Genomic DNA, 144,179 nt, shown 5'->3' with positions numbered 1-144,179 from the left:
TCTGTTTCCCATGCAGAAGGTCCAAGGCTCCATCGCCAACATTTCCAGGTAGGGAAAGACCCCAGTCTCTAACCCTAGAGAGCTACTGCCAATCTGTGTAGACAATGCTCAGCTAGATGGACCAATGATCTGGCTCGATATAAGACAGCTTCCTATGTAAGGTAAAAAGGTAAAGGACCCCTGGATGGTTAAGTTCAGTCAAAGGCGACTATGGGGTGCGGCGCTCATCTCGCTTTCAGGCCGAGGGAGCCGACGTTTGTCCACAGACAGCTTTCCGGGTCATGTGGCCAGCATGACTAAACCGCTTCTGGTGCAACGGGACACCGTGACGGAAACCAGAGCACACAGAAAGCCCTTTACCTTCCCGCTGCAGCGGTACCTATTTATCTACTTGCCCTGGTGTGCTTTCAAACTGCTAGGTTGGCAGAAGCTTGTTATGCAGGCAAACTGGGAGAAAAGGAGAGGGGCTGATCTTCTCTTGCAATATGCGGCTGCAGAAGAGTGTTGAGTGTCTTCTCAGGCAAGCTCTAAGTCCAGTCTCTGATGCCTCCTGCTTGGGATGAGAAGTATAACCAAGCACTATGTTTTAACGGTGCCAGCAACCCTGTTCCTCTGGGATATGAGGACAGTCCAGTCAATTATAGAAAAATACATTGCCACCACCAGTGAAATAAAAATAACTCAACAGCCGGTGTTTTAAAATATAGATTACCGTATTTTTCGCTCTATAACATGCACCCGACCATAACACGCACATAGTTTTTAGAGGAGGAAAATCCGTAGGCATGCCACCCGTAGGCATTCCCTCCACAACACGCACAGACATTTCCCCTTACTTTTTAGGAGGAAAAAAGTGAGTGTTATGGTGCAAAAAATACGGTATATTCAGTGAAAGTTGCTCAGAGTTAAGCATTTGCTCCTACAGTATCACATGAGAGACTATGCCATCTCGATAAGGCCCAACCCACATTATAACATGCCTTATTTATTTACTTACTTATTAAATTTGTACACCACCCTTCATGTGTTGTTCTCAGCAAGGTACACAGCATAAAATTACAATATTAAAAAACACAAAATTACATTATAAAAATAAGGACACAAATGAACCAATAATCCCACAACACGTTTAAAAGGGCATCGGATGTCCATTAGCCAAAGGCCTGGTTGAAGAGGAATATCTTCGCCCGGAGTTTAAAGGTCAGGTGAATTTCCCAGGGGAGAGCATTCCACAAGTGGGGAGCCACTGCAGAAAAGGCCCGTTCTCATGTTGCCCCCCTCGGGATCTCTTGTGGAAGAGGTACACAAAGAAGGCCCTCAGAGGATGATCCTTAAGGTAATGCCTTACCTTAGGCAAACGAAGGCCTGGGGGCTGGATCCAGCCTAATCGCCTTCTAAATCCAGCCTGCGGACGGTCCGGGAATTAGTGTGTTTTTACATGAGTAGAATGAGTGCTTTTATTTCAAATGTATCTCTGGGTTATTTGTGGGGCATAGGAATGCCTTCATTTTTTCCCTTCAAAATATAGTCCGGCCCCCCACAAGGTCTGCGGGACAGTGGACCGGCCCCCTGCTGAAAAAGTTTGCTGACCCCTAGGTATTGCAGTCCAGAGCTGTTTAAGGCTTTATCGGTCAAAACCAGCACTTTGAATTGGGCCCGGAAATTAATTGGCAGCCAGTGCAGTCAGGCCAGGATTGGTGCAATATGCGCAAACTGTCTTGTCCTGGTGAGAAACCTGGCCACCGAATTCTGCACCGGCTGAAGCTTCTGAACCGTCTTCAGAGGCAACCCTACATATAACACATTAAGACATTCTTTGTTGCTCCTGTACAGTGGTTTTTTTAAATTAAAAGGGTGGGGGGGGAGGTGCCGGTACTCACCATGATGTTGTTCCAATAAGTGCCACACTTTAAACCTTTGAGGAAAAATAGGTGCGTACCCTGGAGTACCTCTAGAAAAAAAGCACTGCTCAGGGTGAAGGGGCATATTACAATATAATTGTTGTATTATCCCAAAGGGATATGAGGGACAGGGTTTGTTGCTTAAATGTTGCAGTGCAATTGGGCCCCTCGTTGGAATGTCTAGCTTGGGCAGATAGAGATAAAGAACAAGGATTTATTGTCATACCAGGATGAGGGAGGTTGCAAGAAGGAGGGAGGGGAGACCAAGACCTTACATGGTAATAGGAACTTATTACAAGTTTCGATTTCCCAGAAATCAGGTGGTTTACAAGAAATCAGGTGGTCTTCTATTCTGCAAATGTATAAAAAGCTGGCTCGCTCAGAATTCAGGGGCAGACATTGGGTAACGCGTGTCTGTACCATTACTTTGTCATGACAAAATAGAAAATATTTACTGCTGTCTAATTGGCTCTTTGAAGCGAATTCTGATACTCCAAAGGAAAGGTCTATCAAGGGCAGCAAACTTGATGCTCTCTAGATGTTGCTGGACTACAATTTATTTAATCTAGCAAAAGGTATATATACCCCTTGATTGCAATAAAACATTGAAGAGGTTCAGAAAAACAACCAAACATTAAAATCACCAATAAGAGACAGTTAAAACCAGGTCTTAAAAAAAAAAAAACATTCAAAAGTTAATTGAAATCAACAGCAAGCAAAAACAGATTAAAACATAGTCTTGCCTAAATGAAAACGTTTTTAGTCGAGGCCAAAGAAAGTACAACAAAGATAGTTGCTTGATGTCAATAAACAGGGAGTTCCGAAGTGTAGGCACTGCCACACTGAACATTCAATTTCTTACAAGTGCAGAATGAGTATTATGTGGGCATCTGCAACCGTTCCAGTTCCGCAGATCAAAGTGGGCATATAGCAACAGCCTGGAAGTGTGCTGAATAATGCTAAGGTTGCAAGTTTGATCCCCGTATGGGACAGCTGCAGATTTCGGCATTGCCCGGGGTTGGACTGGATGATCCTCAGGGTGCCTTCCAACTCTATAATTCGATGATTCAGTGATCGGTGATTCGATGAAAGCTTGCAAGGCCAGCAGTGAAGCTTTCCTGGTTCTGCAGAAGGTTGGACATGGGCTTCCCACCTACCAAACCAAGGAGTCTCCTGTCGTCCCCTGCCCCCCCATGCAGTTAATAAAGATGTGAGAAGCAAGGTGGAAGTTAATGATGATTCATGCCCAGATTGCCTACACAGAGCAGAGTCACCACAGTACAGACCTGCTGTCTGTGGTCCGCTCTCCCGGTGGGCTGGGGCTTGCGGAAAGGAGCCAGGGCAGGCCCCCTCCACCGCCTCCCCTGTATCCTTCTCCTCCCATAGTCCCAACCTGATGCTTGACTTACAATCACCAACCAGTTTGCAGCCTCCAGTCCCCGAAGAAAGACTAAAGTTAAAACATCTGTTAATTTATAAACCAATTTAACCATGACTGGTTAATAAATAGCGAACAGCTGCCAATTCCACTACCCCTTAGCTCAGAAGAAGGGCACTCTGGGAGCCAGGATGGGAACAGATTAATTGAGCTGCCTTTTTAAAAACTCGGCTCCTTTCTTGGGCACACATGTGGCATTTCGCTCACTCCCTGCTTCCCCCGTCTCTAGCCATGGTTGCGGAACTTCCTCTCCCCCAGAATCGAATCACCTTCTTTCTGAAAATAATCGAGGGTCTGTCGGACAGGTGGGCTGGGATGCAAGCAGCAGGCAGTGGCTGGCACCTCTTGCTTTTAAAAAATTGGTTTATATTGGCTGTCCACAAGTGCCACAGACGTGCTGCTTGATTTCTGAAATAAGAAGAGATTCAGAAGGAACAGGACTCTAAACTGTCCCAGAGAGATGCCCTCTCTGCTCCGGGCCCCTTCTCCCCATCCAGCTCCATTTGAACAAGCGGCTGGCTGCTGTTCCTTACTAGTAAAGGAAAGACACCCCTCACATGCTCAGATGCACTCTTTTTATTATTTTGTCAGATACCACACTAGTACTGAGAGGTGGTAATGAAACCATGTTTGAGGAGAACTGCCAATGAGCTGGTTCACATGTAATGTGATATCTCAGGCTTCTGCAAGCACCTCCTCACTCTTTTGCTCCAAGATGGAAGGGACTGGAAATGTTTGCTGTCGTTTTCAACCGACTTTGGTTTGTGGTTTGTTTTAACTATGGTTTAATTCCAGCTGGTTTGGATAAACCGTAGCTGGCACTGACTGCAGTTCCCAGTTAGGATGCAATAACAAACTGAGGTTAACTTGAAGTGGAAGTGGGTGTTTCTGATCACCTCATTGTAATGGGGTAGATAAACAAGTCCAAGACTGGTGCACATAATGCTAAACCATGACTTTGTGTTGGCAGGCGAATCAGCTCTCAGAATAAGTCTTGGGGTACAAGTATCCAGTGCTGATAACAGAAAGTGCCTGAATTCTCAGTATGAGAGTCGCTAGGAGAGAAGATTGGCAATTAGGGGTACATCCCTGATCATGTTCAGTGTGCCTTTTCTCTTTAAAAGGGGGAAAGACACTCTGCACATGCTCAGGTGTGCTTCACCATTACCAGGTTCCTACTCCCACAAATAGACTCTCCATAGAGACATCCTACTTCATAAAAATGTCATTACTCTGTTAAAAAAAATGAATCAGATCCATTAAATTAATTTGGGGAGCTAGCCAACCTTTCAGGCCAGTGGGCACATTTGTGATTTTGAGAAAGTGCTGAGGGCACCAGTCACAAAATGGCTACCATGGCATAACAAAATGGCTGCCACATCTAAAAGATCCGAAAAAGAGGACCATGAAATGGCGAGGGCATGCTTCCTACGTCCCACCAGAAGGGGGGGGGGGAGGCATGTATATCAGCCACTGCCATGCTCACTTACAGAGAAAAGCTTTTTCTACTGTGTAGAGCAGAGGGGTGGGTGTCCGATCCTGGCATCCTTCGAAATATGGGCATGTTTAAGGGAGCATGTTCAATGTAAGAGAGACCAAGCCAGTGCAAACAGGAACTGAGCAGGAAGACTAAATCATCTCTGTGCAGTGTGGATTTCTGAGGGGATATTTACTGAGACATTTGTGAGCACCATAGGATGTACTGGTGGGCACAATGGCAAACTGTGACCTGACACATGCCACTATATTTATTTATTTAATTTTTTTTGGTTGTTGTTGTTTACCTCACTTTTCAAGTTTCCAAAAGTTTGAAGATTTAGGACTCAGTTATACAGGTGCAAATAAAACGTTTTAAGTGTGTTTTAAGTGCAATATACAATATGACACTCGGTGGTGATGGTGAGCCTTATGGAAAATTCAATGTATTTTTTAAAAAACACTTTTAAAAAAGCATTTTCAGAATGTTTTTTAATATGTGTGTAGATTCCACCCAAGTGTAACATGGTCCTTCCCTCCAGGTTTACAGTCTAAAACGCATGACAGCGAAGGCAAATATATTGGAAGGCAGGAGGAACAAAGGCACGCGGCTTCTTAGTTCCAAAGTTCTTATTGTTGGATGGTTTTAGATGAGTAGGAGAGGATATTTTATTTACTTGTTATCCTTCCTCTTCTTACTTGTGTAAGAATGCAAATACAATCGTACCTTGGAAGTCGAACGGAATCCGTTCTGGAAGTCCATTTGACTTCCAAAATGTTTGGAAACCAAAGCGCAGCTTTTGATTGGCTGCAGGAAGGTCCTCGTTGGAAGTTTAGCTTCCAAAAATAGTCCCACAAACCAGAACAGTCACTTCCGAGTTTGCGGCGTTCAGGAGTCAAAATGTTCGATAACTAAGCTGTTCGAAAACCAAGGTACGACTGTACCTATTTCAGTAGAGTTTTTTAAAAGCACTATCCGTGTGCAGCTTATTTTTAGAAGTTTTTAGAGGCAAACCTAGAACAATTGTATAACCTAGAACAATTATGATATCCAAGGATGCTTAGGCAGACTTGGATCACTTTTCTCCTATGTTTCCCTCTCATCAAAGAAATAATTCTCAGACTGCTTAAGAAGAAAATACCAGGTTTATTCACAGTGAAGGACTTCCCAGGCTTCAGACAGATATAGTGATGAAAAGCAGGCAGGCAATGATCCTTAAAAGTTACAAAAGTCCATTGTCCAGCTCAAAATGATGTGTGCTTCCTTGAGGAGAACTCACAGACAACTCCCCACCCCCATTGTAGGTAAGAAGAATGCCTTTTGGTTCAGCGCTCTGGCTTGAGCCAGCTGACTCACGACAGAGTGCCGGGACATTCTAGGATCCAATCAGAAGCCAGGGTGGCTTCTTCTAATTCCTGCATAAAGGTAAAGGTAAAGGGACCCTTGACCATTAGGTCCAGTCACGGACGACTCTGGGGTTGCAGCGCTCATCTTGCTTTATTGGCCGAGGGAGCAGGCGTATAGCTTCCGGGTCATGTGGCCAGCATGACTAAGCCGCTTCTGGCAAACCAGAGCAGCGCACGGAAATGCTGTTTACCTTCCTGCTGGAGCGGTACCTATTTATCTACTTGCACTTTGTGCTTTCGAACTGCTAGGTTGGCAGGAGCAGGGACTGAGCAGCGGGAGCTCACCCTGTTGCGGGGATTCGAACCGCTGACCTTCTGATCAGCAAGCCCCTAGGCTCTGTGGTTTAATCCACAGTGCCACCCGCGTCCCATAATTCCTTCATATCCCACTCAAATCGGGACAGTTGAGAGGTATGATGTGGTGTCAGCCCAAGTCAAGTAACAATATCCTAGAGAAGGAGTAGACTAGACCTCCCTGACCATCAGCCATGCTGGCTGGGGCTGATGGGAGTTGGAGTTCCCATCTGGAGGGCGCCAGGTTGGTTGTCCCTGTCCTAGGGGACACCTTGATGCTCTGACTATATGTATCAGGGTAAAAACTCAAATTTGGAAATTAACAATGGCCACCTGGAGGTTTGCCTCCAGCTACAACATTTGCGTTAACCTGGCCTCTCTTGTGCTTCCCTCCTCCCCCTCCCCTCCATCAATAATGCACAGCTTTGTGTTTATTGCTACTTAATTAATCCACACTTAGGACAATGAAAAGCTGCAGAATTCCCCAAAGTGGGATGGAAACAAGGGGAGATATATGCCACGGCCGTCACGACTTCAGACCAGGGAGAACTGAAAAGTCTCTCTTACTTGTAGATACCCAGCAGTGAGACACCTGACTCCTCTTGTGGAGGGGATGGACTGTCACAAGCTTCACGGCAGCCAGGGCTAAGAATTGGTTGTAGAAATAAATGCAAAACCAGAGCAGGATCAGTACAAGATGCACACACCAAGCAATTGATGTACATTTAAAGCACATGGCTCCGGGAACTGTAGCTTTGTGGGGGTGAAACTACAGTTGCCAGGATTTTTTGAGGGAAGTCATGCATTTTAAATGCACGTTGAGTGTGCTTTTAAATGTGTGGGGTAGATCTGCCCTAAAACACGAGAGTCGAGACTGTTGGCTAAACTCAGGAGGGGTGTATTTTTGGTGCCGCGATGTCCCATGCGTCTTTCAGCGCAATGCTCTTGTGGGAGTCAGGCCAACTCAACGTGAGAGTGCAGTACCGGAACAGGACATTCTGGGATCCAATCAGAAGCTGGGGTTGCTTCTGTAATTCCGGGACGTCCCAGGAAAATCAGGGTGGTTGAGGGGGAGGTATTCCATTGTGGCTAGTAGCCACAGACAGTCCATTTGTACAAACCCTTCTCACACCTCACCTTCTCAGAGCACACACACATTGCCAGGAATGTGCAAAATGGCCTCCGTGACTCAGGTAGCAGGAAGAAAACTGAGGGCTAACCAAGATGACGGAATGACGGAAGATGACGGAAGCAGTTCAGGAGAGCCCATGGAACCTGAAGTGCTGATGCCACAGTGTCTCAGGAATGGCAGAGATCTGAACATCTGGAAAGTCTCTAGTCAAGGTGTCCAGTTTTACAGGAGCACTGCACCTGAGCACCATATCCATGAAGGACTGAAGAAGGACTGATATGAAACTTTGTCCCCTGCTGACTGACTTCAGAGTCCAGCAACCCCAAGGACATTTGTATCTGGCATATTTGAAGGGAAGAGATCTTATCAATGGCTTCTTAGCTGTAACGGGGACACAGAACCTGATTTGGATGCAGACTTGAGTTCCAAACAGTGATAACAATCAGCAAAGGAGGCTGCTGTTTTCGTGAGCCGCTAGTGAGGTTTTGTAGCAGGGACGAAGGACCTGTGACCCTCCTGATATTGTTGGACTCTGACTAGAATCAGTACCTTCTAAAATTATAGAAGCACCTGGGTGACTACTGAAAACTTACCTTTTAAAGGAGAGTGTGAGGCAGCCATTTTATTGTGTATACTGGATTTGTGTAATCTGATATTATACATTCTGTCTTCCGGTACCTTTATAGCAGTCCTCTTCAGAAACATTTGCTGTGAAGGATTTTATAAATTTATTTTTTAATATATTGATTTTTATTAGGTTTTTCAAAAAACAACAACCAACCAACAAATTTACTTCACATACAATATATCATTCACCTCCATTTTTATTTTTGACTTACCACCCCTCCAACACTCATGTTTTTTATTCTCATCCTTAACTGCTGCATTGTTGTTAAACCCTCTAACTCCATCTTATCATCATTTTTCCCCCACCGCTCGTATCTCAAATCCTGCACACGATTTCATATCACTAAAATATTTCAACAGAAAGTCCCCCCAAAAAAGGTATCCAATTTTCCATAAACAGTTCATTATTTTGATCTCTTAGTTTCACAGTCAGCATTTTATAAACCATTGGCTGGAGCTGATCTCCAGCAATGTCTGGAAGACCACAGGTTCCCCATCGCTGCAAAACTATAGCCATCCAACGGCTGCTGTGAAGTCCGTGAGTCTCTTTGCTGGGGATAGGTTAGGGTGCTGATTCTGCTGACACTTACGGAATGTTCCGGCACAGCCTGTTCTGGAAGCTTCCGCTAAGCGGCCAAGCACACATCATTTCCTAGCAGCCTTCCTCTGCATCTTGTGCTATTCAAAGCTATGTTTGTCTGAGGCTGTTCATTAGAAAAAGAAAGAAAAGACTTGACCTTTGCATGAGCTTCTATCTGCTACAGTCCACCACCATCAGATGCTGAAATATATAAGTATAATATATATAAATATATAAATATATATATAAATATATATAAATATATAAATATATAAGTACAACAGCAAGAAGTATATAAGGGTCAGTTGTTTGGATTTTGAAAGAAAACGCTTCTGTGGAATCCTCATCCTAAAGTGAATGCATACCTTAATTTCTTCCATCAGGCTTTATAATGAGAAAGAAATCCATAGTCCCTGTTGAGACCGTCGTTCACCCAATTAAATCTCAATACGTTGCGCCATTGTAGCATGAGCAGGAATGGAGCAGCTGGGCTCCAGGGCTGGAGTGTGTGTGTGTGTGTGTGTGTGTGTGTGTGTTTGTGTGTGTGTGTGTGTGTGTGTGTGTGTGTGTGTGCGAGAGAGAGAGAGAGAGAGAGAGAGAGAGAGAGAGAGAGAGAGAGAGAGATGGGGGGCAGATGGGTCCTGAAAGAAGGCAAACCAACCCAGCAGGGGCATTGTCAGCCATCTAAACATACACAGAATTCCACTACAACTTCCAGACAACTTATTTATTGAGCATTCATTTTGAATTGTTTGCAGATCAAAGTGTATGGGGAGGTTAGACTGTGTTGGCTATTATAAAATTGTTGGGTACAATTGGATGCTATTTTGAATCCAGATGATGGCATGAACCTTTCAATACTGCACTAATTCTTACCAAATTTTGCATGATGGTTCCTGAGCTCAAGAAGCAAGTTTCCGTCTGTGTTTGGATACAGTTGGACGCCATTTTGAATCAAGATGGCAGACCACACCTTTCAAACTGCACTGATTTAACCACTAATGCCAAAACTAGTTCCTCAGTAGCACTGTGTATTTTATTTCTTTTATTTCGTAAAATTTAGACAGCTTGATTGTAGGGGGGAAACTAAAAAAAAGAAAAATCAGGAAAATTTTCACTAAAAGATTTACAACTGTAATTAAAAAACATATAGAAAGTTAAACCCTAAATAGAAGAGACCAAAACTAAAACTCATGAATACTTTCTAAACATCTGGGAAGCCTGTCTAAATAAGAATGTCTTCAGCAGGTGCTGAAAAGACTACCGTGAACCATAGGCTGCTAGTATGCTGTACTTAGGTTATCATCAGGTTTTATCCTAAGATGGCAGGGAGGTTAGAATATGATGTCCAATGAAGCTGATTGCCAGTACTTTCAGGACAAAGAAAAGACAGCGCTTCATAAAATACATGTCTGTAATGTTCCATCTTCCAGAACTGGTTGCCACAGTTGTGGTGATGGCCTGTCGAGGAGTTAAGAGTGACATGCAGTCAGTACGTCTGTCCCTAAATCAAGTCACCACTAGCTGTGATTCTTTATGGAATTATAGGGGGGTTGTTCTACTCCTGCATCTCTGTGAACTGAAGCAAGATGTGCGTGTTTGTGTGTGTGTAATGTTTATTTCTGTTGCTTTTCCAAATGTTACTCAGATCACCTCACAATAACACTAACAAATCATCAATACACACACACACACACAGCCAAAAATATATTGATGCATTTCAAATAGTACAGGGGTTCTCAGACTTTCTACCCCCAGGGCCCACTTGGGAGAGCTGAAAATTGTTGAGACGCACAAGCCACAAAATGGTGGCAGATGGAGTTGCAGTTTCACATAACCAGCTAGCAGCTACTGACATCGCTTTCTACTGATAGCTACTCTCTCTTTGGGAAGGGCTAAGTTCTTTACTACAGCAATTTTCTTGTGACAAGGAGTTCCATCAATCAGCTTTCCTTGTGCTAAGGCCAAACGTTGGCTCTGGAGGTATTGTGAGTCAACACCCCATTTTAGGCAGAAGTAGCTAATCCAGTCCGTATAGTTAAAGCTATGGTTTTCCCAGTAGTGATGTATGGAAGTGAGAGCTGGACCATAAAGAAGGCTGATCGCCGAAGAATTGATGCTTTTGAATTATGGTGCTGGAGGAGACTCTTGAGAGTCCCATGGACTGCAAGAAAATCAAACGTCTCCATTCTTAAGGAAATCAGCCCTGAGTGCTCACTGGAAGGACAGATCCTGAAGCTGAGGCTCCAATACTTTGGCCACCTCATGAGAAGAGAAGACCCCCTGGAAAAGACCCTGATGTTGGGAAAGATGGAGGGCACAAGAAGAAGGGGACGACAGAGGACGAGATGGTTGGACAGTGTTCTCAAAGCCACCAGCATGAGTGTGACCAAACTGCGGGAGGCAGTGGATGACAGGAGTGCCTGGCGTGCTCTGGTCCATGGGGTCACGAAGAGTCGGACACGACTAAACGACTAAACAACAACAACAAAGCTAATCCAGAGGCTTTTAAAAAAGAAGGCTTCTTATTTTATATTTCCCCTTCCCACTCAACATGCCTCTGAAAGTATTTTTACTCATCTCCTATAATTACTTCTTCCCTTCTTCTTCCACATTTATCTTGTACCTCATTTTCTCTTCCCCAACTCCCGGTTCCTTTCAACCTGCACCTTTCACATTCACTTTTTCCTCCTTCCCTCTCTTATCCATTACTTTTCTATTCCCAGTTTTTTTACTATTTTTAATATATAAACACTATCTTTTAAAAATTTCCTTCGGCATCTCCTCTAGTTCTTTTCCCCATGGAGACATCTCTTTCCTCACTTCTCCTCCCCAAAATCCATCTATCTCCTGGCCTCCTTTAGGCCTCATCCACATTGCCTCTTGTCTAGTCGTTGGTCGGATAAGTTTTTCATTTGCCCGGCTGCTTTCCCTGGGAAAACCAACGGCTTGCAGTTGAATTGGAACAAACATCAATCTGCAGAAAACCTGATTGATGCTTGTTACTATTCAGTGGTAAACATCAGGTTTTCTGGGGGAAAGTGGGGCAAACGAGAAACCTCTTGGGCTCAGTATGGGGAGTTGCTGGGGTTGACATCAGCACAGCCAGAGGACAGGGCAAGCAAGTGAGGAGGCCATGGGCTGGATGGGGCCCTGAGGCCTAGCTGAATGGGGAATGGAGGCCCAGCAGTGGCCATAACCCCACCATTTAAGAAACAATGACAATACGACTATAAATACACATTGGCAAGCTAGAGAAAAACATTCACATCAAAGATTCCCCTGAACATTCTGGGCACCTTTGGCAGCTGCAGCCTTTGTAGCTGAAGTCACTCACTTGGCCCGATGGAGCTGAGCCAGGCAGAGGAACCAGGACCAGGTCCTCAGTTGTTGGTATAGCATGAAACTCTTATTCTCAGCGTCGTGGGTTTGAGCCCCACATTGGGCAATAAATAAATAAATCCTGCATTGCAGGGTCCCTTCCAAGTCTACAATTCTATTATTCTATTCTGTGATTCTAGATCATACAGAACCCACAGCCAGCTTAGATGGTCACTAGGCACCTCCAGAAGCAGCAGCTGCTGCTCAGGATCCTTCCATCCCAGGCCAGGTGGAACAGGACGGACAGAGAAAAGGGACCAGGTCTTGTGGGCTTAAAGAGCTGGTAGCCAACATGCTGCCCTCCAAATGTTGTTGGGGCTCCCGACTCCCATCATGCCTGAGCATTGGTTGTATCGGCTGTGAGGCTGATGGGGCTTCAAGTCCAACAGCATCTGGAGTGAGCTGTGTCGTTGGCTATCCCTGGTCTCAGATGGTTTCTGCAACGGGAGGTGCAGTGGCCCATAGTAATGCCAAGAGCATCCCTTGGGGTGGAATCGGGGGCAGGAGTCACTTCTAACTTGGATGGCTTTAAAAACGAAGAACGCTTCCCAGAGAACCGGTCTCTGTATGGCTAGTAGCTGCCATAGCTGAGTAGAACTTCAGTCTCATTCAAAGATGGAAGGTGGACGTTTCATGTGATCTAGGAGTGGTAGAGAGACTGCATTTCTTTTCTTGGGGTTTAAAATCTTTCCCAGCGCCTTCTTCCTTACCGATAGTTACAGCCCTACAGTTTGTCTCACGGTCCATCTGTTCAATGGAAATCCTTTGCTGGCTGGTTTTGCATTTAGCCTTTTAGACAAAGAGCAAATCTACCGATAGATCTATATCTAATCTATATCTGTAGTGCCAACCCCTGAAGAAGGCCTCTGTCCCTTTAAGATGCCGCCGTTGTCCTGGATCAGCCCAAGCGCCTATTAAAATTTTATGCGAAGTGTAAATGGGGCAAGTCTCCAGCTTCCTCGCTCCCATCGAATGATTTATTACTCGCAAATACCACAGAACTAATTAGTATAGTAATTAATTAATACGAATTTGCATATTTGCATGTGCAATTAGCGCAGTGGAGTGATTACTCTGAAAATGAGAAACTTGGGCTTGTCAGATGTTGGTGTGAACTGGACTGGAAAGGGGTGTGCAAATGAACTTTAAACAGCCTCTCGCACGGCAGGCAGGGGAGAGGGAGACACACAGAGACAGACAGACAGAAGGCCTTGATGGGGGGGGGGGGGAGGAAAGGAAAGGGAAAGGGGTTAGGTGTGCGGTAGGAGGAAAAGGCGAGGCGGATTTGCACTTTGTAAGAACACATGATTTGCACCACCCTCCCCTCCCTGCAAACTTGTACATGTGCTAGATCAAAGCTGTCTATGCTGCAAAAATCTCTCCTCTCCCCCACACCGCCCACCCCACTCCACCAAGCCCTTTCCAGTGGAAAGGGGTGGGGGGAAAAGCTCCCTTTTATTCATGTATTTCTTCCGATGGCACGGCTCCAACTTTGCTGAGATCCAACCTTATTGTCATGCATTACGCTTCCCTTTCGTAGCTAAGCTATGTGTAATGGGATAACGCAAGCTGTTTCCCAACCCGGGCCTGGTATCATAGCAGTGACACCTTAAAGGTGCCGGACCCTATTTCTGTTTTCCCCCTCTTCTGCACACATCTTCTTTTGTGGGTGTTTCACGTTTACTCCCATGCTGGCAAGCTGCCGATTGCTGCCAACCTGAAGAATTAACTTTGGATGGTTTGGTGGGTTGCTTTTAAAAATTAAAAATAAATCGCATAAACCGATGAGCAAGAACGCCAGAGTGCTTTGTATGCTAAGCTAACAGTTCTGATACTGATGGTAAAGATACAGTCCCAGATAGGCAAGCAATTACCACTATATCCCACCCTAGGCATTAACTCCCATAATGCTGAGTGTTTGTGAAGGGTGCCCCAGTGACTGTGGTATGTATACCACCAATGGTAATTGCAGGAAGACTTCCTTCTCACACCCACACAGCCTTGCCTGCTCCCCTTATCATTTCCCAAGGTTCTCCGTCTGCAGCCACACTGCTCTGGAATGGAGAGTTGGAAGCGAACACAGAATGCAGCTTTCCGTTTTTATTGAAAAAGCCTCAGCTCCTAGCAGGGGTGGAGGAAGGGGGTGCGGTCGGGGCGGGCCGCCCCGGGTGTCACCACTGAGGGGGGTGACAAAATGCCGGATGGCTTACAGACAAAATGCCAGGCGTCACTCACTGCGGGGCCTGCAGTGCGCCCAAGCCACACGTCTCTCCTGGGAGTGACGCGGTGGCTTGGGCGCGTGCAGGCTCTGCGCTGCCCCAAACGGTCCGCCCGCCACCTCCCCCTCAGCTGTAGGGCGACTGAGTGGGAGGAGGCAGGCAGACTTCTCAGAGGCCCTGTGGAGCGTCATGCCCCAGCTGGCCCCACCCCACAGGCAGCTGGCCCCATCCCTGAGCGCAAGGCATGCGCGCCACCCCAGGCGCCCGATTGGCTTGACATCTGGAAAGCCAGTGGTGGGCCTCTGCAGCCTGCTTGGCGATGTGCCCCCTTCAATGGCAAGCGGCAAGAGAAGAAATTAAACATAGAATCGCGGAGTCGGAAGGGACCCTGAGGGTCATCTAGTCCAACCCCCTGCAATGCAGGAATCTCAACTAAAGCATCCATGGCACATGGCCATTCAACCTCTGCTTAAAAACCTCCAAGGAAGGAGAGGCCACAACCTCCCAAGGGAGACCGTTCTATTCTCAAACAGCAATTAGTTTCAGAAGCAGTGTGCTCCTCAGTCCCTGATCTGCCACCTAAAGCAACTTCCCCAGCTTCCCTCATGAGTGGGCTGGCCCTGGCCAGTGGTCAGGGATGATGGGATCTGCAGCTGGAGGGCAACATGTTTCTCCATCCCTGATCTGGACCAACATCCTATTTCCCACAGGAGCCCAAACAGATACCTTAGAGAATCTCATGAGCAGCACATGATGGGGATGGCTACCCGCTACAGTTTGCAGCTTGAGTTCAGAGGTACACTTCTTCTGCTTCTCCTTCTGCTTTTAGTGTGGGAAGGAATCATTTACCTGTAGCTTAGACGTTCCCTGTTGTATCATTTCCTCCCTCCCGCCTTTTGGGGAGAAGCGGGGAGCATAACAGTGCAGTAGGAATGTGGGGTGTGAAAACATGCTCTCTGCTGCTACAGCAAAAGTGCTGGCTGACTGCAATCTGCTGCTGCTGCAGAACACCCAATGGTAGGGCCAGCCCCAGTGGCGTAGCGTGGGTTGTCAGCACCCGGGGCAAGGCAAGTAATTTGCACCCCTAACCCGTGGATTTGCGCCCCCTAACCCTAACCCCCAGATGTTGCGCCCGGTGCGGCCGCCCCCCCCCCCGGACCCCCACGCTACGCCACTGGCCAGCCCTTATCCAGATAGCTGGCATCCAGGCATTCCTTGGAAGACTTGAGTCAGAAGTATCCAAAGCTTGTTGCTTGGCCACTGGGACACTTTCCCTCCCCCCCAAGCAGCTGTCAGTGCCAGCTGCAGAGATTTTTGAAGTCAAAATTGAAAATCACGGGGTGGACTTCTTCTTGCTAATCATCTGAATGTAACACATGGGAGTGTAAGGCTTGGAAATAACTTAGTAGTAGTAGCAATAACAACAATAATAATTCAATCACAAAAACACAGGTTGTGGACTGGACCTCTTTTTAGAAAAATGACAGAGAGTGTCTGTCCAGATCTTCTTCCTGCATACAGCAAATGGTGTCGAGTAGAGAGAGAGATTGTGTCTGTGGCCCAGGAGTGCCCAACACACACCTTTCAACCATCCCAATTTGACCAGGACATCCCTGAATTACAGAAGCCACCCCGGCTGGCCATTCCCCTCTGATGGCTGTGTGCACAAGGTTGTATCTTGGGGCAGCCTTCCACCCTGGGCTTGCCTGCAGATGTTTGCTCTTCCCAGTAAACCTCTCTTGGAGCATGCAGACCCCCAAATTTTATTATTCACCCCATTTTCCAGAAGGCAGCAAGACCTGTCTCCATGCCTGGAGTTACAAGGCTCTTTTGCAGGAACCCCATGGCTGGGATTGCAGGAAGCCAAGATGGTGAGCTCTCCAGCTCCTCTCCCAGAAGCTTCTCAGATGCCTCTTTGAGCACAGAATGGAGACAGGAGAGTACAGCATCAGGACTGGAGTCGATTAGGCAATATGCCTCCAGGTTAGCCAGGTGGGACTAATAGAAATATTAGGAGGCTGGATTCCTGCCCTTAGCTGGTCAATAAAGCAATACCTTCTGTCTGGTGCAATGTCTAGCGCTTGCAACTGACCTTGAGAACTCTGGATTGCGGGTGGGGGGGTGGGAACACACGCTCTAGGTTGGATTTGGAGATACCCACCACAGCCCGGGCCTGATCCTGACACCTAGCAGCTAGAGATAGCCTTGCCAAGGTGGGGAATGATTCGTGATATTATCATTCACATGTAGGAGGTTATGCTACAGAGGGTGAGCTCACAGGCTTCAGAAAGGCAAAGCAGGGGGGGCGGAATTTTTATTTTTTATTTAATTAAAAAGTGAATTTTTCAAAATGGTGTGGATTTGTGGCATTTTACATCAAATGATAGGCAGTCCCGCAACTATCGCCCTTGGTACTTTTGTCTCCATGTCTCCCTATAAAGAGCAATATCTTGGATACTGGGGCAATTTGGAATTTGGTTTTCAGGACTGTTTTCAGGACTCATAAATTGTCGTTCCCTCAAAGCAGAAGCACCTTCTGGGGAGATGTGTCCCTGTAGGCCTGCTATTGCCAATGGAGACACATTGAAACGGGTCACTTTCCCTCACCTTTATCTCCATTCACCTCCTGCCCTAACTCCAGAAGTCCCACTTCCCACTATAATTGGAGTGAGCTCCTCATTAAAACTCAATTTGGGCTTAAATTCTGCAAAGACAACTCCCCTTCGGTGATGGCCCAGGCCACAACCCATCACTCTTCCCCCTACCCCCTGTTTTTGCCATGTACTGTCTCTGTGGCAACTGCCATCATTATGTACTGTTGCCATGGCAATGGCTGTTGTGTGCCATCGTCTCCACATTGCCTGTCTCCACCAAGGCCCATCTCCATGGTGACTTCTTCTCAGGCTATATATCCACAGTGTTCTTCTCTGTGGAAGGCTCCACCTCTTGGCCAAAGCTCAGCCAGTAGCCTTGAAGGAGAACTTCGAGGAAATAGGGCTCAGCCCCATCCTGCTGCCCTTTCTAGGCCAACGTGTGTCAACTGCAACTTCTATCTGACAGAAAGGCCGGTTCTGGGGGTGTGTTTGCCCCACGTCTCCAACCTTTATTACCATGATGGGGCCTTGTCACACATTATATTCTTTTAGGTGTACAGCAAAGAAGAAGAAGAAGAAGACGAAGAAGAGGAGGAGGAGTTTGGACTTGATATCCCGCCTTTCACTACCCTAAGGAGTCTCAAAGTGGCTAACAATCTCCTTTCCCTTCCTCCCCCACAACAAACACTCTGTGAGGTGAGTGGGGCTGAGAGACTTCAGAGAAGTGTGACTGGCCCAAGGTCACCCAGCAGCTGCATGTGGAGGAGTGGGGAAGTAAACCCGGTTCACCAGATTATGAGTCTACCGCTCTTAACAATTACACCACGCTGACTCTCGATGTAGTCCAGTTGGTCCTTAATGTCCAGAGGCACATCTGGAAATTGAAGAAACCTTTGTGGGCACCACAAAATACCCATTTTACAAAAGAAAAACTGGTGATGTTCAGATGCCGCCTAAAAACAAACAGGGGGGGGGGGGAGCAGATGACAATGCCCTCAGAACAAAGAACTCCTTTAAAAAAGCAACCAAAAATCACTTTTTATAAATATTTAGAGGGGCAGTTGGCCTTGGCAGGCGCAAAGAGGAATGAGTGCCTGAGGACACCATGGTGTCCTAAGGAACCAGGTAGGGAGACCCAGTTTTATGCCATAATACATTTGCTACTCTTAAATCACTCCTTTCTTTCCCACAACCTATTTAACATGGTTCATGGCTACCCACTTCAAGGCATGAGCAACAGCTTGAGAGACCAAAGTGGTGTGCAACTCTCAAGTTTCCTCCCACAGTTTTAAACTATCTTGGACCCTGTTGGTGCAGCCACCTCTGGGTGCTGCCCTAATGCATGACAGGGCCTTCTTGGTGGTGATTCCTTGCTTGTCAAATACCCTTCCTGCTGAATCGAGTGTCTGCCTCTCCTATCACTAACATTCAGGAAGAATAGAAACACCTTCCTCCTGTCCACCCCGACGTTTGGTGACTGACAAGTACCGTTCCCAACAACCTGGAAATTATCAGATGTGAGTGTATGCAGATGTTTTGAAGTGATTTTTGGTTTTCTTAAAGGTTTGAATTATTTTCAGATGTCTTTAGTATGTTTTTATTTTATTTAATAATAATAATGATGATGATGATAATAATAATAATAATTATTATTATTATTATTATTATTATTTATTTATTTATTTGTACCCCACCCATCTGGCTGGGTTTCCCCAGCCACTCTGAGCAGCTTCCAACAAAGATTAAAAACACATTAAAATGTCACACATTATTTGAATTATTTTCAGATGTCTTTAGTATGTTATTATTTTATTTTAAATTGTGTTGTATTGCTGCTTTTGGTGTTTGCTGCCCTGGCTTCCTTTGGGAGGAAGGGCAGAATTTAATGTAGTAAATAAATAAATACCCCTCCGGAAAGGATTTATTTTACAAGGTGGGGGGGAGTGGGGAGGAAGTTTTAGAGGGAAATTCAGATAAATATTCCATTTAAGGTAAATCTGTAAACAAATCAACAACAAAAAAAGTAAGGGGGGAGCGCTGGAAGTCCAATAAATCATTTATCTCCTGATATACAGGCCTAGTTTAGAATGCAACTATAGGCATCAGCCTTCGTCACTCCTTCACTTCTGCTGGATAATTTTTTATTTCTTGAGTGTGTGTGTGTGTGTGTGGAAAAAAAGCTTCTTTTCTCCACTATCTTCTCTAGATGGTGCTTTTTTTAGTCACCCTCCCTATGATTTCACCATCTTTCCCCTCTCAAAACTCCCTCGCCTTCAGAATTACCTCACCAAAATTCCTCCTCAGTGTCTCCTAGGGCAGCTCCTCAGGGCCGAAATAATGTTGCACTCCAGGCATTTTCCAGGGTGCTGCAGGGTTACCTAAAGTATAACAGTGTTTTCAGTGTTTCACAAAGTATATAGTTTCACAAACTATATGCACATTCATTCTATGCGAGTACAGTTGCGTGGATGGCCTGCATACCCAGCATTAAGCCAGATTCTAATACATGTGTACAACTCTGGTAGGAATACGCGTTCTTTCCCGAGGAGACAAACACAGGGCTGCGTTCTTATAACCATTTGAACGCATTTGTCCAATTCGTAACAACAGGCTGCATTCTGAATTCAGTGCCAGTTCCCCACCCATTAAAAAGTTATTCTCCGGCTCAGAATGAAAAATGAGATTTTGCTCAAGTGCCATCAGACAGCCAGTCACACTCAAAGCTGGCTACTTTATAGGCCCATGTGCAAAAGTTATTGGAAGCCAAACCCCTTTATTCTTTTCAAAGCTCTCTGTGATTGCTGTAGGCACAGGTATAATAGTTCACAGTGGATTGCTAGGAACTATGTGATCAGAACACCTTACCAAGCAGCCTTTGGCGTACGTACGTACGTACACACACACACACACACACACAATTTCCACCATTTTTTATCCAAGAAGCTCAAGGTGGCTGATCTGGTTCTCCCCCATCTCATTTAATCCCCACAACAACCATGTGAGGTAGGTTAGGCTGAGAGGCAGGGACTAGCCAAAGGTTACCCAACGAGCTACATGGCTGAGAAGAAGAAGAAGAAGAAGAGTTTGGATTTGATATCCCGCTTTATCAGTACCCGAAGGAGTCTCAAAGCGGCTAACAATATCCTTTCCCTTCCTCCCCCACAACAAACACTCTGTGAGGTGAGTGAGGCTGAGAGACTTCAGAGAAGTGTGACTGGCCCAAGGTCACCCAGCAGCTGCATGTGGAGGAGCGGGGACGCGAACCTGGTTCACCAGATTACAAGACTACCGCTCTTAACCACTACACCACACTGGCTGAGTGGGAATTTGAGTGCTGATCTCTCAGGTCCTAGTCAGATACTCTAGTCACTACACACCAGCTCTCTTTCACTTCCTGGGCAACTTCTCTATCCGAGTCAGTTCTTCTTCTGGCAAATGATGAATGTGGCTGGTATCCCACAACAAGATCTAAAACGTTCTCTTCTTCCCAGGTTATTTTGGCTTTGGGAGGAAGGCAGTTGAATTTACAAGTGGTTCTCCATCATGGCTGTGCTAGAAGCTACAGTTCCCCTGGCCCTGCACTAAAGTTCCCAAGCAGCATTGTGAGAACACTTGTGTGCAAAGTACTGCAGGCTAGTTAGTGAATTCAGTAAAAAATAATAATAATAGTGTGTGAGAAAACACTTTCCTCATCAATTTTCTGATAGTAAACTTAATTGCTGACCTGATTCTAAATCAAGTGGAGGGGAGTTTGCCCATCACTATTCCTGACTGAGAATAGAATCACACTTGCTGATAAATTTTAGTGCATGCTTCAATCTCCCTGTGCACCATTATTTAATGACATGTAGTGATGTGAAGGGACGTGGGTGGTGCTGTGGGTTAAACCACAGAGCCCAGGACTTGCCGATCAGAAGGTTGGCGGTTCGAATCCCCGTGACGGGGTGAGCTCCTGCCATCCCATTGCTCGGTCCCTGCACTTGCCAACTGAGCAGTTTGAAAGCACGTCAAAGTGCAAGTAGATAAATAGGTACCGCTCCGGTGGGAAGGTGTTTCCGTGCGCTACTCTGGTTCGCCAGAAGCGGCTTAGTCATGCTGGCCACATGACCCGGAAGCTGTACGCCGGCTCCCTCAGCCAATAAAGCGAGATAAGCGGTGCAACCCCAGAGTCGGCCATGACTGGACCTAATGGTCAGGGGTCCCTTTACCTTTAGTGATGTGAAGGTCAGCATACAGGTATCCTTCATTTTTTAAGAGCTTGACTCGGAACATTTACATTGGGCGGTAAATTCAGGTTTTATGGTGTCAGGCGGCAGAGAATCCAACCCCCACACCAGGTTGCCAGGAACTGATAAGACAATGAAAATTTCTTACCAACTGCTTTTTATTCAATATTAAAAGAGAGAGGCTTGGAAATTCAGCCTCTTGGAATAATGGCTTTGCCGAGTGAGTCTCCACCTCCTCCCTCTCTCCCTTCATGCGTCATCACGATGGGTGCCCTCTGCCTTTGAGCTCTTTGCTTTCCTACTTTCAAGGCTTGCCAGGTTCTGGGAGAGGAGGGTTCTGGAATGCTTTCTAAAGACCCTGTGTCCATCAGCTGTTACCCCTCTGGTGGTGCTTCTTTCTCATCACCCATCATTTCCCAGCTTTTCCCTTCATCTGCCTCTGAGCTTTGATCTCCCTCAAACTTCTGTTGCAATTCTGTTCTGTCTCCTCCTTCTCTGGAAGGGTCAGGCTGGGGAGGTAGTCTCCACCATTCCTCTTCTGCCCAGTCCCTGAAACATGGCAACATAAAGTGTGAAATGGTCCCATACACTCTGTGACCCACAGAGCACCTATTTTGGGTGATGCCAAGCAAGACTGCACCCACCATTTTATTCTTCTGCAATGGAGCCTCGTCTTCCTCTCCTCTTCTTCTTCTTCCTCTGTCCCTGAACTTGGGCCTTGAAGAAAAGCTGCATCCAAATATTGCACCCAGGAGAACTGTATCTTACTTTCAGTGGTGGAGTTGAACAACAGTGGTATCTGGAATACCCATCATCAGACTGTGCACCCATTGCAACTGGGCTGTGCCACTTCATACAGCAGGTGGGGTTTCACATAACTGAATGCTTCTCAATATCAGATGTAAATAAAAGCATCTCTGCACAGTGAAAGCTAGATGTCCAGGAGAATAATTATTGCCTAGCTTCTTCCTTGGCATGCCAGATTACTATGAGTGTGGAAATATTTGGAGGGAAGAACATTCAGTTGTGCGGACCCTCAACCTGAAGGCTGAAATGGTATGGTCCAAGCACAGGTCTATCAACTCATTGAGAACTAGAGCTTGGATACAGTGATGCTGAGTGTGTAGGACTCAGCCTTATCCAGCAGGGCCTTTGGTGTGATCTAGCAGAGTTCTTCTTGCACAACATGCTGAATTAGCAGAGGAAATCCTTGCATAGATCAGGACACAGGTCCAACTCCTTGCTCAATGGATCATGCCACATAACCAGTCAGTGCAGTATGAATTAGGGCATTTGTGCAGATTGCAGACATAAAAGCGCTCTTGGTGGCTCCTCCAGATCTTCTGAAGATCTTTCCACCATCATCCAATGTCCCAGACCCGGACTATTTCAAAACAATGTGCGGGTGCCCTTTAGGAAAATAGCTTGTTTTAAACTAGAGATTCCTGGCTCATAGTGTGTGCTTTTAACCAGTACCTTATGCTGGCTCTGTCTCCAGTCCACAAAGCTGTATTCCACCATGGGTTTCCAGCCTTGCCTAGAAAGATGGGCAGGGGAAACAATAAAAGAGAAGAAATAACAATAACCGTTCACGCAGAAGACTGCCAGGGAGATAAGAGAGGTAAAGTGGAAAGTGCAAATTAATAAGGAGTAAAAGGGATCAGATAGATAGATAGATAGATAGATAGATAGATAGATAGATAGATAGCACCATTTCCTCTCTGTGCCAAATGTTGTGGCAGGCAGCCAGCTCTGTAATATTCCATACGGCGCTGCTGCCTGGGTTTAGCAAAAGAGAAAGAAAGGGGAGGTGTGGATTGCGAGGGCCTGGAGCAAGAGGCACAAAGAAGAGAGGGGTTATTGCCCATCCCATGGGGGCAGCTGAGGGAAAAGGGACCAGCCACGATCTGGCAGTGCTGCCATGGAAAATGGGGTCATCACACACACACACACCACAGCCCTCCCCAGCTCCAGCATTTTCTGAAACTGGCAGTGCCAGCTCAATTGCACAACGTCCTTCGAAATGGGACTAAGCCGACACCATCTGGGCAATGGGAGGGGGGGTAGGTGGGTTTTTTTAGCACTTGTTCTCTCTCCCTGCAGACTGGCTCTGGCGAGTGCCAAAAGAGCTCTTGTTAATCCATGACATACTGTGGTGGTGTGGGTGCCAAGCATGCATTTGGGCTGCAAAAACCTACCCTTTTCCCCAGTTCGGCTGCTGTGCTGGAGGATATCATCTCGTGCTCTCCTATCTCTCTCGCCCTTCGTGTTGTGGGAGGGCAAGGCAAAAAAACAACAACCGTGCCCTCAGCACCACCACCCCCGATCTCCCACTCATACCCCCAGACCCACCCCAGCAGCAGCATCCCCCCTTTTTTATTTTTGCAATCAGAATTAATTATGTAAAACAGGGAGATTTGCATAACATGTTTAAAAGATGTCGCTTCCATTCCGGGTTGCAAATGTATGAGGTTCTGCTGCTCCCTCCTACACCCCACCCTTTGGTTGTTGTCGTTGCAAGAATTAGGCTGCTCTTGAGATGGACTGAAAATGGGGAAAGGGGGAAATGAGATTTCTGGGCCAGGCTGGGGTCATGAATCCAGGCCTGGGGCTGGAGTTTTCCAGACTTGGGGGGCTGGGGGCTGGTGTCAGATGATGAAGCTGAGAGCTGAGGCCTGGAGTACAGCAGACAGGAGGCCCTGCTGTGTTGGACTTGGCAAGAGCAGAAGGCCAGCAAGCTTCTCCACACTTCAAGCCTGGCCAATCAAGAGGCTTTGTATTGCAGGGCTGGGGAGCCAGTGGCTTTCCAGATACTGCTGGACTGCTACTCCCATCATCCCATGATGCAAGGGGTTGATGGGAGCTGAAGTCCAACAGCATCTGGAGGGCCACAGATTCCCCCAACGTTGTCGTACTGTGTGCCACTTGCTTACAAGGGGTCATCTTCTACCTTCTCTGTCAGAGGCAGCATGACCCTGAATGGCAGGTTCTGGGACTCACAAGTAGAGAGAGGGCTGTTACATTCAGGTCCTGCTAGGGGGCTTCCCTTAGGCATCTGGTTGGCTACAATGAGAACAGGGTATTGGACAAGATGGGCCGTTGGCTGGGCTCTTCTGATGTTCTGGTGCTTCTGTGCTCCAAGAGGGGCTCAGGCCCATCTTAGATCCCAGCCTGTCATGGACTGGTCGGACACAGAGGAATGGTGGGAGGAGCCAGCTGGGGAACACCCAAGGGAAGAAGGCTCAGAGCCCAGGGAGAGGTGGTGGGACAAAAATGAGTGGGCAGAGGGAGAAGACAAGGAAGAGGAGGTGTCAGAAGCTGAAGAGGTAACAGAGAGTCTGCATCAGAGAGAAGTTGGGGGCAGGAACTGAAGCAGGCTAGTGGGAGGAGGGAGGCCAAGAGGCAGAGATGAGTCAGGCTGGTGAAGAGTCACAGGTGTCTCCCCCTCCTGGTGTGACAAGCTCTCTCCCTCTCCCCCCCTGTCTCCCAGAACCAGAAGAGGGCTGAAACGGGCGGAGCAGTGGCAAACTGCACACAGGCACAGTTTCCAATTGCTTGGGGAAAGCCCTGGAGAGGAGGGGACAGATTCATGGGGTAAGTCCTACTGGGGAAGAGCTAATGAGCTCGTTAGGCCTGACAGTCTCTATCATTTTTACACCAGTCCTGCAAAGTAGACCAGTATTTTTACAGTGAGTGGGGCAGGAGGATTCATTATAATCACACACACACACACACACACACACACACACACACACACACACTGCTTTTACCAGTATACCACTGCTTTTGCTTAAACAGTTCCAGATGGCAGGAGCAGTCTCCAGAAAAAGCTTTGCAGGACCTTGGAGAGCTCCTGGGAAAGCCCTAAGTTGATCCAACAGGCCGAGCCCTTGAAACCCCAATATAAGGCATGATCACTGCTCAGAGACCTCACAAGCAAGAAGGTTGCAAGGGATTTAAAACGTAAAGCCATGCAATGTGGTGCCATTCAGTGACTTTGCGTCTTGCCCTCTGCCTTTTCTAGTGAGGGCCTCTAGGAGAGAGAACTACTTTGTACAGTGGGAGTGTGGAGGGGAGGAGTTCAGGGTCTCCATCTGTCAGGCCTGAGACGCCCATCCTAGGTTTGGAGTCATAGTCATCCTCCGTCTCAGACAGATCCCCCAAGGAATCCACACACAGGTTCCAGGTCCAGAGGATCCTGAAGCCACAAGACCTGCTAGGCCGAGATCCTGGTTTGAGATTGTTAGTGGATCTTCTGCCACAGGGAGTTTGGAGCACTGGCTTCCTGAAAGGCTCAGCACAACATAAGGGTCAGGATCCACACATTCAGCAAGTTCTTTACTCAGGAACATAGGAAGCTGCCTTGTACCAAATCAGAACATTGGTTCATCGCTCCGAAAAGGGGTTCACTGGGTTTTCAGGCAGAAGTCTTTCCCAAGTTCTTCTTTGAGATGTTGGGCTTTTGAACTTGAAAGAAGTTCCAAAAGATGGAGCACCTCCTTCCAGTGGAAGCTGGTTCACTGCCCCACCTGCTTCAGTCTTCCCTCAGCCATCTGCAAGTCTTCTTTCTCTACCAGTTCCAATGGGCTGCTCCTACCCAAAATCCCTGCCCTGAGTAGACACCCTCAGCAGGATCCCCTGCTTCTTAACAGGGCAGAAGTTTCCAGCTTTGCTCCAGGCCAGGGCCGTAAATCAGAACTTGTAGCAAAAAGGAAGCACCTCCAAACTGTCGGTATTGTACGCATACCAGGACATTTAGATTTGTGCCGTTAAAGTGGGTTAAGAACGGACCTCCGGAACGAATTAAGTACTTAACCCAAGGTACCACTGTATATTGAAATGAGCAAACCAGTGATATTCTAGGGAGCAGGCTAGCAGGCGGGGCCCATTACTTACATCATAGGAGCCTACACAACACAAAACACTGTTGCTGTATGTAGGTTTTATTTTATTTGTTTTTTATCTTATATTTTGGAAATGTACAGGTTTTTTTTCTTTAAATTTTTTGGGGGACCCCAAGAAAGTGGGGCCCTAAGCTATAGTTTGTTTAGCTTATACGTAAATCCGGCACTGCCATAGCTATGCCACAAGGAAAATCAAAAATAATTAGATAGATGATGATGATAGATAGATAGATGATAGTTGTGCTCAAAGAGCAGCACTTCATAGAATAATACCCTATTTATTTGTATGAGCATAGCTGCAGCATAATTTCCTGGGCAGCAAGGCCCATTGAAGTCGGTGGCCCTTTCTTCTGACTGCATTGGCTCATTGGTGCATTATGTCCACATACTGAGCTTTGACAAAAGATCTTCAGCCAGCTGAAATGCAGCCTTTAGCTTTTTAATTAGAAACGTGAACCGTCTTGCAAAGAAGTATGACCATTTTGAACAGCTAATGTGAAAAAAGGACTCCGTTAAAGAGTAAGAGAGGCGTCTTCAGCCTCTGCTTGATTACTTTCCTCACTCAATGGCTTTCTCTGTGTCTTATCTGCCACAAACGTAACTTGAAAGCCTCACTGTCACCTCATTCACTTCCCAGGGCAAGGAGGGTTCATAAATCACTCTGGAACTCCAACAGAAGACATCACTCCAGATCCTGCTACCTGTTGGAAATCTAGAGTCATGTTGGCTCAGAGCCTGGCCACAACAGAAGAACCAGTCTGACACTAGCTAGTCCCTTGAAGGAGCCAGGTTTGAATCCAAAGCTTTGGGAGCCCTGAATGACCACAATGGTGACCACACCTCAATCTTTAGCCCACATCGCTTATGCAAACAAGCCTATTCATGTGCCAAATTCTGCCATTCCCCCTTTAAATAAAAGACACATTCCAACTATCTGCCAGAGCATAGATTTTTCTCAAATCACTTAGAACATCTGCATGAGGCCACTCCTTTATATTGCACCATTCATCTAGAATAATATCCGCATCCATACTAAAAATCCTAAGTTTAGAGAGATCCCCTCGCCTCAATTTACCAAATGAAGTATGCACCAAATGTGTGCCATAAGATATCACCAACATGGTTAGAATAGCAAGACAATTAATGGGAAGCCTAATGAGGGATAATGGAAAAGCCAAGAGGAGGCTGTGCCTTTGCTTGAAGGTTTTACCATATGCCTTCCAGCTTTCTCAGTGGGATCCTCGTTGGCCTTTGGGTCCCAGCTCACCAGAGCCCCCACCTTCCCACCCCCTGGAAAAAGCAATGGTGGGAAGAGCCCGACATGTATAATTTTCAACTTGAAAGAGAGGGTTTCCACAGGAGCAGAAGTTTTCTTAATGCACAATCCAGCTAAGTCTTTTATACCTTTGGGAGGGGTAGACATCATGGTGCCCTCCAAATTCTGTTGGACTACAATTCCTATTGGCCCCAGCCAGCATGGCCAAGGGTCAGAGTGGTGGAACTTGTGATTCTACATCTTCTAGATCAGGGTTTCCCAAACTTGGGTCTCCAGCTGTTTTTAGACTACAGCTCCCATCATCCCTGACCATTGGTCCTTCTAGCTAGGGATGATGGGAGTTATAGTCCCAAAACAGCTGGAGACCCAAGTTTGGGAAAACCTTGCCTAGGGAACTCCTCTTTCCACCTGACCTCTGCCATCATCTGTTAAGATCTAGGGAACAGGCTTTCCCCAGAGATCCCACCAGTCAAGTGGGGGCTGAGAACATGGTCTTTATGAATGTGAGAGCTTCCCTGAGCTTCCAGCCTTTTGTGTGGATGGAAAGATAATGTATTTGTCAAATATATCCTGTTTCTCTCCCTCTCTCTCTTTCCAAATATGCCCACTGTGTGAAATATATCTTAATTGCTGAATCAGAATTTTGTGGTTGCAGAAATTGAGACTTAAAAATAATAGCAAAAATGCTGAATTCTAACTTCCCTGGTAGAGCTGCTTAGCCAAAAGAAGCAGAAATATTTTCTTCCCCACCGTCCCCAGGGAACCACTTGATTGGCTGAGAGACTGAAAGGACACTTGATTGCAGAAATGCCATTGGACGGAAAACTTGGCTCTTTGGTGCCTCCTGTGTCCTTCCCAGGCTGCTGTCCAGCATGGCCTGTTATTTGAGATCTAATACTCTGGGCTTGTATAAGGAAAAACGGGTATTTATGTATTAAAAACACAGGAAAAATCAGGAAACATCTCTTGCAAAGAGGCAAAGGGTCAAAGCCAGGGGGAAGCACAGAAGGGGAAGGGGGTGTCGGGAGATGGACAAGGAGCCCAGCAGCTGTATTGGCCTGGCACAGCTGGGAAGCAGGGACAAAAACATCTGAATGGCTCTGGCTATAGAGAGTGCCGGGGAAATAGAGATCAAGCCAGAGAGCGACAGCAGCGAAATTGAGACAGACAAACAAAATTAGCGAGGAGAAAACAAGGGGGAGGAAGATGCATCCTAGCAGCCACCAACATTGCCTTCGTCAGGGAGGGGGGAAAGAGAAAGAGACATACAATCTGGGCTTTAGTGATGACACCGGGACAGGATTCTTCACCGTGATGCCGTGCAAATGACCTTTGCTGGAAGTACCGTAGCTCAGTGGCACAGTGCCCAACTTTCTGCGTGGAGAAAAAGCCCCAGGTTCAATCCACAGCAGCCCTTGGTAGGGCAGGGAGAGTCCCCCCCCATCTGAAATCCTAGGGAGTCACTGCCAGTCAGAGTAGGCAACAGCAAGCCAGGTGTATTCTCACCTAGGCAGCTTCCTGGGGTGGCATTCCAGTGTCGGGTGTAAAGGTAAAGGTAAAGGGACCCCTGACCATTAGGTCCAGTCATGACCGACTCTGGGGTTGCGGCGCTCATCTCGCTTTACTGGCCGAGGGAGCCAGCGTACAGCTTCCGGGTCATGTGGCCAGCATGACGAAGCCGCTTCTGGCGAAGCAGAGCAGCTCACAGAAACGCCGTTTACCTTCCCGCCGGAGCGGTACCTATTTATCTACTTGCACTTTGACTTGCTTTCAAACTGCTAGGTTGGCAGGAGCAGGGACCGAGCAATGGGAGCTCACCCCGTCGCGGGGATTTGAACGGCCAACCTTCAGATCGGCAAGTCCTAGGCTCTGTGGTTTAACCCACAGCGCCACCCGCATCCCTTACAATTAGGGCTACCTACCAACCAAAGGACACCATCTTGCTTTTTCGGCAACAAGCTAATTGGACAGACACCACTGCATTTGCACATGGTTGAAAAACTCAACAGAAGTGAGATACTGACGGAAGTCGGGGCCTTTTCCTGCCATCAGGCCATAGATCCTGGGTGCTGTCAAGATAGCCCAAGCAGGAGATTGTCCATAGGGGACAATGGAAGCTTTTCTGTGCAGCGCCATCTCCCTGCATGCCACAGAAAGGAAATCCATGAAACTCCGGAGCCAGACCTGATGAGAGAAGAATTCTTTATTGTATAACCTGGTCAGAAATCTAGGCTGGGCTACCGTTCTTTATCACTTGCCAGGATGCTTACGACTGATGGTTCCAAGCTCATGGGGAGTCCATTGAATTGCCCAGTGAATGGTCATCGGTATTTGCCTCAAGCGGTGATCCCAAAGTGCAGTAGAGACAGAAAGAAGGGAGGATGGGGAAGATGAGGGGAGGGAAGTGATGTGAGCAAGGTGTTTACGGAAGTCAGTAGCAGAGCTAGGCTAGGGGGTGCTCTGGACAGAAGAGAAAGGAAACTTGAGCTACTGTCTCGCTAAGCTCACGGAGGCAAGGAACGGCTTATCAGATATCGAAATATACAGATGGGAATGGAACCCAGCTGCTGTGATTCCCAGTCATATCCCCCACCCACCCACCCTCTACCATCAACAGACCAACCGTGCTTTGACACCACCATAAATCCCTCCCTCCCCCAGCAGCTCGCCAGTTTGGCTGGTAGCCAGATCCCCTTTGCGCAGCCCCGGCTGTCTATCGTTAAGATGCTCTGGGGTGATGGAGTGGGAACGGTGGCTTATTAATACGCCGGTGCCCCATTAGAAACATCTGCATCGATGGGGGAATGTGGGGGGGGGCAGGTGGGGGGAAGGGAGGGGTATTAATGAATTGCACCCCCGCAGGGATGCCTAAATAGGAAGCTCTTTTATTCACTGGAGGAATCTGAGCATCTGTGTGCACGTGTGTGTGTGTGCGCACGCGCATGTTGGTTATGGGGTGGTGTGGAAAATTGAGGGGCAAGCCTCCCCATCCTGCACCCCACATCTCTACTGACTTTTTGCTCTCCCCCCCTTCTGTGCAATGAGTCCATTACACACTTTGTCACTGTGATCTGTCTCTTACCTTCACCTCCCAGAAATACGGCAGCATTGAGGCTGTTCCATCTGGCGCTACTACCAAACATCTCCCTCCTCCTCTCTCTTCACTTCACCCCCTTCACCCCCCACCGCCCAAGACTCTCCCCCACCCCACAGCTGCTCTGCCACACAGCAAGAATGGAGTCGCATCACAGAGGAAGTGAGGTTAGCTATGGCTCTATTTGTAACACAGCCACAACCAAACAAAAGACATATATCTATGGAGCTTGGTCTTCTGCATGCCAGAAAATCAAGACTCCTGAACTGTGGCATAATCACCCAGATTTGAGCGAACTAGTTCTGGTTCTTCTGCACATGCCCAGAGACGGAATCTTTTCATGACTACTTCGCATCTCCCAGAGTGGAGGCCTGGCATGCAAAATATACATCTTTTTTTTACAGGGACTGTGATAAGAATTAGGGAGTACACAGTGGCCTTCTCAGCAGGTGAGTTTTAACAGTCTTTCGATCATCCTGTGGCATGATGGCTATCACTTGTAAAGAGTGTCTACCTACATAGTACCAGGAAACCAAAATGGGATCTGGTCCTCAGTGGAACAAAGGTTAAGAATGATGGCTCCAGAAGGTGGCAAAGTTATTTGCCAGGACTGGCAAAGGGCATCATGGACTGGTTGGCTGCAGAGGAGTGGGGGGAGGAACCAGCTGGGGAACCACTAAGGAAAGAAGACTCAGAGCCTGGGGGTTGGTGGTGGGACAATGATGAGTGGTCAGAGGGAGAAGACGGGGAGGAGGAAGTGTCGGAAGCTGAGGAAGTAACAGGGTTTAGTGAGCTGGGAGAGTTGGTGGCAGAGAGCAGTCCAGAATCAGAGGCAGAAGCTGAAGCAGGAGAGGAGGGAGGCCAAGAGGCAGAGGTGGGTCAGGCTTGTGAAGAGGTGTGGTTGTCACCAATTCCTGCTCCAACAAGCTCCCCTCCCCATTGATCTTCCAGAACCAGGAGAGGCATGAAGTAGGAGGAGCAAAAACAGACACAGGCACAGTTTCTAATTGCTTGGGGGAAATCCCTGGAAAAGAAGAGACATAGCTGGCTGTGGGGAGGTAGGGAACCTTTAGTCTCGGCAACTGCTTAATCAGACAAAACCTGACGGAGATGAGTTGCTGTTCTCATTAGACCTGACACTCCTGTGCAGATCCTGCTTTGCTAATAAAGAATTAACTCCAACTTGCTCGGTGTGATTTACTGCTGGCTTGCTCCTATTAAAGGGTAAATTTCCTCAACAGCAACACCATTCTCCCTTTGGATGGAGCTGAAAGCAGCATGAGAGAGTAACTTCCTCATAGTTAAATGGACACACTGAGAATGCCATGCCCGAGTACCTCCATCCCCAAATCTTAGAGCAGGGGCGCAGAACACTTTTCAGTGCAAGGGCCAAAATTCTCTCCTGAGTAACCTTCCAGGGGCCAAATGGTGGGCAGGGCCAATGGAAAAAGTGGGCAGAGCAACGAATGCGGGTTTTACCTTCCTAGAGTAGGCTAGTTTTTACATACACTCACGTGCTCTCTATCCAGGCAAGCAGGAAGAGGACACATTCCAGCCAGGCTGGGACACACTTGTGGAGGATGCCTACCAAGGCTGGTAAGGGGTGTGGCCTGCGGAGAGGGGAGTCTCAAGGACTATATAGGGCTGGAGGACTGCAGATGGGCCCCCTGGGCCTGAGGTTCCTTATCCCTGCCTTAGAGCCAAGATTGGGTCTCTTCTGAAGCCCATGTGACCAAAGAAGGGAGGGAAGAGAAAGGAGCCTTTCAAAGACTAATTACCTAAAGATGAGTATCTGAGGTTTGTTAGCATGGGTTTCTCTCTCCAGCCCCCCACTCCTCTCATCAGTCAGCGCAGCCGCTGGAGGAGAGAAGAAAGTGAAGACATAAAAAAGATCTGGCAGATGAAAGGAGGAAACTGGAGATGAAAACCCAACTGTTTCCTAATTGCGCTGTGGACTTCCTCTAATGGGCGCCACCTTCCTGTTTGCTCACGCATGCGAGTGTGCGCAACACACTCTTTGATGGGGCAAAGTGGGGGGAGAAAGGATTGTATTAAAGGCCTGATCTCAGACTAGGCCTTTCGCATTGCAGAATATCAAAGTGGTGCCAATCAAATTTCCCAAGCACTCAAGCAATGCTATGCAGAAGACACCTGGGGACAGAGCGTCCTGCAGACGACTTGTTCCTTCTGCAGTTGTCCCAATTTGCTTGCACAAAGCTTCTGTATAGGTTTGGCTATGTCTGGTCTTTATTGGGCCTCTTGGGCTTGCCGATCATAAGGTCAGCAGTTCAAATCCGTGTGATGGGGGGAGCTCCCGTTCTTCTGTCCCAGCTTCTGCCAACCTAGCAATTCAAAAGTCTACCAGTGCAAGTAGATAAATAGGTACCATTGTGACGGGAAGGTTTCTGTGCGCTTTGGCACTCATCACAGTCCTCCGTGCGCCTGTAGTGGTTTAGTCATGCTGGCCACACGACCTGGAAAGCTGTCTGTGAACAAACACCAGCTCCCTCGGCCTGAAAAGTGAGATGAGCACCACACCCCATAGTCGCCTTTGGCTGAACTTAACTGTCCAGGAGTCCTTTACCTTTACCTTACCTTTTCTGATTTGTCTGCGGGGATGTTAGATAACAATGAGCCTCAGAGGTGGATTTAGGGGAGCGCAACTAGTTTGCCCACACTGGGCACTGAGCCGAGAGTGTACCACAGGAGGTACCACAACAGTGACTTACAATGGAAGGTGAGAGGTGGGTGGGTGCTGAATATTGGCCTCACACAGGGCGCCGTTGAAAATTGAAATCCCAAAGTCTGCCAAGTACTTGAAATTGAACCCATGCACCCAAGTCACAATCTAGCGGGAGGAATCTCCTCTGCGACACACCCCACACTGAAGTGAATGGGAGCTGCCCTCAAGCACTCCTCCCATTCATTTCAGTGGGGTCTTGGGCAGGAAAACTTCCTGTTGCTGAATTGCACCCTTTATTTTATTTTTCAGTCGAAGAGCATCCATAACTGGGAATGCTGAATGCATACAGAACAATTTGGACTGGGAGAAATTGCGTGGAAACTTTTCTCAACGTGTTTTGCTTCCCTCCTGCTTAACAGTCCTTTGCTTCCTTAAGAGAGGGCTCCGCTAAACCTCTCCTTCCTTCCTTCCTTCCTTCCTTCCTTCCTTCCTTCCTTCATGCCATCTTATGCCAGCTCCTGCTCTCTGGAGATAGCTTGGGAGGTGAGCTGTGGCTCCTAATGTGCTAAGACAAGGAAAATCACCATCAATCTCCTCAACGTGGAGGCACCAGAGCAGAAGGGTGCCTGCAAGCACACTCAAGCAGCCCTCAGGCCCCGGCAGCAAAAAAAGAGGATGAGGCAAACGGCCACATGGACAACAGTGGTGTGCTCCATCAGGGCCGCATGTGTGATGTGTTTTGAGGGAAAGGGAAGGTGGAGGACTTTCAGAGAACGCTTGGGGATTTGGGCTCAGAATGTGCTTCTTGGAAGGGAGAAGAAGCTAAAGAACCACTTCAGGCATTAGGCCCAGACTGGCTGACAGGCAAGACCAAGGATTGTGTCCTGTGCTGGTTCCACTGAATTGAATGGATTTAATTTAATCCCCATTTCTTTAAAGGGTCTTTTCCATTGGGTACAATCTTAAATGCCTGCCTCTGTGCCCTTCTATTTACCTACCCCTGGGCCCCATTTATTATTTTTAGTAGTAGTATCACGATCATCATAGTTATTGGTAGCGTTTTCTATTTACTTCTTTTATTGTACTTACAGTTCCACGCCCCCCCCCTTCACCGAATGGTCCTGGGGGAGGGATTATAAAAATATGACAATGAAAACACGGGATAAAACAAGTCCGTTATATTAAAATGAGAGAATCACAAACGGAACCTATAACAAACTTAATGAGCTGGGACAGCTCAGTGGGTAGAGCATGAGACTTCTTAATCTCAGGGTTGTGGGTTTGAGCTCCACACTGGGAAAAATATTCCTGCATTGCAGGGGGCTGGACACTGCGTGGCCCTTCCAAATCCACAGTTCTAGAGAAGGCTGATCGCCGAAGAATTGATGCTTTGGAATTATGGTGCTGGAGGAGACTCTTGAGAGTCCCATGGACTGCAAGAAGATCAAACCTCTCCATTCTTAAGGAAATCAGCCCTGAGTGCTCACTGGAAGGACAGATCCTGAAGCTGAGGCTCTAATAGTTTGACCACCTCATGAGAAGAGAAGACTCCCTGGAAAAGACCCTAATGTTGGGAAAGATTGAGGGCACAAGGAGAAAGGGACGACGGAGGACAAGATGGTTGGACAGTGTTCTTGAAGCTACAAACATGAGTCTGACCAAACTGCGGGAGGCAGTGGAAGACAGGAGTGCCTGGCGTGCTCTGGTCCATGGGGTCGTGAAGAGTCGAACATGACTAAACGACTAAACAACAACATGATTCTATGAAATAGCATCAGTGCAGGAGGTAACCAAAGTCTGTGTGAAGAGGTGCATCTTGACCAGCCATCTAAAAGCACGCAGTGATGGTGCCAGCCTGGGGGAGCCACCACAGAGAAGCCCCCCCGGCACCACTATGTCTCATAGGATAATCATTACTAACGATATCATTACCATCATTGTTATTATTTTCCATGGGTGTTCTGGCATTTACTCAAGGATCTAAAATGCTCAGGCTTTTTCTATAAGGAGGCTCATCCCTTGCGTAAGAATGTCCTGCATAAGAATGTCAAATCTGAACCAGAAGCTTTCATACTGGGTATAGTGGGGTAAAAAGATACCGAGAAAAGATTTAAAAATTGTTCTTATATGCAACAACTGCAACAAGAATTTTATTAGCCCAAAAATGGAAACAGCATGAAGTACCAACAAAAGAAGAGTGGCAGATGAAAACGATGGACTTTGCAGAGCTGGTGAAACTGGCGGGAAGAATCCAGAACCAGCGAGATCAAGTATTCCAAAAAAGACTGGAACAAATTTATATTATATTTGAAATACAGCTGTAAGAAATTAACATCATTAGCAGGGTTATCTGAAGATTTGTAAGATGAACTAGTTACCTATTCAGGTTGAGTAATTTAATATCTTAAGTAATGATATAACAAGAATAGGAAAGGAAGGGAAATGCAAAAAAGTAAAATTTAATTTGGTAAACCATTAGGCGGGAGGGAGGGAAGTCGTTTAGGCTCGGTTGAGCCAAGAGATTTAATGAGAGGATACAATATTACATATTGTGATTATATGTAAAACTAATAAAAATATTTTTTTTTAAAAAAAGAATGTCAAATCTGGAGAAGGGCATTCTCCCCCACCTACTTTGTAGGGAAGACTGCACATGTATTGCCCCTCGTTTTCCAGTTAGGCTTTATGCCCCAAACTGGATTTTGGATTTCGCTCCTAAAATTGGATAGCCCTTCGTTTCCAGCAGGGGTAGTCAACAGGTGTCCTCCAAATGTTGTGGGACTCCAACTCCCACCAGCCCTATCCAGCATGGCCAATGGGAGCTGTAGTCCAGCAACAGCTAGAAGGGACCCCATTGGCTACCCCTGATTTACACTACAACAATATGTAAGTGAGTTCCGCTTAGTTCAATGAGGCTTACTTGCTGGATAAGCGGGTTTGGGATGGCAGTCTCATTCTCAGGTGTGTGTTTTTTCCCTGATGCCATATGCAAGAAGTATAGCAACATCTATTATAGGAGCTGTTTTCATCCTTTTGTTCTCCAGAAATATGTTTGGCCTACTGTCGTCTCTTGTTTTCTCTGTTATAATAGGCTCAGCCCAGTGCAAAGTGTGATATCATTATTAGAGTCAGGACTCCACTTCTAGTAACAGGGTTGTTCCGAACTGCTTAGTTGGCACACTGACAGAGAATAGGCTTTGTTTTCTGCAACCTGGTGGCATGTGGCAAAATATTCTGTACAGTGGTACATCAGGTTACAGACACTTCGGGTTACAGACTCTGCTAACCCAGAAATAGTACCTTGGGTTAAGAACTTTGCTTCAGGATAAGAACAGAAATCGCGCGCCAGCTGCGCGGCAGCAACAGGAGGCCTCATTAGCTAAAGTGGTGCTTCAGGTTAAGAACAGTTTTAGGTTAAGAATGGACCTCCAGACGAATTAAGTTCTTAACCTGAGGTACCACTGTACTGGATAAGCCAGGGCAGCCTGCTATTATATGTTACATTGTTTCTGATTTATCACTGTATTTCCTATAGCTGCTTTGTTATGTATATATTTTGATAGTTGGAATAATAGAAGCATAGAATTGTAGAGTTGGGACCCCAAGTGTCATCTAGTCCAACCCCCCACAATGAAAGGAATCTCGGCTAAAGCACCCATGACAGATGGCCACCCAACTTCTACTTAAAAACTTACGAGGAAGGAGAGTCCACAACCTCCTGAGGGAGACCGTTCCGCTGTTGAACAGCTCTTACGGTCAGAAAGTTTTCCCCATTGGTTCGAGTCCTACCCTCCAGAGCAGGAGAAAGCAAGCTTGTTCCTTTTCCATGCAACAGCCCTTGAGATATCTGAAGGTGGCTATCATAGCTCCTCTCAGTCTCCTCCTTTCCAAGCTAAACATACCCAGCTCCTTCGACCGTTCCTCATAAGGCTTGATTTCCAGACCCTTGATCATGTGGCAATTACAGGATCTCAAAAAGCACGATAAAGTCATCACTTTCTGCTTTAATTGAGCTGCTTTGAGCTGTTCCACTTATGAGACCGCAGCAGACTTGCCAAAGCTGGTACTCTTCAGATGTCTTAGAGGACAACTTCCAGGTGCCTCGTTGATATGGCTGGTGCTGATGAGAGCTGGACTCTGAAACATCTGCAGTGCATCAGGTTGGGACAGGCTGGATTATGCCCACATTTTCTCAAGGCCAGTTGTGGTATATTGAGAAGGAGCTGGTTATTAAGTGAGTTTGCGGAAATACTTTATGTTGCTCTATGCTGCTTTAAGGGCACTTAATTTCATTCAGTAACATTTTATGTATTTCCTTCTCCTATGCAACTCACCATGGGATCATTTGCCAATGAAGAGCAGCGCAGGAAACTGTACAGAAATACATTAAAACAAAAAACGAAACAAAAATCCCCTGTGAGAATTCACACAGGCAGATATGTTTTTTCCTAATTTTGTCACACGGATCACTTATTTTTAGGGCTGTCATTCAGTCAAAGAAATCTTATTCTGTAAGTTTTAGCAGATCGGCTGAATGGCTGAATTGCCATGAATTTGCATGTGAAGAAATAGTCCTAAAATGGTGGAAGCACACATTCTAATTCTGTGATGGGGAACCTATGATGTCTTTCTTGGTGTTTGTTGTTGGTGGACTCTCATCAGCTCCAGCCAACATTCCCCAGTGCTACGGCATGATGGGAGTTGTAGTCCAACACTGCCTGAACAGCCACATGTGTTCCCCATTCCTGATTCAGATGATGCCAAACATTTCTCTCATAAGACATCATCTTGAAAGAGGCACCCCTTTTATAAGTACTTCACTAAAAAATAATTTTACCAATTTAAATATCTGCTGCCTGATTAACTGGGCGCACCTTGTTAGTCAAATCAAAATATTTGAAATCAATAGAGTCCTTGATATGGCTCCAATCCTAGGCACAGTTATCCTGCATCAAAACCCCTTTGAAGTCTCTGAAATTTCCTTCCAAGTAAACCTATGCAAGCTGCAAGCATTGCGCTTCTAATTCTGTGTATCTGCTTGGGAGGCCAACTGATGAGCCTTAGGAATGTGGCGTAACTGTTGCTCTGCCAGTGGAGAGGGGAAGTCAGTAGGCCAGATGGCACCTCTGCCACCAGAGGGTCCTCAGTATGGACAAAGAAAGCTCTGCTTGCATAGATAGAGTCACAGAATTGCCGATTTGGAAGGGTCTGTGGGAATGTTCAGAGAGGCAGGAGAGGACATATTGTTTAATAATATCCTTCCTAACTTGCGCTAGCAAGTTCCTTTACTTAGCAGAGTGCATTCCTCTTTTAAACACACAGCGGTTAGCTTGTCGCAAGCTTGTTTAAGCTTCTCAATATATGATTCCTGGTAATCCCCTTTTCTCCCCCTTAAAAAGAATAGACGCGACACAATCTTGTGTAAAAAGTATAAAAAAGTTTACTCACACATTCAGTTCACAGATGGATCCCTGAAGGCAGACTTAGGTTACAAAGCATATGCATGTGGCATCTATCCCATATAGAGATTGTCCCTTTGTCCTCTGTTGGCTGAAAGATACCCAACAGGGCATCTCTAGCTAAAAACTGTTGCTTCTGCGACAAATAGAGTCAAAAAGAGAGGGAGGGCTGTGTGCCTTGTGGTTTTGATTACCTAGGCAGGTAAGGTCACACCCACCTCTAGTCACATGCAGAGGAAGTTTGTCCCAGCTCAGGAGGAAACAGGAAGTTCCTACTGGCTGGAGCAAACATCTTCTTTCATGTCCACTCTAGGAATGTTGTATTTAACTGCTATCTGTGTATCACATCCCACAGAGTCATCTAGTCTGAACTACTGCAAAGCAGGGATCACATCTACAGAATCCCTGAGAGATAGCCAGTAGCCCATTCCACTGTTGAACAGCTCTTACCATCAGAAAGGTTTTCCTAATGTTTAGCCAGAATCTCCTTTCTTGTAACCCATTGAATCCACTGACAACGGTGTTAAAATCTTCTAGAATTTCTAGAACATGTCCACGATGTCGGTGTGCCTTCGTTTATTTATTTTTTGAGATATTTTTATTTGATTTTCAAAAAGAATAACAGGAAAAAGAAAGTAAAAAGAAAAAGAGTAAAACAACAAGAAGAAAAAAGATAGATATACATACTTTTTTAAAAAAGTACAAAATCCAAATATTGAGATTACTCTGAATTGCCTGACTTCCCCCCATCCAGTCCATGGGTCCTTTGAATTCTATTTTCAACTGCATATCAATACTTCTCCATTTTTATCTTCCTAAGTTGTTCATACGTTCTCTTAAATTATAAGTGTCTTTAAAATCCTGCTAATGTTTTAACCCGTTTACAATGATTTTGTATATACAATGGTACCTCGGGATGCGAATGGGATCTATTTCGGAGCCCCATTCACATCCTGAATAGAACGTAAGATGCGACTGTGCATCTGCGCGTGTGTGATGCAATGATTCTTCAACATCAACTTCATTGGGCTGGTCATTTTGTGTGGGTGCCTGATTATTGTCTTCCAAAGCAACTACTCTATTTCGAACATAAAAATGGAAGGCATAATGGTGATAGTCAAAAAAAGAGGCTTAAAGATGCTCTCAAGGTAAATCCTTAAAAATGTAGTATAAACACAGATAACTGGGAAACACTGCCCTGTGAGCGCTCCAATTGGAGAACAGCCTTTACCAAAGGTGTCATGGGTTTTGAAGACGCTTGAACTCAGGATGAAAAGGAAAAATGTGCTAGGAGGAAGGCACTCTTGGCAAACCCTCACCGTGATCAACTCCCACCCAGAAACCTATGTCCCCACTGTAGAAGGACGTGTGGATCCAGAATTAACCTCCACAGTCACTTACGGACTCACTGTTAAAACCGTGTTCATGGAAGATAATCTTACTCAGCTACGAGTGATCGCCAAAGAAGAAGAAGAAGAAGGAGAAAGTAAAGCAGAACTATGGCATTTTGGGCTGCATGTGGGTGGCTGCATTTTAATGCTGCCCCTCTCCACAAACAAAAAAGTCCCTTTCTTGCATCTATTAAAAAATGAACATTGGGGCAAAACCTATGCTGAACTTTGCTCCTTGTCACACGATGATTTTCTATACAGAAAAGCAGGATCAAAATGATTGGAAATGAATAGCCCAAAGTTTAATGTTAACACTTGGGGATTTTGTATGCAATGCCTCTATTGGAGCATGCCCCACAACCTCAAAACCTTTATTGCTAGATGCCACCAGTTGTATTATTAAACCTGACCAGCTAAGGTGGGGTCCATTTGCAAGGCAAAATACATATCTTGCCCCACCAAAACCACCAGTTGGAGAACTGAGCACCTCTCGACAGTGCAGAAAAGCAATCCATCCACTGGCCTATGGAAAGGAACACGATGTTGCTAACAGAGAAGTAGTCTTGCAACTAAACTCACAAAAGTTGTTCTCCTGCAATAAAATGAAATAAAACAGCCTACTGAGGGCTGTTAGAGGAGGGATGGAGAATTCTGTTCCTCCTCTGGCAACCCTCTTGGTTTTTGTGCTGAGTGCAGTGGGAGGATGAAACATGCTGCCAGCCCCCACCCACCCATATAATGAGATTTTTAAAACGTTCTGAGATAGAACAATATAGTTGCAATAGACTGAAAGGCCATCTACTCACCACCTCACAACTGGCACCCACAAGCCCCTCACAAATGAACCCAGAAACAGATTACTCAAAACATTTCAGATTCTCAAGTGCTCTTTGTAGGTCACAAGAAACCTACAGGTGTGTAAAAAGGGAAAGATGTATGTGGCCTCCCTGTCAAAGGTGACACCGAGGTATTTTGGGAACACAGGAAATGGAAGCAGAAAAGAGTTAAAGCATTTGTGGCAGATTTAGCCGCAAGACTACATAATGCATATAGCTATAGTGAGCATGACAATGACAAAAGCTTCTCAGGCCAGGCTGAATATGTCAAATTCATGGCAGATTGGGCATAGCCAGCAGAATTTTCAGAGCGGGATTCTGAATAATATGAACAGCGATATTCCACTGGAATTCCTCTCTTTGTTTGTACGTTTTGGGCACGATCCAGCCAAAGTTAGGCATTTTATAGGCCCATTCATTTCAGCAGGAGAGTTAAACCTCTCCTGAAATGTCTCCGCTCGAAACCGATGAGGCCGTAAAGTGCTTAACATTGGCCGATCAGCATGCCTCTTGGCCCTCGCCCATTGCCAAAAGTGGGCCTAAAAGCGCATTCCTATTGAAGGCACCAAACCCACTGGCTTGGTTGGGTTGGCGCAGTTTTAGCTGGCTGAAAGCCATTGAGGATCGAGGGGGGCAAGCGCCGAGGATCCACCGCCGCCACTTATTAATGGGTCACTTTTGTTCGGAGAGTGCAAGGGGAAAACAAGGCTGCCCATGGAATCTTTGATTAATGGGACCTTTTCAGATGAAAAGAAATAAAGATGTATTGAGACGTGTGCTAATGACACCCTATTATGTTGCGCACTCCACGGCATTTACTCGCCCTGCTATTATCCATCGCGAGTTTCCAAACACAGCTGAAATTGATCCCTGCAGGGTTCTCTCTCCCCCCCACCTTCCTCTCGCTGGCAAAGCAAACCAGGAACTGAATGAGGGTCAGTTGATGGTTTGCTAGCTTCTAAAAAAAGAAAAGAAAAAGAAAAAGCCAGGGATCAGGAGAAGCTGGAGTGATGGTTTCAGTAAATATTGTGTGCTTTGGGGGGGGGGGAGGTAGAATACACCAAGGTCACCCACCCACCCCATCACAACTTTGAGGCTGTGTACCTTTACGATGCCTTTAAAGCACATTTGAATCACATTTCCACCCTCAAAAAAAGTATAGCCTCCTCCCAGAGTTACGATTCCCAGCAATAAACTGCAGTGACCATAATTCTTTTTTTTGGGGGGGGGGGAATGTGCTTCCAATGTGCTTTTAAGGTACGTTGTGCACACAGCCTGATGCATTTGCAAGCAAAGGCTTTATATGCGTGCATGAACTATATGATATTTTTATCCAAGGATCTCAGGGCAATGCACTGGCTGCCTCTTTAGCCGAAATCGATTTTCATGCTGAGATGTAACCCAGCAAAACACCCATTGGGATGACAAGGGGGAGTCTTGTATGCATCAAAGACCCTCGCCCCTCCCCTCATTGTTAACAGTGGCCCCAAGTGTTGTGCTTTATTTCTCCCCGTAGACGGAATTGTCGCAATTTATATGGGGGGAATAAAAGGGTACAATCCTGGTGCAGAGAGCTAAATCTGCCCCTTGCCTCTAGTTGACTCCAGGTTTTCTGCATTGCTCCCACCCTGCATTCTCTTCCTTAGGCACACAGGAGTGTGGCAGAGTGTTGGGAACGGACTTCTATGTATGCAATAAGAAAACACCTGTCATAATGTGTCTGTGAATGGCATCCATTCACTTGCATGGGAGAAAGTGAAGGCATTGGAGGCCGGTCCATAAGGACAAAAGGGCCTCTGCCTTACCAGTCTCCATCTGCCCTCAGCTAGCCCCCACTGACTTGCCTTCTTTACATACAATTAGTCCGGGGGGCGGGGGGGGCTCTGGCTGCCAGATTGCTCCTCCTTAGGCTCAGTTTTGCTCCGGGAGAACTTAGCAGAGAGGAGAAAGGGGGCGGGACTAGATTTGACTCCCTGTAATTAACTCTGGTGCCACCTACTGTTGGCCTCCCAGCATTATGTCCTACCAGCTCCAAAGGGTACCCACCACTACTAAGTAAAGGGGTATATATATCCATGTGTGAGGCTGAGGCTGACCTATGGTCCCTGGGAAACTCAGTGGCTAGAGAATCAAACCTGCTTCTATCTAAGCAAACTTGACCCTTCATAGCGCCACCCTGGGTTCTCTTTCTGGGTGATGCTAGAGTGTGACAGAATGTAAGGAATTGGGTTTTTTGTGGGTAGGCAGGGCCTAGAACAAAAAGTTGCCTTTTGGACAGTACAGAGGGCTTCTTGTTCAGGATTTCAGTAACTCCATTCTGTTCCCCACCCATCACCCACATCTGGGGTCTGCAGCATGCTCAGTCCTCATTGGGCTGTTTTGAGTTTTCCTCTTCTTTGTGGATTTTGTTACTTCTGTAAACCTTGAGGTTCCCTTGAGCCTGTTGTGTAGCTCCCTCCTTCTGAGTGGGCAATGCCATTTTGGCAACTACACTCAGAAAATCAAGGTTGCTATTAGGATGGATGGATAGATTCTATAATCTATTTACCTACCTGTTGATTGATTGCTCTATCAGTCTATCGGAACCTGCCATTTGTACCTTAAAAATGCATCTGTTTGATTTATCAGAATCACCCATTAAATGTAAATTCCAGTCTTTGCCTGATCAGATGAGCTGCTAAAGAGGCATGGAGCTCAGTGGCATTCTGCAGGCTGTTGAGTCATCAGATGCAGCTGAGCTGGAAGCTGCTCAGCAGGGCTACCCATCAGGGCAGGGTGAGTGCAGGGACTCATCCCTTAGTGAAGGAGCCCAGACACTGCAGTCTCACGTGCTGCTGCACCAGTGAAGGCCAGATTCAATCCAAACTCTTGAACAGCTGAGAGCTGGGATAGACTTCCTTGGCTACCTCTCTAGGTCTCCTTTTACATGGAATCAGAGACACATTGTTGTTACTCCTCCATCTGTTTCCAGCACCACCAATAGCTGCAACATGATGGGGATGGAAGAATGCTGAGTGGCGGAGCCTTGAAGGTGGAGAACAGATCTGGGGACTGAGATGAGTATTGTTAGGGGAGAAGTGGTACAAGGCCCCAGTGTTTGTGGGTCTCAGGTCTCTGGCCTTTTCTTCTTCCCCCCTTTAAAATAACTTTTTTTAAAAGTTGTTTTGTTTTTTTACTTTCCTTACAGGTGCATTGCTGATGAAGCCCCTGCCATCCAACCATCTTAATTTGCCCAGAGCAATATATACGTGATATTATTTTTGCTTCCTCATGTTTGTGAGTTCAGCAGAGTGCATCCCTTTGCAGTTTAAAAGGGAAGCTTAGATAGGCTAGTTTTAGCTTTTTAGTTTAAGTAATCCAGGATGCTTTAAGGCAGACTGGATTCTCCTGGTATTTCCCCCTTTTCTCCCCATTAAAACAATAACCATGCAGACAGTCTTGTAAAAGGTAAAAAAAGTAACGTTTACTCACTCAGAATACTTGTTGGAGAGTAACAGGTACAGCAGCTTTCTTCCAGCAGGCTTAAAATGGTCATCTAGTTACAAGGACATACTTTAGTTTAAAATGGAATCTGAGCTGTGGCTCAGACTTAGCAGATGTTCTCACATGGCTGGAATGATGGTGAGAGAGCAAAGAGGAAGTACCTATGCACTCCCCCTGATGGGGCACAGTGGGCGTTCTCTCAGAGTTCTCTCTAGGAAACTTCTCTCTCAGAGTTCTCTCTAGGAAACTTACAGGAAGAAACTCTGAGGCTTCAGCTCCTGTCATGTGCCTGTCTAGCAAACATGCATTGTCGGTTTGACTGCATTGTAAATATCCCACAATCCAGCCTTAATAGTTCTTAATAGTTACCATTTGGACGGTAACTTTTCAACGCTGGTTCCAGGTTCGTGTGGGCCTTAGGGCAATAGAGCATCACCAAAGGAACATAGGAAACCAACTTATACAGTGGTACCTCGGGTTAAGTACTTAATTCGTTCCGAAGGCCCGTTCTTAACCTGAAACTGTTCTTAACCTGAAGCACCACTTTAGCTAATGGGGCCTCCTGCTGCCGCCGCGCGATTTCTGTTCTCATCCTGAATCAAAGTTCTTAACCCGAGGTACTATTTCTGGGTTAGCAGAGTCTGTAACCTGAAGCGTATGTAACCTGAAGTGTATGTAACCCGAGGTACCACTGTACTGAGTTGGGTCCCTCTAGCTCACTGTTGTCAAACACTGACTGCTGGTGGGTCTCCCAGACCCATCTGGAAATGCCATGAATTGAACCTGAGACCTTCTGTATGCACAGAAGATGCTCTGCCAATTGAACTGTGGCCCCTTCCCAACCTTCTTTCTTTTAGACCTGATTTTCCATCCACACCACTCATTCCCTCTACTGAGAGGGCCCCTGGACCTCTCATAGCACCGCTGGGAGCTGCACACAGGCATGGAACTTACCCTGCCATTCAGCAAGGAGAAGCAACTGCCGGAGGCGGCCAATCTGTGGTCCCTTTAAAGGGCAGCAGAGTCAGAGACTGATAGATCTGGACTTGAGGAGGGGGGAGGCGTGGGATTCACTCCGGAGACATTCTCCTGCACAAGATCCAATGAAATGAAGAGTTGGGTGGGTGGGGACTGTGCCATATCCCGGCTGGCTCTTCTCAGTCTGGCCTGTGCCAGAGGATTCCCCAGTGGGTTACATGCTTGTTCCATGGAATAATGGAGGGACATCCCCTGGGATGGCTCACCTTTGCCCACCCAGATGAAGCCAAAGAGAGAGCCCATGGCTCAGAAGCAACCCCGAAACCCCTGACTCCCTTTGGTAAACAAAAACAAAAGGACACTACTTGATTGCCCCCCCCCTCTGAAAAATAACCATAATAACTGGAGGAGGTTGAGAAGTGGCCCTTGCAAAAGATTGATTTGCTGGGTGGGCCAGAGGACAGGCCCTCTGCTGCTGCTGCTAGAGAGGTGTCTGTGTGTGTCTGTGTGTGTGTGTGTGTGTGTGTGTGTGTGAGAGAGAGAGAGAGAGAGAGAGAGAGAGAGAGAGAGAGAGAGAGAGAATGGGGGAGGGAAGAGGGATGGGGAGATTCTTTTGACATAAGGTCTCTAACATCCCTTCCTCCTGGGTGATTTTACAACCAGCCACATAAAGGTACACTCCAAATATCCTCCTTCCTTCCCTATTCCCTCCCCCCCTTCTATTGTTTCCAGCCCCTTAGCTGTCGTCCCCCCCACCTCATCTATATCGCTTCATCTTGTCAGGTCTGCGTAGATCTGATCTGTCTGGGGCTGGGTCTTTTCTTTCTCCCGTTCGTTCGTTCTTTCTTTCCTTCCTTCCTTCTCCCTCTTTCTTTCTTTCTTAAGAGTAGGGAGTGACAGATGGCGGGCCCGCTTTCCCCCGAGAGCGAGATCTCCCTACATGCGAGCGCATGTCAATCACCGCAGCTCATGTGATAACTCCAGCGGATGACGTGCCAGCCATATGGTCTGGCATCAGAGTTGGTACCCCCTCTGCCTGCGCGAAGCGTGCCACTTCCCTCCTCCTTTTGGATAAGACACTGAAGGAGACGGGGTGGACCTCAAGGAGCCTGTGCCTCTCTTTTTTTCCTCTCTCTCTCTCTCTCTCTCTCTTCCTCTTCTTCCTCCCCTCTAATTTTCTCCCCCCCCCCCTTACTCCCAAAAGATGCGGGGTCCGAGGACTTGAAGATTCCTCCGCTCAGCTTTGGAGGTAAGTTATGTAAGGAAGAGAGAGCGGGGCAGAAACTTGAAAGGATGGGGTCACGCAACTTGCCTCCCCACCCCACCCCACCCCCGGCCACCTCCTTGGATCTCTCTCTCACTACAGATCTTATCTCTCTTTCTATCGACGCCCCCCCTCCTCTGCGCACACACAATTTATTTGTATCTTTGGGGGAAGAATGGCTAGAGAGGGGGATGCGCGCGGGGGGTGGGTGGAATAAGCTATCTCTAGGCAAGATTTTTTTATAGATCCAAAATCGCTTATGTAGCAAAGACCGGTTTTGCATGAGATGTGTGTGTGTGTGTGTTTTTAAATAGATCTCAGCAGCCTTTGTGGCACGTTCAAAGATACCATTTAAAAAATAAGAATAAGAATCAAGCAGAGATCTGAGCAGACGATCCGGTGAAATACAATTTTCCAATTGTATTTAATAATAATAATAATAATAATTAAAAGAAAACCCGAAGAGCCTTATCATTGAATCGAAGCTGTAGCACTTATCGGAGTGAACGGCACTCTCTTCAGCTCATCTACGGAGCTGTTGGGTTTTAGCTTGAGGGTTTTTTTTAGGAGTGGGTGCGTGTGTTGGGTGATCTTTCCCCATTCTTCCTCTTCTTCCTCTTTTTTGTGAAAACTGGCTCCCACCCCTCCCTAAGCAAAACACAGCGAGTGCAAATGCTCGCACACGAACTGCTGGTTCCTCGTAGTTTTGGAGCAAAAGGCTCCCTAGGAAAATGGTCTTCAGCGGGGTCTGCATGTGGGCTAATGGAGCCGGTGTAGGGAGGGAGACAGGCGGAAAGCAAAAGCGACTGGAACCGGGTGGGATCTAGCGATTCTGCAGGAGCATCGAGTAGCTCAGGGAGCTTTTTAATAATAATAATAATAATAAAATAATAATAATAATAAAAATAATAATAATAATAATAATAATAATAATAATAATAATAATAAAACCAAATTAATTGATTGAATGATCGATCAACGTGTTATATACCCAGAATGTTCTTTTATGGGTTTAGAGTGAGGTACGAAACCATTCCCTGAAAAAGAAAGAGCGTTGGCAGGACTCAAACAGTTTAAACAAAAACAGGACATGGGAAAATTGACAGGAACGAGAAGTTATGAGGGTTGGGATGTGATGGAGGAACGCGAGGATGGGGGTGGCTGGGGGCAGCGGGATGCAAAGTTCCAAATTCTAACATTTCGTTCGAATATTAATATTAACATTGATTTAAAAAGAAAAAATGAAACCACCCAGAAATTGCGCTGGACCGTTGGGTTATCAAGCTTGGGGTGGGATGGGACGGGAAACCGGAGAGAAAAGTTAGAGATTTCGCTTGGCATTCTCTAGATCTCCGCCTTAAAGCTCTCCAGAGATATAAACAGAAGCAGGCTGGCTGGAAGAGATCGACGTATATATACGAGCCGGGGAGGCAGAGGAGATGGGGCGTAGCGATTTTAAATTCCCTTGAAGCTGATCGCATAAACATGAACCTTAAATTAAAAAAACAAAAACAAATAAACAGCCCCTTAAAGAAATCGGAGAAAATATCCACTACATTTCAACAACAACAAAACGAAAGGGTGTGTATGAGAGAGAGAGAAGGAGGGAGGGAGGGAGGGAGAGAGACAGAGACTGTCTGTAATGAACCGGATCTATCAGAAATATTGCACCAATTCCGCAGCAAAGCAATGGAGACACCAATTAATTTTAATCACACTTTAAAACGAGTCAATTGCTTTTATGGAGGGGAGGGGGGAGCGCGGTTTCAGGCCAGTTCTAAGCCGCTCTCCCATCCCCTCCTCCTCCTACAAAAGCTCTGCTTAAATTAGACTCCCGTTAAAAGTATGGGTGGGAGTGGGGAGGGAGCGGGAGATTTTGTCTCTGATGGAGCGGAAGGTAACCAGGATTATTTTGACCAGAGCCGCTGCACGTACTTCGAGGCACAACGTTTGGGAGAAGAGTGCAATAAAAAGGTTGAGTCAGGCTTTAAGAAGCGCCCTATCTTCTTATGATCTGGGGGTTGGAGAGGAGTGGAAATGCAGGAGTTAAGGGGGGGATTAAGGCCAGAACCCCACGACTTCCTTCTCTAAAACACGCTCTGGAATGTTTAGCGAATCGTCAGCGCGTCGGATCCGGATGGGGATCACGGTTAATAGATCTGATCCATTTTTTTAAAAAAACAGGACTTCAAAGAACAAATTATGGGGTTCGAGAACAAATGCAGAACCGTGAAAGGGGTGGCTGGCTGGCTGGCTGGCTCTTAAGCACGTTCAAAGAACGGATTCCACCCAGCCATCCCGGAAGAGCCACTTAGCATGTTCCAATGACAGCGCAAAGGCATATATTTTGGGACGCGACGCTACGCACATCCTTGCAGATCGTAGGCAAAAGTTAGATTATTTTGCTTGGGGAGGGAAGGCCCGTACAGCCTTGGATGGGATGGGAAATCGACCCATGCCTTGGTAGTCCTAAATGTGCTTGAAACCCTGGACCAGTCAAGGTTGCTCCGGCTTTAGGATGAAGTTCCAACAGTCCGGAATAGTTTGGATGACGCGCGTGCTTAGAGTTAGGGCTGCTGATGCTCTGAAAGAAACTTGTGCTCTTATTTCTCGTTTCCATTCCTCCGTCCCTTCCCTCCCCCCCCCACCCTCTGTGTGCGCCCCCCATCCCCTCCCTCCCTCCCTCCGTCCTCCCCCTCCCCGCCCCCATGTCACCTCTGCAGCCACCATGTTGACGCGACTCTTCAGCGAGCCCAGCCTGATCCCAGAAGTTCAGAAATTCTCCAGCTGGGCAGACGACTGCGACGACGAGGACGACGACGACGACGAGGCCAGCGATAAAGATGAGCGGAAGGGCAAGAGCTGCCCTCTCCAGGACGAGCAGACCGACGGGGAGGCCAAAGACGACCACGACTTAGGGGGCGAGGAGGAGGAGGAAGAGGAAGAAGAAGAAGGGGTCGAGGAGGCGGAAGGGGATCGCCCCAAGAAACGGGGCCCCAAAAAGAGGAAGATGACCAAGGCCCGGCTGGAGCGCTCCAAGCTGAGGCGCCAAAAGGCCAACGCCCGCGAGAGGAACCGCATGCACGACCTGAACGCCGCCTTGGACAACCTCCGCAAGGTGGTGCCTTGCTACTCCAAGACTCAGAAGCTGTCTAAGATCGAGACTCTGAGGCTGGCCAAGAACTACATCTGGGCCCTGTCGGAGATCTTGCGCTCGGGCAAGAGGCCGGACTTGGTGTCCTACGTGCAGACTTTGTGCAAAGGCTTGTCTCAGCCCACCACCAACTTGGTGGCGGGCTGCCTGCAGCTCAACTCGAGGAATTTCCTGACCGAGCAAGGCCAGGAGGCCGGCAGGTACCACGGGCCCAACTCCACCTTTGCCATGCACCCTTACACGTACCAGTGCTCGCGGCTCTCCGGCGCGCAGTGCGCTTCCAGCACCATGGCTAGCTCCCACGCCCTGCGGACGCACGCCTACTGCGCCACCTACGAGTCGCTCTATGGGAACGCGTCGCCAGACTACAATAGCTCGGAATACGATGGGCCGCTGAGCCCTCCTTTGTGCGTGAACGGGAATTTCTCCCTCAAGCAAGACTCTTCCCCAGACCACGAGAAAAACTACCACTATTCTATGCACTACTCCGCCCTCCCGAGTTCTCGCCCGTCCGGCCACAATTTGGTGTTCGGGTCTTCTGGGATGCGCAGCGGCGTCCACTCGGAGAACGTTTTGCCTTATGAGATGCACCTCCACCACGACAGAGGTCCCATGTACGAGGAGCTCAATGCTTTTTTCCATAATTAACGACTCCTCCCGCCTTTGGGCTCCCCTTCTGGTTCCACGCCTAACCAGGGCCACCTGTAGATCTCCAGTGGGTTGCGTTCGCGAAAGGGATAGGCGTGTGTGTGGTTCTGTGCGCGCGTGTGGGCGATTTTATTGGGGGGGGGCAACGGTCCTTGGCCTTCTCGAAGCCCCTGCTCGCCTCTTCCCGAGAGCTGCAACTTTGCATTCAACTGTGAGCCACTTTTCCCCGCAGTTAGAGAGAACTAATCTAAATAATAATAATAATATTAACAACAACACCCATTCCCATCCCTAAACTTATTGAGCCGGGCGTACTTGTTTCAAAGCAGCGTGTGGAAGGCGGGTTCAGGCCGATCTACAATACACTTAGGCCGAAGCCACGGACTTGACTCACTTCGAATCCGCTGGGATTCGACGGGGTCGATTCTGTTTGAAGTCAATGGTCTTCGGCTTAAATGAGGAGTCGACGGAGCTGATGAAGCGCCCTGTTTCCTATGGGACTCCTTACTTGACTGGGAGTTGGGGTGTAAACCGGATCTGAGACCTGGTCTCCTCCTCTGCCCCAATTACTAATAAAAGAAATCTGGTGCAATATATGCTCTAATGCAATTTTATATATATGAGAAAGCAAACTATATAGCTTCGTGGACTGTTTAGCTGAGGTCTTGACTATCTAGAAAGGAGGGTTTTAGATCCAAATCGGAAGTGCTATTAAGGAAGGGGGGAAACATCAAATTTATGGGGAGTGTGTGTGAGGGGGAGTCAAAGGCTCGCCCCACCTTAAGCGATTGCCTATATTGAGCAATGCTCAATATAGGCATTTAATCTAGAGACCAGAATGGCTGTAGAGAGAAATAATTCAGTACAGGGCAGGAGATGGTGGGGGGGGGGGGCTTTCCGTCATTCCAGCAATTGATTCAAGAATTCCCCGAAAGTTTAATCTATTTAAGGACGTGTTTGTTTGTTTGTTTTAAAAAAAGACGTTTGCAAACTTTAAGTCAGACTTTCAATGCAGTGAGAACTTTAAAAAAGCAATAAAGGGGCAAACAGATGATAAATATATTCTATCTTTATCTATGCAAGTAGGTACTGAAACTAGGGAAAAAGTTTTTAAAATGAAGGAAAAGGAAAACAAAAAGGAAAAAGGAAAAACAACAACAACAACAACCAAGAATCCATATGAGATATTAGAAATATGGACCAACAAACTCGCTGAGGTTTAAAATCGAGCACTTTTTTGATTTGGGGGAAACGGACTGTGGTATGTTTCCCTGGTATTTAACAATCACTGACTTTTTGAAACCACCCTTGTAACCCCAAGTAACTTATTTTCCAAAATTCGTGTGTCATGCTGTTTTTTACCTGTTTTAAAAACGTTTATGAAAAAAAAAGTGGGAAAAAAGATTTTTATGAAATGACAAAAATGTTTTGTTATGCATGGATAGGAGGGGGAAACGCAAATATGCAAAATTTAAAGGTGATGTGAAAAATAACACTGATTATTATGCTTAATTCTTACGTTGGCTAGTTTTTCCCCTCCCAATTAATAGTAACTCTTAATTTCTTTCTTTCTGTAATGCGTTTTTTGGGGGGAGAAATACGTTTATGTAACAATACACCAGTATATAAATCTCTATATAAAAACCAACATCTTCGAAAGACTCAAACTGGTATATTTTTCCCCCAACAGAGTAATGATTCATTTCTCGTTCCTTTGATGACTTGCTTTACAGCCAGGGGGATATGTCAAAATATTGTCTCAGATTCCCAACCCCCAACCCCTTATTTTAATATGGCCCTGCATCACCTTTAAACATACCAGCATTTTTTTAAAAAAATAAATTATCAAAAGCAAAAGGCACACATTTCTGATTGATATTTTTTAAAACAAAACTCAACAACTTTTTACTAAAAAAAAACAAGACCAGAAAAGTTGTAGTTCAGATTGAAATGTCTACTGGACACCAGAAGTGCATTGTGTGTGTGCGTGTGTACATGTGTGTTTGGTTTCCTTAAGATGAATAAATATTTATGTCAAAATGATATCCTAAAGTCCAAGGGGGAAAGGGGAAGGGGAGAGATTTTTCCAAGTCTTGTTTTAACAAAGGAGAGTTATTTTCTCGTTTGTTTGTTTGTTTGTTTTGTTTGTTTGCGGCAAACTCTGTCTTGTTCGGTTCACACATTTTGGAGAGGACACTTTTGTAAGACGGGCTGCCTTTTCCGCGTCTGTCTGGCCTTCTAAAATCTCTCTCTCCCCCCCCCTCCCCGCGCTTAACAACCCACCCCCCAAATAATACTTATCAAAAGGTGAAGACCCTCTATGAATGGAAGATATATAACCCCTCCTCACCCCACACCGCGCCCCTATCACGAGCATCTTTGAAAAATCAGGAACACAAGGGAAAGGTTCCCTTGCAAACATTCTGTGTAGTTGTGGGGTTTGGGTTTTGTTTGTTCGGTTGTGTTTTTTTTTAATGCATGCATTGTTTAGGGGAAGAAGAAGAAGAAGGGATAAAAAATAAATAATCAGAAAGGGGAGGGTGTGTGTGTCAAGCCCTGGTCTTCAATGGTATGTTTTAAGCATTAATTTGCAGATCTTTCGTGAAATGCATCCGAACACTTTTTGACAGGCTGAGAGCTGCGAGTCAGCTATGATCTTATTCAAACGTGTAATGAAAGAGCGTCCTAAGACGACAATTAATAAATATTAGATGTTTACTCCCTCAGGTTTGCTAGTTTACTTCAAACAAGTCGATATATATATATATATATATATATATATATATGCGCGAGACCCCATTCTTTCATTGTAGCCAGACACGTTTCTCAAAGAAGAGGCGGGTGGGTGTAAACCCTGAACTGATTAAGATGGCTTCAAAGCATCCTTAGCTTGCCAGTATGTCTTTGGAAGATCTACTTAAATATATATAAGAATTCTTCTTTCCCCTCACACACGCTGTTGGTTCTTTTTTTTTAACTTGGAAGGTGGGCGGAGATCTACTTCTCATTTTATAAAGACTAATGTGGTTTTCTTGTCTTGGACAGATGGCATTTCCCCTGCAACATTCCCTCCCTCCCTCTTTCCCTCTCTCTCACACACACTTCCCTTCTGATCTCATAAGCAAGAGTAAATTCAAGACCAAAGTCTCTCAAAACTATTTACTGGGGTGAACGGTCTTTCCTGGTGAATCTACCATTATTTAGGACTTAAGCAATCGATGGATAGCTATTGGGTTCTTTTATTTTAATTTCTGAAAGGGGAGCTTATTTACAAGATAAGAAAACCGGAGCTTTAGGGAGCTGTCCCAAAGACGCGTGGTGCTGAACCGGAAGCTCCGCGGGGAAGCAACAACCGCCAGTGCCCCTGATCTCCGTTTCCCCTGTCGAGGATTCTCGGAGAGGGTGAGCATCCGTTTATGGGTCCTGCAAAGTGGGCTACAAAATATAGGAAAGGGAAGCGTGTCTATTATCCTGCAAGCAGGAGGCAAAAGTTAGGACAGGCGGGGCCAGAGTGGAGATTCTAACCTGGATAACCAACAGGGATATATCTAAGACCTTCGTGGTGGCTTTTGGTGGATGTGAATGGGACCCGATCTATATCAGTGTAGACTTGGTCGATTTCGAGAGTAGAAGAAATGGGGGGGGGGATATTTGGAATTATGGTGCCCCCTTAGATTCATCACAGACTGATAAACACTCGCACAAACTTTTGTCCTTCCATTGAGTCCAATGAACAGTGGCCCAAAGCTATACAAAGAACATCACAAAAAGACGTGGACGGGAATTTTGGCTCTCATCATCCTTTTCTTCATGGCCATCATCTCTCTGTACTTGCCCAGCAAAGTACTTACTCTGGAGTCCCCCGATTATATAGTAGGCCTGACTTGGAGGCACTGTGCGCTTCCTTCCCGCGCCTTGATATCCAAGAAGTTCTGGGGTTTCTCCATCTGCTGCCTTCAGCAAAGCTGCCCACCCCCAGGGGACCCGATGGAATGCTTAGTTTTTGGATGTCCCTTGACACCCCGGGCCAAAGCCGAGCACGCAGAAGTAGGAGCTCCTTGGCATCCGCGCAAGACGTCTCTCTCTTTCCACCGCTTGCTGATGGCCTTGGCACAACCGCACCATCTGAAAAAGTCAAAGATCGCAAATTTTTGAAGGATTACACTACAGCGGTTTGTTTGTGCTTCTTTCACACATACACTTATTTATACACTTAAGTACTTTAGCATGAGCCGGAAGTCAGTGAGCTGTAGCTTTTTTCCAGGAAGTTGCGTTACCCTTCTTTCCTTCCTTCCTTTCCCCACAATTCTCATTCCTTTCATCCTACCCATTTCCCCTCCTGTCTCTCTTCCTCCGCCAGCCCCGCTTCCTTCTTTTCTTTAACAAACAGGTGTAACTTTGCCTGGGTGGGGTCCCTCCAACCTCCCCACCCCCGCACACCTAGATATGTACCGACTCCCAGCACCATCCTCCCATTCCAGTTTGACAGCGGGCAAACACTCGCCTGATCCTTGCTCTTTCCGCACCTGAACTCACCAGGTACCACTTCTCCAAGCCTCAGCTGCCTTTCTCCCTAGCAACCCGGAAGAGGGAGGCGAGTCTCTGCGCTGCTCTCCTCTCCAAACGCCTGCAGGTTTCGACTCACAGGTGGGCGTCCGTCAGGCAAGCGATCAAAGCCTCTTGTCCCACAAGGTCAGCGTTTTGCTGTAGCTCCATCAGATATTCGGGGCTGGGCTGAAGCAGACTGTGCCCTCCGCGCCAACCCAATCCACAACTCAGTTTTCCTTGAAGCCACCGATCTGGGGCTGATCTGGAGACTGAATCGGCTTCAATCGGCGTTCTTCTCTTTAGCCGATTGCAAATCGGCCTGAAATCCCACTTCTGCTTAGCTAAGGTGTGGATTTGTATTTTCTCCCTTGGCAAGGCACACCGGGCTGCAGCTTCCATTGGGAATATAATGGCTGCAACAGTTAACCGGTTTCCACCCGGCTTGAATCAGCTCGCGGGAGTCCTTACACTTGAAGCTGCAAATCATATCTGTGATTGTACCACGTCTGGTACAAGCAGCATATAGAATTGTTTGTGCTTCCCCACCATCCTGTGGTTTTCTAGAGGCTTACACATTTGTTCAAGAGGACCACAGAACCAATACTTTACGGCAACATGCGCGCCAGCATTTCTGCCATTTCGGTAGCCTTTGTGAACAGCCGCATCCGGGTTTTGAGCTGCTCGGTGAACCGCTTCAAACGATGCAAAGGAATGATGTTCCTGCTGCAACCCTGCTCATCTTGAATTCGGAACAGTGGGTCTCTTTCTCTCCCCCCCCCCCCCACGTTCTCCTTAAACCGACACATTTGCGGATAACACTCGCACAGTCACACGTGCAATTATTGTTTATTGTTCCCAAGACTTTTCTGCAGGCGAGGAAATACCCGATATCCGGGTTTCTGTACTGCTCAGCTAAGAGATCTCCAGCACTTGACTTCCTGGGTTTTGTTTTGTTTCATCCACTTTCTGCCTTGCCGGGGAGCAAGGGACAGATCCCCCCCCCCCAAATCTCCACATCCCTACATTCTTTGCTCACGAAGAAGGGGAAGGGAGCAACCCAACACACGCACGTGCTGTTTTCAAAATGATCACTGTAAAAAGGCCCCACGGACTCATCTGTTATCTGCTCTCACCTGCATGGGAAATACTGTATCGGAATGTCCAGAGACCAAGCGGAAGGAAAAGCCCATCAAAAGCAGAGACTGACTTCAACATTTCCAAAAGTTAGGGTTCCCCATTTGGAGTACACAGCTATACACGGGTATATGAATATATGAGCCACCATATGTAATCAGACACGTGTTCACATCCCCGTGGGAAACCTTTCCTGGGAAGCGGAGGTTGGTCTCCCCAGTTGGCACGCACCCATTCCCCACAAGCCCAAGGAGACGCGTGTCTGATCTTCACATCTGAAGGCGACACTGGTGTGGGTGAGTGCCTGCACTTTCTCCTCTGCCGGTAGGTATAGGAAGAGTAGGTCCCTAGCTATGTTTACTGGGCAGTAAATTCCACATGGACTTTAAAATACTGAAGCCACGGAGGCAATATGGTCACAGGTACAAAATATAGAGGTCTTCCCCTCCATGGTGTGAGCTTCTCCTAGGTAACAGCCTAGCTTGTGTATGTGCGCGCCTGTGTTTATACGCATTTGTATGGGCAGACTAGAGGCTTGCGGGATCTGTTCTGTTATGACTATAAAGAATAATAAAAAATGGAACCCCAAAAAACCCAGATCCACCAACCGGAGCCTGGTGCAAAAGACATTCGCTTAGCCTTGGAATCAAAGCATTCTGAGGCCAGGAATTTGTTCAGAGAAACCGACCTGAAGGGAGCTCACCTTCTATCCAAATAATGATCCACTCTCTGGTTACCCCAAGCTTCCATCATTTCAGAAACATAATTTAGCTGGAGTTATTTTCTTGCTGGTGTTGCAAAAGAATTGGGAGATCCTTGCCGATCTATTGCAAATCACCTAGTAAATCGAGATTCACCCTCTCCCGATCTGATTTGTATCTACAGTATACCTACAATATTGTTCATTATGCGAACATGAACATATATGGGAAAGTCCTCCCCGGCACTGAATGTACACCTCAGGCACAGACGCCTTATGTCCGTTACATTGTCCGAAGGATGTGTGAAGAGTAGCGCACACGTGTGTGGGCCGCCTCATCTCTCACCGCTCTTGGCCAATTCACACGTGCTTCCACGTCACTCGGTTCCTCGGCAAGAACGTGTGAGCCGCCTCAATCGACAGCCATTGCTTTGGGAGTTCTATTAGAACTCTCGGTGTTGGTATTAGCGAGTTGTGATGGTCCACAATACACACACAAGCAAGTTTCCCTTTTTGATGCTGACACACAGACGCACGCTAATGATTCGGGCCCTTAGAACTCTTCGCTGAATGTTTCAAAGGAAAAGCGTGGGATCTGGGGTAGACACTGCCGATCTGGACATTCTCTGTCCAGGTATGACTCTGCGATGGCTTCTTCAGAGGACTCTGCCATTCCTTGGTGCTGGAGCAACCGGGGATTGACAGGTGCTCTCAGCAGACCCTTAGCACCAGACTCAGGCTACTATTTCATGCCACCGCACAGGGGTGCCAACTTGAATAAAATATTGGAGGGGGGCAGGTAAGCACAATCAATAACACACACAATTTGCACACATACAATTTGAATGGGAATGCCTATCCGCTTTGGGGGAGCGGACCCCTCAAATATTTTATGGGGGCTTCAGCCCCTAGGAGTTGGCTTCCGTGCCACAGATTCCGCACCACCATTCGCGACCATTAAGGGTAGGAGGAGGGTCCCTGAGCTAAACGCTTAGGTAGCATCAACTTGTGTGCCCGGCACTGTATGAAATATCCAACCACGTGGCTTCTCCTGCTGTCAGATCTGTACATGATTAGACCAGGCGGGAAAAGATCAGGGAAGGGCAACTGAGAAGTCCAGGTTAATGTGCTTTTATAGGGGAACTGAAGCCTGGACGGGAACCGGATGCGCGCAGCCCTGAGAGAAGAAGTCTGGAGCGTAAATGCGATTTCACGGCAACAATCAGTGCACACCTTATAGTTTTATCTCCACGAAGGTGTGGAAAGAAAGAGAGGGGAAAGGACACCATTTATAATTGCTGCATTGGATTGAGAGATTCAAAGCGACTAGTTACGTCTCTCGACAGTCCCACAAAGAGATGAGATGGATCTGTGCATCTTCTAGGAAGGAAAGAAAAAGACGGAAAGGGTAAACAACACACGGAAGTTGTTGGCTGAAGCTTGTTGCACACGGGGGGGGGGGGAGGCAAGATACTCTTAGCATCACACGCTGTAAACTTCCCCCTTTTAGTTTAACCAATTAAAGTAGCGCGACTGCCTCGGAATATTTTTGAGTTCGGCGGGCGCGGATCTGTTTCGCGTGCGCCGCTGTGGTTGAAAGGTCGCCTCTTCCTTTTGCCAGCTCAGCTACCAGAAGCTCACCCTCCGGGTCTGTTCCAAGCGCCTGGAGGACCCCATCACCTGTCTTCTCCAGGTGGGGAAGGTGGGTGGGCCAGCCACGCGCCCTTCTCGGCCCTGAAGAGTTTTCGGGTTGGTTCTTTACGCTTATTGTCAACGTCTCAGAATATCGATCTCGCATCACTTCTCTTTCCCAAAAGTAGGTCCACGGCCACCCGGCCCCACGTCCAGGGAAATAAATACTCCTTGCCACGCCATCCCTTCCTCATCCCTTCACGATCCTGCCTCTCCAGAGAGCCACCCACTTCGGTGCCCCTGAAACAAGGCCAGAATCGCACCTTGCACTATTTGTAAGAATCTGCGCTCAGGCTGTCCGGAAATGTAGGCTAGACAGAGGACTTTGGCTAGTAGGCATCGATATGTGTTTGCGTATCTATCTATCTGTGTCTGTCTATATCCTGGAAATAAATATGAGTCGCAGTGCAGTCCGGCAGACTTTTCGTCTTTTACAGAGAGGTGCAGCATTTTCCAGATTGGAGACATGAATCCGCGACAACTCAGCCGAGAAAGTTTCTTGGTTTTGTTTTTTTCCTGGAGGATGAGAGAAACGGAGAGATGGATCATATCTTCCAACCGTATTTTTAAAAGTCCGTTTTGAGGCTTAGTCAATTACCAAACATTGGGTGCCCCCCCCTTTAGTCACATTTTCAGCCCCTCCAAATGAGGATAAACCATAGATATCCGGGTTTCCTTAAGAACGTTTGCAGGAGCACACAGATTTTTGAGAAAGAGGGTGTGTGTGTGTGTGTGTGTGTGTGTGTGTGTGCTCTATCGATAGCTGAAGCTAGCTTAGCTGGCATGCTTCTGGCTGGCAGTGCCAGCTTCCTGATTTCCGCAGTAGTAAAAGAGAGGCTCTCTATGGGGAGTTAGATGCCAGGCTGTTGTCTGTGCCAACTGCCAGCCAAGGGCCACTGAAGGGAAGTGGTTAGCTTGCTGCAACTGAGTGTCGGACATCTGTTCACTCCAGAGCAGTTTTAAAGGGGAAGGCCCCCAGTATTAAAGGAAGGCAAATGTACACACACACACAAACCCCCCCCCCCCACACACACACAGAGAGAGAGAGAGAGAGAGAGAGAGAGGCTTGCTGAGGAGCAGGAAAACACACGGGCACGGGCAGGCACAGCATCCCCTGGCTAGCAAGGAATAAATATACTGGGCAGATACAAGGTTCAGAGACGCTACAAACTCAATTTGGAGGTATATAATCGAGGAAAAGAAGGGTGTGCGCGTGAGAGAGAAGCGTGACTCTGCTTAAGGGGGTTATATGATTCATTCACTGAGCCTTCCTAAAGAAGAAAAATCCCGAAAAACTCTTTGTCACTGCCCACATCCAGGCTTTCAAAAGGAAGGAGCCGCCCCAGGACGGGGACATTTTAAGCTAAACGAGGCAACGCGGGAACAGAGAAGAAGACTTGTCCAAAGATGGTCCCAGTCACGTACTCAATTCCAGTCCTACAGCAGCTCTTGCTACCCGCGTTGGATTTCTGGCACTCTGGTCCCGTTGCCCCCCAACTCCGCTGGCATCTAGCACGCGCTGCCAAAGGGGCCCAGGAGGCAAATAGACTTCTGACAGAAGAGTAAATTTGCCACAAAGAGTCAGGGGAGCAAAAGGAACGAAAAAGGAGAGGAAAAGAGGAAGAGGGAGGAAGTAAAGGGTTGGATAGGAAGGAGAAAAATTATAGCAGGGTCAATGCTCTCTAATGGAGGTGATGGAGAAAATGCTGGAGTATTTCTGGAGTGGAGGTTTGGAATAAGTGCATGGGCATATGAGAGAGAGAGAGAGAGAGAGAAATCCAGTCAGATGGAAAGAGTGCTTTATCGATTAGACGACATATAACAGATTTCTTAACAGAGGCAAGCCAAAAAGACTACAGGGACAAAGTCCCCCGTCTCCGAGGCTGGCGCTACAGGCGCTCTCCTCTTCTCTCCTCCGTCTGCGGTGGCGAGCTGGGAAAGTGGAAAACTGTATATATCAGGCAGTGGACAACACCATACATTCAAAGCTCATTTTCAACCTCCCGCTTCCCCAAAGAGTCCTGGGAACTGTAGTTCAGCCCTCACGGGGCTACGATTCCCAGCACACCCCCCCCAAAGAAACTACAGTTCCCAGAATTGTTTGGGGAAAACGCGCGGTGCTTTAGATGTGCCTTAATCGTATACGCAGCCTCATACCATCTTCCCATTGCCCCTGTCTTGGGGGGAAAGGCCAAATTACGAACAGGGAAATCTAATTTCCTTTTTGTATTTTTTAAAAATAAAGCCGGTCAATGTGCCAAGCGAACGACTGGCTCTCCCTAGACTTGCTCAAACCTATGTACTGTATTTCTGCTTTTTTTCCCCCTTCCATTTTTTATTTGCAATGGAAATAAAATCCGCGCCTGAAAAGAATTTGCGTGGAGAAGTTTATTGGGAGGCGAGAGGCTCAACTGCAAATCCGCCCCCCCCTCTCCCAAACTGAGGGACCTTTCCCAATTTCTCTCCTGCACTCATTGCGTTTATTATTGTTTCCTTTCCAGAACCGGGGACGGGGGGGGGGAGCAGGGACGGAGGGGAGCGAGAGAGACTCCAACGACATCAGCCATTCCTGCCAAGCGGCCCCATGCCTCCCTCTTTGCCCAGTGGCCAGGCGGATGCCAGGCTAAGCAGAAGGGTGGGGGGGGGGGAGGGAGGCTGGGGAGGGTAGGAGGAGACCTTGCTTCAGTTTAAATTTCGTGGCATCTGTTCATTATTATACAGTGTAGATTTTTATATGGACAGCTAAATTAAAGACAGATTTCTGCCAGAATTGCAGATATCGTTTAAAAGAGAGAGGGAGAGACGGAATTGGGGGGGGGGGAGAGGGAAAGAAAAAGAAAAAGAAAGGAGGATTCAGAACCGCTTAGTCTGATTTATTTCAGAGGTGGGTGGTTTGAGGCATAAAGCATGCAGGATAAAAATAATCGCATTGCATTTTCCCTGACCATTTTTAGAGGTTGACTAAGGTGCGTGCGCGCTCGCTCTTGTGCGGGAGATATATCTGTATTAACACCTTGTTAACACAGTTCAGATCAGGGTGTGGGTCCGTGTGGGTCTGCATTCTCACACACTCATATATTACAGCGGAGGAGAAATCGATCCATCCATCCATCCATAAGGGGCAAAATAATTCTACCGATCCGATCTATTCGCCTATTCCTTTTTTTTTATAAAAAAAAATATGCTATCTTATTTTTTTGTGTCTTTTAGATGGTCTGTCTATCAGATTGATTTATCAATTCCACTGTCTGCCCACCGATTCCATGGCAGTCTCCTAAGTCGCTAGACTATTTTATTCTGTGATTTCATTCGTCTGTGATTTCACCCTGTATTCTGACGGATCTCGTGCAGATTTCATTCTCTTCACTCATCTGTTACGCAGTTTTATGTGGGTGCATCCTTTAATTTTTTTTCTCTTCCCCCATCCACCCATTTGCACCCACCTCTCTCGCGACTGACAAAAGGTCAACTCCAAAGGCGCTTGGAAATCTACGAGACGGGCCTGAAATCAACATTCCCCCAGTCAGTGCGAGGGAGCAGCGCACAGCGAGTTGGGAAAGGAGGTGATCTGGGTTCCAGATGAGCCCTCTCCCTGCGAAACTCATTGGCTGACCTTGAGCCAGTCATCATCTCTCACCTGAGCCTACCTGAGAGGGTCGTTGTGAGGAAGACAAATAGACACGTGCTGCCAGTCTAACCCCACTTGCCTGGGAGCAAGCCACATTGAGTTCTATAGGACTTACTTTTGAATAACACGACTAGTTAGGACTGCGATGTCACTCGAATGAGTTGCATTGCTTCTTTTTACACACGTAGAGAAGCCCAGGAGCTTTGAGTGCCGGAGGAAGAAAATAAAAATGGACACACACACACATACACGCACACACTCTCCTGGCCAAAACAGGGTAATAGACTGAATAAATCGATCGTTTCCTGTCCTTTCATGGTACCCCAAAATATACTGCCAGTAATCATAGCCGATCCTGTGCAAGCAAACAGCTGCTGGGTGTTACAGAAAGGAAATAAAGAAACGCAGTTGACCTGCCTGAAGAATTAACCTATAAGTTCCTTACGCTGAAAAATCTTCACACACACACATCCCAAAATGGGGAATGGGGTGGGGGAAGCGAAAGCCTACACACACACACACACACACACACACACACACAGAGAGAGAGAGAGAGAGAGAGAGAGAGAGAGAGAGAGAGACTGTGGAAAGCAACAAGGGGAGGTGGGCCCGTATCCCTTGATTGACCTTTAAGAGAGACACGTTGAAGGCAGAGAGAAATGCAAATTTCACCTGGATAGAGGAAGGGGATGGAGGTAATTCCCCCAAGTCCTAAAACAGGATTAAACGTGGGCTGTCTTCTCCTCTTTTTTTATATACCCTTTCTCTGTTTCACGCACCCTTTCAATCTGAAAGCACCCTCCTCGAAAGAGTTAAAGTAGGGACATCTGTGTCTGCGAATTGTGGGGAATAGCCGAACCTGCCAATGAGGGCTGGCATCAACCGTGTAACAAATGCTTGATACTTTGGAATGCCGAGTCGCTTGGCAGGTTTTGTGTTCACACACACACACACACACACACACACACACACGCCCAGGGGACCTATTTGCAAAGAGATGCTCCTCTCACCCGCACAGTTCCTTCACTACCTATTTGGCTTCTATTGGGGGAGTGGGGGTTTCGCTTGGCCTCAGCCTGGCCGACCAACTTATCACCAAACGGGAGATCGCAGGCTATGAGAGGCTGACGCTTCTCCTTCAACCAGGGAAAGTATGGTCAAGATAAGAAGCAGGGCGTGTTCTTAGAATGGGTCAAGATCTCTAACTATATCTGTCTGTCCACACGCACATTAATGAATGTATTAACTAAAACCTACAGTGAAATGCTGAAGGAACTTCCTGGGGTCTTAGTAAATTTGTAGAATCGACAACAGAACCAAGAAGAATCCAGAGATGTGGATTCGGGGGGCGGAGGTGGAATCCGCCAGGAAATTGTGTTTGCCGGGTGAGATCTCCATTCGGTTCGGGAATAACCAGGGCAGAGGCCATGGGCGTATCTGGGGCGTGCGGGGGGGGGGAGTAAGTAAATAAATAGACTTAACTAACTGACCAAATGCATCTTAGATATCTCTGTTCTGCCCCCCGTTCCCTATAAAGCCTCGCCTCCTGGCTAGGCTCATGGCAGAGGCCCCGGAGAAAGGTGGTCTCTAGTATCAAGCTTTATCCAAAGAGATTACCTCCAGGCATGTGCAGAGCGCCTTCCCTCACCCACGGGAATTAAGTAACCCTCTCCGTCCAGTCTTTGGGGAGTCTATGGGAATAGTTTTTCAGGTCAGAGAAGAGGAGGCTTCGGGGCGGGGGGGGCTGCCCCTGCACGTCTTATTTTGGGAAAAAGACAGCGCGCGTCCGCTTCTTCGCCTCTTTTTATTCTTCAGCCACCTACAATCCGCGCTTGAGAAAACGGACAGCGAACAGGGCGCGCCTTTATCCGCGAAACAACGGCTTCCTCTGCCGTGTAAGTTTGCCCTGCAGTGCAACCCGACTGCCCGTCTTATGCGCCCAGAGACGTTTCTCTGCTGCGTTTCCTGCCACGTTCTGCCTCCTCACTAGCCAGCCCATCTCTCTCTCTCCCCTCCATTTAACCATCTCACACGAGCCCCAAAAAGCTCTCCCTATCTATTTATTTAAAAATGAAGAGGAGTGTGTTTTGGGGTGGGGAGATTGAGCCCAGGATCTGCCACTGGCCACGCTAGCCTTTTTATGTTTTTGTTTTTTTGCTAGCCAAAACCGCAGGCTGCGTTGCTTTCCTCTCCCCCACCCGCAGCCAAGAATACGAAGCTTCGCTCCAGGGGGATCTTGGTGCCATTCGGTGCCCGGTGCCAGCTGGGGGGAGGAGGGGGAAATCAGGGAGGGAGGGGGAGGGTACGGAGGGGGAGGGGAGCACATCTGAAATTCCAGGACATCTGTTCGCTATATAAGATAGTGCTCTTGTTAAAAAAGGCCCTGGAACCTGTACAAGCCAGCAACCTTCCCTTGTCAATATCCCTGGAGAGGATGGGGGTTTTTTGGGGGGGGGGCGGTTGGTCGGATTTTGGGGGCTGGATGTCTCGCCATGCACTTGGACACATCCTAGCCTTCCTTTATTTGCATTGATGGATCTCGAAATTCAGCCGTTCCCATAGGGCTCCGTGGCCTTTTTGTGGGTTTTAAAAAAACAACAAAACACCACATATAGGCAGACACTGGGGCGCAGCCGCACCCCCCGCGCCCTTGCATAGGCAATGGAGTTGAGGCTGCCGGCCCGCCTCTTCCCTGGCAGAGCCACCATTCTGGCAAGCTCTCCCCGGCAAAGGTGAGAGGACAAGCCTGTCCGCCGCAGCCAGAATCAATTACTCCGCGCCCCTGTTATTACCCGCTTAATTTGGAGAAGGGCTGAAACGCGCGGACCGACGGACTGTTGCTTCGCAGCGCTGGGGTTTGGGGTGTGTGCGCAGGGAGGAAGCAGCAGCGGCAGCCCCGGCCCAAGCTGGGGATGGAGGCGCCCAGGAGCCTGGAGCGGGTGGGGAGATGAAGAGCGGAGGCCCACGAGGCGCCTCGCCAAACTTGCTGGCGGCCACTTTGGACCCCCAGCCGGAGCTGTCGGAGTTAGACGGGAAGAATCCGCCTGGCGCCACGCAGGCAGGCAGGAACAAAAACCAAGAAGGCCCTTCGGTCTCCCTCTCGCTTGCCTTTCCCACTGTCCTCCCTTTTCTCCCCCCCCCCCTTTCCCCGTCTTTCCATCTCGTTCCTTATTTAACCTCCCGCTACTTCCTTCCCTCCCCACTATTTTCATCCCTCTTTCCTTCTCCTGCTTTTCCCTTTCACTTCCTTAATGTTTTTATTTCCCTTTTCCAGTCCTCCTTGCTCCCTCCCTTTCCTTTTATTTTCTCCTCCCTCGCTTTTCCATTTCTCCTTCTTTTTATTTCCTCCCTCCCTTGTCATTTCCTCTTTCCTTTTCCTTCCTTTCCCCCCTCCCTCCCTCCCTCCCTCCCTCCTTCCTTCCTTCCTTCCTTCCCTCCCCCTTTAACCCCAGTCTTCTCTTGGTCACCACAGAAAAAAAACCCCCAACAATAGGGAAAAGTTACTTTTATCATTAGCAAGATTCAAGGATTTGCCCTGGCGATTTGCGCACACGGGAGAGAGGCGGTATGGAGAAAGCAGTTGTCCCTGTGCCGCCCCTTCTCTCCCCAAAGCAAAGACAAGAGCCTGTCCCTTGGAGGGCGAGGTTCCTGGGGCAGAAGAGAGCAGCAGCCGGCGTTTCGGGCACGGAGCTTTGCATGTGGGCAGGACCAAGGCGCTACTGACTTGAGCCCGGGAGGCACTTTGCGCGCCGCTTCGCCGCCGGCTGGATTCGGGGGGCTCTTGGGCTCCTCCGTAGCGCGAAGGCCAGTGGGGGGGGGGGGCTGATTCCAGGACACAAATCTGCGTCCCCTCGTTTCTTTAGTGCCTGAACTCTCTCGGATAGAGCGAAGCAGACTGCACAGGCTAAATCAAAAAGCGCCGAGGCTTTAAAACACACCACCACCACACGCCAACGCTGGCAACGCTTGGACTGGGAGGGAGGGAAGAATCCTAAAGCTAATACCAACTTGCAAAATAATGGCATATTAGGCCGCCCCTATCTTCCTCCCCTCCAATAATTTAAATACAGAAATTGGTGGATCTGATTCTTTCCTCTTCGCTTTTCTCCTTCCCTTCCTTCCTTCCGAAAAACTCGAGCATTCATCTTATTTTCTCGGGATAATAAGGAATCTCCCTATACAGGAACAAATGACTCGGGGTCCTGCATTTCACTTCCCGACCCCCCCCCCTGAGCATACACGCGCGCACACAGAGATCTAGCCCCTTGAGAAGTGCGTGAGATTCCCAAGCTGCGGCCTGCCCGCGTTCTCGCACCAGGCGCGCTTAGAGCGGGTCCGGGGAGCCAGGTGGCTTCCACCTGACCGACTCTCGCTCGCGTTTGGAAGTCCCTGCTAGATGGAGGTGGGGGTCGGGAGAAGCGCGGAGGGGGAAAGTCGGGTCCTTCTGTTCACTCTGGTTCATTTCCTCGCGGACGTTATTAAGACATCTCGACAGCTTGACTCCTAAACATGCCAGGCTAGGAAGAACAAGCTGGTGTCTTTCAAAGAAGCGGGGCAGATTTGGGAATATTGTGGGATGTGATCCACCGGTAGCAGTCAAGTACAACATTCCTTGTAATGCTAGAGTGGACATGCAAGGGGATGTTCCGTCCAGCCAGTGGAAACTTCCTGTTCCTCCTGGCCTGGAGCATCCTTCCTCTTGCATGTGACCAGTGGTGGGCGTGACCTTACCTGTCCAGGTAACAAAAGGATGAGTCACGCATCACTCCCTCCCTTTTCTCACTTTCTCCTTTCGTCTGCTTCCAGCTAGGACTGCTCTGTTGGCTTGCAGCCAACAGCAGCACAGGGATTGGGCCCCATATGAGGTAAATCCACATGTTGCTATTTGTAACTTTAATTCTTTAAGCCTGCCTTCAGGAATGATACTGTGTACTGAACGTGAGAAAACTTACTTTTTGTTGACTATGAATAGGATTGTGGTGTCTTTATTCCTTTAAGAGGGATTCAAGGGAACTTACCAGGAATGTACAATTCAGTCCGAGGCAGACGGACCTGCCCAGGTTGCAGGTTCTAAGGAGCCTGCAACCAGCTTTTTGCTGTGCATGACAAGGGGAACGTAACTCTGGTACATAAGGAACTTGCTAGCGCAAGTTAGTAAGAATATTAATAAACAATATATCCTCTCCTGCCACCCTCAACATTCCCACAAATATCTTGTAGGCAGGACCTGCCCACCCATGAGACAAGGTGAGGCAACCGCCTCGGGCAGCAGTATCCACAGGGGCAGCAGATGGAGGTCTTTATTCCTCCCTTGTTCCTGATGGAGATCTTCATTTACCTCTTGTTCCCTGATAGGGAGTGGGGGATGCCATGTTGTGGTTTGCCTCAGGTGCCCAAATGTCTTGGGCAGGCCCTACTTTTAGGGACAGACTGGTGGTCCTTCCTTGAGCATCTTCAGATGCCTCCCATAGACTTCAGGATGTAGATTAAACAGGTCCATTAAGATGGAAGGAGGTGGTGGGTGAGATGTACCAAAGGGCCTTCTTAAAGCACATACTGTAGCTACACCTTTCCAAGGTGTCCCCTGAGGGCTCTTCTATACCCAGGAAGGATCCATTCTGAATTTTGGGGAGGAGGTGGGAGGGCAAGGCAAGTCAAACCACAAATAAGAGTCTCTGAAACGATCTGTGAGTATGAGTACCCCCATCCCTTGCTTAGGGGGTGGGAATCCCAATAATTCAGTGGTTGTCAGGCACAGCAGAGCTTTCCAAGACTGAGAAGGGAGTGGAGGTTTTGGAATCTCACAGTGACAAGAACTTGGGAGTCATCCACTGAGACTGATAGCTCAAGATCCAAAGCAGGAATTCCCCCCCCAAACACGCAATTAGCCTATGGAATTCACTGCCTCATGATTTGCCACTGGCCATGAGCTGAGGCTGCAAACCCAAGGATAGCTTGGTTGGTTAGAGTGTGGTGCTGAGAACACCAAGGTTGTAGGTTTGAACCCTGTAAGGGACAGCTGCAGTGCAAGGGATTGGACTAGATGATCCTCAGGGTCACCTCCAACTCTATTATTCTAATCTTAACCCCACTTACCCGGGAGTAAGCCCCACAGAATTCCATGGGACTTCTTAGCAGACTTGGTTCCTATCTATCTATCTATGAATGAATGAATGAATACAGTGGTACCTCAGGCACAGACACTTCAGGTTACAGATACTTCAGGTTACAGATTCCGCTAACCCAGAAATAGTACCTTGGGTTAAGAACTTTGCTTCAGGATGAGAACAGAAATCGTGCAGCGGCGGCAGGAGGCCCCATTAGTTAAGAACAGTTTCAGGTTAAGAACGGACCTCCAGAACGAATTAAGTTCTTAACCCAAGGTACCACTGTAAATTCACAGAGGATGCAACTGTCAATGGCTATTAGCCATTGTAACTTTGAGGAGAGCCCCCATGTTCAGAGGAAGTGTACCTGTGAGCACAACCAACGGGCCACCTCCCATCGTGGCTTTTTGTGAGGGTTTCTAGGGGCACCCGGCCAGCAGCTGTAGGAATTCAAATGCTGGACTAGACAGGACCTTGGTCTCACTAGGGAAAGCCATTTATATAAAATAGGAAATACTTATGATTAATATATATATATATATTCCTATCTAGTGTATAATAGATATGAAACACTTATGATTAAAAAAATATTCCCATCTTATCAAAACAGCTTTCCCTGGCTACTCTGCAATAACTAATCTCCTTTGCTCCCGAAACTTGCAGGAACACAAGGGCTGATTCACACATGCCTGCAACATCACTCAGCATCCAGTTATTTACTTGCAGTCAAACACATCAATGGCATTGAAGTGAAAACCTTTGTGATGCAAATGGCATTCAGCAATACAAGAACCTAGTGCTGGATTCCCTGTTGGCTATTTCACCCTCGCAAGGCATCACATGCAGCTGTAGTTATCACAGAGAGGCAAGTGTAGATGTTCTTGTGTTTAAGGCAGGCACTGCTCTTGGTGGCTGTGGGCCACAGAGGAGTTTGCTAAGCAATTTTAAATTAAAAAATAATATTTAAAAAACAACAACAATTAGCTTTCATGTTACCAAAGCCATTCCTTGGCCTTCAAAGTGGATGTGGCCTACAAATGTTAATATGTTGGCAATTTATGGAGTTTGCCTATTAATTAATTGATTGATTAAAATTAATCATCTCTTTGCCACTGTATACAATGATCCCAAGTGGGTCCATGAAGATGGACCATGAAGATGGTTTCAGTGGCTCCTACTGAGGACAGGGGCTCATAACTGGAGTTCAAGTGTAACTTTCCTTCTGTCTCAGAAGTTGTGGCTGGGATATCTGGGCTCTCTACTTACCCATCATGGTGATGGGACATAAATACCTATGCCTATTATTGGGGCGAGGGGGTGGTAAGGGACAGGGGTGTTGGGACCTGTTCAGAGGTCTTTTTCTGAGCTCTTCTTTGAAATACCGGAGTCTGGACCTGGCAATCTTAATTCTGTGTCCCTCTGTATTCTCCACATCCCTCTTCCTCCTTTCCGACACCCCCGTCCTCCATCCTTTCTATAAAAAAAGGACCCAAAACATCTGAGAAAGCCTGAATTTTGCAAGCAGAAGAAATTGCACAAAACAAAACATATAAGAGCGATATTTACATAATCTATTTCGGGTTGCATCGTTCTTAGTTCCTTGGTTCAGATTTCAGTTTCTGGAGCCTCAGTCTATACAGTGGGGGTAGGAGGAAGAGAAATTTGGGGAATGACATTGCTAGGTACATAAAGGACCTGGGAGCCATTGGCCCATGACATAAATTTGCATGTAATTACTTATGTGTACATCTGGATAAAAGAAGATGATTTATTTATTTGATCTGTCAGTCACCCGACACAGGGAAGTCTCTGGGCCACTTACAATCAGGTTTAAAAACGTTTTAAATTCTGCCCAGGTGAGGAAGAAAGTCTTAACCTGCCTCTGAAATGATATCAGTGTAGGCACCAGGCAGGCCTCACTCAGGAGAGCATTCTACAGGTGGCAGAGGTGTGCACATCCAAAAAGGCCCTCTCTCTTGTTTCTACTCTCTGAGCCTCTGTAGTTGACTCTCACCAGCACAGTGATTTGCAACCCATCCAGCTGCCCTATAAGCAAAGTTGTTATTGGTTGTTGTTGTTTTAAAAAGAGAAAATAAATCTGGGGCTCAATGAAAATAGTCCAGAGAGGCCATTGAACAAGACCCCTGCATTAGAAGACCATCAATGTCACATCCGGCCCATTCAGTTTCTGCAAATCAGAGTAAGGCTGTGTTAGACGCTATATACCTCGAAAGCACATTCTTTCCCTCAAAGAATTTTGGGCACTGTAGTTTGTTAAGGGTTGCTCAGAATTGCAACTAGGGTTGCCATATTTCAAAAAGTGAAAATCCTGACCCAAAATGCAAAATGACAAAAATAAAAATCAGTTTTGACATAGGTTGTCATACATCTGGATTTCCCATACATTGCTGTCTTCCAGCTATTTTTTAGGGGGCTGGGCCCCCTCAATGTTCAGAGGGCGTTCAGCTCCGCCCCTGGCTCCTCACGATGTTGCATAACGTAATGCGTGTGACGCCAGCACATCAGGACATTGCATCGGGCCCCGCCAAACAACTTGAGAAGCTGGTGCCTTTGGTGGCTACTAGCCATGATGGCTCTGCTCTGCTTCTGTGGGAGGATGTGCAGCCAAAATCACAAATGCATGATTGCTAGACAGTCACAAGCAGGGACAATGGCACCATGGAGTTTCAGAACCTGTATAGAGGGGACTCTATGATGTCATACCCCCAAACCTGGTAGGAGGATAAAGACAATGGATTAATCCCTTCCTTCCTCCTGCTACTCATTCCCACCCCCCTTACCTGTAGGAGGGGAAGATCTATCTAGCAATCTCAGTTTTGAGCTAGACAATGGATATTTGTAACATTTAAGGATTATTGCCTGCCTGGTTTTAATCACTGTCACTGTTGAAACCTGGCAAGACTTTTGATGTGAGTAAACACTGTATTTTAAATGTTTACTTAATGGCCTGAGAGTGCTTTCTTTGTTAAGAGGGAAACATTAAAAAGGGAGAAGATAATCCAAGTCTGCCTAAAGCATCCTTCAATATTGTAATTGTTCTAGAAGGTTATGCAACCTTTGTCCTGATACAGGCATGGCCAAATTTGGCCCTCCAGCTGTTTTGGGACTACAACTCCCATGATCCCTAGCTAACAGGACCAGTGGTCAGGGATGATGGGAATTGTAGTCCCAAAACAGCTGGAGGGCCAAGTTTGACCATGCCTGCCCTAATAGCTTCTAGAGGTAAGCTGTGCATGGATGGTGATGTTTAACTCTGCTGAAATAGATATGTGGATTCTCACACAGGTGAGAAAGAGGATGGATAACTACTGAATAAGATATCATCTCCTATTCATCCAAATCCATTGAACAGAAACCTGCTTTCTGTTTTGCTGCACTCATGTCCTGCTTGCAGGCTTCCTGCAGGCCACTGTGAGAACAGGGTGCAGGGCTAGATGGGCCATTGGCTTGATCCAGTAGGCGCATATTATGCTCTTCTTCCTGACAAGAGGTCTCCAAGAAGGCGGCTGACAATAAGTGAAACTTCATGCACAGCCAATATGAGATTCTATTTTAACAGGCAGTGGTGACTAACGATGGGGAAGGTTCCCTCCGCAGGCCTTAGCTGCTGTTCCCTCCGTGCTAGGGAAGATGTTTCCAGCCCTACAGCACCATGAAAACAGAGAAGGGAAGCGTTTGAGTATGTCAGGGCCCAGATTTGCTCTGCTTTAGAAGCCCAGACTATTTGGGAGGGACTATTTTTGAAATTATTAACTGAATTGTGCTACAAATTGGCTGTAGGCTGCCCTGACATCCAAACAGGATGGCAGGCAGTATAGAAATGTTTTCAATAAAGTGCAGTTCCATAGGGGTAATATAAACCATTGCCCCCTTTATTTTATTTTAAAAACTGATTTGCCACCCCGTGCCACTGGCCTGCTTTTGACCTTCACTTTCTCCCATGATGCTGACATCCTTTGCCCTGGTTTGGTCCAGGCCTGGGGTTGCTGATTGTATTTCTCTCTCTCTCCCTTTCTCTAGCATTGCATTCCTGCAGCCTTCCTCATCCAGCCCCTCACTCATCTTCCTTCTCTCTCTCTCTCTCTCTCTCTCTCTCTCTCTCTCTCTCTCTCCCCAAGTGACTATAAGCAGGCTGGTCGTCATGCTGGTACTCACAGCTGCAACCCATCTGCTTTGATTGAATGCTGACATTGATGAGACAGGTTCGCTGTTTGAAGCATCCTCCTTTTGCTTGCACTGGCTGCGGCAAGACGAGGGGTGGGGGTGGGCTCTCACTGTTAATGGAAGCGGCTGGAACTTTGAGGTGCAGAGGGCGAAAGGTGTGTGGGAAGAGGAGGAGTAGGTTTGCAAAAGAAGCAGAATTGCACTTCCAGTCTTATTGGAATAGTATTTCCTCAAATCATTGACACAGGCTTGTGCAACCCACTCCCCAATCCACAGGGAAGAACAATAGCATGAAAGCATGGATGCCCAATGATACTAGGTAGGCTCACGCCAATTCTTACCTGTTGGCCGAGATCACTGCATTGGGTTGGGGTGTCACCTGTTCCATGCCTGTGCTGCTTTGCTGGAACACCTGGCGCCCTGGCCCCAGCTGCAGGCTGAACATGGCCCACCCCTGACACCTGGGATCACTCTAAACATGGAAAGGTCCCTTGAAACACACCTGGCCCACTGGACAGACAGAACAACAAATGCAATATGGCAGCCAGGAATAAGGCACCAGCAGCAAAACACCGAGATCAGCAGGAGCTCTGGGGCAAGCATAGGCAAACTCGGCCCTCCAGATGTTTTGGGACTACAACTCCCATCATCCCTGGCTAACAGGACCAGTGTAAGGGATGATGGGAGTTGTAGTCCCAAAACATCTGGAGGGCCGAGTTTGCCTATGCCTGCTCTGGGGGCTTATTGATCAGAAATGCAAGGCACTTTTGCAGTGGTTTCAAGAGAGGGAGCAAATGTGTGCTAGTTCAGGGATGGGGAACCGCAGGTCCGGCAGGAAGGCAAATGCAGCCCTCTAGGCCTTTCTAGCAGACCCAGCCTACCGATGAAGAAGCAGCTGGTCACCAAACCTTACAATAAAATGTAGACATCCATGCTCATATAAAACAAGACACAAGTTTATGGAATATCTCTGGCAGAGAGGAAAACGTTTATTTGGTAAGGGTTTTACTTGTATCTTCACTGTGCTCAACAGAAATTTAGGTACAGTTTCTGTAATGATCCTCTTTGTACCAGCGAGGAGAAGAGAAACATAATACCCTGAGGATCTTCTAGGATACAAAGTGGTGGCCAGTCTAATCAACATCCCACTATCTTCTTTTTCACATGGGTGTGATATAGCCATGTGGGTGAATGATTGGCAGTACACCAAAGCAGTTCATTATTTATTTTAAACCCACTTTAAAGATATGTGCTGAAACACCCCCCTCCTATCTAACCACTACTGCATGAATATTAAAAGGCCTATTTTGGAAGAAAAGAAAAAAAACTAGGCAAAAAATTACTTTAGCACGAATGAAGATCAACTAAAAATGTAAGAACCGAAATGGCGCTCCCTGTCAAAGTTTAGAGGTGTAGGGCTAGTTTTACACTCCAAAACCAGGGCTCTTCAAAAAGGCAGAAGAGCTGTGCTAAGGTGACTCACACCTATGTCATTTGTGCTACTCTTCTGTACTTTCCAAAAGGGTCGGATTTTCAGAGGTCTCAAAAGAGGCAGAAACACTGCAGGGGAGCCACAGGGGAAAGATCTGATGATGTGAAGTTGATGTTCCATTAAAAAATGAAAGCGGCTGTGTACACCCATTTACTTTCCATCCAGAGCCCTCCTGCCGCTGGTTTGGGTAGTGCATACACTACGTTAAGCAACAATCCACATCTATCATGTGGCTTCATACGCAGCACTGTGTTTTGATGCATTCCCCACCCCAATGTACTTCAATCCGAATTGAGGAAAAGAACAACCTAGCTGCATTTTAAGGCGGTCATGTGTGCACAGCCAGAGTGAACTAAGAGTGGTCATTCCACAGTGAACACCTATTAGGGAAGTATCCCCAGAAGCACATTGCAAGGTGGGGCTATGCACAAAAAGAGGGGGGAAAGGGGAGAGGTGCTTCCAGATGAGAGTATCAGAAATGGCTCCTCAGCAGCAAGCTTCTTCTTTCTTCCTCTCCCCCCCCCCACTCATTGGATTTTTCCTGGAAATGGTAAATCCAGATTAAGCAGGGAGGAAATACAGGGTGGCATTGCAGTGCCAACGACATCAGGTGGACATGGAGAAAACTTGCATACACAAGGAACACTGGCCCCATGATCAGTGTCCACCTAATTAAATGGGGTGGGGTGGTGTCAGGCTCGGAGAATTCTATCCCTCCCCCGGTGGCAGCTCAAAGCAGGAAAGAACAAAGAGTGTCCTTAGTAATGAGTTTATTCAAACATCATGTTGAGAGGCAAAGGAATCCAGTCTTTCTCCCATAATGGCGTTGCTCCGACTGAGCTCCTCCCCCCTCCCTTCCTAGCAGCAGCACTTCCCCTTACGGTGGCCGCCAGGGGCTAATTGTCTCTGAGTCCTTTGCTCTTCCACTTTCAATGCGTGCCAGGTTCTGGGAGAAGGGGGGTCAGAAATGCTCTCTAGTGATAACGGGTCAGCTGGCTGCTCTGTCTCTGTCTCCCCCTTCCCTTCTCCCAACACCTCCCAACTTTTCTGTTCGCCTGTCTCTGCGCTGTGACCTTTCTCAAACCACTGCTGTGATTCAATACCTCCTTTCTCTTCTCTGGGAGTGTCAGGAGAAGGGGTGTGTGATCTCCACCATTCCTCCTCCCCTTCAGTCCAGTCCCTGACAGGTGGATACAGGCCACCATGTTAATACCACTGACATTATAATGGATGCCACACCCACCCACAAAAGCCATTGCATGCATGAGCACTGATCCTGCAATAAACACCCTTCTCGAAGCACCCTTTACCCCATACATGCCAACAAGTTCCATCCATGGTCAGTGTCGGGGTGGGCATCCACCCTCTGGCAGTGATAGCCTGGTCCTCACTCACAGGGATTTGGTAGCGGGCAACATGTCTCTGTGTACACCCACATGATGTAAGAACCCTCCTCTCACACACGTTTCCCAACCATCAGAATGATGGGCATGGTCCCAAGGTATGGTTTGAAGGCAGCTGACGAGGCCACCTTGCAGATCTAGGACTGGCCATGTCTGGATGGGTGCTTGTGAATCACCTTGGATTCTGTGATGGGAGAAAGGTAGAATTATAAATGTAAGAAAATAATTAATTGCAAATAGCATTTTGCTCCTGAATTATTTGCTGTTTACCAGAAACAACTGAGCTCCTCTGCCTAGGGATGGGAATCTTCTTGATCTCAATAGGCTCCATCAGTTTCAAAACAGGAATCACATGGTATCATCCATTCAGCCAACTGGGCTTTCTACCTTTACACACTTCTTTGCTTCCATTTGCTCGATGGTGTTGTTGTTTTTTTCTTTGCTTATGAAGGAGGCTTCTCCAGCATATGGTGCCTCTTCTGCTAGCTGCCTTCCAATTTTCCAAGCTACAGATTGCAATAGAAAATAAATACATAAATGGAATAGCTCTGGTTGTATATGAGAGAGCAGGTCTGTAAATAGACAGTGGCCAATACAGTGGTACCTTGAGTTACAAACGCCTCAGGTTACAAACGCTTCAGGTTACAAACTCCGCTAACCTGGAAGAGTTACCTTGAGTTGAGAACTTTGCCCCAGGATGAGAATGGAAATTGTGTGCCGGCGGTGCAGCGGCAGCAAGAGGCCCCATTAGCAAAAGCATGCCTCTAGTTAAGAACAGTTTCAGGTTAAGAACGGACCTCTGGAACGAATTAAGTTCGTAACTAGAGGTACCACTGTAGAAGAATGAGAGGCAAAAAAAGAGATCACTTTGAAATGAGTTGGATGCATCTCCGTCAGCCTCCCATCGCCCTCTCCCTCTCTTCCCTTCCACTCTCAGTAGTTCATCCAATGAGCAAAATCCATGGGGTCCTATGCCAACACTCTTGAGCTCAGAGTGGGAAGGGGATTTGGCTGCTTGTAAGCCCAGTGGGCGCCAATTACATTTGGAAGAGCAGCACGGAAAGGTGGGAGTAGCAAGAAGAACGCTAAAGGTCTCAGTCATGAAAGATCAAGTGGGGTTTGACTCATCTGTGCTTCCTGCTCCTCGGCCCACCTATCCAGTATACACACAGATGAGAAACCCTGGCATGGCTTCCTGAAGTAAACTGGTGGCTCTGGTTCTTTGTGACGTTCCGGATTGGGTCTGGTCTGTTGCAGGTCTCATATTGTGGAGCCCTCCGTTACACACACAGGTATCCACATACCTACATGCAAATAACAAAAGCCAGTTCCCAGCATTCCATGGCACTCTTTGTCCAAGGATTAGAACCCCAGATGGAGAAATGCAAATAGGGATGAGCTGCATTCTCAGTGCTGGGGTCGTCAAGAGCAGGAAATTCCACGTCATGTGCTACCTGATATTTTAAACTGGAGATGGGCATGGAACCTTCTTGATGCAGAACTCAGTTCTACCACTGAGTGATGACCTCCCACACGGGCCATTGGTTCTCCAAACTCCATGCCTCAACCTCTTTCCGGCACCCGCTACCTCCTTTCCACTTCCAACTCTTCTGTTACTCAACCAGCCTCCTGAACTCTCTGCTCACTATTCTTACCTCCCTTCCAACCCAATTGCTCAGCCCAAACATCCTGACTACTGCATGCCCCGTCCTTTACCCTTCTCTCCTTTTCAGTGAGATAGCACACAGCCCCTCTGGTCCCTCAGTCCTGTGCGAGTTTGCCTGCAATAAACGACCAAATGTTGACGTTGCTTACAGAGCTTGCAGTGTTGAGCAGCACCCCACCACTGAACCTTGCCCTCTCCCCATGCAATTTGAATGTTTGTGAATATTCAGGGTCATCTCAACAATTCAGCTGTTGGCTACATAAATGTGCACAGAGACAAGCAACACTTGCCAGTTTTGAATGGTGAATATTTTCACCCAAATATGTGATATTCACAGATTTCGTTCTTTGGAGAGCTGGACCCTCTTAATCCTTTCATCTTTTCCTGGCTCCTCACAAGCTTTGTCCCTGCCCTATCCTTCCCCTCTGTTCCTTGTTGACAAAAGGGCACAGACTGCCATCGGTAGCTTATTTCTTGCTTGTGTGTGTGTGTGTGTGTGTGTGTGTGTGTGTGTGTGTGTGTGTGTAACTGGAAACCCAGGAGGTGACTAAACCCGTTTCCTCTTCTAAGCTCCCTGAATATCTCTGGAGCTTCCATTGCAAAGTTAACATCTGTTATTTCAGCTGTAATCCCATTAATATGGCAACAATCTCGTCAAGTACTGAGAGAGCACAGAAAAATAAGACGTGTGTGTGTGTTGGGTGCACACTATATTCGCCCTCACATACAGGCAGACGGAACCGGTTTTACAAGATCCCAATCCCCTCCCCATCTTACGCTTACTTCAACTTCCTCACTGGATTGATTTTGCACATAATCTTCTGAATGTATTCAGGGAGATCTACAGATCTGCATGAGCTGTGCCAACAAACTGCAGAGGCCATCCCATAAATCAGGCTCTTTCTACTTTCATTTGAAGTTTCTAGATCTCATGGGATGAATGAAGTGGGAGGAATTTGAAATTACACGATCAGTTTCGCTTTCTACTGAAAGCTAGGAAGGGATGGATGAAACACACTAGAACACACTCCCCCCCCAAAAAAAAACTCTGCTGAAAATTTCTCTTCAGAATATACCACAGATATTCCCATGATATTCAGATATCTGTCGAAGCTGATACTTGAACAAATGCTTGAATAACTGACATACACTAGCAGTATGTGATTCTGATAAAGGTTTCTTATTTGATATTTGACAGCAAGAGTGCTGGATTTGTACTGGAGAGACCCAGTTTTCACTCAGATATGAAACTGAATTTGGCATGGATCAGACAACCATCTCACCATGGATTAGGTGACAGAGAATGAATAATGGAGAGTCTTCAACTTACACATTCTGTTCCCCACGTCTCCCCCTTTACACCTGAAAAGAGGGAAACAAAACCTTCTGCTTTCACTTTAGAACACAGCTCAGCCAAATGGCACCAGAGGCTTCATTGCCACAAAGCAAAATAGACAGCTTCTGTAAGTGAGTCAAGCTGTATACTGCTAGAGTAGACAAAACAAAACTTATTTAGAAATGGAAACCAGTCAGTAGAGTGGAGAGGATCCCTTACTCACTCTGGAACATAATGACAGGGTTTCTCCTCTGGGCTGGTTCAGGTATGTATATATACTTTCCTCAGCAGATGTGCGTATGATCAAGGTAGGATGCGCATTTGTAAATGAGACATCATAGATGTAGTACCATAGAGGAAAGTTTTTATTATTGCAAGCTGCCTTGAGTTAGTTTTTTGAATGACACTGAGGGTTATTGTTCAGGCTGGGGGACTTAATTCTCTTTAGTTAAAATAAAAACTAATATATGTTTAAAATTAAATCTCCAAGCTCAATGGTAGCTGAAATGCTATACTCTCCAATAAAGTCAGGTACACAGTTGGCTGCCAGTTATCAACAGCAGTTGCATTGAGTGGCAAGAAATCAAATGGTGGACATGTCAACGTGTGGAGGAAAACCTTAAACATGTAACACAGTTTCCAAAAACAGACCAGAGGTAATAGTACGTCACCCGTTTGGTTGGAAGTCGCCCAGAGTGGCTGAGGAAGCCCAGCCAGATGGGCGGGGTATAAATAATAAATTATTATTATTATTATTATTATTATTATTATTATTATTATTATCCAGCAGAGCTTTACTTGTGCTGAATGAGCGTAATGGTCACAAATCCAAATACAGTCAGGATTGGCACAGTCCATAAGAAATCCAGTTGCAGCACTTACAAAAACTAATAAACTTATAACAAGACTAAACCTTAATGCTAAGCATACTATGTACAGAACACCACACCAGAAGGAAGAGAGATAGAAAGAGAAAGTAAAACCCAGGCTCCTTCTGGCCTATATTTATAGTCAGCATGATCTTAATTGAAAGAGGTAAGAGAACTAGTTCAAATCAGCTTCCCAGAAGGTATAACCCAAACAACCATGACCCTTCTGCCTGCTTCTCTCACACAGAGAAGCTTCTAGTAGCTTCTAGAATCCTCTTGTATTAATCAGAACAGGAAAGATCTCCAAACATCAGATCAATACTTTCTGCACTAAGAAATGCAAACTGACAGGACGGGCACCTGCCAACCCGCCCTCTGAGCAGGCACAAAATACACCCATTGCCCTTTTTCTAGGAAATGTCATCCCTTTGATTTCCCCAGGGCAGTAGCAAAGGCCTCAGACAATTGCTTCAACACGAAGAACATAAATGGCAATGGTCAGCAATCTGAGCCAGTTCAACCTTCTCCTTCCAAACCAAAAAAGGTCAGCTGAATTAGCTCTGACCCCGGGTCCATTCAATTCGGTATCACCCATCATGCATTAAAGCAGAGGCCAGCTGTTTGCCAGATGTCCAAAGAGGGACACTGAGCCCACCATAGCACAGCAGCAGATGTTGGTCCTCCGTGACAGTCTCATCTGTTCTAATCCCTTAAGATTGGCTTAAACCTCAAATCGGTTTTTAATTAATTATTTTAAAACTGTTATATCAACAGCATTCATTACTCCAGCTTGGGAGGTGGTGGTGGTGAAGGATAAAGTCCACATATCAGATGTAGCTGGGGGATGAGAGGAAGACAAGGAACGGTCAAGTGTACCATTTCTCCCCACCCCCCCCAACTCCAAAGGCCAAGATCTGTGCATGCGCCACAGTGTTCATGCGCATGTGGGTCACACAGATCCAAGTTTCCTTTGGTACGCATTCATCCGTACATTGGACTTTCAATTGAACTCTACCTCAGTCCCAATGTTTCTCTGTCCCACACTGTTTAATATCATCATTTACTTACTGCTTTTATATCCCACCTTTGTATCCAAGGAGTTTAGGGTGGCCTGTATGGTTCTATTTTTCTAGAAAGAGAGGTGCTGGAACTCACCACGAACACCTCCCTCGTTCTCTTCGAATGGCAACGGTGCCCACCTGAGAGGTGCTGGAACGGAGTTTTCCAGCGAGTTCTGGCCGGAAAAAAGCCCCGGTTCTCCCCGCCTCATTTAACCTCCACAGGCTGAGTGGCAGTGATTGGTCCAAGGTCACCCAGGGAGCGTCATGGCCAAGTAGGGATTCGGACCCTGGTCTCCTAGGTCTTAGTCCAACACTCTGGCCATCACAGCACATGCCATCATCCCCCTGCAGTCCGAAGTTTGACAGCCTGGACACAAGTAGCCCTGGTGCCCTTACAGATTGTGTGTGTATATACATGCACACAGACACTTATATGTCTTGCAGGTCTGCAGGTCATTGTCACAATATTTTAATTTATTTATTTATTTTCATTTCTATACCACCCTATGCCCGAAGGTCTGAGGGCGGTTCATAATAGTACATTGGTTCTGGATTTATACTGGACAGTCCACACCTTGTTCTGCTTTAGTTGCTCTGCAATCCTTTCCCCATGTGACTGCGCTATTTCCTCCTGGAGGGAAACACTTGTGCTATATAGTGCAACAAAAGCGGGAACAACAAAACCCAACATTTGTGATATAAACAGTTGCAGGATTTCGGCTGGGCATGCACCGCTTGGAAACAGAGGAGTAGTAGTCCAACCTGAAACTTTTGCAGGCTCAAACAGTGTTGAAAGCAAGGTCGCGCACAACCAACCCAGCACAAATCATCATGGATGTCTTGCCCCCCACTGGAGAATTTCTGGAGGGGTGCCTTCTCAGGGAGAAGTGGGTCAGACTGACTAAGCCAAAGCCCTAGAAAGCAGAATTCACCCAGGAAGAAAGCGAGAGGTGACTCAGTCCTTTTGCCTGCTCCTAATTAAACTCCACAGGACTATAAATCTTTCTGCCAGCCCCCATAACCCCCACCATAAAGTAATTGAGAGAAAGAGAAACATATACAACTTTCAAATAATTACATTAACCTGGCTTCCCCTTTGATTACTGAAGCAATTAAGCCTATTTAAAGTTAGAGCCGGTCATATTAGTCCAGGGGATGCAATACGATCCTGGCCCCCTCCCCACAAAAAGAGCAAATGAACTCCTGCCAAATTAATCACATTTCCTGCTCCAAACAGATGTGACAATAATCCTAATTCTGATCCTTTTTGGTGGCAGGAATCTGGAGCTACACACCCGCAGACACCACTGCATCAGACAGATGTCACGAAAGGCTGGCGGATGGGCGGGGTAGGGGGAAATCAGGTGACTTTCTCCAGTGGGTTTTAGGAGGATACTATTCCTGCAAGAAAGGCTCACACCCAATAAAGAAAAAGGAACTTCAAAATAGCCTTCCTTAATGTTCCATGTTCAAAGCCATGTAAGCTAGTTGAAGTCAGTCTCCTACAGGCCTCGTGAACATCGCCAGGGGTCTTGGAAAACCACTGATTACAGCGGTACCTCGGGTTACATACGCTTCAGGTTACATACGCTTCAGGCTACAGACTCTGCTAACCCAGAAATAGTGCTTCAGGTTAAGAACTTTGCTTCAGGTTGAGAACAGAAATTGTGCTCCGGCGGCGCAGGAGCAGCGGGAGCCCCCATTAGCTAAAGTGGTACCTCAGGTTAAGAACAGTTTCAGGTTAAGTATGGACCTCCGGAACGAATTAAGTACTTAACCTGAGGTACCACTGTAAACTTATTTTCTTCAGCTAAACCCAGTGTCTGGCTTGACAGAGGACAGTTTTCTATCCGAGGGGCCGACAGAGCAAAGTCCTCTGTTTGAAGGGCCGGTGGGGCAGAAGGCAAGGAGGACAGCAGTACTGGAGCCCACGGCCAATGACAATGTGAAGCTGCCTCTCACCTGTTAGCAGCCCCTGGCTGCCAGACTGAGGAGGCACACAGGAGGTTTACCTGGTGACACTCTCCTCCTTGATGGCGAGCCATGATGTGTTTCTATAATAGTAATTATCATAGAAACTGGCGTATGCAAAACGTATGCTAATCCGTGTCCTCTTTTGGCCTTTCTTTCGGCACATCCTTTCTTCCGCTTTGGGTGATGTGGCTAGCAGTGTTGTCAAAACCAGGGCTGCATTGTAAAAATCACAGGCGGTGCCCGAGACCAGGCCACTGATGGAGGCTGAGGGCAGCCACATGTGAAACCTTCCCTGTCTGGAAGCACCCCAAGGAACAACACCTGCTCCAACGTACCCATTCCCTGTTCCCAAACGCATACGTCCTGCAAATAATTTCCTGCCAATCAGTACGATTTCTGTGCCCTTGCTTGGTTTTCTACCAACAGTGCATGTTTTGAACTAGAATGTTAGAAGACTCTTTTTATTTTTATTTTTTAAAAAGGTCAAAATCTAGACTCTTTTGTGACTTGCAGAATCGCCCTGCCATGCCACCTTTTGACTTACCTGTCGAGCATCTGAATGAACTGTCTGGAGCCTTGGTCTGACTGCAGGCAAAGGCCAGCCCCACAGCTAGAGATTTTATTTATCTGCCTGTTGCATTTACACCCTACCGTTTGTCCTCCAAAGGACCTCAAGGTGGACTGCATGGTTCTCTCTGCCCCCATTTAATCCCCACAACAACCCTGTGGGGTAGGCTACGCTAAGAGGCATGCGGCAAGTATTGAGAGGGAAGTAGCTGGCGTTGGGTTAAGGCAGTCAATATGGCGGCCTAGGCTGTAGGTACACAGAAGGTCTTATAGCTTTATAGTCAGCAGTGGCGTGGGATTGGCTCCCTGAAATCACCTGATGCCATGGGCCAAGAGGATTGTGGGCTTTAGTGTTAATGCTCTTGACTTGGCTGCCTGCATTTCTAGGTCAGTGGCTCCAATTGCACAGGAAGCAGAGAACTGGGTGCCCAATGGACAGGACTCTTAGCTGACATCTCTTTGCGCCTGACACAACCTCAAGAGCAGGGCATCTTTCAGACTTCATGTCCGCAACCAGCTCTGTCATGGAAGTCCCTGTTTGTGAGCTGAAGTGGTGACGTTGTGCCAGACCAGAGTGCCCTTGGAATTTTATGCGTATTGAATATGAACACCCACCTGCCCCCCCCCCAAAAGGCCAGGAAGGAGCCCTGCTGGCGATAGTGTGCAGAACACAATGTATGCAGAGTTCTCTGCACACACCATTAGCCATCACACAGCTGCCTCTGTTGTGTGGTACTGGCAGCTTAGCAGACACAAAACAAAATGAAGCCTAAAAAAAGCCAAATTAGAAGGATATCCCTTCAGGTTTTTGCAAGCAAATGCTAGGAGGAAGAACTCGCTTGAAATTTGCGTCTGCAAAAATTCAGCTCCGTTCTATCCCTAAAGCCAGTCATTCAATACCGACGACAAATGGGGGGGACAAATGAGCAAGCTATCTTTTTATGATCCTTAGTTTCAAACCACATTTTCTTGTATTTCTGGGCTCCATGCACACACAGGAAAATGGGGTTGGCTAATGTATTCACCCATACAAGAGGCCTTTGACTGCTACCAGATATGATTAGGAGTTCCTGATTATTTTCTGGCCCTCCACTGCATAAATCTCTCATTCCTCAAATGCAGCCCAAAACGACCAAGGTTCAAGCCCAGAAGCTTTTCAGTGCTGGGGCTTATGCCGAGCTGAAAGTCATTGACAGGGAAGTCCTTCTTCCTAACAGAGGATTAATTAGGTCTGTGGGAAATGCACTCTGCACATGCTTTGAAACCCTCTTTTCCTTATGATTACTTCATATTGCATTTTTCAGACCCAGGGCTGGCTCCATTGGATGGCAAGGTAGGTCAAAGGGCTCATCTCTCCAACCTCATAACTCATGAGGGAGGTCAGAAAAAGCAGGAGAGAATTTGGAGAGAGTCCACTGAGAATATCTCATCCTCAGCTCCACAAAACTGTGAATCTGGCACTCGTGTGGCACAAACAATGGCATGTAAGGAAGCTTGACATGGGCATATCAAGTCAGTGCTTATTCTGGGCACTCTAATGGACATCAAACCTGTAGGAAAAAAGGAAGCAAAATCCTGACGAATCCAATTTCACAAAGCTGGCCTCCTTCCACTCAGACTGCCGGCTCCTCGAGGGCAAATTGCTGAGTAGACAGGGAGGTTGTATGAATTTTCAGAAGGCCTGGGAGGTCTCAGTCTGTTATCTTTGTGTTGCGGTTGGAGATTTCCTCTTTGGGAAGCTTCATCTTCCAAGCAACCTTGGAGAATCTCTTTTGGCTGATTCTTCTCCTTCCTTCCCCTCCCTCCACGCACCCCAAAATCACAAACTGCTTCTTGCCCACCCTGCCCCATTTTTAGAAGTATTGTTCAGTGAAGAATGCTTGGTGGTTATAAGAGGGAAGGTTCTCTGCCACCCACCCCAGTTATTCAAATAAACACAACTGGTGAGGTGCTGGGGGGGACGAGGACAAGGCAGAAGAACCCTACCAGGCAATTTCTTAGAGAAAGCAGTTACAAAAAGATTAGGAAAGAGGAGGGAGGAGAGAAAAAGACGGGGGGGGGGGGGAGGAGAGAGAGAGAGAGAGAGAGAGAGAGAGAGAGAGAGAGAGAGAGAATAAAAGGTTATTCACATCTTTCAAAGGTACCTCAGGGAGCATTTGCCGCAAATGTCTATTGGCGCTTTTTTATTAAAGTTGCCAAAAAAATTGTGTTAGCTAATGGATTCTTAATTCTGTCGGAAAATGGGCGCAGGAAAATTATGCTATTCATCTTGTATTGGTTCGAAATCACATCTGACATCTAATCGATCATGGTGCGCAACATTAACTCTTTGGATTGGGACCAACTTTCTCTCTTCTCTGCCCACCCCACCTCCTCCTCCTCCCCACTTCCTTGCTGTGTGCTCCCCTCCGTCTCTCTTTGTGTGCTATGTGTAAGCCTCTCAGTTTAACTGCTTCACTGCTGCTGTTTTGCACCCATCCAAAGGTTCTTTTTAAAAAGTTTTTTTTTAATTAAAAAAACCTGGTATGTGCCTTGTGCTGTGTGTGTGTGTGTGTGTGTGCGCGCGCGCGCTCGTTCCGCAGCATTATTTTCATTCCTCATTTGCTGACAGATTGTGATGTTGCGTTATCATCAATTCTCCCCCTCCACCCCTTTTTGATGCACATTTGAACTTCTATCTTCCTCCTCATCAATGCTCCTCCTTTGACCTTTACTTGACCTTGTGCCCTCCATTCTTCCCTACAAGGAGAGACAACAGAGAAAACAGACTGGCATCCTTCCTTGAACAGGATGCTAGGTTTGTTTCTCCCCCACCTCTTCAATTCCAGGACCATAAAATCCCCTACCCCAGCAAGAGGCACTGCTCTTCTCTCTGTTAAATAATTATTGTTATTTTCAGGGCTTTTTTTCAGCTGGAATTCGCTGGAGCTCAGTTCCGGCACCTCTCAGGTGGGCACCATTGCCATTATAAAAGAACAAGGGGTGTTCTGGGGAGTTCTGGCACCTCTTTATCTAGAAATTAGCTGCTATTATTATTATTATTACTTCTATACCTAAATAATGTACATTTTATCTTAAGCATCTTGCACTGTGTGCCGCATTCACAGTCAAGACAACTTTAAAAAACTTAGTTGTACTTCAACAAACCTCTTGTCCTCTCAGTCAGAGTCTTCTGCCCTCCTTTTCAATGGATGCACTGAAGAGGCAACTGTAGTCTATATGATATATATGTATATTACATTATATATGTAATAAATATATGTATATTACATTATTAGAAGTAAAGAAAGGGGAACAAAGAAATATTTTACTATGCTAGTTTGTTATAATCTTTGAAAGGGCAGATCCAATTGCATCTGGGGTCATTCACTACTGTATTCTAATTTACTATAGGATTTGGGGCAATTTGCAGGGGTCAATAACCAAGAAGACCCTGCTTTTTCGTATCAATGGATTGGGAAGCAAGAGCTTCCCTTTACTGAGGTAGGGGAGACAAACATCCCTTGGTTTACCCCCTCCTTTTAAAATAAAAGGACAAAAATTTATTTCTTTATATTTTCTTGGTGTCCAAATAGCAACTCCCAGTGCAGTAAAGATTATAATAAGAAACCAGATTGTGGACAACTATCTGCCCTTAATGCTACCCTCAAATTTGCCACCTGAGGCGGTCGGTCTCACTTTACCCAATGGCAGGATTGGCCCTGTGATCATCATATGTTACATCACAAAATTATTGGGTGTGGCCTCTGAGTCACATGATTCAGCTACCTTGCTGAAGTTAAGCAGAAGGACTCAGTCTGGACAGGGCTTGGCTAGGAGATCAAGTGGGTAATCTATATGTGCCGTCCTGAATGGTAGGAGTATTGAAGAAAGGCAGGAGTATTGAAGTATTTAATTAATTACAACAATATATAATAGCTGCCCATGACCCAGAACCACAATCCACATGACAATCACAACAGCAATAAATATCCTGTCTCTTGGGGTGGGTAAATAACCTCCACGCCCCCCAGCCACAAATTACTTTGGTGCGAAATGCGCTATGTTTGCAACAGAAGCAGAGCATCGTCAGAAGGCCTGTAGAAATCCAATGCTTTGCACAGTAAACGGATTGTGGAGAAATGATCACTGGGTCTTCTCTCTCCCAAAGAAATCTGATCCTGGAATGGCTGCTCTGAAATGTCTTTGTAAAAGGTGAAGCAAAACAAATTCGCTGTGTAAAAATATCCCCTCTTCTAAGGTTTTTGCATTTCCTTAACGAGCATTGATGGCTGGTGGCTACTAGTTATTGCCCAGATCTCTCCAGGTGAGGTGGGAGCTGAGAGGAGAAACAGCCTGGGCAGTTGGAATGAAGCCAACAAAGAAGATAGAAGTCCCCCCCCCTCTATATATATATACATGCATGCACGCTGCAGCTGGCTGGCAGGAAAGAGCCATTACTCTGAGGGCATGGTGTTTGCTTTTAGGGGGAAACGAATGGTACCTGAAGATTAGCCGTGTCTGCCTGCACGCTTTCCTGCTTCCTTATGTGCAGCCTGCATATTTGTAAATAAACAGATGGCATGAAAATGCCATTTAATCCCTGGTATTTTCTTCTCCCAAGGTAACTGACCATGTAAGAAAACACCTTTCCACCTCAACCCCAAAACTTTCCATTGCTCGACAAAAGCAGGGCGTGCAAAACAAGATGAAAGCAGCAGCAGCAGCAGTCAGTGGGTAGAGCAGGATAGTTTCTAAAAGGCACAGCTGCTCAGCATCCAAAGGGACCGGAGCTGCCATTACCATTGTGTGCAACCCATTCATCTGGCATCCACGCAAAGGAGGTGAGAGAATCCTCTTCCGCAATCTGGAGGGGGTGATGATGGTGCATTTTCAGCCCTCCGATCTAAACCCAGATTCAGCCGCTTCGGGACACCGTTTTCATGGTCACACCAAGGCTGCGATCCTACAAGCACATTGGACCTGGGAAGAAGTCTCATGGATCTCAGTGGGCCTTGCTTCTGAGTAGACACAGAACCACAGTATTGCAGAGTTGGCAGGGACCACGAGGGTCATCCCTGACATGCTTAGGGTGAGCACCGCAAGGGTCTTACTCTCTTCTCCTCCATCCCCCTCCTCCTTTACTTCCTTTTTTCCCCTTTGCAAGATGTCTCTTGCAATGTGTGCATGCAGTGCAATGGGGGGGGGGGCGGCGGTTTGAGGTGGCAAAATAAATAAATAAAGGGAGGCCTTATGGTGCCCGCCGATCTGAACTCCGAGGTGCCTAAAGGCAAATGTTAATGCAACAGCAACTCTGAGAAGGAGAAATCTAAATGAGTGAAGAGGGGCAGCTACAGCCATATGTCAGGAAGGCTCAGGATGCATTGGGGGGGAGTGGGAGTGGGGGGGTTAGGGGGGGTGGGCTCTGACTTCCGCCAACCAAGCTGGGCTTCGTCGCCATGGCAGAGCACTACGGGAGCCAGCCTCTGACAGAAACAGATACACGTGGCTCAGCGACAGTGGTGGCTGGTTCGTTTGAGCAAGTGGGGCACACTGCTTCACTCACCTCAGTCGGCCCTTGGCCAGCCCCCTCACCTGCTCTGCCCTCTTCCCGACATCTAGTCCAGGGGATAACACACAGACTCTCCAGGTGTCCCTATTCTCCAGGGACAGTCCCAGATTTAAAGACGCCGTCCCCGTTTCTGATACAATCCTGAAACATGCCGCTATTCCTTAAAGGTAAAGGGACCCCTGACCATTAGGTCCAGTTGTGGCCGACTCTGGGGTTGCGGCGCTCATCTCGCTTTATTGGCCGAGGGAGCCGGTGTACAGCTTCCGGGTCATGTGGCCAGCATGACTAAGCCGCTTCTGGCGAACCAGAGCAGCGCACGAAAACGCCATTTACCTTCCCACTGGAGTGGTACCTATTTATCTACTTGCACTTTGACGTACCTTCGAACTGCTAGGTGGGCAGGAGCAGGGACTGAGCAATGGGAGCTCACCCTGTCGCGGGGATTCGAACTGCTGACCTTCTGATCAGCAAGTCCTAGGCTCTGTGGTTTAACCCACAGCGCCACTTGAGTCCCCCACTATTCCTTAGGATGCCCCTATTTTCATCAGAGAAATGTTGGAGGGAATAGAGGACCCCCAAGCCAAGGAGATAAGTAACTGTACAACCTTTAGAAGACACCTGGAGGCAGCCCTAGATAGAAAGGTTAAAAAAATAAGTTTAAAGTTTTGTTATGTTTTCATTTATGCAGGAAGCCACCCAGAGTGGCTGGGGCAATCCAGTCAGATGGGCGGGGTATAAATAAAATGATAACAACAACAACAACAAAAATATTCAACAGGTGCAACTTTGACTGCTAAGGTGGAGGGAAATGACACCTATTGAATTTCTTCTAAACACACAGCTGTCAAAGGCACAAGAGCCTCTAGGAGGGTTGTGGTTCCCTGGTCACAACTCATTTTCTGAATGATCTCAGAAACCATTCATTCATTTCTCAGGTGTGAGCACCGAGGGCAGCTCACTGAATTCCGCCAGATATCTGCCGGGGGCTCACCCACGCAATCCTTCAGCACACCTGTTTGCTTTTGCAACGGGGATTTTAAAAATAACAACTCCAGTCACAGACTCTCAACGGTTGACTTAGGAACACCTGCTTTTAAAAATAAATAAATAAACCAGTCAAAGCCATAGCAGTTGAAACCAGTGGGCGCTGTGAATATCTTTTTGGGTACTTACAAGGAAAGTTCTGCCAGCTTGCCAATTCTATTGCACTGGAAGAGGAAGAGGACTGGCAATAGGAAATCACATTATAGCACTATGCGAACATCATTTGTGGAACTCAAAACCACAAGATATAGCGATGAGGACCAGTGGTTTACACTCCTTTCCCGGGGATTAGGCCAATTCATGCAGCATAAGGCAATTGGCAGCTATTCACCATGCAAAACTTCCAGGTCTAGGTTAAGACAGTCTGCTTTTGAATACCAGTCACTGTGGCTCAGATTGTGTGTGGTCTTCATGCCCTGCCTATGAGCCTCACAGAAGCATCTGCTTGGGCACTGTGGAAAGCAGGATGCTGGGCGAGACGAACCTTTGGTCTGATCCAGCAGGCCTCTCGAGTTCTCCAGACCAGGAGAAGCGGAATGAATTATGCAAGGCAAAATGTGTGCTTGAGCTGCATAATTTATAACGGTGGCAGAATCCCGCGTTTCTTGAAGCAGAGTTTGGGTTACCTCGATTCATGGTTCAGGTGGCTGACCCAGCTCACAACTGCTCTCAGGTCCTATCCGACCCCCATAGGGATGAGCGCTGGCCCACAGGTGGGCTTCGCATAGCCAGGTGAAAAAGAGGGCAGGGCTCCTGCGCTTTGAGTGCTCGTGCAGTAGAGGGCGCTTCAGCGAGAGCCACATGTTGCAGAAGACTTAACTTGCTGCAAATTCTCTCTTCTGCACAAGTCTTAAAGGGGTCCTTGCTTGCTTTTGCATCCGAATGGCAACCAGTGATTTCACAGAACCGTAGAGCAATTAGCAATATTTGCTGCATTGCCCCACCAACCTCAGTCTGCCTTCAGCCAGCTTCCACCTGCCTCCCTTTCTACTCACAGCCAACCCCTAACCCTCAGTCCCTGTGGAACTCAGCAGGGAGGAGGATAGAGATGGAACACGAATGAGTTTGCCCCGCCTGTCATTGGCTCTGGCTCCCCCTACTGTTCGCCTCCCTGCCTTCTGCCCTACCAGGGCGCCAACTACCACTGACTTGGAATGAACTTGGAATGTTCCCTTCTCCCAGAAGGCACAAATGGTATTGAAAGCACAATAACTGCCCTGATAGCATCACAAGCACAAAGCATGACTGGTGTCTGGTGTGGTCCAAAGAGTGGGAAATCCCACATTTTTTTTTTTTAAATTAAGTGTGGAAGTACCCTAATTACACTTATCTGACAGAAATGCCCATTGGATTCAATGGGACATGGTTAGAATGGCATCCTACATAATGAAGACTCTGATGGGACCTACTTCTGAGTAGACACACAGATGAATGCTTGCTTAGGCAGACACACGCTTACCTCAGAGTAAGCTCTATTGCAAACCATCACTTTTGAAAAGAAAAGTATAGGACTACAGTGTCAATGGGTTGGGGATAGTAGAAAAGGAATTGAAGACATGGAATCTATTGCTGGGAGTGAGTGGGTAGGAAACATAGCAAACCACCCAAACCACAACATGTATAACCAATCCCAACAGTCATCAAAAGGGCAGGGCTTTCGGCAGTCAGACACCTGCTCAAGAGGAATGGTCTGAGTGGCAGCAGAGCTCAGTCTCAGGTGATGTCTCTGGAGTGGGCAGTCCAGGAAGTAGTTAGCTCCAAGGTCATGGTAGAACTCTTTGCAAGTCCTTGGCTGTGTCCACACTCCTGTTTACTGTGCATTCACTGCCAGTGCTGGGTGTTTAATCCGTGTTCGCACAGAATGTATATGTATGCTGTACTTTGTCATAAAATACAGTCGTACATTGGATCCTGAACACCTTGGTACTCGTCCGTTTTGGCTCCCAAATGCCCCAAACCCAGAAGTGACTGTTCCGGTTTCCAAACGTTCTTTTGGAACCTGAACGTCTGACGGGGCTTCTTGCAGCCAATCGGAAGCTGCGCCTTGGTTTCCAAACATTTTGGAAGTCGAACGGACTTCCAGAATGCATTCCGTTCGACTTCCGACATACCACTGTACTACTGTTTGAAGTGTTGTTTCTCAAGTTAGCTTCACACTGATTGGAGTTCTTAAGCCATTTCTAATTTGTCTCCGGCCAAGGTGTGAGCACCTTCGCATGGGTGGGGTGGGAGAAAAGACACTCCTCTTCTGTCAACACCTCCCCCTGAGGGGTGAGCACAACTAGATATGAATCTGACACTAAACAAAACCATGCCAACGTGAACCTGAACCCCAGAGCAGTTTGGCTTGCTAACATATTACAGTGACGACACACGGTAACTTTGCTTCTAAACCCAGCTGCTTAGAAGTTAGTTCTGCTGGTTTCTTGGGGATCTATTTTCAAATATGCTTGGATAGCTCAGTTGGTTAGACCATGGTGCTGAGAACGCCAAGATTGCAGGTTCGATTCTCGTATGGGACGGCTGCAACAGGGGGTCAGGCTAAGCAATCCTCCGGGTCCCTTCCAACTGTACAATTCTATGATTCTATAAGCCTCACATCTGAATGAACCCTATGTTTATAAGCCACTATGGAAGGGCTTTCCTCTGAAAGCATGGTCAAGGTTACTGAATGACTAGAAGTCAAAATCAAGCAATTAAAAAAAACACACCACCACCCAAAAAATCTATTTAGGGTTCCCTAATCACATTTCCAGTGCAGTAGCATGTTAGCAGCAAAAACCACAGGACCCCATGGCACTTTGAAGACCAGAACATTGACTGTGCCGTAAGTGTTTAATCAAGATTAGAAATTATCTGCTCCCAGACCAAATAAAGATATTGCCATCTTTTGCATAAGAAAACAGTAGGGTATTTTTTAATTTCAAAACACACACACACACACACACATACACACACACAGAGAGAACTAGTTTTCATTAAAATCAGTCTGAGACAGGGTTGCCAGCTGACCGTAAAGAAATGCCTGCTTCTGTTCCTTTCAACAACAATTGGAGCGACAGTAACCAGGAGTTGTTCTTTGTGATTTGGAGACAAAATATCCTCACCAGTGTTAATATCGGCAGGTCAAACTGCTTTAAAGGCACCCTCCTTTTCCTCTTCATCCAATAATAAAACACCTAACATTTTAAAAAGTGCTGTACACATATTAAAATATCAGGCCATTCCTGCCCACAGGCTTGCAATCTAATAGAAATTAGATGTGTTTAAAAGCTGGCAACTCTAATCTGGAATAAGGGATTTTCTGGGCTGGCTATTGCATCTTTAATGGCAGTCTGATATGCACCAACACAACAAGCAGGTTTAGCTGCGTGCATAAGAAAAGGAAAAGTTTAATTTGCAAAATTGCTGCACCACATCAGGGTGCTGTTGAGAGCAGCAGAGCAGGGCCTGCAAAAAAAGGTTGGTGACTGTAGCCTGGGAAGAGAGGGCACCTGGAATCTTGCTTGAGGGTTCTGTGGGGCAAACACTTGCCTGCACTTGGGTCCATTGGCCACTAGGGGGATTCAAAGATGTTTTAAAAGGGACCCTAGGGATTTAGCATTCTTATGGAAAGAGATAAGAGAGCTGCTAAGCCGATCATTGCAAATATCATATGATCAGTGCTTTTTTTCTTAAAAAAAAATGTTTAGGGGTACTGTCATTTTCCTACTCATATTGAAATACTGCCCCTCAATGAGGCCAAACTTAAGATTCACAAAATGTTTAGGGGTATGGGTACGCCTGCGTACCCCCCAGAAAAAAGCACTGCATGTGATTTTAAGGCGTTCTTACTTTTAAAAGGAAAACATCCTGTTAAAATACAGTGGTACCTCGGGTTAACTGCCCCACCGGCCCTTCAAACGGAGGACTTTGCTCTGTCGGCCCCTCGGATAGAAAACTGTCCTCTGTCAAGCCAGACACTGGGTTTAGCTGAAGAAAATAAGTTTACAGTGGTACCTCAGGTTAAGTACTTAATTCGTTCCAGAGGTCCATACTTAACCTGAAACTGTTCTTAACCTGAGGTACCACTTTAGCTAATGGGGGCTCCCGCTGCTCCTGCGCCGCCGGAGCACAATTTCTGTTCTCAACCTGAAGCAAAGTTCTTAACCTGAAGCACTATTTCTGGGTTAGCGGAGTCTGTAACCTGAAGCGTATATAACCTGAAGCATATGTAACCCAAGGTACCACTGTACTGCTGCTTTTCACAATGAAGCTCTTTCAAAAAAAGAAAGAAAAAAGAACTTCCATCACCCTTCCCCACAGCATGGCTGAAAAACGCCAGGATTTTATGTCATAGAGGGATGCTACAGAGAAAGAGAGATCGTGAGAGAGCAGCAGTTTCATTTCTAAATTCACTTAAGTCAGATCTACAGAGACATGGTATACCCACATTTCAAAATTAATTAAAAGTTACCGTGTTAAAAAGTCAGCTTCCATGTAACAAATGTCTCCAGCCCCAGAGAATTAATGCTTCGCAGATCACTCATTGTACTAAGATCCAGCGACTGCACACTGCACAGCGATGATAAACCTTTTTACCTGTATAGAACTCAGGGCAAGCTGAAAAAAGGGGAATCCCATGTCTGAAAGATTTCTCTGTGTGTGCACGCACACATAAATCCATATGTACACCAAACGAAAACCAGAAGGGAAGGTTTTTCCCATGGGGGGGAGCTTTCAAACATGTAACACCCACACCTGAAATGGTTCAGTCTGAAATCCTTTACTATGCGATTCTCTTTCTCCATTAAGTGCACTTCCCACCAAGTTTTCGTCTGGATATGCTCCCTACCACAGGATGTGCAGAAAACGGCAACAAAGGCCACACTCATACCATGAACTTAAAGCCCTACAGTGCCACTTTAAACAGTTGTGGCGTCCCCCAAAGAATTCTGGGAGCTGTAGTTTGTTAAGGCTGCTGAGAGCTGTGAGGAGGCCCCTGTTCACCCCACACAGATACAATTTCCAGAGTCCCCTGTAAAGAGGTGTTGATTGTTCAACCACTCGGGGAATTGTACCTCGCTGAGGGAAATAGCGAGCTCCTAACAACTCTCAGTCAGCACCCTTAAGAAACTGGAAACCCTCAGGGTCTCTTACTACGTGTAGACTGAGGTGGTGTATAAGAGTATGCTCGTGAAATGCGTTGTTTTAATATTCAAAATGGAGGCTCAGGGCCGGCCCAAACATGAGGCAGGCTGAGGTAGCTGCTTCAGACGGTAGAAGCCCTGCCACCAGCATTGCCAGCAGAGAAGTGGTGGCGTCGGCTTCCGGTGAGATATCATGAGGTCTTGCAGAAATCTCAAAAGTCACTGCTTTGTGGGCCTCACTGTGCAACCCAGGTAAAGGAGGCTTTGGTGAGGGTGGGGCAGCACCTTCACATTATGCCTCAGGCGGTGAAACGGGATGCACCACCCCTGCCGAGTCTTTCCTGCCCCATCCTTGGTCCTCTAGCCCTAAACAAGAAGCCTGCAACTGCCTCCGACGTTGCCTCTCCCTTCTCCTTGTTGCTAGAAGAGCACATCTTTATAGACTGTGATAGAGGCTTTAATTACTTAGTTTGGCAGGGCGAGAAACCTTCGCGCTGGCGAGCTACGGCTCTCTGAGCTGAGCTGGGGACGGGAGACAGACAGCCTTGAGCCCCAGCTGCATGCTTTGCTGTTGACGTAATGTTGAAGATTTTTCAAATGTGTGTCAGAAAGAGAAAATGGACCTGTGGTTTGGTGCACCTTTAAAAAAAAAATGTCAAGAAGGAAAAAAAAGGAGGGAATCTGGCAGCTGCAGGTGTGCTTGTTCATTTATTTAAAATATCAATGCTGTTATTGCTATGCACACACACACACATCATCATCATCATTAAAAAAGAATGAAATTGTCAAAGCTACGCTGTAGGCAGCAGTACCCAAAAACTGGACCTGGGATGGGAATTTCCCATCTTGTTCCCTAGTGAAACAATCTGGGAAGGTACAGCTATGTTGATCAGGCAATGACAGAAATATTCTAGTATATTACAGAAGTGGTTTAAGTGTTCGTATATGGCCCACCTGGTGAATCTAGAGGCATCACACAGCCTGCCAATCACAGACACCTGGAATCCAACATCTTCAGCAGGTGTGTGTGGACCTCTCTGGACTTGTGTTGTCTGCAGGGTTTATTCTGCAGCATGCCATTAACGCAGTAGAATGCATTAGTGGCGGATTTATAAAGGCCCGTCAACCCCACATTACAGTGGTACCTTGGTTTAAGAACAGCTTATTTTATGAACAACTTGGATTAAGAATGCTGCAAACCTGGAAGTAGGTGTTTTGGTTTGTGAACTTTGCCTTGGAAGCAGAACATGTTTCGCTTCCTGTTGAGTGTGTTCCATTTGTAAATTGAGTCCCCCACTGCTAGGGAAAGCATGCCTTGGTTTAAGAATGCTTTGGTTTAAGAACGGACTTCTGGAATGGATTAAGTTCGTAAACCAAGCTACCACTGTATTTTGCTTTATCCTGCAATTATTGCTATCTGGAGGACTGCCTGGAACTTTTGTGGTATAAAAAGTTACAGGATTTCAGCAGGAGGTTAGGGGGCATTCATTTACTGTACTGCTTGCAAACTCTGTTCTGGAAGATGCTGGGAGGTTCCTTAAACACTTCTCAAGATGTCCCTCAAGAAAAGTATCAATAATGATGGGAAAGCAGCCAGTTTGGCTTCTCCAAGGACAGCCTTCAGGGGAGTTTGGGGTATTTCAAGGTCACACACATGGTATATTGAAGGTAGGAGAAAACTAGGTCCTCCTAGGATCTCTCCAGTGCACAAGGATTTTGTGGCAGGTGGTCAGGTGTGCCTCAATAGACATGGTGATGTGGAAAGTGTTCCCAGAAGGTGGAAAGACTGAGAAACATTGATGTGCTCTACCTATCTGCTGCCCCATTTAAGGAGTGGGGAAGGTGTGGACCTCCTGATGCTGATGGTCTTCAGACTCAGCCAGCATGGCCAACAGTGAGGGATGATGGGAGTTGCAGCCAGCAGCATCTGGAAGCTCACAGGCTCCCCATCCCTGCTCCATTCCATCCTTCCAAGAAGGGATGTCCTTCTTGGCCTTAGTTGACTTGTCCCAGACTCACCCTGAGACAAGAGAGAGGCCAAACCATGAGACCAGCCCTTGACCATTCTCACGAGTCTTTAGCTTCCATGTTGGCCTCCTCTTTAGCCAAACCAAACCAAACCAAACAATGTTCCTCTCTTGCGAGGGAGCCATGTCCACAAAGGTGCCAAGGAAGATTTTGTGGAAGCTGCTGTTCCACGCTTTCCCTCCTACCCCCTACCCCCCCATTGGTAGCTGCTGAGGCCCCACTGTGTGAGAGCTACTGAAGGAATCAATCATCCTAATGAAACTGCGGCCTGCCATGCGTGCCGGCTCACCGTGGGAGCACCGAGGACTGGAACCGGTGCCAGCATTTCCAGACGGTTCAGAGATGCTGGGCCCAAAGCACGCCTGAGAAGGAGGTGGCTGATGGAATATGAATAACTTTATTTGTGCCATGGCAACTGTACCTTGGCGACACTGAAATTCAGCTGGCACGGTTGTACATGGGAGTCTTTAAAGATATCGATACACGGCTTTGGAAACCAGGAGCGGAATGGGCCAGTTAGGGCCACTCAGAGAGTGTTGTACTGATAAGGCTGTTATTAAGACTGACAGTCACAGTGGAGAGGAATGGCAGCAAAAGCTGGTCCATTAGGGCAAATGGGGCACTGACCTGGGCCTGCCTCCTGTCTTACAACCAATCAGGTGTGGCGCTGCCTTCCATTGGCTCCATCTCCACCTACTGCTGGTTTCCTCTCCTTCTACCCTACGAGATCCCATGGAGCAGCAACCACCACTGAGGAATGATGCCCACCAAAAGGCAAACCAGCAGAGAGTCACTAGTTGCCCTGTGGCGTCCTGCCGGGTTCCAACTAGCCCTCCATGTTATTTAATATCTATCTGAAGCCACTGATACATGTCATCAAGAGACTGGGAGTTAAGTGTTGTCAATAGGCAGATGACACCCAGCCACCTCCCTCTCTCTGTTCTATTTGAATTAGTAGAAGCAGTCGCATGCCCTCTGTATCAGTATCGAACTTTATTTCAGCCGCAGACCAGCATAAGATAAAATATACGGTAAAACTGAACATATGACTTAAAACAGGTAAGGGATAAAAACTAGTAATTAAAAGGTGATGATATTATACACACTTAAAAAGATAGAAACAAGGACAAACGGTTAAAAGCAACTATAATGGAGGGATTGTGAAGGAGCATCTTGGGCCTAAAATATACTCCAAGTGCTCCTATTTTCCAGGGACAATCCTGGAATTAAGAGAAGCTGTCCTGGTTTCTGATTTGACCCCGGAATGTCCCAGTCTTTCTTTTCCTTCCCCTCCACGTCTTGGAGAACAATTAAAAGTGGTGTCTCTGTGTAGATGCAAAAATGGGAGTCCTGTTTATCGTGAAAATAAAATACCCGCACCAAATGAAGAAAACGGTGTTGCTGGCATCCGAAGCCCTTCCTACGATTTTGAAAGAACACGTCACCAGTCCACTTTAAATTCTTTAACTGCAATGCAAAGAGGTGCTTAGAGGTGGTGATAGGCTGGATGTGGGCCAAGGAACTGCAGCGGAACCCTGAGCAGACAAAAGTATTGTGTGTCCCCTGAGTCCTCAACTCTGGGAGGTGGGGAGACAGCATGTTTTGGGTGGGGTTGCTCTTCTTCGGAAGGAGCAGGTCTGCAGCTTGGGAGATGCTTCTAGATTCAAGGCTTTTCACTGGAGGCTCAGGTGGCCTAGACGGCTAGGAGTGCCTTTTCCCAGCCCCGGCTCGTTCGCCAGCTACAACCCCTTTTGGACCGAGATGATTTGGCCACCGTACCCTATGCTCTAGCGGCTTCCAGACTGAATTATTGCAATGAGCTTTGAGTGGGGCTGGCCATGAAGACGACTCAGAAACTGCAATGGGTCTGAAAAGGAGTGGCCAGATTACTACTTTTAAAACAGCTGCAAAGGTTATCAGTTCGTTTCCAGCCCCATTTCAAGGTACTCATGCTAGTGTTTGAAGCCTTCAATGACTTAGGCACCCCCAAGCCTGAAAGACCACCTGGATAGCTCAGTTGGTTAGAGCATAGTGCTGATAATGCCAAGGTTGCAGGTTCAAATCCCCGTATGAGACAACTGCATATTCCTGCATTGCAGGAGTTTGGACTAGATGGTTCTGTGGTTCCCTAAAAGACCGTCTTGGGTGCTAAGATAATTGGAGGGGGGCCTCTTGGTTGTTTCACCACCCTCCAAAGCTCAGGGGGGGGGGCAGCAGCCCAAGAAAAGGCAGCTTCACCATACAGTTCTGGGTGAATGTTGAATACACACCTCTTTGTTTGGGCCTTTAATACCAGACCCTTCAAGAGCCCCTATTTTCCAGGGGTGTCCCTGATTTAGCGAAGCAGTCCCAGTTTCTGATTTGATCCAGGAATGTCCCGCTTTTCCTTAGGATGTCTCTTATTTTCATTGAAGAAATGTTGGAGGGCATGAAGTTATCCGACCCCCGAACCGTCTGAAGGCAATCCTGTATAGGGAAGTTTTTAAATGTTTAATGTTTTATTATGTTTTTATATGTGTTGGAAGCCGCTCAGAGTGGCTGGGGCAACCCAGATGTGTGGTGTATAAATAGTAAAATTATCATCATGGAAGGGGAAGTCCCTATTTTCATAGGTTGAAGGGTATGCAATACCCGAGAAGTATGTTTTTAGGACCCACCTTATTTCTGTGGTTGTTAGTTGTTTTCAACTGCTTTAATTGCTTTCTTTTTTAAAAAAAGTGTTGAAACCTATCCCAGGAACTTATGGGGAAGAGTGGGAAATAAAATAAAACAAATTAATATGCACTACTGTTTTTAAACTTCTGATGGTCCTGGGATAACTCAGTCGGTAGAGCATGAGACTCTTAATCTCAAGGTTGTGGGTTCGAGCCCATGTTGGGTAAAAGATTCCTGCATTGCAGGGGGTTGGACTAGATGACCCTTGGGTTCCCTTCCAACGTCTATGATCTATTCTATGATTTTATTCATATTTATTTCCTTAGCCTCCTCTGCTGCTACCACTGGCAGGGGGTTGCTTCCCTGCTCCTTCCCCTCCATGGCAGCAGCAGGAGGAGGAAAAGAATGCAAAGTTACACAAATGCCTGGAGTTTATGCAGGTTGCAGAATTCAGTGTTTCTTCTGTTTGTGCTGTGGAATTTTGAAAAGAGAGGGGTTTGCAAGGCATGCATACAGTCCTGGCACTAACTATATATACTCTCGGCTGCAAAGCAAGATGTGTAACCGTGTGTGCTGGTTGTGCAAATGGTCGTATGGGTGTGTGTGCGAGAAACAGCCCCCGCCAGCTCTCATTTCTGCCCTGCCGTCTGCCAGCCTCTTCCCACCCACCCGCCAGCACCGTCGTATTTTATGTGGCGCGACATCCTTCGGAGAACGCTCGCTCTCCGACCCCACCTGTTCCCGAGCTGCACGAAAGCCCATTAATGAAGTTGGGCTGGCCCAGGAAGGCAGCCAAATCCTCGTGTCCTCATCAAAAGAGACATCTGTCCTTATGAAGAAGTAAGAGATTCCCCCAAGGGGAAAGAGGAAAGGGAGGAAATGGGGGGGGGGGAGGGAGGGAGAGAGAGAGAGAGAAGGGAGGAATTCTGCCTTTGATACCCTTGCAAAAAAAAATATTTTATTTTTGTAAAAAATCATGCATTCCACAGCAGCGCAAGAGAACCCCCTGTCCTTGCAAACGCAGACAATGGACAGAGTTCCAGGCCTCGATGCCCTTCAAACCTTGCGCCGCCTTCCACACTGCATATTGGGAAGAAATTGTTGAAAAGAGCTCCCGACTTTCTTTTATTCATGTGTTGTTTTATTGCTGGCAAAAGCTGTCAGAGGGCGACTTCTGCCAAAAAGCATCCCCGAGCATCTTGGCCTAACATACAAACGGCATGCTAATGTGGAAATTTTTAAAGAGCCTCTTTTGGTTTTTAAATCGGAATTTTAAATGAACGGCAAGGCGCAGAAGGGACCCAGTCAAACACTAACAATAATATTGCATCTTTCTCCCTGTTCTCTCTCTCCCCCCCCCCCCGACAGCTCCTTTTTCCTCCAGCAGGCAAGGAACGTGGCAAGAATTTACCACACTTTGGCCTCCTTTGGGTTGCTGCTTCTGTGAGAAGGGGGTGAAGACAGAGTTGGCATGTTTGGAGGAAATGATGGTTGAGGGGTGTGGGGGTGATTCTCCAGGGCTTGATCAAAACTAGCCTGCCTCCACAGCCAAATTTGTTTTCAGTGCCAGACACCACATGCTATACAGCTGCAGTGATCCAAAGAGAGAGCTTCTGAACATGGGCAGAGTGCCTCTCACGTATCCTTGAGCCACTGCAACCAACAGCACATAGTTTCAATTTCAAGTACCAGCTTACCTACCTCCCAAAGGGCAGCTTTCAAAGAAAAGGTAAAGGTAAAGGGACCCCTGACCATCAGGTCCAGTTGTGGCCGACCCTGGGGTTGCGGTGCTCATCTCGCTTTATTGGCTGAGGGAGCCGGCGTACAGCTTCCGGGTCATGTGGCCAGCATGACCAAGCCGCTTCTGGTGAACCAGAGCAGCGCACGGAAATGCCATTTACCTTCCCGCTGGAGTGGTACCTGTTTATCTACTTGCACCTTGATGTGCTTTCAAACTGCTAGGTTGGCAGGAGCAGGGACCGAGCAACGGGAGCTCACTCCGTCACAGGGATTCAAACCGCCAACCTTCTTATCGGCAAGTCCTAGGCTCTGTGGTTTAACCCACAGCGCATGCAATATATGCTGTTGCAATGCCACAGCTCCACTGAAGACAAAGATCCAAATTAAAGTTGCTATACACATTCAAAGCATCACTCTCGAGTCTGAGCATCACTTTCTGACCCCTGTGTCTGTTTTACTGAACTGCAGAAGAGAACAGATGCAAAATATGTTGCAATGTAATATCTGAAGTCAGGGCTGGCCCTACCATTTGGCAGAAAAGAGGCAGTTGCCTCTGGCAGCAGAAAGTGGTGGGCAGGAAGCAGTGGCCAAGTGTTGGAGGGCAGAACTGTGGCTGCACTGCTACACAGCCTGTCCTGCGCACACTCAGCTAATCTGCTGCCTTCAGATGCATTTAAGGATTTGGAAAATTCAGTTGCCCATCCAGAGAGCTCCTTTATTCATTGTGGGTGTGCATGTGCCATCTTGTCCTTCATCTCAGGCAACAAATTCTGTGAACCACCCTGAGACATTTGGATATAGGGCAGTATATAAATTCAATAACAAACAAACAACAACAACAACATGTCTTGGGCCCACCCAGTCTGAAGTGAGATTTCCTGACCACCATGCTTTAGAAGTCCATTTTGCAACCTATGGATGAATGAAACTTTCTGCCTGGGATAAGGATAAAGCAGCTCTTTTCTAATATTTGTTCAGAATAAATAGGACCAAAAGCAATGGGGGAAGTCTTCTATCACATCAGTCCCATATCATCAGCGAAACCAATGTTTCCCAAACTTGGGTCTCCAGCTGTTTTTGGACTACAATTCCCATCAGCCCTGACCACAGGTCTTGCTAGCTAGGGATGATGGGAGTTGTACTCCAAAAACAGCTGGAGAACCCAAGTTTGGGAAACACTGACCTAAACCATGGTTTAGGCCAGCACTAGGAAACATCAAATGTTCCAGACTTTTCAACTACAAATCCCATCTTCCCTGACCATTGGCTAAGCTGACTGGTGCTGCTGGGAGTTGTAATCCAAAACATCTGGAGAGCACCATATCGGCTACCCCTAAGGGTGGAAAACCTGCAGCCTTCCAAATGCTGTACTCCCATCAGCCCCAAACAACATGGTCGATGGTCAAAGGTGCAATACCTGGCGACCTCCACCCCTGGTTTAGGTGACTGGGAACAAACTTCATTGAGCCCTTGAGCTCCTTTGTGTGCAAAAGGAACAGAATGGAAGCATTCTGCTTTAGGGGGAAAACACAGTTCAGCAGCGTGTATGTGAACTCAAGGTACTTTCCACAAAAAACAAAGAAAAAAACCAGAGTTAGTTTCAAACAAACAGGACCCAAAGTTGGCCTGATAGTGTTGCTAGTTAACAAACCTTGGTGGAACCCCGTGCGCTAGCAGCAGAAAGAATAAGGCACCTCGACCTTGTTCTAACCTACTGGAGCCTGAGAGAAGCTTGCATTGCTGCCATGGTATCCCATTGCCTGCTGTTCAGTTTTTTACACTGCTCAGGTACCCAGTTCAACCAGGTGAAATTTACAAAAGCAACAAGAGGAAAGAAGTTGATCATAAGGTTGACCATAAGGTGTACTTTGACTCTCATTCATCAGGCTTAACGGTCATCATGGCAAAGGAACCCACAGTTGTGATTCTCATCTTCCCTGACCGTTGGCTGTGGTGAACTGGAATCCAACCGAAGGACCATCCAATTCTCCATTGCTGACACAGGTCGTCTATCATACTCTCTGGATGGAACTTTTGCAGCAGTGGTACTGCATTTGCCGATGAAAACCACTTCTGGGCGTGGCTGCCGTGTCCAACGTTGGTTTCTGCACAAGTTGGCTTCATTGCGTGGCAAGCAGCACTTTCCTGGCACACCACCTGCCTGACCCACAGGGGAAGCAGGCTGCAGACCCTTACCTGTACAGCCAAGGCAGGTCTGGTGGCCCTTGGGACATTGTTGTTTAACCCCCAACCCCCACCAGCATGGCCAATGGTTGGGTGTGTGTGTGTGCGAGAGAGAGATAGGAGTTGTAGCCCAAGAATGCCAGGAGGGCTGCTGGTTCCCCACCCAATGTTGGAATAAACCCATCACACCTCAGTCCATCTGTCCGTCTCTCTCTCTTTCACACACACATAAGAAAAAGCAAGCAGAGATTTGGAACGAGCCTGCACAAATCCTCTTCCCAGTTGCTCTCAAGTAGCTGATGGAAAGGTGATCTTGTCTAGTCTGTGGGCTGAGTCAGCCTAGCCAGTCTGCGCCAACAGATTGCATTTTCCTTTCTTTTCTCCGCACCCCCCCCCCCACTTTTTTTTTTTGCAAACCACATGGTGTTCCCTTTTTTTAAAAAAAAATGGCACCCAAATCAAATCCTCCTCTCGCCCCCTCCCTGCAGTCTTGGCCATTGCCGTGCCAGCAATTTATTAAGGACGAATGTACCAGTTGTTGCTAAGCAACAGGTCTCGGCACAGGACAATCAGCGGAGGCAGAGTGCTGGCGACCCCGGTGGGAAATGCGTTTGGAAAAGTTGCCCAGAACCGAGTTTCAGCCTCGAAGCTGGGCACGGAGGTCTTTCCGGGCCTTTCCACGTAATTATGTAAAGCGTGCCCCAAATTCATTTTTTCCCTGTTGCCGGAGTGCAGCGGGCCCATAAGGCACATTTGGAAGATAGCAGCGGCATCACACCTGCATGTAATGAATCTGGGAGGAAACAGCCCTTCCTGCTCGGCTGTGCGCTAGGTGTGTTGGCCGCGTGGCAGCTTGCCTGCCTAGCAAATGGGTTTGGGGCATTTGCGAACCACCCAGTGCTCGACACTGTTAGCGTGCGGGGTGGGTGGGGGCAATGGATGTGATAGGCCGGGGAATTGCCGACAGCAGGAGATGCTGCAGAGAGGTCCACCTCAGGTTTTTAGGCAGGAGATTATTAATTATTTCGTTTGCCAACTATATTTATCGAATGCCTTTCCTTTCAAAAATGAAAGGAAACTGCCCAACACAATTTGCAAGGTTATACTGCATCAGTTTAAAGCCAAAGGCTGTGAACAAGCATTTAAAGAAATAACAGTAATAGGAACAACAACAGCAATTCATATCCCTTTTCAGCTCATACAGTCAGAACATGTCCCTGCCATATTGATCTCTGCAGTTGTTGTTGTTGTTGTTGTTGTTGTTGTTGTTGTTGTTGTTGTTGTTGTTGTTACAGTGGTACCTCAGTACTTAATTCGTTCCGGAGGTCTGTACTTAACCTGAAACTGTTCTTAATCCTGAAGCACCACTTTAGCTAATGGGGCCTCCCGCTGCCACCGCACCGCCGGAGCACAATTTCTGTTCTTATCCTGAAGCAAAGTTCTTAACCCGAGGTAATATTTCTGGGTTAGCAGAGTCTGTAACCTGAAGCGTATGTAACCTGAAGCATATGTAACCCGAGGTACCATTGTATTGTTATTATTGGAAATGTCTGGGGGAAAGACATGTTTTGACCTCAACAGCCAAAAAGGAATAATAATAATAATAATAATAATAATAATAATAATAATAATAATAATAAAATAGGATAATAGGCTGATGAGGTCAAAACATGTCTCTCCGGTATCGGTCTTTGCAGCCACAGCAGGTACTGTAGCTTGACTTCACTCCTCCATTGTTTCCCAAGACAGACAGGTGTCAGTGATTTATATCCCCACGTTTTTCCTAGACAGGGGCTCAAGGTGGCTTATGGATAAAATACCTAAGATAATTACTCCCCCTCAGAATTCTAACCTAAACAGGTGCTGGCAAATCTTGCCATGGCAGATTCTCTCCCAGTGTAGCTTTTGCGTTGTGTTTTGGCCCAGCGGATTTAAGCACCTTGCAGCCTCAAAAAAAGACCACAGAAAACTGACCCATGGGCACACCCGCTCCTCAATCCTTCTTCGCACCCTCTTCAAGTGTTTTTCCCCTGGCTGGGATGTGTCCTTGAACCCCAATAAATGAATGGAGGAAATGAGAAAAGAATGAGGGGTGTGTGCGCGTGCAAAAACCAGTTGGTTGTAATTATTATTACAGTAATTATTATTACAGTATACCTGAAGGAGCGTCTCCACCCCCATCATTCAGCCCGGACACTGAGGTCCAGCTCCGAGGGTCTACTGGTGGTTCCCTCACTGTGAGAAGTGAGGTTACAGGGAACCAGGCAGAGGGCCTTCTCGGTAGTGGCGCCCACCCTGTGGAATGCCCTCCCATCAGATGTCAAGGAAATAAGTAACTATACAACCTTTAGAAGACATCTGAAGGCACCCCAGTATAGTAAAGTTTTTAATGACTGATGTTTTAATGTATTTTTAATCTTTTGTTGGAAGCCGCCCAGAGTGGCTGGGGAAACCCAGACAGATGGGCGGGGTATAATGAAGTATTATTATTATTATTATTATTATTATTATTATTATTATTATTACAATTCATATGCCACCCTTTATCAAAAGATCACAAGGCAGTGTACAACATTAAGAGCACAGTTTACGGAGCATCAATAATAAAAACATAATAAACATAATAAAAAGCATAACAACAAGCAGCATAATAATAAAATAAGACCTCCGCCTTCCAAGCTTTAGCAGGTCCTAGATTATTTAATGGCCAAAAGCCTGGGGTAAAGAGAAATGCTTTTGCCTGGCACCTAAAGACGTGTGATGATGGTGCCATTTCACAGAGGTAAAATTCACACCTGCTGCCCTGCCCACTTTTGCCTCTGGCCCCACCCACCACTGGCAGGTGTCCCTTGGAAAGTTGCCCAGAAGGAAACAGGGCCCTGGGCTGAAAAAATGTTCTCCCCCACCTTTGCATTAGGTAGAATGAGGCAGCTCTCTGAGGCAGCTGATTGGGGAGTGGGGCAAGAAAGGGCAATTATTTGGTATTTTATTCTATTGTTGTATTTTTACTCCCAAGAGGAGCTGCTTGTGGGATTTTCTACTTTGGGTGCCAGAACAAATTGACCAGCCTTGGATACTTTAGATGTGGGGAATGGGGTTTGAAGGGGGGCACGTTTATCTCTCTCGCCTTGCCCTAGACAGTAAAATAATGATCTTGGGCCAGCCCTTCATATGCTGTGTCATACATGTGTTGGAAAACATGCATCTTCCACACGTTATGTTTTTATGTGTACATGTAAAATGGTTTATGTTAACTCATTAAAAACACAGCGTCTGAAGAAACCCTTAGGGCTAATGATCTAAATGAGGATAGGAAAGAAGTCGATAAGCGCTGGCACGCTCGCATAAAAGACGTTTTAAGAGGGACAAAATATATGGGCATCTTCGAGAGACAGCGAGAGACATCAAAGCTGAGTAAATTAGGGGACCTGATATTTTAGAAAGGAGAATTTAGATACATTGGGCTTTTTTAGAAAGCTGGCAGGACGGTGAAAATCAATGAAAGAAAGAAACCTCGGGACAGAAAATCTGTACATGACAGTGACATTTAAGATTCTCAGAATCTATTTTATTTACTTACAATTTGGGTGGATAAGTGAAGGTCAAGGGATACGTGATCGCGGCCTGCAGATCTGTGCATGTAAATGTGGATCTGCCCCAACCAGGGAGGCAGGATCCGTTTTTTTAAACTGCAAAATGTTTTTATACAGTCCTGAGGCAGACCTGGCTTTAGACCCTAGAAACTCAGGTCATCTCTCAACTAGACGAATGCCATCTCAGTTTTCCGTTGCTGTCTCTTTGGGGTTTCAGACGGGGATCTCCCCTTGCCCTGAACCTGGGACCTTCTGTATGAAAAGTGGCTGCGCCTTGCGAAAACCCAATCTTACCTGCGGGAATGATGCTCGGTTAAAGAAAACCTCTCCACAGATTTTCCATGCATCCGATGAGATCGGATTCAGTGGGGAAGACCGGGTTTTGCAAGGCGCAACCAAGGAATGACAAGAAAAGCTCTTGGTTCCGGGGGAATTAATCGCTAAACAATACAGTCAAAATTTGGGTCAAGTAAAAGTGTGGATGAGCCCTTAGACCGGTGTTATTCAACCTTGAGTCCCCAGATGTTGTTGGACTACAACTCCCATCATCCCTGAACTCTGACCTTGCTAGCTAGGGATGATGGGAGTTGTAAGCCAAAAACATCTGAGGACCCAAGGTTGAGAAAGGCTGCCTTAGACAATTCAGAGAAGAGAGAGCAATAGACAGCTAGTAGCCATGATTGCTATGCTATGCTTCCACTGTATTGGAAGCAGTAATGCGTCTGAATGCCAGTTGCTGGAAAACACAGGAAAGCAGAGAGCTCTTGTGCGCAGGACCTGCTTGAAGGTTTCCCCACCATCAGCCACTGTGAGAACAAGATGCTGGACTAGATGGACCATTGATCCATCAGGTTCTTCTTAAGTTCTCATGCCCCCCTTTCCTCTGTGCCAGATTTTAGATTGTACGCTCCTCGGGGCAGGGAACTTCTCTCTTGTGCTCTGAACCGTGGCACCGATGAGGACACAGTGATCTTATTAACAGACACGGGTCTTCTAGCCATCGTGTCCAGTTTGGCCCCACGAAGCACAAAGAAATGTTAGAGAGGCGTCAGCGGCCTGTGAGCTTGTTGAACATTTCTACCACAAACACTGTGTGTGCACAGTTCAAACCAAAACCCATGCAAAATAACTCCAATGCGCCCTCAGACTCCTCTCTCTGTGTGTTTGCAAATTCCTCCCTTCCCCCTTCTTTTGCAACCAGAATGAGAAAACGCAGGAGGGGTGGAGGTGGGGGCAGGAGAAAGGCAGTGTGCACTGATGGGGAAGCAGGAGTTGCTGTAAAGGAGGCTGAGGGAACATCTGGTTCAATTTGGAGTGACTCTTGGTTCAGAGCCAAGAGGAACCATCATCAGATGCTTTAGGAAGCGAGGGGGAGAGGAAAGATGAAGGCGCACCCCAGGGGATGGATAGAGCAGGCAGGAAGAGACTGCAGCGGGGGAACCTGGAGGGCGGGAGATCAAGGCCAAGGCGATCCGTTTAGAACTGACTTGTCGACGGAGATGCCAAACGGGCAAGAATGGGCAAGGCAAGTGTGCCTTGCCGCTTGGTGCATCTGTGTCTCAGCCTCCAATTATGCGCCATGTTAAAAAAAAATTAAAGAAGAAGCAAGAGATGGAAGCCAAGGGCAGGGCTGACTACCCCAGGACGGCAAATGGCACAGTTCATCTGCGTTACGTAAGGGTATGCACTCGGCAGGGCTGCCAAGCAGCCCCAGTTTTACTGGCTTGGTCAGAATTTCATCCTCTGGGCCAGCTGCCAGAACAGAAGGAATTAAGGCATGGGTGAGGGTAAGGTCGTTGTGCTTGGACCGATCAATGCCGTCGACTTGGTATACACTCCTTTGAAAACAAAATGCCTTACCTTTTGAAGGGAAACTTCTGCAGAACACAAAGACACTTTGTCTTTATAGCGATCCTTTTAAGAAAACGGGCTTGCCCCCAAAAGGGAAGCTTCCTTCCTTAGGGGGGAACACACACACACACACACACACACACACACACATACACACACACTTTTGCCTCCTGTTAAAGGCATTGCACAAATGCTCAGAGGCTGGATTTTTGAACACAGTAGGTGGAAACGCTATGGGGCTGGGGCCTATGGAAACAAGAGGGCTGGTTAATGTTCTTCACTTGTCCCTTTGCCCAAATGGCTATCTTGCTGCTCCCCCACCCCAGCCCCTTTGAGTTTTTTTTTTTTTTTTTTTTGCATAGTGATGTCTTCACTAATTCAGCTTTTGGCCTGGATCCATTCTGATTCACATCTTCATTGCACACGCCTTCTTTTTGTAACGGCATGCAAGGGGGCGTATGCAGGATTCCTGGGTGGTCTTCCCAACCAAGCACTGACCCAAACTGGACCTGCTTAGGTTTAAGGTTGCTGCATCGCGAGCCTTCAAACCACACCTTGGGGCCCTAACTTGAGAGGGAGGTGCAGTGAATAACTTGCATCCTTATAGGGTTACAAAAAACAACATTTTGGGTTGTCAATGACAGGTAGCACCGTCCAGCGCGCAGGACGTAAGAAGCATTCTGACGGATCAGTCTAGCGTCCTGTTTCCACCAGTGGCCTGACAGATAGTTCCAGGAAGCCCACATTGCAGGGCAAACAGACAGCATCCTTCCTCTCCTGTACCTTGTAAGCAAACTGGAACAAAATAAAGACCAGACACGCTCTGACCTTTGTGGAAGCACATCAGGATGAATGCTCAATAAAACAGGTCACTGGGAAGAGTCCATTGCTTAGGCTACGATCCTATGCATGCATACTTTGGAGTAAGCCCCAACGAACATGGTGAGACTCAGGGATTTTTTTCAGCCAGATCTCAGTTCCGGCACCTCTCAGGTGGGCGCCATTGCCATTCTAAGAGAATGAGGGAGAGGTGTTTGTGGTGATTTCCAACACCTCTTTTTCTAGAAAAAGAACACTGCCGAGACTTACTTACGAGTAAACAGGCATGGGAACGATCTGTCAATGCATTAAATAATGCTGTGCATGTTTAGAATACTTGAATTTTGCTTTGGCTATTTCAGGCATAGGCAAACTCGGCCCTCCAGATGTTTTGGGACTACAATTCCCATCATCCCTGACCACTGGTCCTGTTAACTAGGGATCATGGGAGTTGTAGTCCCAAAACATCAGGAGGGCCGAGTTTTCCTATGTCTGGGCTATTTCAACTGACTGATTTGCCCTTCAGCAACTGGTATACAGAGGTAGACTCCCTCCAACGATGGAGGCTCCACTCAGCTATCGTGGATGATTGCCGTTGACAGAGCTACCCTCCATGCCCTTTGAAAGAGCCACCAAAGCTGGGGGGCCTTCCTCCACCAGCTCTTGTGGATGTGAGTTCCACCGGTTAACGCCGTTTCGTGCGAAACCGCGCTTTCCCCTTTGTCCATCCTGAACCCACCACTTTAACCGAGTGACTCCGGTATTACGATGAGAGGGGGAAGGCGGTGTGACATTTCGCTTTCCCAGCTTGCTTGACACACCCAGCTGGGTGGGAAGGGAGAGAGAGAGAGAAAAAAACAACTGCCCAAAGTCCACTGGTCGGAGGAAAGGCGGGCAGAATTAAGATATAGAATGTTAACGTATGTCAGGAATAAATGAGTGCCACAAAGGAGTATAATCTGTTTTTCTAATATGACCACAAGCAGAGTGTTAGTGGAATTAGGCCGACAGCTGCTACGTTATTTCCCCCCCCCCCACTCTTTCTCTCTCAACTCCCCCCACCGCCACCCCTCCTCCCAAGTGCTCCACGCGCCAGTAATGGGTGTGTGTGTGTGTGTGTGTGTGTGTGTGTGTGTGTAGGATATAGAGGAGAGAGGAAAAAACCCAGCACCCACCAACAGCCATCCCTATTTCTCTGCCTCCATTCTGCGGTTTCTCCGCAGGCACTGCTGCCGAGTTGGCAGTCCTTTGGCGTCACACCTTACTGCTTTTCAAGATTGCTCCGTAGAGAGCTGGGGAAAATGGCAATTTTGTGTTGACGCCGCTTGGCAGCAGGGGGAAGGAGTGAAGAAAAAGTTGGAACCCGTGCCAAGGATTCCCTAGGGAGAGATAGGAAAGATAGAGAGAGACAGGCATAGGGGAAGTTCACCCGCACACACACACACATGCCTCACATACATGAGATACAGTTGACTACTTATGCCTGCTCCCGCCTCATAGGGAGCAAGCTGAAATTGACCAACTTCATTCTAAACATACAGTGTATGTTGCAAAGGGAAAGATGGTGGGAGGAGAAGGTGGAGGGGGAAAAGCCTGTTCCTTTCTGTGTGTTTGTGTATGTTGCTTAATTTTTTTTTTTTTTTTTTTGGATAGCAGTAGAATGCAGTATGCAAATGAGATTGTTATTACCGCAATGTTCATCAAGCTGAGCTGAGAAGACATTAATAGCCTGATGAATATGCATGTGAATTTGTTAATTAAGTTAATTATTCTGCTGAAAATGCATTCGTCTTCCAAGGATATTCTCCCAATGATTTCTACATGCTCCAGTCATTAGTCATGCTATATTTTATCAGCGAAATGAGTTTGCTTAAGTTGTAAAAAAAATAAAAAAAAAAATAAAAAAAATTACCCCCCAAATTTTTTTTTACAGGAAATACAAAATAAAAGAAGGAATTAAAAAAAAAGAGGAGCGAGAGAACTGATAATGTATGGAAGAGAAAATAGACAACTAAAACATTTTAGGTGACGGATACAAAACAAAAGTTTGAAGGACTCTGTAGTTTGGAAACAACAATGTGAGAAGCTTGTTTTTTTGTTGGGGGGGGCATCCAAGCACACTCAATTTGCCTTTCCGTCTGTCCATCTCTCTTCTTTAACTTCTGTCTTTTGTTTGATGAAAAAAAAAACTTTTTTTTTATTCTGGTGCCAAATTTCCAACACATTAATTAATTGTTGTAGCCAATTAACTGTAGTTGTGCAAATGAGTTTAGCACTAATTACCATGCAGTGCTTGTAATCACATAAAAACTTGCTGAGAGAAAGAAGAAAGGGGTGGGGGGAAAGAAGAGAGGAAGAAAGGGGGAAAAAGGGAGGGTGGAGAAAAAGGAAAGAAAAACTGATAATGCCACAGCGTCAATAACTTCAAGCAACGATGCATGTCAGCACCTTGCAACACCTGAGTTATGGCAGCCAGGGTCCAGATCCAACAGGAGCAAGAGAAATAAGAGCCTCAGGGGCAGGAGAGGGGAGAGATTGAGCAATTGGCTTGAGAGGTCAGAGGGTGGAGTCTACTACAGCTGTTGCATCAGCCCGTTCCATGCATGCAAGGCCTTGCCAAGAAAAACAATAATGGCCATACGCATTGCTTCGCTTCAAAATAATCAGATTTTCAAAGACTGGTTCCGATTCAAAAGGCCATGGAAATTTCCAACACATTGCACCTTCTTTGCTGTTGCAGAATACAGATACAGTGGTACCTTGGTTCCCGAATGGCTTAGTTGTTGAACAAATCGGCTCCCGAGCGCCGCAAACCCAGAAGTAGGTGTTCTGGTTTGTGAACGTTTTTTGGAAGCCGAACAGCCAGCGCAGCTTCCGATTGAGTGCAGGAAGCTCCTGCAGCCAATCGGAAGCCACGCCTTGGTTGTCAAACGTTTTCGGAAGTCGAACGCACATCCGGAACGGATTGTGTTCAACAACCAAGGTATCACTGTACTATCTTTGTGGATATGTGTTGCATTAGAAAACTTGCAGGAACAGATTTAGAAATGAGATAAAATTACTCACTGCCTGCCTGCCTCAGTCTAGCCATTACAAGCCAGCCCAAACAAGAGAAATCTATCAGTGCTCTCAGAAAGTACAGTACTTGAGACTATCTGAGCAGATGTAGCATAAAGCGTGTGCAGTCAGCAAGGGGGGAGGCAAAAGGCCACATTACTGCAAAAGGCCCTGGAAGTCTCAGGATGAGAGCTAAGAGTGGGGTCAGGGTGGGACCATCAGAATGACCAAACCCAACTAAGACTCACTGCGGGGATCAATACACTATATATTTATTTAAGAGTCACTCTCTATATATTTATTTAAGAGTCACTTTAGAGCTTACGTATCTCTTTGAGTTTTCCAAACAATGCCCCAGGCTGATACCTATTCTGAGATTGAGCACTCATAGCAAGCACGAACAAATTACACATCTGAACCATCATCAAAAGGAGAGCAGGACGTCAAAGAATACAGAAACTGGCCATCGCATTATTAAGCAACGCACTCCTACCATTGGCACCAATGGCATACTAGGAATTGAACCAAATTCTAAGATGCGATGTGAACCCTAGATAGGCATCAGAGGAAGGTGGCTGTTATTTCATGGTCAATTGCAGGCACCATAAAACGCATTTTGAACCCAGCCAAAATTCCTTATGTGTGCCAAGGAGGTGGGGGGGGGGAGGAAATGGACATATATTCCCCCATGAGGGATCTCAGTCTGCCCCCAACACAACTAGGACTAGAGTGCATGATCTCCAGGGGAAAGTCTTAGGCTTGAGTCCCAGCACCTATTTCCAATGAGAAATCCCACACTGGATTGTGGCATGCTATGCTTGAGCCATTTCAAATACTTTAACCCATTTTTCACACGCACAAAACACACACACACACATTTGAGTTTGGACCAGACAGGGAACTTCCAGGATGAGACACCTTGTTTGCTTGAGCTATAACTATGTGGATTGTGTAAATCAAGGGTCGGAAACATGAGCCCCTCCATATATTACTGGCCTCTGGCTCCCATCATCTCTTACCACCGGCCATACTGGCTGGGGCTGATGGGAGTTGTGCGCCCCCCCAAAAAACACCTAGAAGGGTCATCGGTCCCCCTGGCAGGAACCTGGCAGGAGTGAATGGAAGGGTTACTAGGCCTAAGTATAAGGCAGAAGGAAACCTGTGGCTTGGCTGCATCCCTTCTGTTTGACAGGAAGTGCTGAAACAAAGGAACAGCCCTTGCATTCTGTTGCCCTGCTGTGTACTCACCTTTCTACGGATGGCGCAGTCTTCAAAGAAGAGGGATTCTAGGAGACTTCTAGCATGTTTGTAAGAACCTATTAAAAAGGAAGACGTAGAAGGGTATACATGGGTCCATGGCAAACATAAAGGCAGTGTCACTTCTCATACAACATCATCAGCTTGAACCCTTCAAAACCCAATAAGCTTTGAGCACAGCAAAACGCCGGGTTGGTTTAAGGATTTTAGCGGGCCGTACAGCACAGGGGCATTCCTCTGCAAAGTGAGTTTGCACACCACCAGCCCCCCAGAAAAATCACAAAATACTCTCTGGATCATTCCATTTCATGTGTGGGGAGCCAATAGTCGTCCAGATGTTTGCTATATCAATTTATAAATATCAGTTTATAAATTTAGACCACAGCACCACAGCGGGTGGTGCTGTGGTCTAAACCACAGAGCCTCTTGGGCTTGCCAACCAGAAGGTTGGCAGTGCGAATCCCTGACAGATTAAAATTTTACAGTCACATATTCAACATACAACATAGAAACAAGTTTTCAAAGCATCTCCAGGACTTCCCTCCTCCCCTTTGTGGGTCCTATTGTTAATCATTTCCTCCTGCATCTTTTATAATAATCCACATCGTTTACCTCTCCACTGTGTCCAAAAACCACCATTAAACTACAAGTATTTTTCCAATCCTACTAACGATTTTAACTGTTTACCATGGTTTTTAAGATAAATTATAAAATTTTCCCATTCCTTATTAAAATTTTGGTCTTTCTGATTTCTGATTCTTCCGGTCATTTTAGCCATTTCGGCATAATCCATCAATTTGACCTGCCATTCTTCTCTGGTAGGAACTTTATCTTATTTCCATCTCTGGGCAATGGCCAGGGGTTCTTTACCTTTACATTTTATAAAAAGAATTATATACCACTATCCAGAGCATCTGTCACACATGATAAAAACCAAATACAAATTTTAAAATCAGAGAGTGGCTAGCTATTATAGAAAGATGTATTCTTAATTGTCTACATAAGCCTGACATAATAATAATAATAATAATAATAATAATAATAATAATAATAATAAAGTTTCCAGTAGGCATTGAAAAGGTGGAACAAAAGGCGCTGAACTGTTGCTGGCTTCTAGGTCCCACCAGTAAGCCACTTTGAGCTCTGTGGAGAAAAATGTGTGGGATCTAAAACCAGGAAAACTCCTTTGTCTCCTCCCTCCTCCCTGTCCAGCTGGGCATGGGCTTCCAGGACCCCTGAGAGCTACCGTCCTTTGGAGTCTGCACTGGGGGCGCCAAAGGAACAGCCACAAGGTGCATCGGTGAGACTACTGCATCCAGAAAACACCTTTGAGGACTATCCTTAGATGACGGCTTCTTTGAAATGTCAAAGCACAATGGCATTCTATTTATACCACACCTTCCTCTAATTAAGCTCTCAAGGTAGGTGGCATTTTGTAATCAGGACTGGGGGATAAGGGGCAACCTATGATCAAAGCGCTTCTTTCAGTACAGCGGAAACATCAAAACGATGACGATGAGTGCGTTCCACTTACTACAACCGTAATTCCTGAACATAACAGGTGCTGGTTTTAAGTTTATACGGAAACTTTCAAACCTCCCCCTGCCCCCAGTTCCAGGCTTGTGAGAGGTTGCTATGGATTCATAGTGAACTTGCAAAGTTGCCTTATTCAGAACCAGAACGTTCATCCAGCTGGGACTGTTCTTATTTTACTTGGTCTGCCGATGGTTCTTCAAGGTTTGGGGCAGAGGTCTCTTGTCTCTCCAGATCCTTTAACTGACATTGCTGCAGAATGAACCTGGAACTTCCCCCCTCATGCCAAGGGGTGTGTTGTACTACTGAAATATAGCTCCTCTACCCAGCGACGGAGGAAGCCAGGGGCAGGGTGAGCCACCCATAGGGGCAGGGCAAGGGCGGGCGCACCGCAGGGCCTCTGGAGTCTGCCTGCCACCTCCTACTCAGCTGCCCTACAGCTGGGGGGGAGGCGGGAGGCAGCAGGCGGACCATTTGGGCCGCGCGGATCCTGCACGCGCCCAAGCCACCTTGTCTCTCCCAGGAGAGACACGTGGTTCAGGCGTGCTGCAGGCCCCGCGGTGAGTGCCGCCCACCATTTTGTCACCCCCCTCAGCAGTGACACCCGGGGCAGCCTGCACCCACCGCACCCCCTTCCTCCGCCACTGCCTCTACTCCACCCTACCCCGTTCCACATAATTATTCCCATATTGCAGACGGGAAAACCAGGGCTGAGAAATTGCAGTTTGTCTAAGGCTGAGACAGGAATTCTGAACACTCGGTTCTGAATTACCCAAGTTCATAATAACCTAAGGAGAGCGCTGCTGGGTGAAGCTAATGGCCCGTCTAGTCCAGCATCCTGTTCTCACAGAGGCCAACTAGATGCCTGTGGAAAACCCACAAGCAGGATTCGAGTGCAAGAGCCCTCTCTCCTCCTGTGGTTTCCAGCAACTAGTACAGTGGTACCTTGGGTTAAGTACTTAATTCACTCCGGAGGTCCATTCTTAACCTGAAACTGTTCTTAACCTGAAGCACCACTTTAGCTAATGGGACCTCCCGCTGTCGCCACACTGCCGGAGCACGATTTCTGTTCTCATCCTGAAGCAAAGTTCTTAACCCGAGGTACTATTTCTGGGTTAGCGGAGTCTGTAACCTGAAGCATATGTAACCCGAGGTACCACTGTATATGGAAGCATTTCTGCCTCCAACTGGAGCCATTGATTCTCCATGAATTTGTCTAGTTCTCTTTTGATAGATGAGAAGGCACTTTGTGCATGTTCTGGGGCAGGTGCACAGACCTGCACGGCCACTTGAGTCTTCGAAGCAACCCCCCCCCCCCAGATCCTGTTAGGGAGCCCTGGCACCAATCACACCCTGGTTGGTTGCCTCTCTGCCATCTGAGCGGGAAGGAGTTAAAACAAATGGTGTGGGCATACCATAAATTTCTCCCTCTCTCTCTCTTTTTTGCAGAATGCAGAGGGAACTGAGTTAGAGAAGTGTGCGGCGGGGTGGGCGGGTGGGGGGGAGAGAGGCTGGGAAAACGCCAGTAGCTTGTCTCTAGGTAACAATAAAGACTACAACCAAGGAGCATCTGCTTCCCTTACTCCTGCTGCATCACAATGTTGGAATAACGCTAATAAATTGGCAGGCACAAACACACAGAAGCACACAGACGTGGATCACAAAGGCAGGTTGCGCTGACCCCCACGTCTAGGAAGATCCTACCTTTCCTTAGGGTGAAGAGAGAGAGAACTGGGGGTGGGAGAGAGAGAGAGAGAGAAATAGTCCATAACTAGGAATTTGTAAACTATGTGCCCTAATCTCAAATCCAGCTATTGAAGCAGATCTTCCACATACAAGGTTGGCGCGAGCACCTGGCATCCTTGGGCAGCTGCCAGGGCCCCCGTGCTGAAGCACGCCTTGGTCCTCCCTTGATTTCGTCCCCCCCCCTCTGCCGTCCCAGCATTCTGAGCAGCACCAAGAGAGGCTGGATCCAGCCACCTTTTGCTTTCTCAAAATGCCCCCGCCTCCCCCGATCTCGCGTTCCTCTAAGGTAGGGGTGGGGAAATCTGTGAGCCTCCAGAAACTCTGGCCCCAGTGAGCCTGGCCAATGCTGAGGGTGTGTGTGGGATTTGTGCTCCGGGAACATCCAGAGGGCCAACAGTTCCCGGCCCCTGCTCCAAGGCAGCCTGGGAAATTGGAAGGCTGGCTAAAGTAAAGGTAAAGGTACCCCTGCCCGTACGGGCCAGTCGTGTCCGACTCTAGGGTTGTGCGCCCATCTCACTTAAGAGGCCGGGGGCCAGTGCTGTCCAGAGACACTTCCGGGTCACGTGGCCAGCGTGATGAAGCTGCTCTGGCGAGCCAGCACCAGCGCAGCACACGGAAACGCCGTTTACCTTCCCGCTAGAAAGGGGTACCTATTTATCTACTTGCACTTAAGGGTGCTTTCGAACTGCTAGGTGGGCAGGAGCTGGGACCGAAAGACGGGAGCTCACCCCGCCGTGGGGATTCGAACCGCCGACCATGCGATCGGCAAGTCCTAGGCACTGAGGTTTTACCCACAGCGCCACCCGCGTCCCTTGGAAGGCTGGCTAGACCCAATTAAAAGGATAGCTGCTCAGTGCAATTCTATTATAGCTGCAAACAGGGTGGCGTGGAGGGAGGCGCCCAAACCTGAAGCCAGGCCTGTTCCCCATTGCTGGAGGTTGTGAGAAACCACAAGAGCCGCAAGGGATCACAGGTCCATTATATATATTTTTAGGGTACCAGGCAAAAATGTTCCTCTTCAGTCAGGCCCCGGGCTGCTTCATGTTCTACGGCCTCTCAAATGGGTTTGGGGGACGGGGTATTGTTCTGCTGTTTGTGTTTTAACTATTTATCTGTACTTTTGCACCTTGTGTTTTGATCTTGGGAACCAGCCTGAGATATTTCAATGAAGGGCAGTGTATAAATCTGATTAACAAACAAATAAATAAAACGAGGCTGTTAAATGGGTGGAGCAGGGATCTTTCAAGGAGTGGCTCCAAAGGGTGGTAAAAGAAAGAGTGAAGGCCGAACATAGCGTTAACTCTGAATTTCTGCCCTTGCTGTGCTGAACAGCAACTTTTGTTCGGTTTGGTTATGTTGAACTCTGCAAATCCAGAGAGAGAGAGAGAGACAGAGACAGAGACAGAGACAGAGAGACAGAGAAAGAAAGAAAGAAAGAAAGAAAGAAAGAAAGAAAGAAAGAAAGAAAGAAAGAAAGAAAGAAAAAGAAAGAATAAAGTATACTGTGAGAAGTCAATCATGTTGTTCATTTACAGTAGAAACATTTAATTTGCACTATTGTGCATTGTTTATCACAAGTCATTTTATATTTCTCAGAGAAAAAGGGGTGTTAAAATGTTCTAAATAAAATACATACCCTTCTACTTAGGAGTACAGTGGTACCTTGGGTTACAGATGCTTCAGGTTACAGACTCCGCTAACCCAGAAATAGTACCTTGGGTTAAGAATTTTGCTTCAGAATGAGAACAGAAATCGCGTCGTGGTGGCGCGGCGGCAGCGGGAGGCCCCATTAGCTAAAGTAGTGCTTCAGGTTAAGAACAGTTTCAGGTTAAGAATGGACCTCCGGAATGAATTAAGTTCTTAACCCGAGGTACCACTGTACTTTTTCAGTCACCCTGGGGCCCTCCAGATGTTGACGGACTCCAGCTCCCAGCAACCACAGCCAGCATGACCAATAGTCAGGGATGATGGGGGTTGTAGTCCTGCAACATCTAAAGAGTGCCACATGGCCGACCCCACTTTTAAAGTCTCCCACCCTCCCAGATTACATAAATCTAAGGTGCAGTCCTAGACCCATTTACCTGGAAGCAAACTCCATTTAATTCAATATGTCTAACTTTGGACTACACATGTATAGTATTACTCAGTACATGATTAACTCTAATCACATGTTTGCAACATGTATACAGCTATGTATATGAGTTGTAGTCAATCAATCAATTTTGCATATTGATTAATCAATCAATTAAATTTGCATCGACATAAAAGCAGCAGTCCTGAAGTAAATGTATTATTTGCTTCTGTGTTTAAAATGCACTATTTTAGAAGACGTATCTCCACCTGCATTGGGAGAGGGAGACTGGTGGCTTTTCAAAGATGACACATACTCAGCGTTTATGTACTAATGAAATAATGGCTAATTATTTCAAAATCTGCCTGATTAATTGGGGACACCTTTTTATCAAACTGTTTTTAATTATTAATCCTACCAATTAATCAGCTAAATCACTGGAATTTCTTTCTTACCCTTTGTTTACATGCAGCAGTATATTTTGATATTGGCTGTGGCTCAGTGGTAGAGCATCTGCCTTGCACGCAGACAAGTCACAGGTTCAGTCCCAGCAACCAGGAAACAGGAAGTACTCCAATCTGCCCCAGTGTTTCCTGAGTACAGTGGTACCTTGGTTCTCGAACTTAATCCGTTCCAAGAGTCAGTTCAACTCCCTATGGTTCAAAAACCAAGGCATGGCTTCCAATTGACTGCAGGAGCACTCAATTGGAAGCTGTGTCGGACATTCGGCTTCTGAAAAACGTTTGCAAACCGGTACACTTACTTCGGGGTTTGCGACGTTCAGGAGCCAAGCCATTTGGGAACCAAGGTACCACTGTACTTGGTCATTGCCAGAACCCACGATACATTGAAGCACTCCCTCCTGAGCGCTCAAATCTGCATTGCCCATGGTTTCTCCATGGTACCTTGTTTCCACAGTCAAATTATTTGGGGTCTATCATGAATTGCTAGGAGGGCCAGATCTGAAACTGTACTGCCCTCAATTGTTTGACGGTCTCGTGCTCTCTTTGCTCTGCCTTAGTCTCCCTTGCTGTCCAGAATGCCCTCCATCAATAATGTTTGTGAGGACGTAACGATTTCTTCAGATCCCTCCTTAGCCTCTCAACAAAGCCTCTCTAGCTCAACCTCTTAAACCCAACCCTCATCACCCCTAACTCAGCCTAAGTAGATACAACTGGATCAATCACATTCACACACCCCTCTACACACACCTTAATTTTCTTCCCTTTCCTTTGTCTTCCCCACTCTCAAATGTTATGACTATAGTGGGGGGGGGGGTCCTTTGAGAGATGCCCACAGTCGAACATCCTGGCATTTTTTCCTTGTGTAACCCTGCATTACACAAAGTATGCCGTTGGCTCTAGTAAACATTAACTACCAAGGGTAAAAGTAAAAAGTCACAAATAATAACACTCAACGAAAGTGTTGCCAAAATCGCTGCGTTCTGGGTTTGTTTGTTTTGTAACAATACGCAATGCTCTTTTACGCCACGCAGAAGGGAGAAAAGGCAGCAGAGGAAGACATGGCAATAGCGACATTTGTGAGAAACAGGCTCCAGCCTCTACGAGATGGGTATGAGAGGAACAAATAGGTTTCCAAGGGTGATCGCCATAGAATTGCCAACATATTGGAAATAGAAGGCTTCACACACACACACTCTTCCTCTCTCTGTGTGTGTGCAGGTCATGGATGGATGGCAGCTGTCCTTCCCTGTGGCACCCTCCTCGCCAGCTGTCGCTGTTTGACCCAGATAGTCTGGGTTTATTCCAGGTTTTCTGTTATATATATTTCTCTACCTCTCCTCCCCTAGAACCTACCCATTCCCCATACCTTAGATATCACATTCCTCTGCCCCCAAACCACCAGTCCCTCTTTGTCTTCCCTTCTCCCACTCTTGTCTTATTGCCCACCTTGTGCCTGGGATGGTTGTGGGAATGTTGAGGGTGGCAGGAGAGGATATACTGATTATTATTATCCTTCCTAACTTGTGCTATCAAGCTTCTTCCCTTAGCAGAGTGCATTCCCCTTCTTAGGCAGCAGCAGAAAACTGGTTGCAGACTCATGTGAGCCTCTTAAGACAATCGGGCTTGCCCAGACTGAGATATGTTCTATTATTCCAGGTAAGACCCCTTTGATCCCTCCTAAAAGAATAAAGACTCAACAGTCTTATTTATAAGCAACAAAAAGTAGTTTTACTCATGATCAGGCATAGCACAGTGTGATCCCTGAAGGCAGACTTCAGGCTTAAAGTTACAAACATGTACAAACAGGTTTACCCCATATGGGAGATAACCTGGGGGGCTGCTGGTTGGCAGCCAGCAGTACAGTCCAGGTGAATCAGGAAGTTTGCAAGACGAAAAAGATTGAAGAGAGGGAGGTGGCCACGTGACTTGGCCTTTTACCAGGTCTGGAAAGGTCACGCCCACCTATAGTCACATACAAGGAAGGATGCTCCAGGCCAGGAGGAACAGGAAGTTTCGACTGGCTGGACCAAACATTCCCTTGCATGCCCACTCTAGCAAAACAAGGAATGTTGTATTTGACTGCTCCCAGTGGATTACATCCCACATAGGGCTCCTGCCGTCAGTTTCTGCTTCAGTTCCCTTCAAACCCCTCTTCAAGACCTCATTTTGAGCAGTGGACTGCCCTGCTTACAGATCACTTTTCGGACACCAAACACGCCAGCCAACCATTGCACTTTTTTTCCTGCACAAGCGTTTTTTAATCCAATCTAGCTGCACAAAGGTCTGAATGTTTAACTCTAGCAGTTATCATGTTTTGAAAAACACATTCAAGATTGACTGGTTTGCTTTGCGGCTTTATATGAGTCATAGGATCACAAAGGGACAAATAAATCGTAGGACTTCTCTCTCGGGGGCAAGATTATTTTTTCCCATGACAGTTCTGAGAGCCACAGATCTCCTGTCATTGCAATTATTCATGGGACCACAGGAGAATCATTTAAGTTCAACCCTGTGCTGAAAGGAGATCCGCAACCCCACTATCAATTCTTTTTTTTAATGGGAGGATGGCCACTTGAAAATTGCTGGAGAGTTCGTTGCAACAGTTAGTAAACTTTTGGGGGAATATGACAGATCAAAGCACATACACATACTTTAATATGTGATTGATGTGCCTATTTGGGGGAGCAAAGTTCTGTGAAGTTCAGTATAAAGTTTCTCAGATCAGGTTCAGCAAAATTACACTTACCTGGTGAATTTTTAAGGGAAATTTTTTTTAAAAGGAAAAATTTGACTGCATCAGTGCCATATTATGAAAATCATGGCCCCTTTGCCAAAACCTTGTTAGCCTTTTTTGCTAACCTGGTCAAAACAGCCTTGATCTCTGTCATCAGGGAAAAAACGAATTAAGTGCAGTGTCAAATACAGATATTCTTTACTGTTCAATAGCCTTTCCAAGGAATGGAATGGAAGCTTGCAGACCAAAGTTTGGCAGCCTTCCAACTCTACAATTCTATGATTCTATGAACCTCTGGCACATGCAATCCAGGGCAGTTTGCCACAAACCAGGAACCAAGTCATTGCAGAAAAGTGCAACGTTGGCAAGTAGCTGAAGATGCCTCGCACAAATGAAGTGGTCATTCCATGCTCCTCCCCCCCTTATTCCCACTTTTCCTGCTTCCCGACACATCTTTCTCCCCTTCCTCTCTACTTAGTGGTCAACCCCCCAATCGCACTCATCTAAAGTAGATTTCAAACCCCACCAATCTGTGGTTTGTACAGCATCTTTTAAGACTGGAGCTTAACTTCTAAAAAGAGAGGCTCTGGAGTAACTGGAAACTGGAACTTCCGTTTTCTTAAAGCCCTATTTTCTAATCCCACCAATGTGTAGGTTGGACTATAGGTTACTTACATCTGGTTGACATACCTCTTGGAGCTAGGAATATTGCATGCATGGTGGGATACAGCCTCCCTGCTCTGCATGCACTGTAAAGTGTGAACTGGGTGCACCACGGTCCCCATAGACTTTCTATCTCAGAGGATTGGCCAAATGCACACCTTACATTTTACATGCTGCCCTTGCCCCCCTGCATTGCATAACATATCCCTGGATTTTCTGAAATAAGTGAAGCAGGTTTTAGTAAGGAAGACAATAAACTGGGCTAATGTTTGACGCTTCTCTCGAGTGCTATCAATTCACATCTTCCAGGGCTGAATCTGGACAGTGAAAATTGGCTTTGACAGCACATCCTCGTTCTATTAAGTCCTTGCTAATGCACCAGGTCAATACAGACGATGCTACACTTATCAGTAACTTAGCGCAGTGTTTGTATCTGTGGCTGTGGTCTAAACCACTGAGCCTCTTGGGCTTGCCGATCAGAAGGTCGGCGGTTCAAATCCCTGCAATGGGGTGAGCTCCTGTTGCTCTGTCCCAGCTCCTGCCAACCTAGCAGTTCAAAAACACGTCAAGTGCAAGTAGATAAATAGCTGTGCGCTCTGGTTTCCGTCATGGTCCTCCATGCGCCAGAAGCAGTTTAGTCATGCTGGCCACATGACCCGGAAAGCTGCCTGTGGACAAACGCCAGCTCCCTCGGCCTGAAAGCAAGATGAGCGCCACACCCCATAGTCGCCTTTGACTGGACTTAACCGTCCAACGGTCCTTTACCTTTTTATCTTGTATCTGGAGAAATGCTTGTCCGTAGCCCTTACCAAGACGGTAAAAAAACTTTTACCATGTCCCCGTTATCATACAGAAGAGCCAGCACATAACAAAGTTCTGGAGCGGCGCTACCAAGAACCAGCTCCCCACACGCCTGTACGTCAGGTTGCCAACTTTCCCCACCAGCCCCTGCTCCTCTGCCTGTAGCAGCGGCTTTCTCTGCAGACATGGAGCAAGAGATACTGTTTCTCTCAGTGCTATGAAAAGCTGTACATACTCAGCCCTGCAGATACAGTGGTACCTCAGGTTAATTCGTTCTGGAGGTCTGTTCTTAACCTGAAACTGTTCTTAACCTGAGGTACCACTTTAGCTAATGGGGCCTCCTGCTGCCACCGCGCAATTTCTGTTCTCATCCTGAAGCAAAGTTCTTAACCCAAGGTACTATTTCTGGGTTAGTGGAGTCTGTAACCTGAAGCGTCTGTAACCTGAAGCGTCTGTAACCCGAGGTACCACTGTATAGCGGATGTTTTAAAGCACAGGACCAGGCTTGGACTGTGTGTGTTTGTGTGTGGTCATCTGTGAGCAAGGTGGCAGTTTATTACTCCTTGATAAAAGAGGTTGTCTGGAGCACAGCCACCCACGGTTAGGGCGAAATAACGTTCAGTAATAGCTGTGACAACTTTCCCCACTCTGTCCGAAAGCCTTTGGGCCAAAGAATACCCCTGAAGCCTCTTCGGGCCTTGCAGCTCGCAGGCCTCAATCCTTGCCTGGGCAAAGCAAATTCCAATGCAGAGAAGGCCAAGCAGAGGCTGCCACACAAGCAAGGCTAAACCTCCCCGCCGCACATTCACACTTTCCCCACAGTCCTCCAATGACACTAAATATTAATGAGTGGCCTACATTGAAAACCACAAGCACCTGACTCTCCCCTCCCCAGCCCACCCCCCCAACCAGCTCCCTCTCCATCATTCCTTCTGCAGGGCAGCTGCCCTCACGCATCACCGCAGAGACCATCTTCTCTACCAGCAGGAACCCTCCCTCCCCTTCCCCTCCGCCTTCCCCCCTCCCCGCCACCCCCTTCCCCCCACCACCGCCAACTGGGGACTCGCCAGAAGGCAAAGGGGGGCTGGTGCAGCTGAGCAGGAGGAAAGCCGTACCAGCTGTGCACTCATTTCCAGAGGTTTCTCTTCCAGCCCAGGCTTCCTTTGCCGCCCTTCTGCGGAGGCAGTGGCAGTCAAGGCCGGAAGACAGCATTTCCAATAAAAAAAGCAGACAGAATAGGGGGTGGGGGAAACGGCTGTGTGCGTGTGTTCGTTGTTTGTTGGTGAGTTAATTAGACCTTCTTGGAAGACCAACTATTGCTTTGCCCAACCGAGTAAGATCAGAAGCAGCCAAACTAGTGGGGTCTTCTTTTTTGGGGTGCTCAGATTTTCTTCCCACTCCAAGCGGGAACAGGGTTGCCAACCAACCAGAAAAAGAGTGGTCCAACCAGGTTCTAGTGTTCCAGTTTCTGCTTTTAGTCCAGCTGCCAGAAAAGCAAGGGACAAGGCTGGTTATTCTACCCGCCCCAAGCTGTTTTTATTTTTAGCCGTATGTCAAATCAGGTGAATAGATGGCTTTGGTGTCCCTGCGCTCTCTCCCAGGCCTGCCAGAAATCTCTGCATGGCACTCTTTAGGTCCATTCCCCACCAGATCCACTTGGGACTTTTCCAGGAACCAGCATTTTTCTATTTCAAGCCTTAGCAATCCAGGTAGGGAGAAAACTGCATGCAGAAAGAATAGGATGGACGGAGGAGGTTTGCATCTTCATGCTGGACTGTGGAACAGTTTAGCATTCTCTCTCTTATGTATGCACACATGCACACTCCTCATGCACAGGCACGGACCCATGGAAGGGCTTCCATGCCTTCTACATGCTTCATGCATTCAGCAGGCAAATCTTTTCCTGCTGTACAGATATAGTGATGGGAAACATATTCACTGTTGAATCTCCTCCTATAAAGCAGCAGCGATTGTTTAAAGCAAAGGGTGGTTTTTTTGGGAGGCGAGGGAGTGGCAACCCTACATTTACGCTAACACAAGTATATTTATTTTCCACAAGTATGCCCAGAACTCCGAGTACTTGCACTTTTTAAAAAAAAGAAAGAAAGAAAAGAAATTAAGATTCTGCACCCAGGCAATTCAAATTCTGTACCAACGAAAACTTGATTCTGTACCCATGGCAGCTGAATATTTTATTCAGGCACCTTTCTGGCACACGGTCGCAGCCATAAGGTTTAGAAACATTCTTCTTCTTTTAACAAAAGTTTAAATTGCCAGGGAGCTGAGCTGGAGACAATATTCTGAATACTTTCTGTTTGCCTGAGGGAAAAGAGCCCTGAGTCTGCCTGTGGCAAATAGTTGGCTAGATTTTAGGGTATGTCTGCACAAGTAATACACTCCACTTCCAGGCGTATTTGGTCATGATTCACGGCCTAGGGAAGCTTGGCAGAGCCAAGCCCTGGAATGTATGGCTTCACCCCCGAACCCGTTTTCAATGCCAGCATTTAGATATTGAACTTATGAAGCAGGAATGTCATTTAGAGGGAATATGGCAGCATTTTGCCTCCTGTTCCCCATTTCAGCCAACACGTCCTTATTCCTTAAAGGCACCTATAGCAGGAATGGCCCTTCAGGATGAACTACAACTCCCATCAGCCCTAACAAGGATGGCCAATGGCTAAGGATGATAGCAACATCGGGAGGGCCAAAGGTTCCCCACACCTGACCTATAGTTTGACCCAGGCCATGGATTCTGAGGGCATGGCCAAACTGTCACTATTTTCGGGTGGGATTCAATCACACACCAGCAGCAAACCCAATCCCACTTCAAATTGGACTTCTTGTAATAGGGAATGTGACTGAAAAATGCACTGGAAACTGTAGGGCAGTATTTGCTCAATGTAGCATTTGGAGCTTCCAGGCGACCAGTTCCTTGAGCAATGACCCAGTTTTGTTTGTGGGGAGGATGGACAACATTGCATCAAAGCAAATGCCTTCCCTGTCACTTTCCTTAACTTAAACATCCCAATATCTAGGGGAAGCAGGGCCTCCCAATCAATTGTGCAATCTGCATGGACAATAAGTGATCAAATTCTACTATTCTATGAAATTCTGCCTGAATATAGCAACAGCCTAGAAGCACCCATTGTCTGATCTCCTTGCAAGGAAATTAAGAGGATCAGTGCTCCACAGAAATTTCGTCTCGAAGCAGCCTGAGTGGCAATTGCTACAATCAATCCAAAGGGCAAATGCATTAAGTGTGCGTGTCAAAATGGTGCCCATTTGGCCTCTGTGGGTAGTCACTCGCAATCTTATAGGCTGTGTGTATAAAATACCCCACTCTTCTTAACGTGCACTGCTTGGTTGCAATTTAATCTTGAATACATTCAATTGGCCTTGATGAAAATCTTGCCTTGCTTGCCTTCACCCCAACTGAATTCCAGAAGGGGCACCCCTGGTATAAACAGGGCACCTCTGAGGCTTCTTTCCTGATACTGAGCATTTGCTGCCACCCACCTGGCACTCAGGAATGCAAATTTCTAGATGATAAGATGCCACTTCCCCTGAAGTCTTAAACAAAGCTTAACTACCAATGAACAAAAGTCTCATCTCTTCGGAGGCAAAAGTAAAGATAACCTCTTGAGGCTGGCGCCTCTCCCAGTCGGCCAAGGCTTGTCCTTAGAAGTAAGGAGGACGAATTATTCCCTTTGATTCCTCGCCTGTCCTACACGCACATAACACATGCGCACTATCCATTTCCCTTCGTGCTGAGATCCATCCAAACAGCCCAAAGTGGCCCTTGATTGATGGCAGTGTTTGCCCACTAAGAGCACCCTGCGGTCCAATCCTTGCACGTTCCCCAATTCCTCCCCAGTCCCTATTCAAAGACCGGCGGCGTCTCATGTCGGTCCCCGAGGTGCTATTAATTAAAAATACATCCAATTAAATGGCAGGTGAGGACGTGCCACACGAACTCCCTCCTTATCCCGCTACGATTGGCTCATCTGCGCTTTGATTCAAACGAGACACAGGGAGAGGGAGAGAGAGGCTACAGGAGGGTTCTCTGAACCTGTGCCAACACAAGGCCATGCCAGTCTGTTCGGCTAGCGCTGTGTGTGTGTGTGTGCATGCGTGTGTATATGCACAAGAGACGTGGCAGACTGATTTCCATAGCCGGTGGTTGGCGTTATTATATTTCATCAGCTGCGGCCTGGCCCCATTTTTATGCACTCCTTCTCCCAAGTAACTAAGCCTGAATCCAGGAAGGGGAGGAGGAAAAAAGAAAACAGATTCTCTAGCAGAGAAACAGTTGCTAAGTCAACACAGATTCCATTTGAACAAGGTTACTGGAGACAGGGTCTGCAAGCAAAGATTTGCGTAGTCATTTCAAACCAAGATGTTAACTTCGCTTTCTCCCCCCATCTCTGCCCAAGCCCCAGCCCCAGCCTTATTTCTCAGCATCCATCTTTAACAGCTTTCCTATTCCACAGCTGCTAGATACGTAACCCCAATCCCTTGAAGTCCAAATTCTCTGGACCAAAATAAAACTGATTCAAGACATCCATGATTTGATCTCAGTACATATTTTCCTTTGGTTAAAAGCAGCTGTCAAGACTCACAGATTTGGATCAGGACTATGGTTCTGAGGGAAGGAGCCTTAGCCCTTTCCCTCATGCTGATTCCCTAGCTTAAATCACCCTCAACCTGCTAAAAGCCTGGGAGCAGGAAGGAAAGAGGCACAATACGGTATTTATTCTTGTGCAGAGGTTCCGTGGCAGAATGCACACCGCTCTGGCAAGCTCTTGATATTCTTTATTTGTGTCACTGTCAATGGCACAAATCCAAGACAGCTTTTGTCCTTTAACCATGCTGAAGGAAAGGGGAAAAACGTTAAACTGCGTAACATTCCATTTCAACGTTTTATTTCTGTATCAACACACAATAATCTACAGTGACCCACAACAGCTATAGTCGCTCTCCAGGATGGAGCCAGATATTCATGGGCTCATATTCCAAGCTAATTGTAAGGTATCATGCAGAATCTATGGTTTTAAATTCTGTGCTAATGGGTGGGTCAAGTGTTCGATAACACCTTTTTAAATATAATGTTGACTCCTTACATTCACAAGGATTAGCAATTTAGGCTGCAATCCTACGTCCCCTTTCCGGGGAGTAAACCCACTCGAACACAGCGAGAATTGCTTCTGAGCAAACACGCACAGGATTGCACCGTTGACTAGGCTTTGGGGCATGAGAATCTGGCGAGGATCAGAAATGCAACTCGCATAAAAGCAAAACGCGAAACGCCCAAGTTCTAAACAAACATTTGCGTTAATAATCTCACATTTCAAGAGTTAAAAGTGGTAGCCTTGGAAAGGGACTCCCAGAGTGAAAACAAAGCCATGTCTGAGAAGACTGAGTAGCAATAGCATAAATATCCACACCAACAGTGGGCAGCATAAACCAACATGGAACACCAAATCCGGCCATTAGGCCGGAAAGTGGGCTTATTCCCAGTCCTGGGCAGAAGAAGTCCTATCAAGGTGTTCCCAAGCTTTGGAATCTGCCGCATTTCTTGCCGGCTTCACGTTCCCGCTAATTGGAGATTTTAATCTTCAGCGACTTTCTGCTCAGGGGTGCTGACAGGATCACCAGCTGTGCAGCTATTCCAGGAGCAGCGGCTTTTTAATCAAGCCATCTTGGCAGGGAAGGTGGGGTGGAACTGGGGAAGGGGAGGGGGAGGTAAGTCAAGGGGAGGAGGGGGTGAGGGCTTGGGAGTCCACACACAAACACACAGAGAGCCCCCCCCCCCAAAAGAAAGACTTAGCTGTGGGAGGAGAGCTGAGCACAAGAGTGCTCTCCTCACTTGCAACTCCCGACAACCGATAGACAGAACACTGCCGCTGACCCTGGGAGGTGAAATACAGTCAAGATGGCTTATGCGCCTTATGCACTTGTCAACAAGCAGGGCCTGACAGAGAGGACCACCCCCTGTTCATCTCTACTTTTCCAGGAATCAAAATCATTCTGCCTCTGCCATACGGGTAGAAGGTCCCTTTTCAGCTACCAAGGCAAATATAATAATAATAATAATAATAATAATAATAATAATAATAATAATAATAATAATATCCCACCCATCTGACTGGGTTGCCCCAGCCACTCTGGGTAACTAAGAATTGTTGCCAAGAGACCATTTCTCAGAGAGCTTGTCCTAGTCTTTTTAAAAGCCACTTGCTACCGCCACATCTTGGGACACGGGTGGTGCTGTGGGTTAAACCACAGAGCCTAGGACTTGCCGATCAGAAGGTCGGTGGTTTGAATCCCCGCAACGGGGTGAGCTCCCGTTGTTCGGTCCCTGCTCCTGCCAACCTAGCAGTTCGAAAGCACCTCAAAGTGCAAGTAGATAAATAGGTACCACTCTGGTGGGAAGGTAAACGGTGTTTCTGTGCGCTGCTTTGGTTCTCCAGAAGTGGCTTAGTCCTGCTGGCCACATGACCCAGAAGCTGTACGCTGGCTCCCTTGGCCAATAAAGCAAGATGAGTGCCGCAACCCCAGAGTCGGTCACGACTGGACCTAATGGTCAGGGGTCCCTTTACCTTTACCTTACCACCACATCTTACAGTGGCAGGGTCCATCAGTTTAGGCACGCGTTGCATAAAGAAGTACTTTAGTTTGGCCTCCTTGGTTTGATAAAGGGTGTGACCCCAACTAGTGGTGGTGTTATAAGAGAGAGGGACGGACCTTCGCTTTCACCGTTCCCAATGTTATAAGCCTTTCTCACTGCCTTGTAAGTAGGCACACAAAAGCTTCTAGCCTGAAAAGCTGCCAGCAGCCTTCTACTCGCTTCAAGCCTCCTCTAGGAACGCGCTGCTTTTCTGCGCTATGGTACAGAGCAGGGCGCTCCCCTCCTCTCACGATCTGCTTGGTTCAATCCAAGGTGCAGAGCCTTTAGCAGCTGACTCATTCGCTTGCATGCAATCCCTTCTTTGCCTCTATAAGGTGACCAGGTGAAAAAGAGGATGGTGTGCCTTCACCTTTAATGGTTGTGAAGACAAAGGAATTTCAGCAGGCAGTTCCTGCATGGCAAGCCATACCTGCTGAAATTTAAAGGTTCAGGAGCCCCTGTCTTCTTGCCATGCAAGCTATGCCAGCTGAAATTTCCTCTTCTGCACAACTGTCCTTTTGCACCTGGCCACTCCTATATCTATGCTTGTGCTTAAATGCAAGGCTGCTGTGCTTCACGTTCTCCCATCCTGCTGCTTTGGGCTGCAATCCTATGCATGCTAATTTGGGGGCAAAATGGTTGGAATCATTGGGGCTTGCTCCTGAGCAGACGCTGCATAGGGTTGCATACTTAACGTTCTTAATCAATTTGGCAGATTAAGTTGATGGATTATGCCAAAATGGCAAAAATGACGGGAAGAATCAGAAATCAGGAAGACCAAAATTTCAATAGAGAATGGGGAAAATTTATAATTTATCTTAAAAACCATTGTGTAAACAGCTAAAATCATTAGTAGGATTAGAATAACACTTGTAGTTTAATGGTGAATTTTGGACACAGTGGAGAGGTAAAAGATTTGGAATCTTATAAAAGATGCAGGAGGAAATGACTAAAAATAGGACCCACAAAGGGGAGGAGGGAAGTCCAGGAGATGCTTTGGAACCTTGTTTTTATGTTGCATGTTGCATATGTGATTGTAAAACTTTAATCTGAAAAACCAAATAAATAAATTTACAGAGTTCTTAATCAATAAAGCCTTTTCTCACAGAGAAGTTCTTTCGACTCTTGGATCATTCTGACGGCCCATTTGAGCATGTTTTCCAGCTCCATGACATTCCTTCCAGATATGAGGGAACAAATCTATACGGAAATAACAATGTGGTCACACCAGAGACACCGTTCCAAAGTCCCAATGATCCCTGAAAAGAGTGAACGGCTTTTAAAGCAGTATAGGTCTATGGCAGTGCAGATATAGCTCTATGGTACATGCCATTCCCAGACGCATCACTTATTTCGGCGGCACTGAGGAACCTGTGGCTCTGCAGTGTTGTCAGACTCAAACTCCCATCGGTCCCAGCTAGCATGGCCAATGGACAAGGACAAGGATGATGAGAGTTGTAGTTCAACAAATCCTGGGGCTTAGTCCTCCATTCTGGCCTTGCAGGGGGTTGGACTAAATGACCCTTGGGGTCTCTTCCAGCTCTACAATTCTATGATTCCATAAAAAGAGGCTGGACCTAGGTAAGGTGGTTAGCTATTAGGTTTTGTGCATCTCAGGAGATCATCTTTGCAAATGGTTTATCAAGCAAAACATGATTAGGGCTTTTCTGTCAGTGGCACAAATCTGCTTTACATACATACGTACATAGCTCTCTCCCTGCTAACTGGTATGGCAATCCCAAGACAAAATTTATTTACCTAAGAACTTCAGTACTGAGCCACAAGACAAGCAGTTCTAACATGACTTTGGTCAATGTGGCAAAAGGATTGCTAGGTACACCCAGTTAATGGGGTGTAGCATAACAGGCACAGTGACAGGATGCAAAGGAAGCATCAAAGAGCATGCAATATATTTATACTTATTAAAATATTGTTAAATTGTAATTATTTAGTGTGGAGCATTAAATGTGTTAGATTTTTTAAAAAAAGAATACTCTTCATATTTGACACCTGCACATTTTGAGCCTTCAGCAAGGAGTGGAGTATACTTTTTTTTAAAAAAGGAACTTAAAATGAATGGAAAGTAACCAGCAATCAATTTGTGCAGCTCTTTTTTGGTACACAAAATGGCTCCCTGCCCTCCTTCTCCTTCGTTTTTACCTTCACCGCCATCTTGGGAACCAGAACGCTCAAGGTCCCATTTTATTGACTGGGAAAACATAGTCTGAGAAACAATATCCCCTGAGGCAGCGCTGTGAATCAAACGCTGAGCTGGAATCCGAATTGAAGGCAAGACAATCAATCAATGAACAAAACAGACCTCACAACTTTCATTAAAAAAAAAAAATCCCCAGAAGTATGCCAAGCATGCCTCACCCTCAGCTGCCTGACAGTCTCATTGCTTTCTAACTTGACTCTCCCCAGCCTCCTTTCCACCCCTTATGCCTGGTCCCCCTGATCACATAAGTAATGCCCCATCTCTTTTTCTTCCTTACAATACTTCCTCAAACCCTCATCTTTTCAGTGACGTATTTTTCTTAATCTTTATGCCCAACTTTATCCTCAAGTGCATGCAACTGCATTTCCTCACACCCATCCGTGGCTACCTATCATCTCTTCCCCTCCCATCTTGTTTATTTGTTTTAATAGTGTACATCTCTGTTGTCTTCCATCGTAGAACTCAAGGTGACAAGTTCCACTCAACGTGGAGTTTTCCACTCAATATGGAGTTTTGAGGAGGTCTCCTATCCAGACACTGACCACAGCAAGTCCTACTTAGCTGCACCACACCCTCAGACTATGCCCAGGGTCTTCCCCCACTGCTTACATTACATTGTAAGCTCATTGGAGGCAGGGACTTGCCTGGATCAGTGTACATAGGAAACTCTGTAAAATGCTATGTACGGATGGTGCTCTATAAATAATCAGCTAATCTGCATATGAAACATATTGCTCTTCATACTTTTCAGAATGGAATGCAGGTTGCTTAATGGTTGACTTTATGTTTCCTGAATATAAAACCCAGGAAACAGGCAGGAGATTTTTCATGCCCCCTGCTACGTGGCAATAATTAGTTCAAGAACCAGCTTTGGATTTTATTGCAAGGATGCCTTCACCAGCAAGAAATGAGCACCTTTTGCTGCACTGCGAACTCCGAGAACTCCTCTGTCTCAGCGTAGCTGACTTCTGTGGCTTCAAAGGTCTTCCTTCAGCAAGTGATAAAAGGGAATGAAACCAAAACAGAGCTCAGATGGGGTTAACAGGCCATGATAACCCAAAAGAGGGAAGCCAGAGCAGTTTCCCCCCATGAAGTGCTGGGAAGGTTTATTGGCATGTGCTGCCCTCTTGCGTCTTTTAAAGAAAGCTTGCCGCTTTCATCAAGAGCAAAACCAGCCATCTGGCCAGCTTTGAAGGCCCGTATTTAACTGCACAACAGTTATTTATGCGGCACTTCTCTCTTATGAACTCATAATGCTCCTCGTGATAACTTGATGGTTCTTACAAACAACCTTGTAAGGTAGGCTGGACAGCCACATTTTTAAAAAAACGTTTTAAAGCATTTGCAGCTTGCTTTTCCATTACTAATGTTGAAAACAACTGTTGCTATTTTTAAAGAGATTGTTGAAAAAAAATGAAATAAAACATACAAAACAATTTTAACAACAAAGATTAAAATTAGTGGAGGGGGCGGGGCAAGCAATAAGCAAAATCAAATAATTAAATAGGTATCTCTGGAGATGGTAATCCAGAGACTCAGCTCCCTTTATAGAAAAGTCTCTTTCTCTGACCATCCGCTAACCTCAGAAGGTGGAGGTTCCTTGATCAGGCCTACCAAGGAGCATCTAAAACATGTTGGGGAATCTGTGTTTCTTCAGTGCTCATTCAGCCCCAGCCAACACTGACTGATGGTCTAGGATGGCAGGAGTCCAGCAGTGGAGGGGGGAGGCAAGTGGGGGGGGGCAAGCTCCTAGTTTGGAGGGGCCTTGCCCTGCCCCAACCACCCTCCAGAGTTGCCCATGAGCAGGAAATATTTGCTCTTTTAAAGACTTCCATACAAATGACTCTTCAGCTTTCACTTCTAAATACATGGGGTGGTCATACTCAAAGAATGGCAACCTAAAGAGAGTTGGCACCGTGTCTGTTGGCAGTAACTAGTATATACACAGAGCCAGGCCTGCAGATATCCTTGTGGTAAAACAAAAACAAAAACATGTATGTAATCTGGAGCTGAAAGTTTCCAGAGGCTTGGAAGATTCGGAACATTTTTATACTGTGTGGTGGGACTTTATTATATTCATATACCAACACAACTAACCTCCAGGACTCTTTGGTTCTTATCAATGTGGGAAATAGTGACTTCTTAATGTTTCTACTAATGGGCATCTCCTCACACCTTCCAATTTTGTTGACAAATTAAGGGAATGCACATGAGGTTCGCCTGGTGCCTTCCTTATACACCTTCTGGTGCCAGGGGAAAACAAGGCCTTGGGCTGAGTGACATCCAATGCCTTTTTAAATGTGTTGTGGGACAGCATACTATTGGTTTATTTCTGTTCTTATTTTTATTATGTATTTTGTGTTTTTTATATTGTATGTTGTGAACCTTCCTGAGGGAGATCTGAGGGGATAGGGTGGCATACAAATTTAATAAAGAATAACAATAATAATTTCTGATATTTTTACCTTTGTTGTTTTTCTTTTTATATGGATGGAATAAAATCATAGAGTTGTAGAATTGAAAGCAACTAAGAGGGTCATCTGGTTCTTTAAAAATAAATTTAAAAGAACTTTCCAGAACTCAGTTCTGGCACCTCTCAGGTGGGTGCCATTGCTATTATAAGAGAACAAGGGAGGTGTTCATGGTGAGTTCTGGCACCGTTTTTCCTATAAAAATAACACTTAACAACCCCCCCCGCTCCAAATCCCAGAAGTTCTTAGAGAACCCATGATGGCTAAAACCAGGTTTTAATCTGCTTTCAATCTGTAGTATAGACATAGCTTTCCATTACAAGGCTGCTTCTGCAGGTACTTGAAAACTGCAGTGTGTGCTTTCTGCTCTCACACATTTGCAAAGGATTGCTATGGATGAGGCAGCCGTGGAGCGAACTGGGGTAGAAAACCTAAACCTTCCACTCCTCTACTTTGGTTATAGAGTGCCATCTGGTGGCTGTCTATCCTTCAATAATTCCCATTAATGACCACGGCCCCATCTGCAACATACATTTAAATCGTGCAGCTTAAAACAACTCATGGGTTCCCCCAAAGGATCCTGGGAACTGTTGTCTGTTAAAGGTACTGCTGAGAGTTGTTAAGAGACCCCTATTCCCCTCACAGAGCTTCAGTTCCCAGAGTTCCCTGTGACGAGGGATCGACTGTTAAACCACTCTGAGAATTGTAGCTCTGTGAGGGGGATAGGGGTCTCCTCTCAGCAGCACCCTTAACAGACAGCAGTAACCCATGGTAGTGTCACTTTTGGGGTACACTTTCAATCTACCTAGTAAGTTGGTGATGTCAAAAGCTCAGACGATAAGAGAGTGCAGCCTGACAGGCTCCCCTCGAATTGTGCCACCACCCCGGGGTACATCTACTATGAAACTAATGAAGCTTTGGTTTCAAGGCCCCTAATCTCAGAGGGGCCCCAGAAGCAACGTAAGTCCACATTGCTTAAAAAATTTGGCCTAGTAGACCCCATTTGAGTGTCACAAGTCAAATCGATTAATTCTTTGGGGTCTATATGTCAACAACTCCAAAACTTTGACAGTCGGTAGCCCAGATGTTGTAAAGGTGTGGTGATCTGTCGCGGCTGAAGAAGATAACAGTGGCTACGCAGACACTGTTGCAAAGCGGCCCCCACAACAGTTCAAGTTTCAGGGCCCTCGATACGTAGGTCCACCACTGCTGCCGCCAGCACCTGCCAATTCTGCCCATTTGGTTGAGCCAACGCAAACCAACAACACAGTTCCTGGCTCTCCTTGTCCAATGCGTTGGACTGCCCCTTGCTATGGATGTATTCAACTTCAGCAGAAATGTCCTGCTCCTCTCCCAGGACTGGAAGTCTGGGAGGGGAAAATACGTTTGAAAACTCACCAGCCTGAGTCAACTCTGCCTCTTGGCCTCCTTCCCCTCCTGCTTCTGGTCTTCTCTCTGCCACAGATTCTCCCTTCTCACTAAACCCTGTAATTTCTTCAGCTTCCAACACCTCCCCCCCCCAATCTTCTCCCTCTAACAACTCATCGTTGTCCCACCACCAATCCCCAGGCTCTGAGCCTTCTTTCCTTGGGGGGTTCCCCCACTGGTGCCACCCAGTGACATTCCTCTGTGTCCAACCAGTCCATGACAGTGCCCTACAATGCTGGTCATGGCTTTTGCTTACCTGGATGGAGACTAGAGAGGGGTGCAGGAGCCTGTGAAGAAACTGGCCTGTTTGCCATGATGTCTAAAGCTTTGCCTAGACATCAGTAACGCTTCTGAATACCAGTTGCTGGAAACCACAGTGGGGGAGAAGAAAGAGGGCTTTTTTGCTCAGTTCCTGCTTGTGGTCTTCCTACAAGCATCTGGCTGGCCACTGTGAGAGCAAGATTCTGGACTAGATGGGCTTGATCCAGCAGGCCCGGCTTACATTTTTACGTACGAAGGTCAGATTTACCTCCACTGCGTCACACAGTTGTGCCTCTGGTCACACCCACCACTGGTATGTGGGTCCTGCAACATTGAAAAAGGGTGCCTCCCCTGTTTTGAAATATCTAAGATGGACATCTCTCATACTAAATTCTACCCCCCTCCTCTCTTTCACTTGCATTCTGCGACTTGGCTCACTTGCCTGAGTGGTGTGGAACTATTTGATTGGTGAGCAGTTCATAATCTGGACTGTGTTAGCTGAGCTGGGAAGGGATGAGCCTCTATTTGGATGACAACTTGACCAGATGGCCTTTCAGTGGCAGCAAGAAATCAGAAGAGTGGGCAAGGCCTACCAAAGCAGGGACTCCATTTTCCAGAGCCACTGTACTGCATCAAAGCACGAGGCCTTTTCGAAGTGTCTGTAAGGCAACGTGTCACATTCGTTACTTACAAAGTTTGGTTCTTTTCTCACTGAAGATCAGGGAGGAGCCTCCTCAATGAGCTGAGATCAGGCATACAAGGGCATGGTCATCTACACTGTTCCAGGGCATGGCCATCTGCAGTGAGAGAAAGCAAGGGTAGTTATATATAAGCTAGATGTAACCAAGGAGCTTAGGAGTTAAAAGCATGAGCTATGAACCAGAAGTTCCCAGTTGGGACTTTTCAGCTCAAATTTCACCAAAAACTCACTCTCCCTGCCTTCATTGCATCTCCACAACCACCCTGTGAGGTAGGTTAGTCCAAGAGGTAGTGACTGGCCCAAGGTCACCCAGGGAGCTTCATGGCTGTGTGGGGATTTGAATCCTGGTCTCCCAACACTCCCAGTTCAATACTCTAACCACTACACCACACTGGTTTGATGCCATGGGCACCAAGGCCCACTCCTGAGTTACCAGGTGACATTTTCTGCTCTCGGCCTACATGTCCTAATCTATCAAGACACCTGGTAACCCTGTACAGTGGTACCTCGGGTTAAGTACTTAATTCGTTCCGGGGGTCTGTTTTTAACCTGAAACTGTTCTTAACCTGAAGCACCACTTTAGCTAATGGGGCCTCCTGCTGCTGCCACGCCGCCGGAGCACGATTTCTGTTCTCATCCTGAAGCAAAGTTCTTAATCTGAAGCACTATTTCTGGGTTAGTGGAGTCTGTAACCTGAAGCGTATGTAACCTGAACCTGTAACCCGAGGTACCACTGTACAGGTGTAACAACTCTGATTTACCTTAGTTGCAGCGGGATTAGAGGGATTACTGAGAGCACTTAGCTGCTCTGAGCGCTTAAGAGCTATATACGTATTATGGGCTTTACGGAGCCATGATGGGCAAAATAGAATTTTTTTAAAGATAAAATAAGGCATATAAATTAACATCACTTCCATTGCATTAGTTGTAGCTGCTTTAAAGCATTTGCAAGCTTTCAAAACTTGCAACAAGTCATCCTAAGCATTGTCAACAAATAACCGGGTATATTGGAGGATATTGTTGAGAGGCTGAAAAAATTCTGAACGAAATCCCTGTGAAGTCTGTGCCTAGAGAAATTTAGGATTATTAATTTACTACATCTCTATCCTGCCTTTCCCCCTATGTGATCAAAGTAGCATAAATGTCCCCCCCCAAAAAACCCTTTATTTTAAATCCTCACAACAACAGTGAAATAGGTTACACTATATGACAGGAACTGGCCCTAGATCACTGAGTGAGTTTCATGACTGAGGGTGGAGGGATTTGAACCAGTCTCCTCAGTCCAACACACACCACCACACTGGTTCCCATGCCAGGGGTTGGTTCATTCTCACACGTACATTCATCACTTGAGGACTGCAAAATTGTTGGATGGTTCTCACATGCAAAGGAGCCGTCGGAGTTCTAAACAGCACAGGTGGAACTTTCCGATTGGCCAATGGAGGCAGTTCTCACATTCAGCCACCCTCAAGTGTACAGTCACCAAGCAATGCACATGCATTTGTGATCTAGCCCGGTGATTAGAACAGATAGGGCAAACTCGCTTAATACACTGTTAACTGTGGAGGCAAAATCATTGTGTGTGTGTGTGTGTGTGTGTGTGTGTGTGTGTGTGTGGTGGCGGCGGCTGATTATTAATATTATCAAAGGGCTGTGCAAGCTGAATTGTGCCGCAAGGATGGCAGTGGCAAGGGGAACAAATGAGAATAAGTGCAAAAGAAGAAGAAGAAGAAGAGTTTGGATTTGATATTCCGCCTTTCACTCCCTTTAAGGAGTCTCAAAGTGCCTAACATTCTCCTTTCCCTTCCTCCCCCACAACAAACACTCTGTGAGGTGAGTGGGGCTGAGAGACTTCAAAGAAGTGTGACTGGCCCAAGGTCACCCAGCAGCTGCATGTGGAGGAGCGGAGACGCGAACCTGGCTCCCCAGATTACGAGACTACCGCTCTTAACCACTACACCACACTGGCTCTAGAACACACACCGTGTGTCATTGGAGAACAGAATTAAGAAGAATGAACAAACCAGCCCCTCTGCATTTCTCCAAAATGAAAGTCATGGTGTGTGCTACGTGCAAGCCCCAGTAATAGAGCCTCATCGGGGAGAACAGAGGCCTCTTGATTACTTGGACTGGCAGGGCGAAGCATTTGAAAAATCTATTGAAATCAGACATAAGTTCATCTTAGACTGGGTAGTTCGCAAGTTTCTGTGGCTTTGCACAAGATTTTGTATTTTTCTCAGAAGATTGATAAAGAATGTATTATTATTCTGGTAATTATTGTGTGTATATTAGACGCCAACGTGTTGCATGAGTTGCACTACTGCAAGGATGGCAGTGGCAAGGGGAACAAATGAGAATAAGTACAAAAGATTAGAACACACACCATGTGTCATTGGAGAGCAGTATTAAGAAGTACAGAAGAATGAACAAACCAGCCCCTCTGCATTTCTCCAAAATGAAAGTCATGGTGTTAAGATCTGTGCCACGTTTACCACATGTGGCTTCTGCCCGCAGGACAGCTTGCAAAACTGAGTTCCCTTCTTGTTGGCGGTATATCGTTCATCTTTTCCATGGATTTCTATAAACCCAGCATACCATCCAGCTAAACAAAACCAGGAACAAGTTATTGTGAAGGAGTGGTTTACTTTTTAGATCTGAAAAGCGGATGAACCAGTATTCTAGGAGGGGTGGGAGATGATGCTTTGCTTTCAACCAGAGACAGGGAACCTGTTCCCCTCCAGATGTTCCTGGAGTCCCACTTCCTATCATCCATTGGTGATCCTGGCCAAGACTGATGGAGGTTGGAATCCAACAACATCTGGAGGCTCAGTTTCTTCATACCTGCTCTAAGCAGTGTTTAGGGAAGCTTTTAATGTTTGATGCATTACTGTATTTTAATATTTTGTTGGAAGGTGCCCAGAGTGGCTGGGGAAGCCCAGGCAGATGGGTAGGGTATACATAATTTTATTTTATTATTATTATTATTATTATTATTATTATTATTATTATTATTTTCAAAACACCATGATTATGGAAACTGGTACTGTATATAAAAACCCCATTATCTTTTCATCCATACGTGACTAGTTACCTTGGCATTGGAGCTGAATCTGAAAGTTGGGTTTTTAAATACACTTGGATGGAAGCAAGTGGATTTCCCTGTTGCCACTGGTTGGTGCTCTAATAATGTGCAAGGCATCCATTATGTCACCAGGTGTCACTACAAGCTCAGAGTACAAGAGAGATGTCCATTTGGCCCTCAAAGCAGGCAGTATATTATGGAGGGGCAAATCATTCCGGTTCTGTGGGAGGAGAGTGAACATGTTTTACACATACAAGAAATCATGCAGGAGAGAGGCCAGAGAAGAAACATTGCATGATAGTGATCTCCTCGAGGGTGGGATGGGGGGCTGGGGACCTGCTCCAAGTGGTGGAAGAAACAATAAGTGATACGAATTTTGTTATGAACAAGCAGAGAGACTTGTTCAGAATGCGTACAGTCCTTGTTGTTGAGAAATCTGATTTCTGGTTGAGCCTCACTACAGCGAGACTCTTGCAATCCAAATAAGCTCATTTGATTAGATCCATGGAAGAAACAAGAAGATACATTCAGGATGAACACTCCATTACTCCAACACCCCCAACTCCAGGAGGAAGGCACAGATTCTGCACCAACAATTCAGTGAGCAAAGGACATTATGTCAATTGCACGGATTTATAGATATATTTGGTTTCTTAAAAGCGGCCAGCAGTCGAGAATATATGCACACTGCTTTTTGCATTAAAATCAAGGAAAAATAATTCTGCAGACAGAAATAATGCAAAATCAAGAGTAGCAGCCCCAGCGCAAGGCTGCACCCAAAGAACAGTAGCTTGGGAAGATGGCTGAGAGAAACTATGGGCAGGGCTTTCTTTTCATGGGAGCAGCCAAAGACATATGGTCATGGGCACAGAATTCAGCTTCCTGAGATTCTAGACTTTCATTTAAGAAAAAGAAGCATGGTTCTAGCCCTTGTGAATGCATATGGGAAGATCATATATATGCAATTGGTCTGATGCTGTTATATCCTGCCTTTAAAATTTAAATTCATTTAAATTTTAAGTGGTAGATCAGCCCTCCTAATTTGGCTTGCTTTGCCATTTGGGCCAAGCCATGCCCATCTGACATCAGGCACAGGACACATAAAGCCAAGGCTGCAAGGGAATGTTCCTTTGCAGTCATGACTTGAATTTGGCACTGTTTGAGTTTGGTGCCTTACCCTAACAGGCGGCTTTCAGCAGCAATCAGATACACTCAGGAGTTCCTGATCACTCCCAGGTGTATCAGACCACCACTTCCAAAAGCAGCAGGCCTTTTTTGAATAGAGACATGCAGAAGATTGCTCTGTTAATGCTTGGAGTCTGGCAACATTGGCTAACTATACATATACACATTTAAGATAGGGTGAACAATGAACACAGGAATTTGGGAGTGGCAGGGAGTAGCTCTATGTATGTAAGAGATAAAATTTAGGTATTATGAGCCTAACTTGTAAATCTATTTCCCTGTGGTTTTCCCGTGCCATCTTTTTGTTAATGTTCAGAATTATTGTTTTTGAAGTATGCCATGCACAATGCTTGGCAAAAATCTCAGAACCCACCGAAGTGGCTGAATGAGATCTGCAATGAGCCGAATGCCCTGTAGATCTCCTTGTGGTCCTCATAGCTAGCAAGACCAGTGTTATATACTGTATTAGTAAATACTGCATAATAAATTTATGCCAAAGTTAGAATGTAGGCAGGTTTTTCTGGTGGGGGGCACATAGATTTACTTTTTTAAAATAAATGCACTGTGTACACACGGCCTTGGCCAAGGGTTCACAAGGATCTTGGACAACAAAGAAAGCAGGCTTGTACATTCCTAGCAGAGCAGATATGAGACACTTCCTGGTTACACATGGATTATTTCTACTGGAATGGAAACTCGGTGCATCTTGCATCTTCTCCCCTGCTTCAATTTGCAGGCTACTCTGAGCTTACTAGCTGGAATTTGGTAGTCTGCTGAATATATTTCTAGCAATGCAGAAGAGATGTGAATATGTGATGGGTCACAGCTGTGTACAACTCAAGGAGAAAACAGCAGCTTATTGTGGGGAAGTAGATACAAGACAAGGGCTTTCAAACTTGGCGTCTTCAGGGACTTCTTTCACAATTACACATATGTTCTCCTGCATGTTCCAGGGAAATGAGGGTTATGTTTTAGGGCACACACTTAGTTCATACAGGCATGTGTGTGTAATAGTGTAATTTGTTTAACTATAAAGGACAATCAAGCTGAGCCACAAATTTAGCTCTCAACTTCCTGGCCAAGTTCATGTGAGGCACTGAGCTAATCTTTTGGGTCTTGTCCTTGCTTTCCATGAATTGAGAATGTAACCCAATATTCTTCTAAATCTGTATGTTGCACAGAAAAAAAAATCAGAAGCAGAGGGCCAGCTGTATTTCAGGGAAGCTTGGTTGCCACCAGTGAACTCAGTGTGGCACCCCCATGAGCTTTCCAAGGAATTTGCTGGAATTCCATTTAAAAACTGCTGCCATCTCTGTACAGTACATTGAAGTTTTCTGCCGACAGACCCTGCATGACTTCATACGTATCTCCCCAACTATAAGGGCTAGAAATGTATTTTTAAAAGGGGGGGGGGGTCCTGAAAGCTAGGATCTGTGTGAGTCATCTTTCACTCCCCCCACCCCCGTTTGTGCAAATTCTTTGAAAACGAGCTCTAGTAATGTTCCATTAGGGTTTCCACTGCCCAGCTGCTGGCATTTCACAAGTAAAACTGTTGTGTTAATTAACCAGTAGTGGAAGCTGAAAAAAACAGGTTTGATTAGGCTGTACCTGCTGATAGACAAGGTCCGCCCATGCTCTGTCAGGTCATACACATATTAGCTATTTCCTGTTTGTGCATGTGTCAACAGAATGCTTTCAACTGCCGCATCCAAGCCATACCAAGTTCTACCTGTGCTGTTTGTTACATGCGTTAGGTCTTTCACAAGTCATAACCTGGGGCAACAGGTTAGGGCTGAAGTTGTTCCATGTGACTGTAAGAAATAGTGCATGCATAAACATGATTTTCTGAAGCAAGGATTTGCGCTACTCAAAGTATTTGCCATTTTGTTAAGCAACTAAAATTGGCTCAATACAGCATAGGTACACTCTTCCACATCTGATGATCAGACGTCTCCCCACATATTTTTTTAAGATTCTCCAAAGGAGGGTCCCCGAGTTTATCCAAGCGGGACTTTTTAGGATCCTGATCCTCATGTGTAGGACATATTTACTCCCCTTTCAATGCTCACCACCATCATTCTTGCCTCCTAAAACGCTAAACTTGGGTGTGATGACTCCTTAAGATGCACCTTTTCCACACAACACCCAAAGAGGATGCGTGACAATGACGACTAGGACGCCACTATCTAGCATAGGGCAGATGTCATGTAAAATAAGCTGTGGCCCAAGGGTAAACAATTCAGGTGCAAAGTTGTTCCATGTGACATTCTAACTGAGCAGCAACTCAAGAAATGTCACCATGGGCCTTTAAAAAAATAGTAACCCCATAATGTATGAAAACTAGTAATGCAGCTGCTGGGGCCAAAATGAGGGGGAGGTTTATTATCAGCAACCTCCTTTGCACCCCCTTTGTTCCCTTGAAACTCAAGGTGATACCTTA

General features: G+C 46.7%; 1 protein-coding gene and 1 long non-coding RNA gene across 5 annotated transcripts; one reads left to right on the top strand and one right to left on the bottom strand.

The window, feature by feature from the left end:
• Nucleotides 1-46,289: 46,289 nt before the first annotated feature.
• NEUROD2 (neuronal differentiation 2) lies at nt 46,290-53,171 on the top strand. Of its 2 annotated transcripts, none has more exons than XM_083581580.1 (2): nt 46,290-46,628; nt 49,367-53,171. In XM_083581580.1, exon 2 carries the CDS (start codon nt 49,372-49,374, stop codon nt 50,443-50,445), a length of 1,074 nt encoding a protein of 357 aa, XP_083437706.1. In that variant the 5' UTR covers nt 46,290-46,628; nt 49,367-49,371; the 3' UTR covers nt 50,446-53,171. The 2 variants fall into 2 exon arrangements, with proteins under 2 accessions (XP_083437706.1, XP_083437707.1); XM_083581581.1 differs by lacking the exon at nt 46,290-46,628 and adding an exon at nt 47,550-48,617.
• A 22,032-nt stretch (nt 53,172-75,203) lies between these two features.
• On the bottom strand, nt 75,204-140,694 carry LOC310748190. 3 transcript variants are annotated; one of them, XR_014541179.1, is made up of 4 exons: nt 137,464-138,175; nt 131,501-136,450; nt 113,707-113,774; nt 75,204-75,840 (listed from the first exon to the last, which is right to left on the bottom strand). It is a non-coding gene; the product is annotated as an uncharacterized lncRNA (long non-coding RNA). The 3 variants fall into 3 exon arrangements; XR_014541178.1 differs by lacking the exons at nt 75,204-75,840; nt 113,707-113,774 and adding an exon at nt 140,564-140,694 and having other exon boundaries at nt 130,573-136,450; nt 137,464-137,569; XR_014541180.1 differs by lacking the exons at nt 75,204-75,840; nt 113,707-113,774 and having other exon boundaries at nt 130,573-136,450.
• Between the last annotated feature and the right edge of the window lie 3,485 nt (nt 140,695-144,179).

The sequence above is a fragment of the Podarcis filfolensis genome (assembly GCF_964270895.1).
Source record: "Podarcis filfolensis genome assembly, chromosome: 13".
NCBI classification, from domain to species: Eukaryota; Metazoa; Chordata; class Lepidosauria; order Squamata; family Lacertidae; genus Podarcis; species Podarcis filfolensis.
This window is presented reverse-complemented; position numbering and strand designations above follow the sequence as displayed.

Bases quoted from the DNA above. Each gene is read 5' to 3' on its own strand.
- NEUROD2 (XM_083581580.1), top strand. From the start codon at position 49,372: ATGTTGACGCGACTCTTCAGCGAGCCCAGCCTGATCCCAGAAGTTCAG.